Source organism: Triticum aestivum, chromosome 7A, assembly GCF_018294505.1.
Source record: "Triticum aestivum cultivar Chinese Spring chromosome 7A, IWGSC CS RefSeq v2.1, whole genome shotgun sequence".
NCBI classification, from domain to species: Eukaryota; Viridiplantae; Streptophyta; class Magnoliopsida; order Poales; family Poaceae; genus Triticum; species Triticum aestivum.
In genome coordinates, this window is record NC_057812.1 from 666700022 (window position 1) to 666844200 (window position 144179).

General features: G+C 46.9%; 1 protein-coding gene across 2 annotated transcripts; it reads right to left on the minus strand.

Moving 5' to 3' along the window:
• Nucleotides 1-129650: 129650 nt before the first annotated feature.
• On the minus strand, nt 129651-132338 carry LOC123154453 (uncharacterized). 2 transcript variants are annotated; one of them, XR_006476850.1, is made up of 3 exons: nt 131897-132338; nt 131582-131819; nt 129651-130552 (listed from the first exon to the last, which is right to left on the minus strand). XR_006476850.1 is itself a non-coding variant. In XM_044573184.1 (3 exons), the coding sequence occupies exons 1-3, from the start codon at nt 132105-132107 to the stop codon at nt 130544-130546; spliced, it is 447 nt and encodes a 148-aa protein (XP_044429119.1). In that variant the 5' UTR covers nt 132108-132338; the 3' UTR covers nt 129651-130543. The 2 variants fall into 2 exon arrangements, 1 of the variants encoding a protein (XP_044429119.1); XM_044573184.1 differs by having other exon boundaries at nt 131582-131808.
• Nucleotides 132339-144179: the final 11841 nt, after the last annotated feature.

Genomic DNA, 144179 nt, shown 5'->3' on the forward strand with positions numbered 1-144179 from the left:
AATGGCTGATAAATCAGCTGCTATACCTGTCGGTATTTGTCAGGATGTGCCTGTTGTGGGTGCTAAAGTTACTATTTTAACGGACTTTGTTATTCTTGATATTCCCGAGGACGATAGTATGTCTATTATTCTTGGAAGACCCTTTTTGAATACTACAGGAGCTATTATTGATTGCACCAAAGGCAATGTCACTTTTCATGTTAATGGTAATGAGCATATGGTACACTTTCCGAGGAAACAACCTCAAGTTCATAGTATTAATTCTATTGGAAAAGTTCCATCAATTATTTTTGGAGGTTTTGAATTTCCTCTTCCTACTGTCAAGAAGAAATATGATATTCTAATTTTTGGGGATGTGCATATCCCCGTTGAGGTAACATAGTGTTATTCGAAATTTCTCCGGATCCATGTTATTCGGAATGAGTTTGTTAGCAAGACTTGATCAACCTTGTTAATAGATTCCTTTTGATGATCATGAGATGTATGAAGTTTGAAAACACAACTCTATGTACCCTCTTTCTACTTTTTGTTATTTATATTAAATAAAGCAAAAATAGTAATTTCTGTCTGTTTTTTTATTATCCGTGCAATATAAAAATACCCCGAAAATAAAAGTTCTCCAAATGTCCTGAAATTTAAATATGATTTTTTCTGGAATATTTGAGAATATTTGGCACTGAGAACACAGCAGGGGGGCATCCACCTGGCCACGAGGGTGGAGGGTGCGCCCTACCCCCTGGGCGCGCCCCCTCCCTCGTGGGCCCACGGTGGCCCTCCTCCACTTATTCTTGCACCCACACACTCCTTCTTCTTCCCACAAACACCAATATCCAGCTCAAGCATGAGTTCTAGCTCATTTTGCTGCGATTTTTGATCTCCTTGCTCAAAGCACCTCTTACAAGACTGCTTTGGGGGATTGTTCCTTGGTATGTGACTCCTCTAATGGTCCAATTAGTTTATGTTCTAGTGCTTTATTCATTGCATATTTTTGCTGCTTAGGTGACCCTGTTCTTGAGCTTGCATGTCAAATTTATGTGGTTCCAAGTAGTTTTGATGCATGATATAGGCTCTAGGCACCTGTAGGAGTAGTTGCTATCAATTTTGTTGAGTTTGGTTCACTTTTATTTGAAGTTACTAAAAATTTCAGAATTTTTCAAAAAATAATGAAGCGATTTTTGAGGGGCTCATCGAGCCGAAGCTCGAAGGAAAAGCAAAATGAAGAAGCAAAGAGGCCCAAATATAATATGCCTCGCATCACGAAGGTTCGGCCGTGTGAATGGCCTTGTGATGATTTCTTGAGAGTAGCCGGGATTTATGATGATTTCTATGAATTGGCTGAGAATGCAGATCTCACCGCCTTCCTCCACGACCAGCGCGAACAGTATCTCTTACTCACCAATATCTTTGTGCAAAACTTTCATTTCTATGCTAGGATCTCACCACCTACGGTGGAGTTTTATTTATATGATGACCATAAGGAGATGTCACTTTGTGATTTTTGTTGGGTTTGTTTGATCCCTTACAAGGGAATCATAGAGGAACCACATCGCGGCAATGTGGATGGGTTTATTGATACCATCACTATAGGGGAAACGAGGAAGGTTTCCGATGCACGAACTACTAGCATACACTTTCCTGTTCTACGTTACTTTGCGATATTAACTAGTAGATGCTTAACTGGGGGCGAAAACTGTGGAAACCTGAGTGCCCCTGGTATTGTTATTTTGTGCCACGCCTTATTTCGTGATGATACATTCAGCATGGGTGCTATTATTGCAAAGCGGTTAAATCTTAACCATACTAAGGGCCCTGTCTTTGGAGGCATCTTCGCCTCGCGCCTAGCTGCACATTTTAACATACCTATTAGGCATTATGAGAAGGAAGAAAAATTGCTGCCTCCTATTTATTTAGATTATAAGAGTATGGAAAATGAGCTCAACTACAAATTGTTCTTTGATAAACATCATCCTGAGACTATTACCCTGCCTGTTCCTTCCTTGTTTGATTTATCTGCAGGCAAGTACCTTGTTCCGTTGGAGGCTATTCACGCCTACCGGAACCCTACATCAGCCACAGAGCCAGAGTCAGAACCACAAGTTGATCCTCCACGACAGTCTAATTACCAGTGGGATCCGGAGATGATTGCCAACCAGTGGCAATCAAAGTCTTCTTCTTCGCAGTACAACCCCAACTATTACTATGGATATCCTCCATGCCAACTGTGGCCATAGACCAACTTAGGCCAAAAGCCTAAGCTTGGGGGAGTACGTATTTCTCACCGACATTACATTCATGTTCACACACTCATTGCTAAATGTCGGTGCTCATACTTTTTCATTGTAATATCCATGCTAGTTTATTTTATCTTTTTATGCTTTCTTCTTGTGTGTTTAATAAACATTAAGAAAAACAAAAAAAATAGTTGTAGATTTTAGCTAGTTTTAATTTGCATGCTTGTAATAGTAATTAAAAAGAAAACATAAAAAGATTTCATGTTCATCTTTTTGCTTGTTGGGAGCTTTCCCGTGTAAATAGTTATATTTATTTTCTTTTCTTGGTGGGTCAATAGGAGAAGACCATGATTAAATTGTTGAAGTGGCTCTTATATGCATTATCGTTGATCTGACAAAAGAGCCCATATTGCCTTGTCTTCTCCTGTTTATTGAATGCTTGCAGATTCCAGCTTAGTCCAATGCACGTGCACTATTATTATTATCCACATCGTTTGGTCGTGCAAGTGAAAGGCAATTATGATGATATATGATGAACTGACAGAGATGGGAGAAGCTGGTATGAACTCGACCTCTCTTGTTTCTGTAAATATGATTAGTTCATCATTCCTGAATCAGCCTATTATGAATAAACATGTTTGCGATGACAATTAGAGATCATAGTTTCTTATCCCATGCTTAATTAGCTAGGAGCTTATAATGGTTTACCTTGCGTGCCAACATGCTGTTAAAATGGTTGTGATGTGGTATGATAGGGTGGTATCCTCTTTTGAACGATTCGAGTGGCTTGACTTGGCACATGTTCACGCATGTAGTTGAAACAAAATCAACATAGCCTCTACGATATTTATGTTCACGGTGCATTATATCCTACTGATGCTTGCATTCGGTGTTGATTAATTTTAATACATGTTCATGACTGTGGTCGCTCTCTAGTTGGTCGCTTCCTAGTCTTTTTCTAGCCTTCACCTGTACTAAGCGGGAATACTGCTTGTGCATCCAATCCCATAAACCCCAAAGTTATTCCATATGAGTCCACCATACCTACCTATATACGGTATCTACCTGCCGTTCCAAGTAAATTTGTATGTGCCAAACTCTAAACCTTCAAATAAATATCTTGTTTTGTATGCTCGAATAGCTCATGTATCAACTAGGGTTGTCCGTATCTTCCATGTTAGGCGGGTTATTCTCAAGAGGAGTGGACTCCGCTCCTCACTCACGACAAAGTGGCTGGTCACCGGGATGCCCAGTCCCATGCTTCATGCAAATCAAATCAAAATAATTGCAAACAAAACTCCCCCTGGGACTCTTGTTAGTTGGAGGCACTCGTTGTTTCGAGCAAGCCATGGATTGATGCTTGTTGGTGGAGGGGGAGTATAAACTTTACAATTCTGTTTGGGAACCGCCTATAATGTGTGTAGCATGGAAGATATCGCCATCTCTTGGTTGTTATGTTGACAATGAAAGTATACTGCTCAAAATGTTATTCATCTCTATTTCAAAACCGAGCTCTGGCACCTCTACAAATCCATGCTTCCCTCTGCGAAGGGCCTATCTATTTACTTTTATGTTGAGTCATCCTCCTCTTATTAAAAAGCACCAGTTGGAGAGCACCACTGTCATTTGCATTCATTACTGTTAGTTTACATTGAGTATGACTTGACTGCATCTCTTTTACCATGAATTACAATGTCTGGTCAGTCCTTGATCTTTACAGGTGCTCTGCATTTATGTTTTGCGGTCTCAGAAAGGGCTAGCGAGATACCATCTTGTTATATCATATTATGATTGTTTTGAGAAAGTGTTGTCACCCGAGATTTATTATTATTGCTCGCTAGTCGATTATGCCATTGATATGAGTAAACATGAGACCAAAGCGTTATTGTTAATATGGTTAGTTTATAATCTTTGCTGAAAACTTGAATGCTGGCTTTACATATTTACAACAACAAGAGCAAACAGAGTTTGTGAAAGTTTTCTTAATCACTTTCAGTTTGTCAACTGAATTGCTTGAGGACAAGCAAAGGTTTAAAATTGGGGGAGTTGATATGTCTCCGTCGTATCTACTTTTCCAAACACTTTTGCCCTTGATTTGGACTCTAACTTGCATGATTTGAATGGAACTAACCCGGACTGACGCTGTTTTCAACAGAATTGCCATGGTGTTATTTACGTGCAGAAACATAAGTTCTCAGAACGACTTGAAACTTCACAGAGACTATTTTGGAAATAATAAAAATACTGGCAAAAGATCAAGACCAGGGGGCTCACACCCTAGCCATGAGGGTGGGGGCGCGCCTGCCCCCCCTGGGCGCCCTCCCTACCTCGTGGGCCCCATGGAGCTCCTCTGACCTCAACTCCAACTCTATATATTCGTGTTCGGAGAGAAAAAATCAGGGAGAAAGATTCATCGCGTTTTACGATACGAAGCCGCCGCCAAGCCCTAAACTCTCTCGGGAGGGCTGATCTAGAGTCCGTTCGGGGACCCGGAGAGGGGAATCCGTCGCCATCGTCATCATCAACCATCCTCCATCACCAATTTCATGATGCTCACCGTCGTGCATGAGTAATTGCATCATAGGCTTGCTGGACGGTGATGGGTTGGATGAGATTTATCATGTAATCGAGTTAGTTTTGTTAGGGTTTGATCCCTAGTATCCACTATGTCCTGAGATTGATGTTGCTATGACTTTGCTATGCTTAATGCTTGTCACTAGGGCCCGAGTGCCATGATTTCAGATCTGAACCTATTATGTTTTCATGAATATATGTGAGTTCTTGATCCTATCTTGCAAGTCTATAGTCACCTACTATGTGTTATGATCTGGCAACCCCAAAGTGACAATAATCGGGACCACTTCCGGTGATGACCGTAGTTTGAGGAGTTCATGTATTCACTATGTGTTAATGCTTTGGTCCGTTACTCTATTAAAAGGAGGCCTTAATATCCCTTCCTTTCCACTAGGACCCCGCTGCCACGGGAGAGTAGGACAAAAGATGTCATGCAAGATCTTTTCCATAAGCATGTATGACTATATTCAGAATACATGCCTACATTACATTGATGAATTGGATCTAGTTCTGTGTCACCCTAAGTTATGACTGTTACATGATCGATCGCATCCGGCATAATTCTATATCACCGATCCATTGCCTACGAGCTTTCCATATATTGTTCTTCGCTTGTTTACTTTTCTGTTGCTATTGTTATCATAACTACAAAACACCAAAAATATTACTTTTGCTAACGTTACATTTTGCTACCGTTACCACTACTATCATATTACTTTTCTACTAAACACTTTGCTGCAGATATTAAGTTTCCAGGTGTGGTTGAATTGACAACTCAGCTGCTAATACTTGAGAATATTCTTTGGCTCCCCTTATGTCGAATCCATAAATTTGGGTTGAATACTCTTCCCTCGAAAACTGTTGCGATCCCCTATACTTGTGGGTCATCAAGTGGCGGCGGGCGGGGCCAGCGGAGGATGGCGTCGCGGGAGGAAGAAGGGGCCGGGGCGCGGTGAGCGCGGTGCTGGCGCATTTATGGGGCGGAGGTCAGGGACGCGCAAGCGCAAGCGGGAGCAGAGCTCTCGGCGCATGGTGGAACAGAGGTGTATGGCAATGAATTCGAAGGGGCAAGTTGGGGGATGGTGGAGGAGCTCACTTTGAGCCTATAGATGAACTAGGTAGGCTCGGGGAGGCTCTAGCGAGGCGAATCGTAGTCGAGCGCTGCAATGCCCGAGGATGATGACGACTACGATCCAGCGACGCGACGGGGATGGGCTCGATCTGGTCCTTGTAAATAAAGAAGCAAGCAATGGAGGTTCTTCTGGATGTGGTAAGTCGACGTGGGGTTGAGGTTGGTCATGGCTGCGAGGTGGCCACGGCGGCATTCTAGCCCAATCCCGATTGGATCGGGTGAGAGGGAGAGTGGGGGCAGGAGTGGGGGAGGGAAATGGGGTGTCGGTGGCTAGGGTTTCGGCACCAGGGGTTTAATGGAGTGTGGATGGGCCAGCCTAACATGTGGATGGGCCGAGGCCCGGCGGGAGGGGGGCCTTTTGGCCTTTTATTTATTTATTTTTTACCCTTTTGTTTTATTTATTTTAGAGCATTGTAGTATTTTCTAAACATGTGTTTTTTTCTCTATAATTACCTATGATTTATCCGACACCTTTAGAACATTCTAGTTTCAAGGTTTGAAAATGTTTGTCATTTGCATTTACTTCAAATTTGAATTTGGATCGGTTCTCAACTAACGCGAGATTACCAACAGGGATCGTGGTGACGTGGCATCATTAGCAGGGTATTACTGTAGCTTAAGTATCCAGGCGTCACAACATTGCAACTGATTGGACATGCCTAGATGCTCCTCATATTGCCCTCATATACGGGATGTCTATGAGGGCTTGTGAATAGCTTGGATATATGAGGACAACATGAAGGATCCTTTCAGTCAGCTTTTTCCTTCTCTCTCCTATCTGCCTAGTAATCGTGGCATCTGCCCAATCGGATTGAGGGGACTGGATGTAGACGCTTAGACCTCATGGCGGCGAAAGCTATGGGTAGAGGCATGGCACCATGGAAGGACCAAAGCCGATGGAGGTGAACCTCCTGGTGGCATCCAAGAGGCCCGGTTGCGGCTCGTGGTGGCGGTGGCATCGCACGACCGTCCCACATTGTTGCGTTGGTTCATCCTCAGGATAGCTGATGCTTGAGACCTCAAGGTCTAGATTCGTTGACCTGATAAGTTGCATGGAAACAATCCAACCAATTAGATCTTATATCTGGTCTCTGACTCTCCGCATATACCTCTATGATACGACCGCGCCCTGCTACTTAGGGCATCTACAACCGACCTTCTCAAGTGCCCTCTATACAACCATGTCAGCATCCATATGGTGAGTACACAATTTCTTGACTAGCTCTCCACCTTTTTGACTCGGGCCATTGAAGTGAGACCACATACGAAAACAATGAGTATATGATCCATGCCGTTAGCCGTTCCTTTCATCAAGCTGCTTTTCTTCGCCGACAGCCTGCTTTAGCTATCAACAAAGAGTTTTCCATCAGACCTGACCAGAACCTGTCAGCAACGAGCCCTTTATCTATGCACTCTTTCCCAGCTGATTCGTGAGAGCTTAGCGACATTAAAGGCTTGGTCGTCAGTTTATGGCCCATTTTTTCTGAGAGGAGACTGGAGTTGTTAGCTGTGCTGTTGTGGAGTCCTTGCATGTTTTGGCTTTGGTGTCAGCGGGGGGTGGTTGTGTGAGCCCCATGGAGCTCTTATTCCATGTGGAACCCGTGGAATTGTCTTTATAATGCCCACATGGGCCGGCCCATGAAGCACTCGCTCTCTTAGCTCGGCTCCCTACTCCGTGGGCTCGCTTAGTTTTTTCCTGCTTGCTCCACTTCTAGCTCAGAAGTGCTATCATATTTTTTTATTTGAAGAAGTTCACTAAATCAAAAGAAATTCATGTGTTTGAAAATAATCTGGAATTTGAAATGTTGTGAATGAAAAAACACACATAAAAATGTCTGTGAATTTAAAAAATATTCACGGATTTCAAAAACTGTTCACGAATTTGAAAAAGGTTTGTCAATTTTAAAATATTCACATAAACTTAAAATATTCATGAACTTTAAAAATATTTATGAACTTTGAAAATGTTCACTGAGTTCAAAAAATTGTCCATTCTAAGAAATTTAGTATTTTAAATGTTTCCATGCATTACCATGTGAGAAAAGAAAATAAAAAATTGGAAAAATCAAAGAAAAACTTTTTACTCCTCATTTGCACGTGTCTGCAGCCCTTCCCCTCATATCTGAACCCCCAAATCCATGCAATCTCGTGCAACATAGATAACATGATGTACTTCGTCCATCATAGCAAAGTAGGCCATAATACGGAGTTAAAACATGACATAGCAAAGTAGGACATATCATAGGGGAGTTCATCATCATACATGACAACGGGCTACCAAAAATAGGCTTGTTCTACTAGTAAACAGGGCTACGACATTCGCCCACGCCGTTGTTGCTCTTGCCCATGTCCTTCTCCTGTTGTTGTGATGGTAACGCTCGAAAATGCCCTAGGGGTCAAGATGGATCTGCTCGGCTTCGGAGATTGAGGTGCCAGATGCGGCACCGGTCTCCTTCTCCTCCTCCTCTTTGGGGGCAGGCCAACAAGGGCACGGAAGGCCCGGATGAGCTTCATCGCGATGGCATGCACCACCTGGGCTTGCCGCTTCGCAAGGATTCGAGCATATGCGTCATGAACGACCTTGTCATCTATGGCCTTATCCGACGTGATTGTCGGATTTCGGGTTCCGGCAGACCCTTGAGGTTCGAACACTGGGGTGCGCGCGGAGATCTCTCCCCTACCGATCTACGTCCGATCCTCTCATCCGAACTAAGATGAAAATGATGGACAACACAAGAGACACGAGGTTTATACTGGTTCGGGCCACCGTTGTGGTGTAATACCCTACTCCAGTGTGTGGTGCGGTGGATTGCCTCTGGGGCTGATTATGGATAGTACAAGGGAAGAACAACCTCGCGAGGGGTGTTCTTGAGGTGATGCGGTGTGTTCTACTTAGTCTCTGCTGGGTTCTTCTTTTTATCTTCTAGGGTTCTACCAGATCTCTCGCCGTTGTCCCTCTACTCTGTGGTGGCTAGCTCTATTTATAGAGGCCCTGAGCCTCTCCCCGAATAATTGAGCGGGAAGGGCGCCAACAATTGGCCATTTTGAAGGGGAACATCTAGTACAAGTTATCCTGACCAAAGGTGGTCTTCGTCTGCCAAAAGCACTGGTGATGACGCCGTCTTGGGCTCCATGGTGACCTCCATCCAGCCGTCCGGCTGGTCTTGGTCTCGTTGCACCGGAATGGTAACCTTTGCCTGATGCCTTGGTATGTGCTTGCCCCCTTTGCACCAAAGGGGAAACAAGGACCCGCCCGGCGCCCGCCTGGCGCCCGCCTGGCCTTGATCATCATGGCTTGCGTCATGGGATCCTCGCAAGGTACCCTTGCATTGATCTCTCCGCCTCCTCGCAAGCCTGCCTGATGAGGCCGCTCTTGAGAAAGCTTCCTGTCGTCCGCCGCACGAGGCTTGGCCCCTCGCGAGGGTCTTGAGCTTGCGCTGATGAAGATAGGCTGCGCTGGGCCCCCACCTGAGCCACGCTGTAGGCTGCAGGCAGGCAAGTCTGGGGACCCCCGTTCCCAGAACGCCGACAATAGCCCCCGGGCACAAGGCGCGCGTGGGCTTGGCTTAGCAAAGAAGCGAAGGGGCAAGCACGAAGCGCCGCGGGCCCTAACAGCCTGCGGCCTTGGGAGCCGCGTGGCGGTTGATTGGACGTGGGCGTCTGCACTTCCCACGACGCCTCGGCAACTGCACGACTTGACAAGTTCCTGCATGCAGAGATATGGGTCATGATTACCTGTGGTCATGGTGCTCGGCGGTTGGCCTTCCCCGGCTATAAGTACGGGGCTGCGTGAGCTCCGCCAGTTCACCCCTTTCCGTTAATCCTCCTCTTCTTCTTCCTCATCCTTGCTTCCTCTTGCACCAATGGCACCGATCCGCCGGTTTTCAACTGAGGAGAAGGGAAAGGCCCCCAGAGAGGGTCCTGACCCCCTCCCGCCGAAGAAGCGGCCAATCCTCTTTCGCCGGGACGAAGGCGCCTAGCAGGAGGTGTCGAGGCCGTTGTACGAGCGGCCGCCGCCTGGGTTTCCTCTGCCCTTGTACGCCCGCGTCGTAGGCCCCAGGGTGGAGGGCGCCGAGCAAAACCGATAGCGTCGCCACCAACGCCGGCGAGTCACAGTGGTGCGCGTCGTCCCCCCTGGAGTCCACGCGGAGCGCTCCTTTCGCGAGCTTGTGCTCCACGCCGCCATGCCTCCAACTTCGTGGATCCACCTTCCTCCCTCCTTCGCCTTCGAGATGCCTCCGAGCGGGGCCCTAGAGCTCTGGCTGCAGCACGCCGACTGTGGCACCCCTGCAACCGGAGCGGAGGTCGCGGTCATCGCTCCGGGCAAGGTCTTCATGACCCGGGGCTGGGGTGAGATTGCCCGGGTCTGTCGCGTGGACGGCGTCTTGGTGATCCATCTTGAATACGATGGCGCCTCCTTGATGTTCTTCAAGGTCTTTGATGCAGAAGGACGCCGGCTGGAATGCTGCCCTAAGGGAAGCGGCAGGGGTGATGAACTGGCGAGGACTAGCCCCGCCCGTTGGTCCTCCTACAGCTCCTCAGGCAGCAGCGGAGGGACTGAGGGATTCAGCGGCTCCCCCGAGCTCCTCGCGACCCCGGAGACGAGCGACGACAGCTACGAGCCTCCGAGCCGCCGACGCCACTGATCTGGATGGGATTGGAACCGTCACTAGGCAGCCCGCTGTTGATGATGGCGTCGCTTGGGGAGGTGCTAGCAAGTAGCGTCCCTTAGGGTTAGCACCTTTTGTTCCCTGTGAGGAATTAAAGCAACATCCTGCGGGGGCATGTCAGGCGTCTGTCGTGCCGTTTGTAAATACTATATCCTTAATATGAATTGGCGTGAGGTGTCCGTTCTGTTCCGGCTAAGCTCCCCCTTTCTATCCTCACGAGGACTTGGCGCTCTATGCTGACAGGTCCCAGTCCCCAGGCAAGCTTCAGCCGTCGCTGGTATGCCAGGTCGCGATGCCGTGGTCAAGGCCAGGAGGTGAGCGGCCCGAGGTCCGGTAAGAGCCCCCGAGTCGCGATGCTCGGGAGGTCCCCTTTAGCGCTCAAGCAATCCTTGCTGGGCGAGAAAGGAATGTGGCGTCGCCGTGACAGAGTTGCACTGGGTGGGGATTTAGCACTGCGTTGGTCTAGCTCTTGCAAGGGTGCGACTTATCTTGTGCGTCTGACGTAGTTCCTCGGAGAGGCGCTCGGCCCGAGAGGCGGTGGCCGAGGTACTGCTGGGTAAGGCCCTCGCGAGCTTCTTCCCACTCCCCCACACTTTCCTTAGAACTCTACGTCCTCAGGTACCGGCCCTCGAGCGAGCTCAGCCGCCGCTGGTATGGCAGGTTGCGATGTCGTGGGTCACGGCCAGGGGTGAGGGCTGGAGAGCCAGTAGGAGCCCATGAGTTGCGATGCTTAGGTACCCCCCTTTAACGTGCAAGCGGTCCGTGCCGAAGAGTGGGAGAGAGAGCTCACGATGCCCCCAACGTTGCTCCTGGAGTAGGTCCTGCACACCAATCATGAGGAGAAAGAAGGCATGTCGTTACGGTCGCCGGCCAACCTATGGTCACTCCGAGGGAGCGGTCAAGGCACTGAGGGCCTAGTGAGGTGGCGCCGTGCGGGGCTGCCGCAGCCAGAGCTCGACCACTCAGGTTTATCAACGCTGTAGGGACGGACCCGTGCGCACGCACCGTGCCAGAGTGAGCGGCTCTTCAGATAGGCGTCGATCGAGCATGTGATTAGGTCAGGTATGTTAAGCACATAGGAAATCCAATTTCAAACAAGTGCAGGTAAAAGCAACCGCCGTTGGGTCAGGCCCGAGCGGCGTGGGGATGATGCAGCCCGAGGGGCGCCCCCAACAAGGTAAATAAAGAGCATAACCAAAATGGATACATGCCGCGGGGACAGACCCGCGTGGCCTGGGAATGGTGCAGCCCTGTGGGCGCTCCCAGCTGAAAGTAGAACTCTGAAAGATGCCACCTGGTGTTGTTGAAGATGAAGTGATGCTGAGGAAGTGAGCGATGCACGGTGAAGACGTCGGCCCTCATGAGCCCCCAGGCCCAGGGGCCTCGGGAGGCTCCGGTTGCACGTGGAGGTCTTCGGGGACCATCGCCACCTCCGCCAGGACCGCGCGGTGCCTGACCTCCTGAGCCTCCAGAATGCTCCTCAATAGGCGCTGATGTGCGGCGACCGCGCCCGGCAGGCCGAAGGGCATGCGAACGTAGCTGTGAGGTGGTCCCTCGCAGCGCCCAACGGCCGAAGGCCATAGGCGCTCCTGGGACGCAACTCGGTTGAGCCCTGGTACGTCGACGCAGAAGAGCAGTCCTCCATCCTCGCCTGGGTGTGGGGCCATGGCAGGTAAGCGGTGGCTGCCGCGCGTGACTCTGGACTCTTGTAGCTCATGGGTGTTCCATGCGATGAACTCTTGAGGGTTTGGTGTCCTTTGACTTGTACCTTCCTAAGGGAAGCATGCTTGAAAGCACTCCTCCAAGTGGTGCCCGAGCGCCTCCCCCGCGACCGTGGCAAGGTCGGCGGCCCTCCAAGAGAGAGCCCCCAAGCCCTTCCTGAGGAGGGCGCCGGGCGCGCCTTCCTATGCGTGAGAGGGTGGCACTCCCTGATCGGGCGCGAATCCTGACGCAATACCTCCGGAGGTGCCTGCCTCCTTGTGGCTCGGGCCAGGTGAGGTCTTCTTCTTCTTGAGGGTCGCCTCGGGAGGCCTCCCGCTCCCGTGATCTGGGTCTTCGATTGCTGCGGCTTGGAACGCATGCTCAAGCGAGCACACTGCATCCCTTTCTTCACAGGGTATGGTGATGACTCCACCACTTCCTGGCATCTTGAGGACATTGTAACCATGGTGAGACACTGCCATAAACTTGGCTAGGGCTGGGTACCCGAGGATGGCATTGTACGGCAGGCGGATGTGAGCGACGTCGAAGTCGATGAGCTCAGTGCGGTAGTTGTTGCGTTGCCCGAAGGTGACCGGAAGGCGAACCTGCCCAATTGGACCAGTGGAACCATCGGTGACTCCTGATAAAGGCTTGGTCGGCTGAAGCTGGTCGTACGGCACTTGGAGATTGTCGAACGTCTCGACGGACAGGACGTTGAGTCCCGCCCTGCCATCGATGAGGGTCCTGGTGACCTACACGTTGCTGATCACAGGGGAGTAAAGCATCGGGAGGACTCCGGCCGTTGCTGCATACTTGAGCTGGTCTGCGGAACTGAACGTGATCGCGCACGAAGACCACCTGAGAGGGCGTGTGGCCTCAAGCTTGGGAAAGACTGCATTCACCTCGCGAGCAAACTGCTTGAAGATGCATTGTGAGGCTGGGGCCTGGGCGCCACCCAAGATGCAAGCAATTGCAAGTGGCTCTTGGAAGCCCCCAGCCCCATCGTCTTGGTGTGGGTCTTCATTCCCGCTTGGTGGAGGCGGCAGAGGAGGGAGGCCTGCATTGCCGTGCCGGTGGCCCTCACGAGGCTGGTCCCTCCAGCCTCCCTCGCGAGGCTGGTCCTGCCAGCGGTCCTCGCGAGGGAGGTCACACCATCCCTGGTGAAGGCCACGGTCTTCCCATCGTCCCCCACCTCTTCCTCCTCCTCGGCCATAGCCCCTGTCATTGCGCTCTAGGCATCGGCCGATTCGCCCATCTCGCACGGCTCTGAGCTCTTGACATTCGCTGGTGTTGTGGGTGTGGAGGTCATGGTACACGCAATACCGTCCGCCCTTGGATGACTCAGGCTGATCCCTGCCTCGCTTGGTGTCCGGTTCCGCTGCTAGCACGGCAGCCCCCTTGCGCTTCACGTCTTTGGCCTTGAGCTTCTTTTCTTCCGGGTCGGCTGCCGGGAGCTCGAGAAGGAAGAGGCGCCCTTCCTCAGCCCTGGCACACTTGGTCGCCAAGTTGAACAGCTCCAGGGATGTGCTCAGGTCTTCATGGATTGCTAGCTCTTCCTTCATCTTGACGTCGCGCACGCCGTCGGAGAAGGCTGAGATGATAGCTTCTTCAGTTACCTTGGGGATCTTGAGGTGAGTGTAGTTGAAGCGCTGGATGTACTTCTGCAGGGTTTCTCCTGGCTGTTGCTTGATGCGGCACAGGTCGCTCACGGCCGGGGGCCGGTCGCGAGTGCCCTGGAAGTTGGCGATGAAGCGGGTGCGTATCTCGCTCCAGGAGGAGATCGTGCCGGGAGCTAGGTTCAGGAGCCAGGTGCGGGCGCCGTCCTTAAGCGCCATGGGGAACCAATTTGCCATGACCTTTTCGTCTCCATTGGCGGCTACGATGCCCAGCTCATAGAGCTGCAGGAACTCTGCGGGGTCCGCTGTGCCATCGTAGCAGGAAGGGAGGTCAGGCTTGAACTTGCCTAGCCATGTGACGCTGCGCAGCTTGGGGGTGAAGGCGAGGCAGCCCGCCGTGGCCACCGGTGCCCTTTGCTAGTGCTGGCCTTGTTCTTGCGGGTCACCATGCGCCGCCACTGGGAGCAGCACGGGTCTCGTCGTGGAGGCGCCGCGGCGTGATCTTGGCGTGCCGGTGCTGGGAGCGCGCGAGCACCTTCCCGGGGATGTGGGATCTCTTGGCAGCTCCCTTCTTGCTGCGTAGGCGCCGGACGTGGAGGGTCCCGCCCTAGGGCTGCGCGCCTTGAAGCCAAGGCACCTTCTTGGGGAGGAGGCGGCGGAGGCGCCTCCTGATCCTCGCCCCCTGTACGGGACGACGGAGGGCGAAGCAGCGAGAGGGGCCGCAAGGGGGAGCCCCCCGCGGCACTGACGAGCTCGGTGATGCGGGCGAGCCAGTCCTCATAGAGGTCGTCGACGGGACGATAGTGCAGGATCTCTCGCGCCAAGAGCAATGAGGCGTGCGCATCCATGGGTGCGCGACGGGCGTGGGACGACGAGCCAGCTGGAGTCAGCGACGGGGTGGCGGTGCGGCCATCCCGCCGCATCGAAGGATGCTGGGACGAGGCCTGCTGCTCGCTCCCCACGGGGACGGTGGCGGCGTTGGCGGCGAGCAACGGGGAACGACGATGGGGGCCGCCGATGGGTGCCGTCTGGGCGATGCGAGTGGCGCGAGCAGCCCGGCGCTCGGCGCGAGCCCGACGAGCGTCAACCATGGACACGACGGAAGATCACACGCGAACAACGGAAGAAAGATTCCAGCACAACCCTACCAGGCGCGCCAAATGTCGGATTTCGGATTCCGGCAGACCCTTGAGGTTCGAACACTGGGGTGTGCACGGAGATCTCTCCCCTACCGATCTACGTCTGATCCTCTCGTGCGAACTAAGATGAAAATGATAGACAACACAAGAGACACGAGGTTTATACTGGTTCGGGCCACCGTTGTGGTGTAATACCCTACTCCAGTGTGTGGTGTGGTGGATTGCCTCTGGGGCTGATGATGGACAGTACAAGGGAAGAACAGCCTCGCGAGGGGTGTTCTTGAGCTGATGCGGTGTGTTCTACTTAGTCTCTGTTGGGTTCTTCTTTTTCTCTCCTAGGGTTCTACCAGATCTCTTGCCGTCGTCCCTCTACTCTGTGGTGGCTAGCTCTATTTATAGAGGCCCTGGGCCTCTCCCCGAATAATTGAGTGGGAAGGGCGCCAACAATTGGCCATTTTGAAGGGGAACATCTAGTACAAGTTATCCTGACCAAAGGTGGTCTTCGGCTGCCAAAAGCACTGGTGATGACGCCGTCTTGGGCTCCACGGTGACCTCCATCCAGCCGTCCGACTGGTCCTTGTCTCGTTGCACCGGAATGGTAACCTTTGCCTGATGCCTTGGCCTGTGCTTGCCCCCTTTGCACCAAAGGGGAAACAAGGACCCTGCGCAGGCCGGCGCCCGCCTGGCCTTGATCGTCATGGCTTCCGTCATGGGATCCTCGCGAGGTACCCTTGCATTGACCTCTCCGCCTCCTCGCGAGCCTGCCTGATGAGGCCGCTCTTGAGGAAGCTTCCTGTCGTCCGCCCCATGAGGCTTGGCCCCTCGCGAGGGTCTTGAGCTTGGGCTGATGATGATGGGCCACGCTGGGCCCCCACCTGAGCCACGCCACAGGCCGCAGGCTGGCAAGTCTGGGGACCCCCGTTCCCAGAACGCCGACAGTGATCTGGTGCAACTCGCCCTCCGTGTCGCAGCGTGCCTGGGCCCTTTCATGGTGGGCATGTCTGGCCTCGATCTCAGCTTTGCCATGACATCTGGGGCATCCGAAGCATCCATGGTCGTGCGCACTACCTGTGTTGACCTTGGACTTGGAGCCCAACGTTAGCGGTAGAAGGACTTAGTGTTGGGCTTCCTCGGACACCGCGGGTTGTCCTTGGTGGTGCGCATGTACCTCTAGCACCACTCGCTGGTTCCAGATTCAAAGTGGACACGTGCCCTGTTCCACTGATAGACGGATTGCCGCCGCCGAGTCCATGCCCACTGACTCTTACGGTACGCATGTGTGCCTGACACTCGAATTGGTGTGCGCCTACTGCTCTGACGCCTGAGCTAGGCTATCCTTGCAAGATCGACGATGAGCCAGCCAGACGGCCATCTCATCCTCTTTTGAGTAGGTTACGAGGTCCCATTCGATGGATCTAGAGTTGCCGGACTCAGATCTGTTGCCCGCAGCCGATGGTCCCCGGAGAGGAATTGGGCGGCTAAGATTGGAAGTGGAGTGGAGTGGCATATGGCTAGGGTTTGACCGAGGACGCAGATAGGGACAATATATTTTAGGGGTCAGAGTGGACCAGTGTGACGTGGCGTATGCGTCCTGGCATATTCGGGCGACCCTGAGTCCGTCCCACATATAAGCTAAGTTTGAGGGGTGCCGAATAAGCTGAGCTTTCTGGCTGCCTATAAGTGGTTTGGTTGGGTTGTAGTTTTTGATCTAGGCGGTATCCGCTGTCCTCCCGGGCGTTTGAGGGGAAGTGGGGGTTCTAGATGCATCTACTGTTTTTTTATTACTCATTAGCATCGCAATGGACTAGGACAAAATTAGTAGGGGAAACTCTCAGTCCATCTGCAATTGTGTCACGTTCATTGTGCAGAATGTGGAACGATCATAGATAAGGTAGCTAAAATTCATGGACCTGCGGAGCGATGCGAGCGACCACGCTTCCCTGCCCCACACTTGCGCTCGTGCTCCCGGCTTCGGCCGCGCCCTGCCCCGACCTTGCATCGGCCGCCTGGTTCATGCCCCTCCCGCCTCCTTGTACCCGCGGTCCTCGTGGCGCCTCTGGCTGTCCTGCGCAGCAGGGAGGGGCTTCGCCGGATCCAGATCCACCTCTGGCGGGGCACGGCAGATCTGTCGCCCGGGCCTCCGAGGAGGTCTTGCCCAACTCGCGGTCTATTGTACCCATCCAGGTTACGGCCTGGTTGGATCGGCTGCATCTCCGCACATTCAAGGGCGGGCGGGTGCCGACATTAACTCTGGAGCTGCTGAGCAGCTGGCTTCCTCGTCCCTTCCTGCTTCTGGCGCGCCTTCAATGCCGGACGCGGGGCGCGAGTAGGAAGTGACCGGAGACTGGCACCTCGTCGTGTCTCGTGAATGCCCGCACCGCCTGGCTTTGGCCGCTGTAACATTCAAGCCGGCGCCCATCCCTCGCTGGCTTCTAGGGCGCTGCTGTCGGTGCCTCTTCCACGGGCACCGAGCTGCGGCTTGCCGTGACCCGTTCCGCTGCTCCCGCTGCCTACAAAATGGACACAAGTCACGCGGCTGCCGCAATAAGTAGAAGCCTCTGAGCTCGCTCGACAACCTTGCTGTGCCTCCACCGCCTCTTCCTCGCCCAGTTGCTGCTGCTGGTGCCCTCCAAGCACCCTCGCGCCAAGGCCGTGGCTGGGAGACCTCTCGTCAGTGCCCTCTGCTTCGGTCCTACGCTGCTCCTGTCGAGATGCCGCGTATGGGTGACACTGCACTGAGGTCGGAGGAGGACTTTGTCGTGGTCCCGGCGATGCCCGAGATGCAAGCGGAGGCGGCCATCGTCTCCTCCAACTGCAATGTGGCCTGGCTGGAGGGGGCCAGGCAAGACATCCCCTGCCATCAGGTGGCGACCGAGCTCGCAGCGTCCCTCGGTGCTAGGTCGGCCGACATCAAGGTCGTCAAGCACTACCCCGAGCAGTTCTTCGTGCGCTTCATGCATCAGCACCACTGTTCCGACGCCGTGTCTCGTGGTGATCTCCGCGGCGCTCGTCACCGCATCTATGTGCACGAATGGCGCCTCGAGGCCCATGCTGACAATGAAGACCAGCTCCACCATGTCCACCTCTGTTTGCAAGGTGTTCCACTACACGACTGGAACCACTACATCGCCACCTTCCTCATCGGCCGCGGCTGCTCCCTCGTCTACATCGAGCCGCTATCGCTCCGCGAGGAGGACACAAGAGACATGGCGCTCCGGGCATGGACCTCCAATTCCAATGCCATTCCCAAGGTCAAATGGCTGACCCTGCCGGCTTGTGGTCACCACCGTCACCGCGTCATCATCCACCTCGACCTACATGAAGACCACTCCAAGGCTGCAGACGACGATGACAACTAGCCACCGGCGGAAGTCCACGAGTTTACCTGGTACAGGAAGATGATCGATGGCACTTACACTCCGAGAGAGCGTCGGCCTACTCAGGGGTGCACAGATCGCCGAGAGGACCGGCGAGAAGATGATAGTGACCGTGACGGCAGGCGTGGCCGTGGTGGTGACCATGCACGGGAGAGCTGGGGCGCCAGGGTGCGGCGCTCACTCTACCGAAACGCCCGAGATCAGCACCTAGCGGGTGGCCAGGACCGCACACGAGACTGCTGTAGCGGGCGTCGACGTGCTGGCAGCGGCCAGGCTATTGTGGCCGCCCCCCTGTGTGCCCTGGCTTGGTGCTTAGGGGCTCTGGTTCTGACAATGCAGAGCCTGTTCGCGCCCTTGAACTGTCAGTCGTCCACGACCCGGCCGGCGTTGATGCCCGTGGGCGCAGCCCGACGCGCTAGAACTCGCCACGCTCCTCCAGGCACCGCTCTCAAGAGGAGCGGACCCCCCCCCCCCCGGTGTCCCCTCTACTGTCTTCGACAACTGTGCTGCCGCCAAGCCTGATCTCCAAGCGCGCTATGGCATCGAATTCCCCACTGGAGAGCCCTGCATCCAGCCAAGCCTTGCTGGAGCTTTGTGCGCCCGAGTCACTCGTGCTTCCCTTGTGGTCTCCCTCCAGGCCGTCGGGTTTCCAAGCATCGCCTACACCGCCCCTGATCTGCGACGGCCCTCTGCAGCGCACGCCCTTCCCTGTGCGTGCCCGTGCTTTAGCTTGTCCTGAAGATGTTCTGGTGCCTATTTTCGAGGAGCGCCAGATGGGCATCCTTGCTCTGCCTGAGTCCCCCCTCCCAGGCCACCTACATCTCGTCGGAAGACCCTTTCCAATGTCAAGGTCTCCAACAAGGGGGGCCTCTCCCTGCAGAAAATCAAACGCGCCCACGCGGTGCTCCCAGTAGCCAAGGCGGCGGAGAAGCTTGTTTGTCGGTCCTTTGGCATAGTCAGAGATGGAGAAGACGTAACAGAGGCTACACTTGCTGATTTCACTGCCAAGATCAAAGAGCAACTATCTCCTGAGCTGATTATGACCATGAGGGATTTCTTTCACCTCGACGACAAGGCTGTCAACGACGTCGAGGATGCGCCCATTGATCACGGTGGTGAGGGCTCTAGAGATGTCCCAGGATGCTAGTGCGGCTCAGCAGAGCCTGGGAGCACAGTAGGCGGCGGCTTGCTCGTCCAGTTCGTCGTTCAGGGCTGTTGTAGTGGATTATGTTAGCTCTCCCCTTCACTGTAATGTGTGTCAACCCGTTGGCTGCCTTAGTTCAATCTATGTGTAAGTCTAGTATCGCTTGGCTCGGCCATGCGTTAGGCTACACCCATGTGTTTGACTACGTCCAGTACTCATGTGCCCAAGTGGGGTTTGTAGCTCAGTTCAAGACTATTGTTATTCTGTTATATGTTGGTTGTTGTCCTTGCTCCCGGACTGATCGAAGTGAATGTTTGTGTGCCCCATGACTACATAACCTATAAACACACTAAGTTGGAATGTACATGGCCTAAATTGGTCGGCGTGGAGGGCAACAGTCAGTGCTACGATTGCAGACTCCTCGTGCCAAATTATGTGTTTACAAGAGACGAAGCTAGATAGCGTGGACGGATATGTGGCAGCCTGCCTTGGTGGCAACCGGCTGAAAAGATTTGCACAGTGACCGGCGACGGGAACTACGGGTGGGATTTTACTGCTATGGGATGAGAACGTCGTCGAGGTCTCTGACATTTCTTTGTCAACCTTTTGCCTCTCTGGCAAGGTTCGCATTCGGGCGACAGATGTATGCTTCAAGATAACATCTGTCTATGGCCCCACTGACCACGCCAGCAAAGACTCCCGCTTTGCCGAGGTTGTCACCCAAAAGCCTTTGCCGGGTGTCTCTTGCTTGGCCCTCGGGGATTTTAATCAAATCTACCGAGCACGAGACAAGAACAAGAGAAATGTAAACCGGAGTAGGATCATCCTTTTCCGCACAACCCTTCAATCTTGTGACCTCAAAGAAATTCATCTCCAAAATAGACGCTTCACTTGGAGCAATGAGCGGGAAAACCCCACCCTTTGCAAGCTTGACTCTTTCTTTTGCAACGCAGAGTGGGACACAACTTTCAACACACATGTGTTACATGCCCTTTCATCTTCCCTCTCCGACCATTGCCCCTTCTGCTTGCCGATGACAAGGGACCTCGACGTCCACGATCCTTCAAATTTGAAAAAAATTGGGTATCCTTGCCCGAATTCTATGACGTGGTCTTGAAGGCGTGGAATGAGCGTGTAAACCACACAGAGCCTTTCCAAATTCTGCACCATAGGCTCAAGAAAACCGCGACCCGGCTCACTGAATGGAGCAAGAAGTTTTTCTCCAAGGCCAAGATCCAACTCCATGCGGCCCACTTGGTGATCCTTCAATTGGACCTCACGCAAGAGGAATGAGCCCTCTCCCCTGAGGAGCGGGACATGCGAGCTAGACTAAAGCAACGTGTGGTTAGCTTGGCAGTTCTTGAGCAGGCTAGGAAGAGCCAATGTGCTAGACTGGCAAATCTGAGGGAGGGTGATGCCAACACCAAATTCTTCCACCGTCGCATCAATGCCCGTAGGAGGAAAAACCATATTCACCGGCTAAAGCATGCTCATGGTTGGGTGACCGACCACAAGGAAAAAGAGAAGATCATCCATGATCACTTCTCCGAGGTCATGGGACGGGGAAGTACGAGCAATAAGGATTTCAATTGGGAGGAGCTGGGTATCGAGGCCCATGCCTTGCAAGACCTCGACGCTGCCATCACCGAGGAGAAAGTTTGGGAGGCTATAAAAGAGATGCCAAGTGATAAGGTGTCGGGACCGGATGGTTTCACGGGGATCTTCTTTAATAAGTGTTGGGGAATCATCAAACATACAATCAAGGGGGTCATTCAATGCTTCGATTGCTTGCACACCTCCAACCTGTAGTGGCTAAACTCTGCCAATGTTGTTCTGCTGCCTAAGAAGGACAACGCGGAAGGCATCTCTGATTACAGGCCCATTAGCCTCATACACGCCATCGCTAAAATCATTGCCAAGGTTTTATCGCTACGGCTTGTGCCCCACATGGATGACCTTGCTTCCAACGCCCAGAGTGCCTTCATTAAAAGGATAAGCATCCATGACAACTTCATGTATGTTAGGAACTTCGCCCGACGTCTACACAAATGCAAGACCCCCGCACTCCTTTTCAAGATTTATATAAAAAAGGCGTTCGACTCTGTCAAATGGGGATACATTCTTGAGATGCTCCAATGGTTGGGCTTCCCTCCAAATTTTTGGGCTCTGATTGTTACGCTTCTATCCTCTTCCTCATCTCGGATAATGCTAAAAGAGCTACCCAGCCCTCCCGTTAAGCATGGCTGTGGATTCAGGCAAGGGGACTCCCTCTCCCCATTCCTCTTTGTCCTGGCAATTGACCCCTTGCAGATTCTAGACATGGCGACGCAAAAAGGGCTGCTCCATAAGATCCGTGGGCGGGGTGCCATGGTGCGCACATCCCTCTATGCGGATGACGCGGCGGTCTTTGTGGCCCCCATCAAGAGGGACATCGACAATCTTGCCTCTATCCTGGGAGGCTTTGGGAACATCACGGGCCTTTGTTCCAACTTCCAAAAAAGCTCGGTTGTGCCTATTCGTTGCAATCACCTTGACCTTGAGCGAATTCTTCAGAGCATGCCGGCAGCACGTGCCACTTTTCTGGTCAAATACCTAGGACTACCACTCTCAGTTTGGCAACTAAAGAACGTGGATTTCCAATACCTTGAGGACAAAGCGGCCGGCAAATTGGTCACTTGGGAGGGGCAAAACATCACTACCATCGGTCGTACGACACTTGTTAGGTCGGTCATTACCTCCCAAGAAGTATTCTCCATCACGCCCCTCATCATGCCCCATAGCTCTCTCCATAGCCTTAACAAAATTGAGAGAGCTTTCCTTTGGTCCGGCTCGGACAAGACAACGGGAGCCAAATGCAAGATCAACTAGAAGGTGGTTTGTAGACCAAACGAATATGGTGGCCTCGGGGTGCTCGACACCGACAAGTTTGCATGTGCTTTGAGGCTCAGATGGCTATGGTATGAATGGACTGAGCCCCGCAGATTACGGGTTGGCCTTGGAAACCTGTTCACGGAGGAGGACCTCGAGTTTTTCTATGCCTCTACGACTATCACTGTTGGAGATGGCACCAAAACACCTTTTTGGGGCTCCCCATGGCTTCTTGGTCGCAAACCCAAGGATATTGCGCCACTCTTGTCTGCGGCCTCAAGAAGAAAGAATTGGAAGGTCCGTGAGGCCCTCGCGGGGAACGCTTGGATCTTCAAGATCAATCATGGCACATGCACGATTGTCTCCGTAGCCCACATTCGGGAGTTCTTCACTCTTTGGATGGTCCTTAATGACGTCCATCTTCATGAGCAAACCTAAGACGTCATCATTTGGAAGCATGCAAACGATAAGATCTACACGACAGCCACCGCGTACAAGGCTCAATTTCTAGGCATGACCCTCTCCCCCTTGGATCGCATGGTTTGGAAGGCATGGGCACCTCCAAAGGATAAGTTTTTTGCTTGGTTGGCGTTGCAAGATAGGGTCTGGACCGCCGATCGGTTGGAGCGATGAGGTTGGCCAAATTATGGCCTTTGCAAGCTTTGCAATAGGGAGCAAGAATCGGGAGCCCACCTTTTCTTCAAGTGTCGCTACACGATTCGGCTATGAAAGTCTCTCATTGAGAAGCTAGGTCTCACGCACATGGATACATCCGAATGGCTCATGGACGATTCCGTCTACCAATGGTGGGACAAGAGAACCGACAACTGCAACCCTAACCGGCAAGCTATGGCCTCCCTCACCATGCTCGTCTCGTGGACCATTTGAATGAAAGAAATGCACGGGTGTTCCGCCACAAGAGTGCGCCACCGACCATCCTACTCACCGCCATCGTCGACGAGGCCAAGCTTTGGATGGCCGCGGTCGCAAAGAAATTAGGGAATATTTTTCTAGGCGAGTAATTGCCATGCCGAATGTGTGGGTGTGTTTTAATTCTCTAAACTCTATTGTCTCCTTATTTAATAGACGAGGCAAATCTTATGCCTCTGTTTGGAAAAAAAAATAGATATATCAATCGTGCAGAGGTCGTCTACCCGGCTGATATCTTTTCTGTTTACCGCACAAGTTTCTATTTTGTATTAGACTAGCACAAATGCCCGTGCGTTGCAACGGGAGACATAATTGATTTTTTTAAAATAGTTAGAATAATATGAGAAAAAACAATCATAGTTCATTTGATATTTAGTGCTTACCAAGATCCATGGACCCATACAATAGCAAGTTATATACTAATTCCAAATGCACTTAAAGTGTGTTTAAGTACAGCTATAATTCCTTATCATATTCAAGTAAAAACATAATTGGTTATCTTTGATCTCTATTTGAAACATATTCCATGATGGTTGCATAGTTCATGCTGGCATATGCTAGGTGGCTGGTGACCGGCAGTTGTTGCCGGTCCGTGCATTGCAATGGGAGAAGCTAAGGGCATCTCTAGCCGCGCCCCCAATAGGGCCCCCCAGGCCACTTTTTCGGCGCCGGCGCCGAAAAAACGGCCCAGTCGCACCCCCAGGACGCCGAAAATCGCCGGTTCGGACCTTTTTTCCGCCCGACGGTCACAGGCCGAACCCGGCACGCTGGGGAGCAGTTGGGGGCTCCGGCGCTAGGGAAAAGCATGCCTGGCCCACACCGACAGGGGAATAGTCAAGGTTTTCTTCCCCCAACTCGCCTCACACCCCCCGCGCCCTCGGCCATCACTAGCTATATCACGGCCACGGCCGCCGCCCTACTCCGCTAGATAGCCATTCCCCACCGGAAAATAGCAGCGCTTCGCCGCGGCAGCCCCTCCCACAGCAGCTGGGCGTTTGTGGCCGTGGAGGCGCGGTTTAATGGCGGGTACACGCCCACCGAGTGCAAGGTTTTCGGCGTTTTGCCTGCCTCGGCGATGGACTCGGATGAGGAGGAAGAGCTCGCCGCGCTGCTGGAGGAGGAAGCCGCGGCCGACGTCCAGGAAGAAGAGCATCTCATGGTGCTCGCCGCCCTCGCCCAGCTGCTGGCGAGCAATGAAAAGCCGTGGCGAGGTGGCTCGGCGCCGGGGCGGATGAAAGCAAAGAACCGGCATCGTCTCCAAGGCTACTGCATGCTCTACTCCGACTACTTCGTCGATGCTCCACTTCATGGCGAGAGAACATTTCGGCGCCGTTATCGGATGAGCCGAAAGCTCTTCCTCATGATTGTGAATTCCATCCGGGAGTTCGACAACTACTTCAAGTGCAAGATGGATTGCACTGGCGCTCTTGGATTCACCTACATCCAGAAGTGCACGACAGCGATGAGGATGCTTGCATATGGAGCTCCCAGTGATTCACTCGACGACTATGGGCGCATGGCCGAGTCCACCAGCATAGAGTGTTTCTACAAGTTCTATCGGGCAGTGGTGGCAGTGTTTGGGCCACAATACTTGAGAATACCCAATGCGGAAGACACTGCTCGGATCCTAGCCCAGAATGCAGCAAGAGGATTTCCTGGGATGCTTAGAAGTATCGACGGGATGCACTGGAAATGGAAGAATTGCCCATTTGGTTGGCAGGGGATGTACAAAGGCGCCAAAGGCGGTTGTAGTGTGGTGCTTGAGGCGGTAGCCACACAGGACCTCTGGATTTTGCACTCCTTCTTTGGTATGCCAGGAACTCACAATGACATCAACATGCTGCAGTGCTCTCCTGTTTTTGCCAAGCTCGTTGAGGGCCATTCTCCTCCAGTGAACTTCGAGATCAATGGGCACCAATACAACAAGGGGTACTATCTAGCTGACGGCATCTATCCGAGATGGTCGACATTTGTGAAGACGATCTCAAACCCTGTGGCAGGAGGCAAGAACTCCTGGTTTGCGAAGCTTCAGAGGCTTGCAGGAAGGATGTCGATCGGGCATTTGGTGTGCTCCAATCTCGATTTGCTGTTGTTCGGTACCCCGCTCAGACCTGGTCCAAAGATCAAATGTGGGAGATTATGACTTGCGGTGTCATCTTGCACAACATGATCATCGAGAGCGAGCAAGAAGACCCAGTGTTTGACAGTGAACCATACTACAGGCAGGGTCCTCTAGCCGAAGTTGATCACCAGCTACCGGCAACTTGGACTGCCTATCTCAGTATGCGTCAGGAGATCCGAGACCCACAGGTGCATCATCAACTGCAGAAAGATCTGATTGAGAACCTCTGGAGGCTCAAGGGGGACGCCGTGTGATGAAATACGAGTTTTTATTTGTTGAACTATATAATTTGTATTGAACTATTTGTTGTTGTACTATTTTGTTGAAGTATTTGATTTTTCTATGATGAAATATGTGATAAGAAATAATTGTGTTGATAATTGAACGCAGAGACACGGCGAAACCACGCCGAATATGGGCCTATTCTCGCCCATATGGGCCCTTTATTCGCCGAAATTGGGCTGCAAAGTGGGCCAATTTCGGCGTCTGGGGGCGACGACTGGGCGCAAAACCGCCCCCAACGCCGATTGTATCGCCGGCTCGCCCCCAGGGGGCGATTTTTATGCGTCCTGGGGGGGCCAACGGCTAGAGATGCCCTAATTCTTGTACATTCCTAGAGACCTATCGTTGTTGTTAATTCTCCTTTTCATCACCATCGTCAATGGTGATTAATCACAGAACAATGAGTTGACAACATACTCTAGCACATCGCTTCACGTGTCTCTCTCCCCCCACCAACTTATAATTTTCACGGACTTGTAAGTATTAATTGGATGTTCAAACGGGTAAGTACAATCATAAATATAAGCTCTTTTCTCATAAAAAAATAAAATAAATCTAAGCTCTAAAACACGCAGATCTTAAAAGAATGCACGCATTAATATACAAATACTGAACACTAAAAAATAGTAGTGTTTGGCCACGTCCATATTTTCTTTGCCACACTTAGTCCAAACCAAAACACACGTCCTTTAATTACCATGTTTAAGTCTTCCTTATAAGGATCCACCCGTTTCACACAATCCTTTCTTTACATTAAAGATATCTGGTTAAATATTCTATTCCGTAGAGCCCTCTCAATCCTTCCTTTCCTTTTTTTGACAATCCCCTAAATCCTTCCTTTGAGCCTAGAATCTTTTCTTTAATTTCATCCGCTTAATTAGGGGAAAGTTGTGGCTACTCTCGGGTGTAGGTACACCCGAGTTTGCAAAACTTCGAAAAATGTGATAAAACAAGGTCCAAAAAATCTGAAATCTTGAGACAACAAGCTTCATCAAGTGTTTGAACTTTTTGCAAAGTTTCAGCTAAAAACAACATCCAAGGAGCTCTCACAAAAAAAAAAACAAAATCAATGCTCAAACAGTGCGCAAACTTAGAACATTGATTTTGTTTTTTTTTGCCGAGAGCTCCTCTAATGTTTTTTTCCGCTGAATTCTTGCAAAAAGCTTGAACATTTGATGAAGTTTCATGTCCCCAAACTGCAGATTTTTTTAACATTGTTTGATCATGTTTTTCTTTTTTTTTTCAAACTCGGGTGTACCTACACCCGAGAGTAGAAAAGCTGGTCTCCTTAATTAGCTCGCCTCTGTTTCACCACCATTATGTTGGTTTTTGAGTTGGTTGATATATTAACCAGTCTCAATATGTTTACACGCAGAGTGGGACTATTAAACATCAAGCAAGCTTACCCTAGTTGGTTGTTGCCCCGAGCACGTTAGAAGAGGTCCTCAGCTCGAGTCTTCGTCTTAACTTGTTTTTGCAGCCTCTCACGGGCCATAAGAGAAGACCCAACAACGCATCTACATGGTCCAGTTATTCTTCGAACTCTAGAAAAACCCAGTTGTGCTGCTACTTGGCCCAAAAATTATTTTTGCCGGACGCGCAAGTTGAATTAGTACCACCTTGCGTACATACAAAATCACATATGCGGACGAAATTAAGAATATCATCTTGCTTTATTAGTAAGTATAGATATAGATATAGATATAGATACCACACGAGTTAATTAGCAGCCTGTGTTTGTTTTAGCACATGGATTCCCATTGGAATTCCGTGCAATTTCTGGAATAAAAACAAACAACATAATACGAGCGGTAGAAATATGATAGGATACTCCGGTTCCTGAGGAACATGAGGATCTGGGAGAGCATGTCCTACCTCGTGCCGACATTACAGCAATACTTGGCCGCATCCCAGCTGACAAGAGTTTTATGCCGGTTAATTAACCAAATCCAAACTAGCTCTCTGCCCCACGCTTGACACGACATATGTATGCAATAATAAAATCAAATAGTGCCTACCCTGGCGCATACAGTACACAAGGAAGGGACGAAGAATAATAGGGTACATGGCCAAATAAAAAATGTACAACGAAAGCAGGGTCAAGATCTACTAGTACCTACGTTCTGTTTTATTAGTTCTCCATGTAGTTTAGATCAAACTTTGACCTTTTATTTAATTATAAAAATAAGTTATATACTCTGAAAATACTATCATTGGAAACCTCTTTCAAATAAGAATCCAACAATATAAATTATGTGACACACAATTTAAAATTTGTTAGTCAAATCTACGATCAAAGTTGAGCATAAAATATGAAAGGGACCTGTAAACCCGGAGGTAGTACCATGCGGCTATCCTATTCGAAACTACTCTGCGTACGATGCCTTCTCGTCGTACAACAGTACGATCAGACTGGGATCATCTCTAAATACTAGGGCCCGCAAACTGAATCATCTATGGCTGTCTCTAATCATATGGAGTGTTGGACACGAATTTATCGTACGTATAGCAAGGTTCTATCCTATTTGCGCCATGCAATATAAATGCATCCCCCAACGTCATCTAGTACTATATATTCTACATGATATGCACTGTATTCGCAAAAAAGATGATATCTACTGCAATTTGAGAAAATGGCTAAGATATTAGGCCAACTCCACCGCACGACCCCAAACGGATGTCCGATTTGGCCGAATTTTGTCCTTTTGGGGCGGCAATGGGTTCGTCCATGTCCGTGTTTGTCCGTTGGGTCGTGGGTGCGCCCAACACGTGGCCGCATCCCAAATCATGTCCGGGGTGGACATAATAAAAAACAAAAAAACTTAATTAAAATGCCTTAAAAAGTAAATAAACGCAGTTAAAAAAACTTAAAACATATTTAGGGGTCACGGCCACAAAACGGCTCAGTTTCACGGTCCACTTAAACGATCCAGTTCCATAATTAACATAAAAACAAAATAAAAAAAGCAGCCTGCCGGCGGCCGTGGGCGCGATGGAGAACGCGGGCGACGCGGGGACCCGACGCGGTGGCGATGCGGGCTCCTCCTTCTTCACGGAGCCACGATGGCGTCCGACGAGGAGCCGCCTCGCGGTCGTGCTTGCCTTTGCAGCCGTAGTTCCATAGCCCCAAGGCTGCGGGCGGGCGGCTGGCGAGCTCGAGGCTAGGGTTTGGGGTTTTTGGTGCTGTCGTGTTTCGAGGAGGCCGCGGGGTGGAGTGAGGCAGTGTGGACGACGACCGGTCCATGGGTTCCCATTTAAGAAGGACCGTGACCGTTCGCCTAAGGGGATGACAGGCGGTGCCGCCCGCGCGTGTGCATTGATGTGGGTGGGTGGAAGGCCTGCCACGCGGCCCCGACGCGGACGAGGCATGCATCTGTTTGGTGTCCGCCGCGAGCCAAACCCGGCGCAAGTTTGCGCTCGAAATGGGTCGGCCCGGACACAAAACGGACCAGATGGGTTCGGGACGTCGCGCGCTGGGCCGCCTCGTTTGTCCCTTTTACCCCAAACGAATGAGGCCGGATAGAATGGGGTCGCGCAGTGGACTTGGCCTTAACACATGACAATCATATGTGTGCATGCATGCAATTGGTTCCCATGGACTCACCACTACATGTTCTCTTGCTACGGCGTATAGGCTTTGCATGCAGCCCATTGGCATCGCCCTGTCCTCAGGACCACTCCGTGCTTCTGTCTTGCATTTTGCATGGTGCTGTCATGGATGTGTAGCTGTCAACTCAAGTGTAATACTGTGGATGGCTACATAGGGTCCTGCTCCTCTGTGGATCTTGCCTCTTCGAGCAAGAGGACAGAGAAAGAGCACTATTGGTCACAAATATATAGAACAGTGCAACCTCAGGGCCTCCCAATAGGGCATCCATAATAGTCCATTTGAATGCATCACATTACTAAATAATTAGGACCAAGGTGTTGTTTTGGATGTTTGCAATTGGTTTTACCAGCAGTACGATTCTCTGCTGTGTGCTTAGACTGTGTTGTTTGAAAAGGAGAGGGTTCTAGCTTTGTTTCTACTCCATATATGTGTTCACAAAGACTGCTCAGGTAGGAGAGATAGGTCCCACCTTTTGTTTATGTTGTTTGCACCTTTATATTCGATATTACTCCAAAGTATATACAAATGTGAAGCTGCAAAAAAGTTACATACAGTACCAACTATGTAGAATAGGACCCGCACCAAAGCAGTTTTTTTTTTCAAAACTATGATATATTTTATAGCATTTTCGGGAACTATAGCATGATTTGCATAAAAACCAAAAGTAGCAGCCCGTCGGCCTTCTCTTGGCCGAAATGGGACTTTTCGGCCACCTCTAGGCCGAAGTAGACTTTTCGGCCTTCTCTTGGCCGAAAAGGTGGGGACCTGGCCGAAAAGGGACTTTTTGGTCAGGTTTAGGCCGAAATAGACTTTTTGGTCAAGTTTAGGCTGAAAAGTCCTTTTTGGTCTCGTGTAGGCCGAAGTTGCATGGCTCAAACATTAGGCTGAAATGTATTTTCCCGCCACCCGTTTCCCGCCAACCCCTTCTTGCCTTATGTTCCCGCCACCCGTTTCCCGCCAACCCCTTCCCGCCTTATGTTCCCGCCAACCCCCTTTCCCGCCATACCGCAGTCATTCTTTCCCGCCATTTTCTCCTCTGTATCTATAAAAGCCCCTTCAGGCGGAGGTGGATAAGCATTCCAGTGTAGTGTAGTCGAGATGTCCCATTATCCATTCGATCGTAGTTTTCACCCTGAGATGAGCAGGACTCTTCTGAGTCTAGCTACCGATTTCAGGATGGACAATATGATAGTTCCATGGGACGAACTCACCGATAGTGACACCATAATGAATGAGTTGGCTCACGAATTACGTAGGTCTGGGTGGCCTGAAAGGACCTATGAGGAGGTACATAAAGAACTTCTTAGGTTGCATGAAAGGTGGAAGAAGGTGGTGGAGCCGAAGAGTGAAACTTTCAGAAGGACTGCAGAAAAGCATCCATTTTTATGGACTGAGGAGAGTGAGGATGAAGATGATATCTTCATGTCGCCGCTTCCGGGTTCTACATCGTCAAAGGGCAAGACTTCTACATCGTCCAAGGGCAATAGTACTGCATCCTCGAAGGGCAAGATTTCTGCATCGACGGAGGGCAAGAGGACCGCATCGTCAAAGGGCAAGAGGGCTGCATCAACGGAGGATGACGATGATGACTTCATGTAGTATGTAAGATGTATTCCAGTTGTACCGTTTCATTCAGATGTATTTGCATTATTAGTTTGTACTGTATTATTGTAGGGCATTATGTTCTAGCTGAATTTCATTTTGTAGTATGTAAGATGTATTGCACAAGTTCAACCGCACCGTTTAATTCAGATGTAGCTGTATCTTAATTATCGGTTGTAGTCTCTTTGGAAATGTAACTGGAATAAGAATGCGAATTAATAGTACCAAGCGAATATGTCCAGATTAACAAAAGACTTAACATATGAGAACCAAGGCACGTACCGCGTGGTGTCTGGTTCCCACAACAGAGGCAGTTGGGTACATATCGCTGGTGAGAGGAGCTTCGATCTGATCAGGAGCAGCTGATGGAACCAAGTAGATCCTCGTTGTATGCCAGTAACGTTGCAGATACAACCCGAACATTTCCCAATTAAAGGGCCGAACCTCACCCCAGATATTTGTCGTAGCGGTAGTCCATTCTTCAACGTAAGGGGTAATGCTCTTAAGCCAATAAGCCATGGACTTGTTTCCTCCCAGGCGACTGTCCCTGAGATTGACATGCGCGATACATGATTAGGTATATTATGAATGCAGAGCTGACAACTAAAATAGTATTAGTACTTACTTGTGCACGTGTTCTGGCAAGTGTGGAATATCTGGAATCTCAGGCTCATGGTATAGACCGAACTGTGTCATCACCCTATGAAGAGCCATCTCCTCAACCGTCACGTTGAATACCAACTTGGCCTTGGTCATCCAAAAGTGTCGATCTCTAGTGCAAAATCCAGAAATCCCAACTGGGTACCTCGATGATATAGCCTGAGGCGAGTATGGCTCCCAGATAACTTGATCCTCGTGCAAACTATCAAACTGTGCCGTGAAGGACGGGTAGCATCCCCTAACCTGGCTATGTGCAAACTATCTATGTGCATGACAAAAAATAAGCATTAGTAATACTATTGAATGGCAAGAAATAATTGAATTAGTTGTTACTTAATATAAAAGTACCTCTCTCCGTGCCCAAACAAATCCCATAGTAGGCAAGTCACCGATAGCAGGCACATAAGCCCCAGCTAAGTCCTCCAAAACAAAAGGTTTATCAACGTAGACATAGGGTCGTCCAATAGGGAATCTCTCATATGACCAGAGCTGCAACAATAATGGACATCCAACAAGACTAGATTTTCTAGACTTCAACAAGCAAGCTTTGCACAGGCCTCTGTACGTAGCCGCTAACACAGCAGAACCAAAACTCCTCTATAGAATATCCGCATGGCAACGTGCGTCAGCTATCTCTCATGCAATACCGATGAGTCGTGCATCGACAGTGGTCACGTGGTTCTCCGTGAACATCGTCTTGCCGAACAGCCAAAGAATATATGCCTCTAGGGACCGGTCAATCTGTGCCTCCGACAACTGAACATCCACTACAAGAAATATGTCAACTTATGACCTTCTGTCAGTGACCCTGGAAGAATTGGTCATAAATTTATGACTATTTTAGACCAATTGGTCAAAAGCTGTTCGGGGGACTCCCAACCCTAAACCATTGCGACCATTTTGGTTAGAAAGGTCGTAATTTCCTTACATGAAATGGTCATAAAGCAGACAGCACACTAGTAGAAAAAGGGCCTGCAGTCCCGGTTCATAAGGGCCTTTAGTCCCGGTTCTTGAACCGGGACTAAAGGGTCGGTACTAATGCCCTGACCCTTTAGTCCCGGTTCAAACCAGAACCGGGACTAAAGGCCCTCCACGTGGCCGCTGCCTGGAGGTCCACCTTTAGTCCCGGTTGGTAACACCAACCGGTACTAAAGGTAATTTTCTGATTTTTTTGAAAAAAAATTTGAATTTTTTTTGAAACTTTTTTATTTTCAAATTTCTGATTTATTTTGACCTCTAATCTCTAATCACCCCTCTCATCACTGCTCAATTTAATCTCTAATCACCCCTCATCATTCCAAATCATCTAACTTCCCAGACAGTCACCCATCCTCCCACCCCCCCCCAGCCTGAGCACGCTTAACTTCCAGGTTCTATTCTCCCTCGTTTCCAAGTCTGCACTCGTTGTTTTCCTGACAATAGTAAGATGTTAATCCTATTAACCCTCAGGATTTTAGCTTGAGCATGAAGTCACACATTTCACTGTTTGAGTTTGAAACTATTGTTCTAAAAAACAATAATTATTTAGTAACACTAATATTTCTTGAATAAGTAGTTTGACCATTGTTTGACCACAGTTTGACCATAGTTTGACCAGATTTGACCAAAATTCAAAAAAACTGAAATAATTATTTAATAACACTAATATTCTTGAATAATTATATAGTAACACTAATACTTCTTGAATAAGTAGTTTGACCATAGTTTGATCCTATTTAATGAAAATTTAAAAAAAACTGAAATTTGAGCATAACTTTTTTCCTTTTGGAATTTGAGGATTCTACAAATTTTGCAAACAGGCCGTAGGCGGTCTCCATCGGATGTAACTTTTCGAGTAGATGATTTTTCATATAAAAAACTTTTTAATCCGAGTTCGTATGCAAAAGTTATGCCCATTTTACAAATTCCAGAGAGATTTTGTAAATAAAGTCGAAATTCATATTTGTAAATTTTCCCAACAACTAGACCACATATCACATGGGAAACTTATTTTATTTTATTTTTTTGACATTTCCATCATTTTCTTTTGTTTTTTCTAAAACTGAAAAGGCGGTCCACGGGGGGGGGGGGGAGAGTTTGAAAATTGGACCTTTAGTACCGGTTCGTGTCATGAACCGGTACTAATGCCTCAAAGGCCATTAGTCCCGGTTGGTGGAACCAACCGGTACTAAAGGTCAGACCTTTAGTCCCGGTTGGTGCCACCAACCGAGACTAATGGGCATCGCACCCTTTAGTCCTGGTTCGTGGCATGAACCGGGACTAAAGGGCCAGGTGAACCGAGACTAATGACTTAGCCGCACGAACCGGGACTAATGCACCGATTGGTCCCGGTTCTGGACTGAACCGGGACTAATGGGGTTTACCCGGCCTGGACCAAAGCCCCCTTTTTCTACTAGTGGCACTAGTCCACTGCCTTATTTCTAGCTGATCATGACCAATATAGATGGTCATAACCTTGTAAATTCTGGTGGATTGGTATGACTTGGCGCCACCTCATCAGTTTTGCCTATGTGTCATGTCCATGTGTCAATTTTTGCCCTAGGTTGTGAAGCAACCTATATTTCTGTCATTCCGAAAATTCCCAAAAAAATCTCATAAATTCTTTGGGTCATATATTCTTCAAATATGTAAAAATCCTTCCTTGCCTAGTTCAATAATAATTCAACAATATTCATTTTCTTATTCTATTCACAACAGCACTTTATGAAGGAAGTGCCATTTATATATTCTTGATTGCCCTCGGAATTCTTGGACGCTCTTTCTTATCCAAATCATTGCTGCATGACAAAATTCAGCTCCATTTGCCTAGCAAATCTTCCTCGGCAAATTTCCAAAGTTTTTGTCCACCTAGAAGCATTGTGAAGGAAGTACCTTTTTTATATATCCAAATGACATGAAATTTATACAGTTCCTTCATATGCCCAAATTATCACCCTCCTCCAAATTGCAGCTCAGTCAAATCATCTATGTGAGCCCAGGTTCAATTTATATTTTATGGCCACATTGGCACGTTGCAAAGCAAGTGTTATCTAGACCCCTCCTATTACCCTCAAACTCTTTGTGCACTCTTCCATACCCAAATCATTGCCACATTTTCCTAGTAAATCTTTCTCAGGAAATTTCCAAAGTTTCTACCTCGAGAGAAGCTTTGTGAAGTAAGTACTAGCTAGGCTTACCCAAATGATCTAAAAATCTTCCAAGGCATTACCATACCTATGTAACTTACCTACACCAAATTTGAGCTCATTTCATTCATCCAATTTCTCTCACTAGTTTTCCCAAGTTTCTATCCATAGAAGAGCATTGTGAAGGAAGTACCACTTTGGCATGTCCAAATGGTATGAATTTTCTACGGTGCTTTCCAATGCCCAAATAACCATCCTCCACCAAATTTCAGCTCAATCCATTCATTATTTTGAGCCCAGCTTCAACATTCATATTTCTGTCCAGTGTGGTACTTTGCAAAGCAAGTACCACCTAGAATCCTCCTTTTGATCTGAAAATTTGCGAAGAAATTCTTCTTAGTAGATGACCATCCTCAGCCAAAACTCACGCCCATTGGCCATGTGCATTTCCCGTACTGCCAATCAAACACTTGGTTGCTAATTCATCTTTGAGCATAGGTCGGTCTCCTCGTGAGATTCTTCTGTTGTAATTTTCTTCCTAGCACCTACCTGGGGATTTCCCAACCCACTAGACATGCCTAGGCCTCCTAGAACGCATGTCAACGCCAAGGTCACGTGGTGACCACGCACCAGCATGCGAGTTCACGCACTTTGGAGTTGGGGCCCTCGGTCACCATCCAAACCTCGACGTATCGCCACAAAACCATGTATTTATGCTTAAATAGATACTTATGTACCTAGAAATGATTTTTGGAAAAAAAGACCAACTATGAGGTAGCTACAGTTCAAATTTGACCCGCTTCCAACTGAATCGATGGAAATTTGTCTTTTTCATGAGAGGTGGATCAAAACTTTTGACACTCAACCATTTTGTCAATTGTGCATTAAATATGGTCTAGTATTTTAGAAAATTAATTTGGTCCAATTTTGCAACAAATATATGGTAGGTCCTTCACAAAAAAAACTCATTTCGGGCACTCGGAAAATGGAAAATGAATTTTCCGTGCAAAGAAAATGAAAACTCCCTTAGGCAACATTGTTTGGAATTCCAATATGCACCCTTGTGCACAATATGAGATCATTTGAACAAACTATGCCATGAATGTGGCCATAAGATTGACCGTTTGGCTTGAAAACCCCGAATCTTCACACATGATAGCTCATTTGTGAGAACACTTTTTAAAAATAATTGCCGTATTACAAGTTTATTATTTTTCCTGGAAACTTGGTCACATATAATAACACAATGCGAAGGTTTCCCATTTTTTTGATTTTTTTGAATTTTTTATGCCCGTTTTAAAATGCGGTCAAAACGGCGGGCATGACCGTTCCTAGCTAGTGGTTAAATCTTGGGATTTTTTGGTGTTTCTCTAATTAAATAGATACTTATGTACCTAGAAATGATTTTTTGAAAAACTAAAGAGCAAACTATGAGGCATCTCTAGTTCAAATTTGACCCGCTTCCTCCTGAATCGGCATGAATTTGTCTTTTTCACCAGAGGTGGATCAAAACTTTTGACACCCCACCATTTTGTCAATTATGAATCAAATATGTCCTAGTATTTTAGAAAAATTATATGGTCCAATTTTGCAACAAATATATGGTAGGTCCTTCACAAAAAGAACTCAATTCGGGCACTCGGAAAATGGAAAATGAATTTTCTGTGCAACGAAAATGAAAACTCCCTTAGGCAACATTGTTTGGAATTCCAAGATGCACCCTTGTGCACAATATGAGATCATTTGAACAAACTATGCCATGAATGTGGTCATAAGATTGATCATTTGGCTTGAAAACCCTGAATCTTCACGCGTAATAGCTCATTTCTGAGAATACTTTTTTAAAATAATTGCCGTATTACAAGTTTATTATTTTTCATGAAAAATTGGTCACATATAATGACAAAATGCAAAGGTTTCCCAATTTTTTGATTTTTTTGAATTTTTTATGCCCGTTTCAGAATGCGGTCAAAACGGCGGGCTTGACCGTTCCTAGCTAGTGGTTGAATCTTGCAAAACTTTTGATGTTTCTATGATTAAATAGATACTTATGTATCTAGAAATGATTTTTGGAAAAAATAAAGAGCAAACTATAAGGCACATGTAGTTCCAATTTGACCCACTTCCAGCTGAATCGGCGGAAATTTGTCTTTTTCACCAGAGGTGGATAAAAACTTTTGATACCTAACCATTTGGTCAATTATGCATAAAATATGTCCTAGTATTTTCGAAAATTTATTTGGTACAATTTTGCAGCAAATATATGGTAGGTCCTTCACAAAAAAACTCATTTCAGACACTCGGGAAAATGGAAAATGAATTTTCTGTCCAAAGAAAATGAAAACTCCCTTAGGCAACATTGTTTGGAATTCCAACATGCACCCTTGTGCACAATATGAGATCATTTGAACAAACTATGTCATGAATGTGGCCATAAGATTGATCATTTGGCTTGAAAGCCATGAATCTTCACACATGATAGCTCATTTCTGAGAACACTTTTTTAAAATAATTACCGTATTACAAGTTTATTATTTTTCCTGAAAACTTGGTCACTTATAATGACACAATGCGAAGGTTTTCCAATTTTTTTGATTTTTTTTGAATTTTTTATGCCCGTTTCAAAATGCGGTCGAAACAGCGGGCTTGACCGTTCTTAGCTAGTGGTTGAATCTTGGAAAACTTTTGATGTTTCTCTAATTAAATAGATACTTATTTACCTAGAAATGATTTTTGAAAAAAATAAAGAGCAAACTATGAGGCAGATGTAGTTCAAACTTGACCCGCTTCCAGCTGAATCGGCGGAAATTTGTCTTTTTCACGAGTGGTGGATCAAAACTTTTGACACCCAAATATTTGGTCTATTGTGCATTAAACATTGCCTAATATTTTAGAAAAATGATTTGGTCCAATTTTGCAATAGATGTATGGTAGGTCCTTCACAAAAAACCACTTCGGGCACTCGAAAAATAGAAAACGGGTATTTTGTGGAATGAAAATGAAAACTCCCCAGATCAACATTGTTTGTCATCACAAGATACACACATGTGCACAATATTATTTCATTTTAACAAACTATAAGTGGTTAATATGTTGAATGTTTTCCCTAAATAAGAGGATAAAAACTATAAGAGAAACATAGGCTGGATTCTGATTGGTGGAATCCGTTGTGGAATGGATCGATGATGTGGCAAACATCCGTCCATCCATCCATCCATACATCAATCCATCCGTTGATCCAATCCAGTGCAGCCTCTCTCTCACAAGCGCGTGAACCCTAGCCGATCCAGATCCCTCCCCGCCCCCACTCCTCTCCCCGATCCAGATCCCTCTGCCGCCGCCCTGTCCTCCCCTTCCTTCCGCCGCCCACCTCTCCCCTCGCCTTTGCCACCCACCTCTCCCCTCGCCACCGGTCTGCACCCTCCCCTCCCCTCCACTCCTTCCTCGCCTCCAGCCATAATCGTCGCTCCCGCCTTCCACCCCCCTCCCCGTGCCATTCACAGCACCACCGCCACCAACCGCCCCCGTCTCCCTCACCTCGCCGCCGGCCCCCACCTTCTCTTCCCCGCCCTTCCACTCCCTCGCGTCGCAGCGACAGTTCCACTCCCTCGCCATGGGTAAATTGATCATCGAATTACTGCTGCTTCGTCTCCTGATCTGAGTGATGATTGTTTTTTGCTGATCAATTTTGCTCTTTCTGCGTGGTCTGGAGGATCGGGAGGCTCGTCGCCAGGGTCGCCCTCCAGAGCGACGATGTCGAGCTCGTCGCCGTCAATGACCCCTTCATCACCACTAAGTACATGGTATTCCCCTCGATCTGCGGTTTTCACCCGCTCCGATAGCCAGATCTGGTGGTCTAAAAGGTTTTAGAGTGGTTTTACCTGTGATTTATTCTGTTAGCATACCTGATGCTTGTGTTGTTCTGCCAGCGTTCTATGAGGTATAAGAGTTCGCCTGATTTTGGAGTGGTCTCTAACTTGTTAAGAGCTCAGGCCTGATTTTGCTAGTAGTATTAGCCGGCTTGGAATTGATGGTGTTAGATAGCACTCCAGTGTTACCTGACTTTGAAATAGGTAGATGGCGGCTTGGATTGATTTCGTCCTTGCCTACTTGACGAACTGAGATGTTCTGCAGCCAGCTGCATTTGGTGGTGCACTGCACACACTGAACATACTGAATTCAATGCTTGTTAACTGAATATAGCCTCTTGTTCTGCAACCTGCCTGACTAACTCACACTGTTAGGATTGACAGGGCTGGCGTGGAGTTCCCGGGCTTACAAAAATAGAGTTCAGTGGTGAACTACTAATGGAAATTTCAGTAGTAAAAGCTAGGACTCTAAATTTCAAATTTCCATAGTACATCGGTAGGAACTTGGGTTCTGTATGTTCAGATAGCTATTATGCAAATGTGCACCCTTATTTCAAGTATTTCCGGACGTAGGGAGTGGGTGCTGGCGGGCGCCTCGTCCCAGCTGATGCAACTCTCTTTTTGAGTTGCTCGACTCGTATATATCGATTAGTCCATCCACGGCTCGACTCATAACTTCTATTTCTAGCGGCCTGTATATGTATGGTCCTGATTAATGTCACTCCAATTAAGGAAGCCTTACAGTACATATGTTTGCACTGAACAAGTGTATTTATGGTTCAGGATGGAAAACAATCAAACAAGTTATTGTTTTCCTCCTTAGCATGCATCTAGTCTTTGGGGAATATTTGTTCTGAAGTCATTACTGCACTATATTTAGCTATGCCATCCAATGCTTGAGTCCTGATAACATCCAATAACAGTATCTGGGACTGGCTTGCATTTATGCTTCTTAAAATTGAAAACTGTGCTACTTAACTTTTTACCTGATGTGACTAGCTTCCTACTTATCAGTTTTTGCCTTGTTAATAACTAGAAAACCTTTTCTTGTTATTTTTCACTACAGCATGTAGGCTTTAATGCAATGGTGAACTGAATGTAACTTCTATTTCCAAGGGCCTGTATATGTTTGGTCCTCATTAATGTCACTTTAGGGAAGCCTTACAGTACATATGTATGCACTAAACAAGTGTACATATATAATTTCCTGGTATATGTGAACTACACATCAGCTTACATGCTTGTGTTTTCAGTTATACATGATTAACTAGACCAGCTTGACACAGGTACTACTTTATTGTCTGTATTGTGTTGAGGCATGTTGCATAGTAGGTTTCTCGTGTCGATTTATTCATGTATGTGTTTAAGAGCTGAATTTAGATGTTGGGTTTGGCAGGAGAGCGAGGGGGTGGTCACCAAGAAGGAAGGCATTGACTTTATGTCTATCTGGAATGCATCGTGAAGACCAAAGTGAATGTGGAGTAGTGCTTTGAGGAGGTTGTATTGAAGGTATATGTATATGTTGCCACTTTTAGCTCCGTATTTTTGTATCTGGCTTCTTAGCAACATCAATATTGGGCTGTGAAATTGTCCCTGCTTAAACAGCTACTTGTCCACACTTGATTGAAGGGGAAGTACTTGTTCGGTTTTTATGCTAGTATATAGTAGGATTATTAATTAGCTCTTGTTAGTTGGTATTGTTGTTGTACAAGCGGGGCCCTCTCTCCTAGAGATATAATTCTAGGTGCAGGTTCATCATAGTTTTAGTGCAAATATTTGCATCAGATGGATACATGGAGTGTTCCTTTCTTCCTTATAAAGCTAGCCTACTATATTGAAATTGACACACTTTTGCATGCATGATGATGCAGATTGTAGGCACGCCGAGGCTGCTGGCGGATGCTTCTTTAGGGGCAAACAATAAATCTTCAAGAAGAAGGTGCCCGAAGCTGATGCCGTGGCAAGTGACTGATGTTTACATGTTGGGTCACGATGAAAATCATTTATTGTTGCAGAAAGTTATAGGTAAGTAGCCAACTTGTTTGTGCCATCCACTTTATAGCTGGACTGTCCATTTAATTTATAAATGGTTACCTGTTGTTGCTGTTGTAGGAGCAACATTGCTGATGGCGACGGGTACGTGATGAAGTTCATAAACGTATGATAAGAACTGAGAACTCAGATTCACTAATTGTCTAAGATATTTCATTAGGATCTGTAAACTACTTGAGGTACATAAACTGCCCGCACCACCAATGTGTGTAGTTCTTGGGCCCTCTTGGTAGTTGATTCTCAGTAGGACTATAGAGTTGATAGTATGCTACTATGCATCACCATTTATGAGTTATTCAGAATAAGAATTAAAATTTGCTGCAATTCACATGCTTTGTACCGCTTTACTTGCAATTTAAGATACACTCTTATGTTTTTCACTCCTGTATTGCAGAACTATGTGTATCAAACAAATCATGACATCTGCTTCATTTCAAACAAATCAATGAGTCAATGGATGATGGTTTCTAATTTGCTCCTCACAACTTATTATTTTGTTGTATATGGTTGCTAATTTAAAAGGCATGTGGATAGCTGATGTTGAACTCATGATGGCATTATTTGCAGGACAAGCATCAGTGTGTGGTGAAGGCCAATGTTAATCTGGAGAAGCAAGTTATGTCCTTGGTTTTGCTCTATTGGTGAAGCCTCCTCACTGCTATTCTGCAGGAGAATCTGAGATGCACCTCCAATGCCTCAAAATCCAGCAGAAAAAGGTTTGGTTTTGCTCCTCCCAGTCCTCTTCTAGCTAGTTGTACACTGCTGCTACCTGCACTTTGCATTCCTGCCACCCATGGATGCCTAACTGAATCACAACCTCAATGAAAAAGAAAAAATAATATCAATCTAGTTTACTGCAGTATATGCAAATACAGTTGGGGATTCAGTTGTTGACTTGTGTAATCGCACCATAAAATGGCACGACTTTGTTTGCATCATCATGTACAGGACCCTGCTGTGTTTGCGACGCATGCATCGACACCGAGCCGCTTCTGGTACAGCTGAACCGTCTCCCCTCTCTACTCATACATGGAACCATGTTCGTGTGTTTCATTTAGACCGTGATATAAGACACAATGTAGGCAGCATGTAAGCTAGATTGTCGTTTCTTCTTATTCCTAAAATTTGAGAATTGAACAACTTCTCAGGCTTCTACCTTGGAGGTAGCCTACGTGTGTGTGTATTAGGCTTTCTAGGTGTGGTCCTATGTGCTACTTTAGAATTTTCTTGCTCTCCTGTGAACTATTCTATTTTCAATAGTTTTTGTGGTTCATGCTAGCAAGAGTCCTTGCGTGATCAGTGTGGTCTTTTGAAAACTTCCATGAGAGCATGCTAGCTAATTTTCTACATTTAATTACCTGCCTGCATCTACCATTGATCTGAACAGTGGCAATTGAGCACCACCTATAGTAGTAGATTCAGAATATGTAGTCCTGAAAATTAAAGGGAGTAGCAATAAATGAGTCAAACAAAGATATCCATCTGAAATGTTTGCTCTGTTGCTGAAGCTCCTCTTTGCTCTAACCATTTTCGCACCAAATGCAGAATGTTCTGTTTTTATTTTGTTCCTAATTGTTCTATTTATAAGTTGTAGATGTCCTTTGTTCAAGTGTCGAAGCACCCAGCAAGTCCCATGATGAAGAAGCACCTAGCAAGGAGTACCTAATTGGAGCTTGTTATTTTTGATCTTTTTGTGTATTAGAAAACTGGATACTATGTATTATTGTAATGTACCAAGTTTGGCTGTACTGAGAAATATTCTGCATTTATACGCATATTTGAACTGGAAATTGACTGAAAATGACGCATGTATAGAACTTAAGAGTGATGCGTCATAAATTAAAATGCCATGGCTGAGTGCCAAAAAACTAGACTATAAAAGGCAGAGGCAAAAAAGAAAAGAAAAACAGGACCATAAAAGGCTGAGTGCCAAAAAAATACTAGACTGTAAAAGGCCGTGGCCCAACAAGAAATTGAATGTCAAATTTCATAAAAATAAAAAAGGCAGCAAATGTTGGGCCAGGCCCATGTAGCTAGCGAAAATTAACAGAAAAAATATATATTAAAAAGGCTGAATTAATGGGCTCGTCCCATCTAAAGCACCGAAATGGACTAGGCTGATTCTAAGTAACGACCTTTTCAATTGGTCGCAATTTTGCCACGTCAGATTGCCACGTCGGATCCGACGTGGCCTGGGCAGACAACCGGTGACCAAATCAAAAGGTCATGGGTTCAATGACCTTCTGTTTTGGTTGTAAACGTCTACGACCTTCTCACAAAGAAGGTCGTTAATTTTAGTTTACGACTGCCAGCTTTTGACCTTCTGTTTTTGGTCATAAAAAGGTTGCAAATGAAAAACAATGACCTTTCAGTGACCAATAGTCAAGGTCACAAGTTGACATATTTCTTGTAGTGATTGGGATATCCTAACGAGACAATCTACATAGAAACGTAATGATTGTATGAACATCGGGCATCTAAAAAAACAACATTTGTTTAAGTGGCCGTGATGGTTACCTGAAATTGGCTCAACCATCTAAAAAGAGGCCCATGAGGATCGTTGTCTATGGCCCTAGCAGTCGGCACCGCAGCCAAAAAACGAGTCTGCATCGTTGCTTGCCAACCAGATTCTGCCTCTAAGGGACCTATGGCAGCACCGGCCAGAGGTAATCCCAAAAAGTAAGACACATCCTGTAAAGTAGGCGCCATCTCTCCCTAGGGAAAGTGAAACGTATGTGTCTCTGGTCTCCATCTATCTACTAAGCAGGTAAGGAGTGACTTGTCGTAAGAGAAACGTTTCACTTGCCTCTTGTGTAACTGCAATGGTTCACCTGCCTCATCTAAGTCCGGACCATCAACCCACTCATCCAATGTACCCTCAAATAGTCGTGCCAAGGGTAGAAGTCCAGCCCAATTTAACCTACAAAATAAAGAGTTTGTTAGCGGCTATGAAAAGTATGACAAACATAATAAGTCATTATATGGATTCCATTATATGCACACTAACCTATCAACCTATGACTCGTGTATCATCCAGTTAGTCTTTGGGGTACGAGTGACCAACACGTGTAAGTTGTTGCCCGCTTCCAAAAGGGCGCCTCGGTGCTTTCTATCGATGTTACCATTAAGCAACGGATACGAAGACATATCTGCAATTCAAACAATAAATCTCAGGTGCAAATAAAACATGTACAAACATATTAGAAATTAAAACATAGTCCTGACATATTACGAATTAAAACATAGTCCTGACATATTACATATTAAAACACAGTCCTGACATATTACGAATTAAAACACAGTCCTGACATATTCCAAATTAAAACATAGTCCTGACATATTACAAATTAAAACATAGTCCTGACATATTACATATTAAAAACCACTACGACACAATATATAGCTTGTGAGTTATTTCTTCCTCGTCCGCGCCTTCGGCCTCGACTGCCACGACCACGTCCGCCTCTTGCTCCTGTTGTCGCAGCCGTCAATGTGGAAGCACTCGTCGATGTGGAAGCACCATCTTTGTTCAGGTCGGGACAATATTTCATCCTATGCCCATAAGCCGCGCATAACAAGCATTGTCTGGTTGCTCCACCAGCTTCAGACTGGTCAATATCGTTCCGGATGCGACGGGACTTTCGTCTGCCCCTACTTGTTCGGCGAAGGTCTGGATGCGGGATGTATACACTAGTAGAAAACGAAGCTTTAAAACAGGTTCGTAAGGGCCTTTAGTGCCGGTTCCATAACCGGCACTAATTGGTGGGCACTAAAGGCCCCCCCTTTAGTACCGGTTCGGCACGAACCGGCGCTAAAGTGCTACCACGTGGCGTGAGCTCGCACCCTAGTATGGGGGACCTTTAGTATCGTTGGTGTTACCAACTGGTACTAAAGGTTTTTTTAAAAAAAAAATGAAAATTTAAAAAAAAAATTGATTATTTTTTTTCGATTTTTAATTTTTTTGAATTATTTGGTGATTTAGTCTCTAATGACCTCTCTTAACTGCTCAAGTATGGATCACTCATTCCAAATAATATAACTTCCCGACCGGTCACCCATCCCTCTCACTACTCCAGCCCGAGCATGCTTAACTTTCGGGTTCTATTCTCCTTCGTTTCCAAGTCTGCACTTGTTGTTTTCCTGACAATAGTAAGATGCCAATCTTATTAACCCTCAGGAGTTTAGCTTGAGCATGAAGTCACACATTTCACTGTTTGAGTTTGAAACTATTATTCTAAAAAACAGTAATTATTTAGTAACACTAATATTTCTTGAATAAGTTTGACCACAGTTTGACCATAGTTTGACCACAGTTTGACCAGATTTGACAAAAATTCAAAAAATTGAAATAATTATTTAGTAACACTAATATTCTTGAATAATTATGTAGTAACATTAATACTTCTTGAATAAGTAGTTTGACCAGATTTAACAAAAAAAATTAAAAAAACTTAAATTTGACCATATCTTTTTTTCCTTTTGGAATTTGAGGATTCTAAAAAAATGCAAACATGCCATAGGCCGTCTCCATCGGATGCGGATTTTCGTGCTGATTTTTTTGATATATTATATGTTTTTTCCGACATCGTATGCAAAAGTTATAGCCGTTTTACATTTTCCCTACACTTTTTGCAAAACATGTCCCAATTTAAGTTTTCAAATTTTCCTAACTAGTACATGTAGTAATATAACTACCTCTCGAAGGATTTTATTTTTTGAAGTTTTTATCATTTTCTTTTCATTTTTTCAGAACTGAAATGGCGACACACGGGGGGGGGGGGGGGGGTAGAGTTTGAAAATTGCCCTATAGTGTCGGTTTGTGTCACAAACTGGTACTATAGGTCAGACCCCTTTTGTACCGGTTTGTCGCACAAACCGGTACTAAAGGTGATCGTGGGGCCCCAGCCTGACGCCAGCCTGCCATCACCCCTTTAGTACTGGTTCGTGGCACGAACCGGTACTAAAGGTTCAACACGAACCGGCATTAATGCATAGTCATTCGAACCGGCACTAATGGTACCATTAGTGCCGGCTCAAATTCAAACCGGCACGAATGTGCTTCACGTTTGACCATTTTTCTACTACTGATACTCTCTCACCGCCGTTAACCTGGTTGAAATTGCCGACGACTCTAAACCCTGTCATCTCGCTTGTCCAGGTGTTGAGCACTACCTCTTTTAAATAGTATGGGGACACGAAGGAGATAGCATCCAACTCAATCTGGCCACATGCAGCCAACACATGAGAGCAAGGTAGGTGCAACAACTTCGGTTTGTTGCATGTACACTCACACGTTGGATAAAATTCCGTTCCAATTTTTACCTCGTGTGTCTTCACCTCATGTCCAGAACCAAAACCATCGGTAGGAAGCTGAATCTCATACCTCCTTTCTTGATTCCCTATGAGTCTGACAGTGTGCTTCTTTGCTTTCTCTATCTTCTTTGCCATGTATTCCATGACACGTCTAAAATAAGGTGTGTTCTGATTATCTTCAATATGCTTCTTTGCTAACTCGTGCCTTTCTCTGAAATATCTCAAAGTGCCATGGAATACAACCTCCACAATAGCTGTGAGTGGTAATGCTCTATTCCCTCTCAGCACAAAGTTATACACCTCTGCAAGATTGGTTGTCATGTGGCCATACCTAGCTCCATGTGTGTCATGCAGCAAAGACAAATTCACTGGAGGCTCTTTCTCTATCCACTCAGAAAAATTCTTTATTGCGCTTCCCTTCTTTCTCTTAGTATTAGGAGGGTCAATTGCTAGCAAGTCACAAAGACCTACTGGCTCCTCTAGCTCCACGATGAGTGCTGCTAATTTAACATGATCTTCTTCCATTTTCTTCCTCGCACGGACCTGCTTCTTAGTAAACTCATCTAGTTTTGACCAAATAAATTCGTATTTGCACTGCTGACTCTGCTTGCATAATTTTTTGAACAAGTTCATCAACCTCTTGTTCTTGAACTATGAGAAAAAATTAGCCCCAAGATGGCGCATGCACCACCGGCTCTGCAAGTCCCTCCAAGGTGTTGGTTCGTCAACTGTTGGATCACGTAGTGTCTTCACGGCCTTCAATATACCAGCATGTCTGTCATGAATGACGCACACGTTTGGTCGGTCCTTCACAATGGCAATTTTCACTTGCCGGAGGAACCATACCCAGCTGGGAAAGTTCTCACCCTCCACAAATGCCATGGAAAGTGGGATGATTTGATTGTTCCCGTCCACACCAATAGCAGTCAGGATTTGCCCTCTATACTGACCGGTCAGGAATGTACCATCCACAAACATAACAGGAGGACAATGCCGAAAAGCTTCGATGCACATAGCGAAAGAGAAGAACACTCGTTTCAACACCTTGTAATCTGGTATACTCATCAACCTCATGTGTTGTACGTTCACATAAGCGCCAGGATTCCTGTCCTTCAATATGGCAAGGAGACGGAGAACATTATCATATTAGTCAAAGAACGTCCCAAACCTTTCCTCCATAGCCTTCTGTTAGCCCTCCAAGCCTTCCCATAAGGAATGACATAATTCCATCTGACCTTCACTCCTGTCTGGATGTGTTTTGCTTCCATATCTATCTTCTCTACTATCTCAGTATACATGAGTTGCGCAATGAGACTTGAAGTCAGGTTCGGATGCTTCATCAGCAGGTTCTTCCTCACACAATTATGTGGGACGACAATGGTGACAACCCAGTGGATGTCATACTTCGGCACGTGCCCGTGCACCTTCCCAGGACAACCTGTTTCAACACATTTCACGGTATAGTTTGTTGGACTTGATATGTGTGTCCGGAAAACCCTCTGCGTAGACATAGCCCACTTTATCACCACATACTTCAATTTTTTATTTATATCAAACATAGCCCCTATCTGTACTTGGTTCAGATTATACTGCCATGGAGTCTCATGGCCATCGTTCATTGTAAGGCCGTTGGATATGTCCTGCTCCCATGCAGAAGGAATCGGTACCTCCACTTCATCCTCAGAATTTTCAGAATCTAGTTCCTCCACCAATCCATCCTCGTCCTCTTCCTCTATCACCCTCTGCATTTCATCCCCTTCCTCATCCCCATCAGCAAAACCAGAACCAGCTAATATTATCGACTGGCTACTCTGCCCAGTATCAGGACCATAAACATTGTGTGGCACGTAGTCCGACTCTTTCTCGGGTTGGCTAGCATCCACATCTTGTGGCTGTGACCCGGATAAAACAATCTAATTAGCCACTTCACTGCCTTGGCCGGGTTCATACCCCCTGTGGAGTTGTACGGTATTCTCCTCCATTGGCACAGGTTGCACAAGTGCATATAGGTGGATTCTTCGGTCTCGGCAGCATCTTAACAGAGACAACCAATGTTGGATCCTATCTATCAGCATCAACTCCCACTTGACATTTTTACAAGATTTGGTCCACAATGCATGAATACTGACGGAACATATACTTTAGGATCCAGCCCGAAACTAGTTGCTCACCAGTACTTCAACTGTCTAATGTCCAGTCTGTCCGGGTCTGCTAGTGTCATGACGCCATTTTTAAACTCGCTAAGATCGACCCCCAACTCATTATATCGAACATTACCAGTGCCGTAGTAAACATTCAGATTTACTGATTCAGACATTTTCATGTGTCAGACATTGTCATCTTCTCATTAATCACAACGAACACTAATATTACCCGCTACACTAACTACGCGCTAAAATGCCACCAAAAACATATTAACACTAACTAATAAACTATACAATTTAGAGAAAATTTGTGACGCCATGATTATACATTCGAAGTGTGCGTCTCTTCCGGTCAGCGGCACCGGCCACCTCGTGGAGTACTTGCACCACCGGTCAACGGCAGCGCCGCCCACTCGACGACCGGATATTCAACTCCGGTCACCCCCAAGCTGCTGCTCCGCCTCACCACCTCCTCCTCCACAGCTACTGCTCCTCCTCACCACCACCTTATTCCCAACTGCACCTCCTCCTCTCCACCATGGCTCATCCCCCAAGCGCACAAAAAACTATCCCATAGCAAAAAAACACCGTAGGCCGGTGGAGAATACTATGATCTATATATTGTGTGCCTTGGTTGTGAAAATGCGTGCAAACTGGAGGAGATCAGGGAGGATACGCGAGCTCTACAAAGAAGAACGAGAGGAAGAGAAAGAATAGAGGCGAGCTGACCCGAGGAGGAAGGTGACGACGCGGTGGCCTTATCCAAACCTTTTCGGTCTAGGCCTAGCCGAAAAGCTTTTCGGCCGCAGGCTGGCCGAAGACGACCCATTTCGGTCTAGGCCTGGCCGAAGCTACTATTTTCGGCCCACCACCCACCGACGCCACCTCTTCGGCCCAACTGAGCCTCTTTTCGGCCTACTGCTAGACGAAATGTCCTTTTCGACCAAGTTCGGGCCGAAAACTACCTGACAGTGTCCTGGACTAGGGGGTACTCAGCACGTCATCTCCCGATCTGTTAGATTGGGCCGAGGACCCCCATGGCCGTATACTCATGGGCCAGTTCGGACAGCCGCCGCATACAAGGAAGATTCCACAAGACTTGGCGATCAAGACAAGGACTCCTCCCCACCGGCGTATTCGGCTAGGACTCTTCTTATCCTAGGCCTCTGGTGCATTATATAAACCGAGGCCAGGCTAATCGATAGAGATATACAACAACCATAACATACAATCATACCATAGGCTAGCTTCTAGGGTTTAGCCTCTCTGAACTCGTGGTAGATCTACTCTTGTACTACCCATATCATCAATATTAATCAAGCAGGATGTAGGGTTTTACCTCCATCAAGAGGGCCCGAACCTAGGTAAAACATCGTGTCCCCTGCCTCCTGTTACCATCCGGCCTAGATGCACAGTTCGGGACCCCCTACCCGAGATCCGCTGGTTTTGACACCGACACTACCTCTTCGGCCACCACAAGGCCGACGGGGTCATAGTTTTGATATTTTGGCAATGGGTACTATAGTTTCCGAATTAGCTATAAAAACGTGATACTTTTGAAAAAAATCCACCAAAGCACATGTAGATGTCAAATGTATGGCTCAAACATCCATATATAGTAGTGCTACCAACTTAAATAAATGACATATGTGAATGACTAGTTGCAAAGAAGTTAGGTGCTTAAGGGCATCTCAAACCACCGCAACCGTCCATACCGCGTGGTCCGGACGTGTTTTGCCAACCAATGCAGTCTTGTATCATTCCTCTCGGTGGTCCGGACGAACTTTTTTCCAACAAATCACAAAAAAATTAAGGGGGGGGGTGTTGGGGAACGTAGTAATTTCAAAATTTTCCTACGCACACGCAAGATCATGGTGATGCATAGCAACGAGAGGGGAGAGTGTTGTCCACGTACCGTCGTAGACCGAAAGCGGAAGCGTTAGCACAACGCGGTTGATGTAGTCGTATGTCTTCACGATCCGACCGATCCAAGTACCGAACGCACGGCACCTCCGAGTTCAGCACACGTTCAGCTCGATGACGTCCCGCGAACTCCGATCCAGCAGAGCTTCACAGGAGAGTTCTGTTAGCACAACGGCGTGGTGACGATGATGATGTTGCTACAGACGCAGGGCTTCACCTAAGCACCGCTACGATATGATCGAGGTGGAATATGGTGGAGGGGGGCACCGCACACGGGTGGGAGAGATCAACTAATCAACTTGTGTGTCTAGAGGTGCCCCCCTGCCCCTATATATAAAGGAGCAAGGGGGGAGGCCGGCCGGCCCTCTACGGGCACGCCAGGAGGAGGAGTCCTCCTCCTAGTAGGAGTAGGACTCCCCTTTCCTACTCCTACTAGGAGGAGGAGAGGAAGAAGGAGAAGGAAGGAGAAGGAGGAAAAGGAGGAAAGGGGGGCCGGGCTAGGGGGGCCGCGCGCCCTACCTCCTCTCTTCCACCACTTGGCCCATGAGGCCCATTACTTCTTCCTCATATTCCCGTAACTCCCCGGTACCCCCGAAAATACCCGAATCACTCGGAACCTTTCCGATGTCCGAATATAGTCGTCCAATATATCGATCTTTATGTCTCGACCATTTCGAGACTCCTCGTCATGTCCCCGATCCCGTCCAGGACTCTGAACTACCTTTGATACATCAAATCACATAAACTCATAATACAATCGTCACCGAAACTTTAAGCGTGCGGACCCTACGGGTTCGAGAACTATGTAGACATGACCGAGACATGTCTCCGGTCAATAACCAATAGAGGAACCTGGATGCTCATATTGGCTCCCACATATTTTACGAAGATCTTTATCAGTCAGACCGCATAACAACATACATTGTTCCCTTTGTCATCGGTATGTTACTTGCCCGAGATTCGATCGTTGGTATCTCAATACCTAGTTCAATCTCGTTACTGGCAAGTCTCTTTACTCGTTCCGTAATACATCATCCCGCAACTAACTTATTAGTTGCAGTGCTTGCAAGGCTTAAGTGATGTGCATTACCGAGAGGGCCCAGAGATACCTCTCCGACAATCGGAGTGACAAATCCTAATCTCGAAATACGCCAACCCAAAAAGTACCTTCGGAGACACCTGTAGATCACCTTTATAATCACCCAGTTATGTTCTGACGTTTGGTAGAACACAAAGTGTTCCTTCGGTAAACGGGAGTTGCATAATCTCATAGTCATAGGAACATGTATAAGTTATGAAGAAAGCAATAGCAGCAAACTAAACGATCAAGTGCTAAGCTAATGGAATGGGTCAAGTCAATCACATAATTCTCCTAATGATGTGATCCCGTTAATCAAATGACAACTCATGTCTGTGGCTAGGAAACATAACCATCTGCGATTAACGAGCTAGTCAAGTAGAGGCATACTAGTGACACTCTGTTTGTCTATGTATTCACACATGTATTATGTTTCCGGTTAATACAATTCTAGCATGAATAATAAACATTTATCATGATATAAGGAAATAAATAATAACTTTATTATTGCCTCTAGGGCATATTTCCTTCAGTCTCCCACTTGCACTAGAGTCAATAATCTAGATTACACAGTAATGATTCTAACACCCATGGAGCCTTGGTGCTGATCATGTTTTTCTCGTGGAAGAGGCTTAGTCAGCGGGTCTGCAACATTCAAATCCATATGTATCTTGCAAATTTCTATGTCTCCCACTTGGACAAAATCCCGAATGGAATTGAAGCGTCTCTTGATGTGCTTGGTTCTCTTGTGAAATCTGGATTCCTTCGCCAAGGCAATTGCACCAGTATTGTCACAAAAGATTTTCATTGGACCCGAGGCACTAGGTATGACACCTAGATCGGATATGAACTCCTTCATCCAGACTCCTTCATTTGCTGCTTCCGAAGCAGCTATGTACTCCGCTTCACATGTAGATCCCGCCACGATGCTTTGTTTAGAACTGCACCAACTGACAGCTCCACCGTTCAACATAAACACGTATCCGGTTTGCGATTTAGAATCGTCCCAATCAGTGTCAAAGCTTGCATCAACGTAACCATTTACGATGAGCTCTTTGTCACCTCCATATATGAGAAACATATCCTTAGTCCTTTTCAGGTACTTCAGGATGTTCTTGACCGCTGTCCAGTGATCCACTCCAGGATTACTTTGGTACCTCCCTGCTAGACTTATAGCAAGGCACACATCAGGTCTGGTACACAGCATTGCATACATGATAGAGCCTATGGCTGAAGCATAGGGAACATCTTTCATTTTCTCTCTATCTTCTGCGGTGGTCGGACATTGATTCTTACTCAACTTCACACCTTGTAACACAGGCAAGAACCCTTTCTTTGCCTGATCCATTTTGAACTTCTTCAAAACTTTGTCAAGGTATGTGCTTTGTGAAAGTCCAATTAAGCGTCTTGATCTATCTCTATAGATCTTAATGCCCAATATGTAAGAAGCTTCACCGAGGTCTTTCATTGAAAAACTCTTATTCAAATATCCCTTTATGCTATCCAGAAATTCTATATCATTTCCAATCAATAATATGTCATCCACATATAATATCATAAATGCTACAGAGCTCCCACTCACTTTCTTGTAAATACAGGCTTCTCCAAAAGTCTGTACAAAACCAAATGCTTTGATCACACTATCACAACGTTTATTCCAACTCCGAGAGGCTTGCACCAGTCCATAAATGGATCGCTGGAGCTTGCACACTTTGTTAGCTGCCTTTGGATCGATAAAACCTTCTGGCTGCATCATATACAACTCTTCTTCCAGAAATCCATTCAGGAATGCAGGTTTAACATCCATTTGCCAAATTTCATAATCATAAAATGCGGCAATTGCTAACATGATTCTGACAGACTTAAGCATCTCTACGGGTGAGAAGGTCTCATCATAGTCAATCCCTTGAACTTGTCGAAAACCTTTTGCAACAAGTCGAGCTTTGTAGACAGTAACATTACCGTTAGCATCAGTCTTCTTCTTGAAGATCCATTTATTCTCAATTGCTTGCCGATCAATGGGCAAGTCAACCAAAGTCCACACTTTGTTCTCATACATGGATCCCATCTCAGATTTCATGGCTTCTAGTCATTTTGTGGAATCTGGGCTCACCATCGCATCTTCATAGTTCGTAGGTTCATCATGATCTAGTAACATGACTTCCAGAACAGGATTACAGTACCACTCTGGTGCGGATCTTATTCTGGTTGATCTACGAGGTTCGGTACTAACTTGATCTGAAGTTTCATGATCATTATCATTAGCTTCCTCACTAATTGATGTAGGTGTCACAGAAACCGGTTTCTGTGATGTACTACTTTCCAATAAGGGAGCTGGTAAAGTTACCTCATCAAGTTCTACTTTCCTCCCACTCACTTCTTTCGAGAGAAACTCCTTCTCTAGAAAGGATCCATTCTTAGCAACGAAAGTCTTGCCTTCAGATCTATGATAGAAAGTGTACCCAACAGTTTCCTTTGGGTATCCTATGAAGACACATTTCTCCGATTTGGGTTCGAGCTTATCAGGTTGAAGCTTTTTCACATAAGCATCGCAGCCCCAAACTTTCAGAAACGACAACTTTGGTTTCTTGCCAAACCACAGTTCATAAGGCGTCGTCTCAACGGATTTCGATGGTGCCCTATTTAACGTGAATGCAGCCGTCTCTAAAGCATAACCCCAAAATGATAGCGGTAAATTTGTAAGAGACATCATAGATCGCACCATATCTAGTAAAGTACGATTATGATGTTCGGACACACTATTACGCTATGGTGTTCCGGGTGGCGTGAGTTGCGAAACTATTCCGCATTGTTTCAAATGTAGACCAAACTCGTTAGTCAAATATTCTCCTCCACGATCAGATCGTAGAAACTTTATTTTCTTGTTACGATGATTTTCGACTTCATTCTAAAATTCTTTGAACTTTTCAAATGTTTCAGACTTATGTTTCATTAAGTAGATATACCCATATCTGCTTAAATCATCTATGAATGTGAGAAAATAACGATATCCGCCATGAGCCTCAATATTCATCGGACCACATACATCTGTATGTATGATTTCCAACAAATCTGTTGCTCTCTCCATAGTACCGGAGAACGGCGTTTTGGTCATCTTGCCCATGAGGCATGGTTCGCAAGTACCAAGTGATTCATAATCAAGTGATTCCAAAAGTCCATCAGTATGGAGTTTCTTCATACGCTTTACACCGATATGACCTAAACGGCAGTGCCACAAATAAGTTGCACTATCATTATTAACTCTGCATCTTTTGGTTTCAACATTCTGAATATGTGTATCACTACTATCGAGATTCATCAAAAATAGACCACTCTTCAAGGGTGCATGATCATAAAAGATATTATTCATATAAATAGAACAACCATTATTCTCTGATTTAAATGAATAACCGTCTCGCATCAAACAAGATCCAGATATAATGTTCATGCTCAACGCTGGCACCAAATAACAATTATTTAGGTATAAAACTAATCCCGAAGGTAGATGTAGAGGTAGCGTGCCGACCGCGATCACATCGACTTTGGAACCATTTCCCACGCGCATCGTCACCTCGTCCTTTGCCAGTGTTCGCTTAATCCGTAGTCCCTGTTTCGAGTTGCAAATGTTAGCAACAGAACCAGTATCAAATACCTAGGTGCTACTGCGAGCTCTAGTAAGGTACACATCAATAACATGTATATCACATATACCTTTGTTCACCTTGCCATCCTTCTTATCCGCCAAATACTTGGGGCAGTTCCGCTTCCAGTGTCCAGTCTGCTAGCAGTAGAAGCACTCAGTTTCAGGCTTAGGTCCATATTTGGGTTTCTTCTCCTGAGCAGTAACTTGCTTACTGTTCTTCTTGAAGTTCCCCTTCTTCTTCCCTTTGCCCTTTTTCTTGAAACTAGCGGTCTTGTTGACCATCAACACTTGATGCTCCTTCTTGATTTCTACCTCTGTAGCCTTTAGCATTGCGAAGAGCTCGGGAATTGTCTTATCCATCCCTTGTATGTTATAGTTCATCACGAAGCTCTTGTAGCTTGGTGGCAGTGATTGAAGAACTCTGTTAATGACACTATCAACAGGAAGATTAACTCCCAGTTGAGTCAAGTGATTATGATACCCAGACATTTTCAGTATATGTTCACTGACAGAACTATTCTCCTCCATCTTGCAGCTATAGAATTTATTGGAGACTTCATATCTCTCAATCCGGGCATTTGCTTGAAATATTAACTACAACTCCTGGAACATCTCATATGCTCCATGACGTTCAAAACGCCATTGAAGTCCCGATTCTAAGCCGTAAAGCATGGCACACTGAACTATCGAGTAGTCATCAGCTTTGCTCTGCCAGACGTTCATAACATCTGGTGTTGCTCCAGCAGCAGGCCTGGCACCTAGCGGTGCTTCCAGGACGTAATTCTTCTGTGCAGCAATGAGAATAATCCTCAAGTTACGGACCCAGTTCGTGTAATTGCTACCATCATCTTTCAACTTTGCTTTCTCAAGGAACGCATTAAAATTCAACGGAACAACAGCACGGGCCATCTATCTAAAATCAAACATAACCAAGCAAGATACTATCAGGTACTAAGTTCCTGATAAATTTAAGTTCAATTAATCATATTACTTAAGAACTCCCACTTAGAAAAATATCTCTCTAATCTTCTAAGTGATCATGTGCTCCAAATCAACTAAACCATAACCGATCATCACGTGAAATGGAGTAGCTTTCAATGGTGAACATCAATATGTTGATCATATCTACTATATGATTCACGCTCGACCTTTCGGTCTCAGTGTTCCGAGGCCATATCTGCATATGCTAGGCTCGTCAAGTTTAACCTGAGTATTCTGCGTGTGCAAAACTGGCTTGAACCCGTTGTAGATGGACGTAGAGCTTATCACACCCGATCATCACGTGGTGTCTGGGCACGACGAACTTTGGCAACGGTGCATACTCAGGGAGAACACTTTTATCTTAAAATTTAGTGAGAGATCATATTATATTGCTACCGTCAATCAAAGCAAGATAAGATGCATAAAAGATAAACATCGCATGCAATCAATATAAGTGATATGATATGGCCATCATCATCTTGTGCTTGTGATCTCCATCTCCGAAGCACCGTCATGATCACCATCGTCACCGGCGCGACACCTTGATCACCATTGTAGCATCGTTGTCGTCTCGCCAATCTTATGCTTCCACGACTATCGCTACCGCTTAGTGATAAAGTAAAGCATTACAGCGCAATTGCATTGCATACAATAAAGCGACAACCATATGGCTCATGCCAGTTGCCGATAACTCAGTTACAAAACATGATCATCTCATACAATAAAATTTAGCATCATGTCTTGACCATATCACATCACAACATGCCCTGCAAAAATAAGTTAGACATTCTCTACTTTGTTGTTGCAAGTTTTACGTGGCTGCTACGGGCTTAGCAAGAACCGTTCTTACCTACGCATCAAAACCACAACGATAGTTTGTCAAGTTGGTGTTGTTTTAATCTTCGCAAGGACCGGGCGTAGCCACACTTGGTTCAACTAAAGTTGGAGAAACTGACACCCGCCAGCCACCTATGTGCAAAGCACGTTGGTAGAACAAGTCTCGCGTAAGCGTACGCGTAATGTCGGTCTGGGCCACTTCATCCAACAATACCGCCGAACCAAAGTATGACATGCTGGTAAGCAGTATGACTTATATCGCCCACAACTCACTTGTGTTCTACTCGTGCACAACATCAACGCATAAAACCTAGGCTCGGATGCCACTGTTGGGGAACATAGTAATTTCAAAATTTTCCTACGCACACGCAAGATCATGGTGATGCATAGCAACGAGAGAGGAGAGTGTTGTCCACGTACCCTCGTAGACCGAAATCAGAAGCGTTAGCACAACGCGGTTGATGTAGTCGTACGTCTTCACGATCCGACCGATCCAAGTACCAAACGCACGGCACCTCCGAGTTCAGCACACGTTCAGCTCGATGACGTCCCCCGAACTCCGATCCAGCAGAGCTTCACGGGAGAGTTACGTCAGCACAACGGCGTGGTGACGGTGATGATGTTGCTACCGACGCAGGGCTCCGCCTAAGCACCGCTACGATATGACCGAGATGGAATATGGTGGAGGGGGGCACCGCACACGGGTGGGAGAGATCAACTGATCAACTTGTGTGTCTAGAGGTGCCCCCTGCCCCTGTATATAAAGGAGCAAGGGGGAGGCCGGCCGGCCCTCTATGGGCGCGCCAGGAGGAGGAGTCCTCCTCCTAGTAGGAGTAGGACTCCCCTTTCCTACTCCTAATAGGAGGAGGAAAGGAAGGAGGAGAAGGAGAAGGAATGAGAAGGAGGAAAAGGAGGAAAGGGGGCCGGCCCCCTAGTCCAATTTGGTTTGGGCTAGGGGGGGCCGCCCGCCCTACCTCCTCTCTTCCAACACTTGGCCCATGAGGCCCATTACTTCTTCCTCGTATTCCCGTAACTCCCCGGTACCCCTGAAAATACCCGAATCACTCGGAACCTTTCCGATCTCCGAATATAGTCGTCCAATATATCGATCTTTACATCTCGACCATTTTGAGACTCCTCGTCATGTCCCTTATCCCATCCGGGACTCCGAACTACCTTCGGTACATCAAATCACATAAACTCATAATACAATCGTCACCGAAACTTTAAGCGTGCAGACCCTACGGGTTCGAGAACTATGTAGACATGACCGAGACATGTCTCCGGTCAATAACCAATAGCGGAACTTGGATGCTCATATTGGCTCCCACATATTCTACGAAGATCATTATCGGTCAGACCGCATAACAACATACGTTGTTCCCTTTGTCATCGGTATGTTACTTGCCCGAGATTCGATCGTTGGTATCTCAATACCTAGTTCAATCTCGTTACCGGCAAGTCTCTTTACTCGTTCCGTCATACATCATCCCGCAACTAACTTATGAGTTGCAATGCTTGCAAGGCTTAAGTGATGTGCATTACCGAGAGGGCCCAGAGATACCTCTCCGACAATCGGAGTGGCAAATCTTAATCTCGAAATACGCCAACCCAACAAGTACCTTCGGAGACACCTGTAGAGCGCCTTTATAATCACCCAGTTACGTTGTGACGTTTGGTAGCACACAAAGTGTTCCTCCGGTAAACAGGATTTGCATAATCTCATAGTCATAGGAACATGTATAAGTTATTAATAAAGCAATAGCAACAAACTAAACGATCAAGTGCTAAGCTAATGGAATTGGTCAAGTCAATCACATCATTCTCCTAATGATGTGATCCCATTAATCAAATGACAACTCATGTCTATGGCTAGGAAACATAACCATCTTCGATTAACGAGCTAGTCAAGTAGAGGCATACTAGTGACACTCTGTTTGTCTATGTATTCACACATGTATTATGTTTCCGGTTAATACAATTCTAGCATGAATAATAAACATTTATCATGATATAAGGAAATAAATAATAACTTTATTATTGCCTTTAGGGCATATTTCCTTCAGTCTCCCACTTGCACTAGAGTCAATAATCTAGATTACACAGTAATGATTCTAACACCCATGGAGCCTTGGTGCTGATCATGTTTTTCTCGTGGAAGAGGCTTAGTCAGCGGGTCTGCAACATTGAGTGGGCGTTACAGGCATCCAGACCGTTGTCACGTCCGCTTCTGATTGTCCTGGCCCACCATTAACCCCCTGCCTCGCCCGCACGTGCTTCCCGCCCGAAACAGTCAGCGCCGCTCTAGAGCGTCAGTGTTGCATTCATGCCCGGCCAGAGTGGACACGACCTCTCACTGATGCCGGCATTGAAGTGAGGCGCCTGCCGAGAAAGCACCTTTTGTGCCGCTTCCCTGTGCAGGCGACTGCTCCGGGTTCAAACAACACCCCTTTGGTCTGTTACCCTACATTAATGATATGCGGGTGTCGAGGAACCTTCTCCGATGCCACCCACCCATCCATCCGTCTGCCGTCCACCGTTAACCACACCGTTGCGGCCCATTGTCATCCGCCCACTATATAAACTTGAGCCTCGGCCATAGCCCTCCTCCGGCCCCTTTCTCCTCTCCGCACCACACCTGCCATGGCCTCCTCGCGCTCCAAAGCCCTTTGGTACACCCTCTCATCGGAGCAAAAGAAGGAGATGGCTGCCATTGTTACCGGTTGGCAGGACGACAGATAAACAAAGGCTGATGATGCCCCAACGGAGGACGAGCCGGCACCACCCTCCTCGTCGGTACATGCCGACATCATCATCGGCGAGGCCCGTGCCCATTACACGGATATGGTGCGGCAGGAGCAGGAGTCCAAGTTCTGGCAGGCGCAGACCGACCAGGCCTACAACCTCAGCCTCCTTGACGAGCACCGGCGCGTAGAGGAGCAACTCGCCCTCGGGAGGGCCATCACGCCGGGCGTGGGCATGGTGGAGCAGGAGGCACTACTCGACTCATGCCGCTCCGCCCATGACATCCGCCGCGACCGCTGGTGGTACCGCCTCCATCAGGCGAAATTGAAGGTCGCACACAATAAGATGGACGAGGCGGCGAATGAGGTGTTCGGCAGGAGCGGTGGTAAGGAGGACATCAACAGTTCCGTCGAAGTCGCGCCCTGCCGCCACGATGACTAAGCCAGCACGTCCGCGGGTGCCTCCGGTAGTGAGGAAGAGTACTGCATGGTTGGTCGCCACCGTGAGGGTCCCAAGAAGGCCACAACTCCTCCCATCCCATTGAAGACAAGCTTGGTGGGCTGAACATCGTCGGCTGATTAGCCTCTTGGCTGGTGGCATGAAGGCAGACAACTTCATTTTTGGGGCTCATCGCTGTGGAGGCGGAGGCTACGGAGGCAGAGCTGGAGAGCGCCGAGGCGGAACCTGAGAGGGCTAAGGCAAGAGCCGGAGCTTCAGTGTTCGGGGCTCATGGCTGGACGGGCGCCCACGATCGTTTAGATTAGGTTAAGAGTAGGGTTTAGTTAAAAATTGTCCAAAATGTAATGAATTTCGTCTGGTTTATATGAAATATGTCGTGTTTGCATGAATTTCGTTTGTTTAGTTCAAACAGTGGTTGAAATGTATGCGAGCAGTTTTGTAAAACATAAAATAAAAATGAAAAATAATTAAATGGTAAACACAAAAAGAAAAGGGAAACACAAAATGATACCCCTAAACACTCCAAAACCATAAACCCCTACAAACCCTCCAAAACCCTAAACCCCAACTCCTGAGGTGTGGCGTCCTTTAGTCCCGGTTGGTGTTACCAACCGGGACTAAAGGACCTCCTGCCTGAGCGCTACGCGGCGGCCACATGGAGCCCCTTTAGTTCCAATCCGTAACACAACCGGGACTAAAAATGGGGGGGGGGGGGGCCTTTAGCCCCGATCCCTTAGTGTCGGTTGCCCAACCGGGACTAAAGGCCCTTACGAACCGGTACTAATGTACCGTTTCCTATTAGTGTGGCTGGCTCCTGCATCCGTGTCCGCGAACTGACCCCCCCTATCCACGGACAGATGCCTGAGAAAATTTACGGCTTAGTGTTGGAGTTGCCCTAACTATGTGGCAAACAAATGTCTCACTCAAACGGCCGTGTACAGTACCAACTTCTACTATATGTGCTATCAAACTTTGAAGTCTCTCACCACTAAATAGTAAAACGTAATTTAAGTGTGTTAGATCGAAAATATACCATTAACATGTTGATGAAAAATAATATTCATAGTATTTATAGTTCTGTATATAGGTACTTCATACATATTCGCACAAAGATTGATATGTAAAGTTGCTCATTAGATATCATGTACTTTTTCGAACCATGCAAGAGGACTGTGTAAATATTGATACACCTTCTGTTTTTGCAAATGAGAGCATCAATGGATGCTTATCTAGGCGCTTATAGACAGAAAAAATAGCAAGACAATTAAAAGGCCCCAGGCGCTATCTGGTCCAACGCTCGGCGCTAACGATCGGCGCTAAATACGTGTGGAAAAAAGGTTAAGGGGGTGTTTGTTTTCAGAGACTTTTTGGTGTAGGGACTAGAAAAAGTATCTTTTAGAGACTTTTTAACCAAACAGGAGGGACTACTAGGAACTAAAAGTTGTTTTTTGGGACTAAATGAAGAAGACTCTCAAGGAGTCTTTTATGGGACTTTTTGAGACTTTTTCAACAATGCCCCTCCTTGCACCCATTGCTCCGCCGCCCCATGGTATTGTTTGGTTGTTATTTTTCTGTATACTAGGGGTAACATGGTCTTTTACATATCATTTAATAACCTTTAGGGAAGGACTATGGACTTTTTAGTCCCTAAAAACAAACAGAGAGGGACTAAGGACTGTTTGATTGGGACTAAAAAAAGTCCTAGGACTTTTTTGCATCGCTGCGGTATCCGACGCCAGGATTTGAGGACGGAATAGCCGACTGGACGGGTTTTTTCCCCCTAGCATCCTCTTCTTGCGCTTGGCGTTGGAGATGCCCCGATGGGGCCATGGGGTACATAAATACACTCTGGCAGACAAGGCAAATTCATGTATATAATCATGATAATTAAATTGAAAAAAAACATACTCCATTGTATATGTGTAATGATTGGTTTAAGTACTATATCAAACTACTCCCTCCAAAATAGTGATCTAAACACTCTTTATAAAGGGAGTATTTTGCAAAAAAGAAGGCACTACTATACCAAACTACGAGACTTTGATACAGCGTCCTGGACTGGAGTTCACTCATGAGATGTCACATCGACTTACCCTGGCCAGGCCACCATGCACTGTGCACCTAACCTACAAACCTTGGTCCTATTTATTAGTCCCAATTGTATTTTGTGTCAAATTTTTACGAAATATTTAATTGATAAACTGTTAATGTATTTAGTAAATAATTTATCATTGAATTTGTATTTAAATGTAGTTTTCGATGATATTATTTTTTATGACATGTATTAATATTTTCTTAATTAAATCTATGATCAAAGTTTAACACAAATGTGAAGAGTGCCTATAAACCAGGACGAAGATTGTACCTATCTACGGGTACCCCAGGACCGCGCATGCCTATCATTAAAAGACAAGACAGGAACAATCCGGTGGAAAATCCATTGAGAATTCACCGGCCACAAGTACGCGATCGACTGGACGTGGCAATCCGATCGTTTTCCTCTGGTTAATGAGTGCTACCCTGGGAAAAGGAGAAAGAAGAATGGTGCTATGTGCTTACCCTCATGTTCTCCGGCCAGTCCCTCCAGGAATCAAATGATTTTGGAATCCATTGCCCATTTTGGCCCTAATCATCACGCGCAAGAAAAGCTCCGTCGCCCTCGGCGGGAAGACACACGCCAACATTTCGAACGTCCATTGACCATGATACGTTCCTTTCTTCTAGTGAGATGAAAATTGTTCCATCGGACGCCTGTCAATCCCCTCAGCCGCCAAGTAGTTGCGTCTGCGGAATTGTGGTGACCCGCCGTTGGGATTGGAGCAACGGGCATAGTGGAGGTCGGCAGGCCACTAAAACGGACGTGTGTAAAATGTCTATGCAATGCCGCCAATCTCTTTTAGCAGATGATCGCACTTTATTACCGGACTAGGCAAAAAAATCACCTTAGAACTATTGTTCTCCAGTTTCGGGGTAATTTTTTTCTAATGCAAAGTACATCAAATTGAAGAAACTGGCACACGAAAATAACTGCAAACATCCGTAATGAAACTAATGGTAGCATCAAGATTTTTCCAAGCCACCGGCTTGAAATATTTCTTGCTATTTCATACATGACACTTGGATTGTCAACCACACCAATCATTGTATAAGCACATTTACAGTTTAGGCCACGAAGCACTTTGAATTCAGTAGTAAGATGACCGAAAACATTGTAAGGAGTTTTTTCTTATGTCATGCATATATCATGTACTGCAAGCAAACAAATTTCTATGTTGTTCGTATGGTTTGAAGAACCAAATTTCTTAGGCTTATGTCGATGAGGCAAGGGGATGACACATTGCATGAATGACACACTACTACAGAAATTGGTGCTGGGGGTGGTTTTGGAACATGAGCATGAGTCGGTTTTTCTTTCCGCCTCTAAGCATGCGTCGCCAATAATCAAACCATCGGAGATGGTTGCAAATCCACCTGAAATGCTTGCAGACCCGCTTGTGGTTCCTCATGAATAGTCATTCTTGCAGCTTTAGGTGTCGAAGGCGGTTCTCCATATAGAACCGTCAGGAATACTTCTTCACTGGAAATGGTTTTAGTTCAGAACCGCCTTCATTGTTTATTTCCGGATTGCCAATTCAGTTTCATTAGGTAACGAAGCCATCTACTGAAATTTACATAAAACATTGAAATACAAAGGCATGCACATTGCCATTGATTGGCAGTTTTATAAGTTCACACCAAACACTCGTATTCATATATTATAATTCGAAGCCAACATGTAGAAAAGTTTTACTAGTTCATAGTAAACTTAACCAATCCACCATTGGTCGTCTCAAGGAGTCTACTCATCTTGCCTTGCCCTCTCGCTACCAGATATCTGGTTGACGGGTACCACGGATCACTTGTCTGATGCACAAAATAGGCTAAGGCATGGAAATAATATAGCATACTGATTGGTTTGTAATGTAATTGAGAAGATCATACACCCCCTCTGGCTCTCTGGATGTGGAACCAAACAAACAAACATGAGCCAATAGCTGGTGCCATTTATATCTCTAAATCACATAGCTAATTGTCTTCTATTTTGTGCAGTGCAACTAAAATTGACCAACATGTGAAAAATACAATCAGATTATCAGAAATATAATGCAAGCTAAATCCAGGTAAGCGAGTAAACACTAGTAGTTATCAGAGAAGTTGGAACACTTTGCAGTTATGAAGAATACGAAGCAATTTACATTTGAGAGTGAAGTTGAAGAAGTTGCATTTTTTACACAGAACTTGATCCAGCAGGAGCGTCGCCGCCTTTCATGGCCTCGTATGCCGCATCGCCTAGTTCAATCACCTCCAATTGCCTTATAAATCGAACCCCTCGCCCCACCCTAAACCTAGTTGTCGACCCCATTACCCGATCTAGCATCGGTTCACCACACCGTTAGCCACCATTCCCTTGATCTAGCTACGAATCTCTGTCGCCCTGCCTAATACGGGTAAATCTCTGCCGCATGTGGTCTCAAATCATTGTGAAGGTGTTTGTGATGGTCGTTGTCATGGGCGTCGTGGCGAGTTCCTATTTAGGGGAGGTGGACGCTAATGAGGAGGGGCAAACAAAGGTATGTGTGTGTATGTGTGTGTGTGTGTGTTTTGGGGGGGGGGGGCTCGTTGGAGGATGCTCTGCCTGAGTTCCTCTGGACCATGGTTGAGCACCGTGCCGCCGAGGCTAAACTCGCACCACTGTGCGTGCACACAGTTGTCATCCTTGCCAATCTGGAGCCGATGGTGTAGCACCACACCACTTAGGAATCAATAGAGGACGAGTATGAGGTCATCGCCAAACATCGCACCTTGGCCTCGTTGAGGACGTATATGAAACCATTTTTGCCAAGCACGACGACATCGATGACTATAAGGAGTAGAAACCAATGACTTGGATGCTGAGGGGCACCCATGACCATGAGGCCTCTTGCTCCAGCAACCGCGAAGGTCATCGAGCTCTCTTCTAGCATTGATTGGTTTAGCCAATTTTTAGCTTATTGTACTATGTCTGGTGGTGGTAGTACTAAGTCTAGTAATGGTAATGTTGTACTAATCTATGTAATGGTAATGTTGTACTAATCTATGTAATGGTATTGTATAATTATGCAATGTGATTCAAATTTCTATTTCAATTTAGTATTTTTTTAAGGACGAGATCTAAGAGAATGGCAAAATACCGGAGTTAGACGAGCAGAGTGAGGTGGAGGCATGAGGCGCGGGTGACGGAGTCCTGGACTAAGGGGTCCTCGGGCGTGCGGCCTGTTATCCATGGGTCGGACTGATGGGCTGAGAAGACATGAAGGCCGAAGACTGTACCTGTGTCCGGATTGGACTCTTCTTGGCGTGGAAGGCAAGCTTGGCGACCGACTATGAAGATTCTTTCTTATGTAACCGACTCTATGTAACCCTAGATCCCCCCCCCCCCGATGTCTATCTAGGGTTTAGCCATTATGATCTCGTGGTAGATCAACTCTTGTAACACTCATATTCATCAAGATCAATCAAGCAGGACATAGGGTATTACCTCCATAGAGAGGGCCCAAACCTGGGTAAACACATCGTGTCCCCCGTCTCCTATTACCATCGATCCTAAACGCACAGTTCGGGACCCCCTGCACGAGATCCGCCGGTTTTGACACCGACATTGGTGCTTTCATTGAGAGTTCCACTATGCCGTCGACGAAAGGTTCGATGGCCCCTTCAATCGTCTATAGCGACGCTGACAGATTTTCGTGTTTGGCGGCTTCGTACTGCGGGCCAACTCGCTTGGCCATCTGGAGTAGATCGATAGCTACGCCCCTGGCCACCAGGTCAGATTTGGAAACTTGAACTATGTCACGGATATCCGTGGTGACTTGATCTTCAATGGATTTGAGACCGCAGTGATCGCTCCCCCTCGCCCCGATGAACATGACTCAAATCTGTCATCGGACCAGATTCAGGAGATGGCTCCTGTCGCTTCAATGGCCTTAGAACCAGAGCAGATCGCGCCATTCGAGGCCACAGAGTCCACGGCGTTAGAGCCGCACGCAGACTCGACACCCTGCAATATTTGCGCCAATGGAACTCCGGACTCGTCTCCGGCTATAAGTTCCGGACCATGTACGCTTGCGGACACCGAGCTAGATCGGTTATCGGTCTTCGAATTCAGCGCCGCAGACGTTTTCCAGCACTCACCTTTGGGAGATGTGCTAAACTCTTCAAAGAACCTGTTATTCACGGGAGACTCGCAGCCGAACTATGTCCAGCTCAAACTAGGGCCTGACGACGGAGAATTTCGCTCCTCACCCGCCACCCACTTCATAGCCACTGTCGAGGAATTAACCGACATGCCCGCTCCTGGCTCCGCAGACATTGACGGTATAAACAAAGATGCCGATAAGGAGCAAGGCCAAGACCCACTAGTCATCAGGCGCGAGACGGCCACCCCTTCACATGACGTGTACATGATCGATACACTTAAAAAGCCTCGCGGCAAAGACAAGGGAGATCCAGTTAAAACTCCTGACTCATAGTCTAAGTTTCAACGCCCCAAACGCTGCCCCAAGTCACACCGCAGCAACAATGGCACTGGAGAAAATAGTACTCTGGACGGCGCTGAAAGCAATGAAGACCCTGTGGGAGCAACATCCGAGCAGGAGGAACAGAAAAACGGGCAAGCCAGCCCCGACGAACAGGCCCTGCCCAGCGACGGTTCGGAGGACGACAACTACCTTCCGCTCTCCGAAGATGAGGTAAGCCGCAGCGACGAAGACTTCATCGTACCCGAAGAGCCCATCGAACAGGAGCGCTTCAAGCGCAGGCTGATAGCTACGACAAGGAGCCTGAAAAAGAAGCAGCAGCAGCTTCAAGCTGACCAAGACCTACTCAACGACAGATGGACCAAAGTCCTGGTTGCCGAAGAATACGACCTTAGTAGCCTAGCCAAAGGCTACCCAAAGCACAGATTGCTATACCAGTCCGATGAAGGGGCGTTGGAGCCCATACCGTCGTCACACAATGCGATAGGTCGCCGGCAACTCTGTCCAGATAAAGAGGCAACTGAAGCCGAACACCAGACAGCCCATCTCACCGTAAAGGCAGGAACAACACAGGTCACGATTACCCAAACGACCTGCAGAGAGACCTGGACAATAAAGCATGACACGCAAGACCGATCTACGGATCGCGAAAGCATGCTTTGACATGCGACGACGGCCACCTATTCGGACGTGTCAAACCTCGCCACGCCCAAGCCGAGAACCACAAAGGGACTCCTTCGGAGTTACGTCACAGTGTGGCCCAGCATAGAGGCGCCGCACACCCGCTTTGCTTCACTGACGAAGTAATGGATCATGAATTCCCCGAAGGATTCAAACCCGTCAATATTCAATCATACAACAGGGCAACCGATCCCGCAGTGTGGATAGAAGATTTCATCCTCCATATCCATATGGCCCGTGGGGACGACCTCCGTGCCATTAAATACCTCCCACTAAAATTAAAAGGGCCAGCTCGGTACTGGTTAAATAGCCTTCCTGAAAATTCCATAGGTAGCTGGGAGGACTTGGAAGAGGCGTTCCTCGATAACTTCCGAGGAACATATGTCCGGCCACCAGATGCCGATGACCTAAGTCAAATTGTCCAACAGCTCGGAGAATCAGCCAGGAAGCTCTAGAGTCGGTTCTTAGTCAAAAAGAACCAAATCGTTGACTGTCTGGACGCGGAATCCCTTGCGGCTTTCAGACACGGCGTCTAGGACGAATGGCTTGCACGCCACCTCGGCCAAGATGGACCTAAATCCATGATAGCCCTCACTGCTCTGATGACCCGCTTTTGCGTGGGAGAAGACAACTGGCTCGCTCATAGAAGCAATAGCGCCAACAACCAGGGCACCTCCGAAATCCGAGACGGCAACGGCAAGCCACGTGGAAGCAAAAAACAACAGTCGCAATGACAATGAAAGACCAGGCGACACGATGGTCAACGCCGGATTCAGCATCCCCAAGCCCGGTCAGCGGAAGAAGCCTTTCAAGGCGAATCGAGACGAACCATCCAACCTGGACAGGATATTGGGCCAACCATGCCAGATTCATGGCCACCCCGACAAACCAGCTAATCATACCAACAAAAACTGTTGGGTCTTTAAACAGGCCGGCAAGCTCAATGCCGAACATAGGGGGACAAGGCCGCCAAGCGACAGGGATGACAGAAAAGTTCACCAAAGAAACACCGGGGGTCAGAAGCAATCTCCAACCGAGGATCATCTACTCCTAGAACGGAAATAGTAACTCGGCTTCCGCCGCCCACTCCACACACCTACAAAATTTGTACCGCGCATACATCATTACGCACTCAAGATACCATGGGCATTGAAGGAAGCACAATATGGACAAGCCTGCAAGCACTCCAGTAACTTTCTTTTAATGCTTATTTTTTATTTTCTTCCTTCGCTATCCTTTAAAAATAGGTGACGAACAGGATAAACATCTGAAACTGGCTCTATCGGAGTCCGGATCCGTACACTCACCCAAGGGGCTACTTCCATCAAGGATTGTCCCCACCGAGGACTGGCGGCGCACACTTGCGACAGGAGATCCAAAATAACTTTTTGTAGACCGCACTCCCTATTTTTTGAGCTTGTACTATGCATGTTCCTCTGCCTCCAACCCTGAGCATGTCAAATAGCCGGGCGGATGGCTTTTATCTATATCTATATCAAATAGCCGGGCGGATGGCTTTTATCTATATCTATATCTATACCTACTAATAAAGCAAGGTGATATTCTTGGTTTCGTCCCACATATGTGATTTTGTATATACGCAAGGTGGTACTAATTCAACTTGCGCGTCCGGCAAAAATAATTTTTGGGCCAAGTAGCCGCACAACTGGGCTTTTCTAGAGTTCAAAGAATAACTGGACCATGTAGATGCGTTGTTGGGTCTTCTCTTATGGCCCATTAGAGGCTGCAAAAACAAGTTAAGACCAAGACTCGAACCGAGGACCTCTTCTAACGTGCTCGGAGGCAACAACCAACTAGGGTAAGCTTGCTTGATGTTTAATAGTCCCACCCTGCGTGTAAACATATTGAGACCGGTTAATACACCAACCAACTCAAAAACCAACATAATGGTGGTGAAACAGAGGCGAGCTAATTAAGCGGATGAAATTAAAGAAAAGATTCTAGGCTCAAAGGAAGGATTGAGGGGATTGTCAAAAAAGGAAAGGAAGGATTGAGAGGGCTCTACGGAATAGAATATTTAACCAGACATCTTTAATGTAAAGAAAGGATTGTGTGAAATGGGTGGATCCTTATAAGGAAGACTTAAACATGGTAATTAAAAGCCGTGTGTTTTGGTTTGGACTAAGTGTGGCAAAGAAAATATGGACGTGGCCAAACACTACTATTTTTTAGTGTTCAGTATTTGTATATTAATGTGTGCATTCTTTTAAGATCTGCGTGTTTAAGAGCTTAGATTTATTTTATTTTTTTATGAGAAAAGAGCTTATATTTATGATTGTACTTGCCCGTTTGAACATACAATTAATACTTACAAGTCCGTGAAAATTATAAGTTGGTGGGGGGAGAGAGACACGTGAAGCGATGTGCTAGAGTATGTTGTCAACTCATTGTTGTGTGATTAATCACCATTGACGATGGTGATGAAAAGGAGAATTAACAACAACGATAGGTCTCTAGGAATGTACAAGAATTAGCTTCTCCCATTGCAATGCACGGACCGGCAACAACTGCCGGTCACCAGCCACCTAGTACATGCCAGCACGAACTATGCAACCATCATGGAATATGTTTCAAACAGAGATCAAAGATAACCAATTACGTTTTTACTTGAATATGATAAGGAATTATAGCTGTACTTAAACACACTTTAAGTGCATTTGGAATTAGTATATAACTTGCTATTGTATGGGTCCATGGATCTTAGTAGGCACTAAATATCAAATGAACTATGATTGTTTTTTCTCATATTATTCTAACTATTTAAAAAATCAATTATGTCTCCTGTTGCAACGCATGGGCATTTGTGCTAGTATATATAATAAGTAATCATTGGCATATCACTCAGTTACCAGTAAACAATATCCGAACTAATCATCCGTATTATTTTCTCAACAAATATGGCTCCTACTATTATTTCACAGAAATACCTTAGCATAACCTGGCAGGGGCTCGGTGTGGGAACAAATGAGTTGCCAGTAAAAGTTTGGCCTTATATGCATCAGCTCCGAATCATTGTCTTGGGTCAATAGTTGGGTTACCTGACTCCTGTGCTTGCTACCCCACGTTCCGCTCTATCGGTTAGGGTAGTAAAGGGAGAACTACTGCGATTGTGCCCTGGTCTAAACCGGACGAGCACCTCAGTAGAGAAAGCCGAAAACTGATTGTCATGATGCGGCGTGAGCTGGTCAACCACTTGACGACTTATTGGAATCTTTAGCAATTCTCCGTGTCACACGAGGGATCTTTTTCAGATCAAATATGTAAGGCACCATACGCCACATACATACCAGGGGCTATGTTGTAGCCCCACCATAAAACTCCTATGGCTAAGTGAAAGTGTTAACACCTTATAGTCTGATTGCCTGGTTCGCCGCATTATCACCTCCTTCATGGACCAAGACGTTGGATAAAGAGTGATTAAATGCTTTTTCGAACACCCCCGTACTTCCTACGAGGGGGCTGAAGCCGACGACTGGAAAACTTTCAGATTATATCAAAACGGCCGCACAGGAGGAATTCAAGCTTTCAAGCAAAACATGAAGAGATTAACTATAAAATTGTGTTTTACAATTTTCATACACCTCACTCAAACATTATGTCTTTTGAGCACTGACCCTCTATAAAGCGGGCGGCCTCTAGGACGTCTTCAAAATAATGCTCCGGTTCCGGACGGTCCTTGCCTTCGGGTGGACCCTTTATCGCAACATCGATGGTCTTCATCTTCCCCCAGAACGTCCTGACTCGGGCAAAAGCCATCCGTGCACCCTGAATGCATGTTGACCGCTTCACAGCATCGATACACAGCACTGTGTCAACAAGCCTTTGCACCAAACCGAAATAGCTATTCAGAACAGGCTCGGTTGGCCACAACCGGATTACGACGTCCTTCATGGCAGCGCCGGATATCCTATGAAGTTCGGCCCATTGGGACATATGTTCATTGAGCAAGAAAGGGCGCTTTGATGCGCCAAACTGCGACCAAAAAAGCTTCTCCGTTGCATATCCATCTCGCGCTTGGTAATACCACGCCGCATCGACAGAACTCTTCGGCAAGTCCAAGAACTCATCCGGCGAACTCCATACTTGGTTAAGCTGGGCATAGTTCGGATCACCGAACTTACTTTGCAGCACAAAGGGCTTTCCAGCCGCAATCTCCCTCGCCTGTCGAACCTCCTCATGGGCTGCTCTGCATTCCGACCACGCTTCTCTCGCCTCTTGTAAGGCCTTGTCAAGATTAGCCGTTAAGGCTTTACTCTCCTTCTCCAGAAATTCGCAGCGGCCGGTAGCATTCTCCAGTTCGAGCGTCATCGTGGATATCTTCTCCTCATCTTGGCATCGTGCAGCTTGTTCGGCTTTTAATTCAACCGATGCCTTTTCGACAGAAGCATTGCTACGCTGGGCCTGCTCCTTGGCCCGGGCCAGCTCCGCTACGGAGGCAGCACCATCTGCAGCCAAATCTCAGCATCATGCTTATACCACACAAATGTATGAGGATTGTCCCGAATATATACCTTGCGACTCGTCCAGACGCATATTGATTAAAGCAAGATCATCCCCTACCACATCAAGCTTCCATAGTCCAGGAAGCAGCCAAGGGGGAAGCAGCCTGTGTTCAAAGTTGATCAGGTTAGTCCTAAAACGATCCTTTTCGATCCTCCGTTTCGCTTCCCAGTGGAAGCCAACCCGAGTATCAGGGGCTACTACCTATACACAGGCGCATCTTTACAAATGAAGCATAGCCGAAAACATTATGTCACAAACCTCGAAGCCCTTCAGTAGACTCATGAAGGCTTCATTTAATCTGCTCTTCATGGATGAAATCTTCTCAATCACTGTACCCATCAAGGTACGCTATTCCCCCGAGACAGATGCTTTCCGCAACATGTCCCGCAATATATCCGGAGTCTCCGGCTTTCCGGAAGCTGCTCCAGGAGCACAATCATCCTTTGAAGGAATTTGTTCACCCGTCAACAGAATCACTATCGGCTGCGAACCAGTCAGTCCGGGGCCTTTGTTATCATCAGCCCCGGACTCCCGGATGGTCGAAGCTCCACCTTCGGGTACTGCCTCTTATGTGCCCTACGTAACTTGTTGGTCAAAAGGGAACCTCCACGATGACACTTCAGAATCATCCGCCTTGTTTGGCGAGGAGGTTGGAGGAGGCGTCTCGCTCTCCATCATCTCGGGGAGGAGACTCCCCGAAGAAAAGGATTGCCCAAAAAAACTCTGTGCCAACCTGTAGAAATACATGAATGCATTACGTATATCTTCAGTAACAGCAACGAAGCGCGACGTTATCAAAGTGCTCCGGATTCTCTTACGGTTTGGCCGAGGGCTTGTCCCCTTGTTGGAGCTGTTTAACGGCGTCGCTTTCCAAAACAGGCCGCTCGACGGTGGCATCTTGCCCTTCATGGGAGACCGCCCCTCCCAATATTCGGAGGCGGCCCTTTTCCTCCTATTTGGAGAAGGGATACTGGGTCCTTTTCCGCCTCCGTCTTCGGGTGAGGAAAGGTCAATTTCTCAGGACTCAGTGTCCGACTTACCCCTGGAACCAAGGTCATCTTGGGTCTTCTCGCCCTCCCCTGCTGGTGCCTGGTATGGCGCCGAGGCCAGCATCCTTGTTAACACGGGAGTAGCTGAGTCTTCGGGAAGGGGAGACGGACACCTAATCAGTTCCACCTTCTTTATCCAGCCCTGAAAAAGGATGATACTATTGGTATCTTGCCACTTGGTATCTGATTATAGGGTATTCGGTAAACGGGTACTTACCGGGGTATTCGGAAGGTTACAGCCTAGGCCGACATCTTCAGTGGTGTCCGGCCATTTCCTTCGTTTCCCGAAGAATAATTTCCACATTCCTTCATGCTTGTGACGAAGAAGTGCTGAAGAGTCCGCGGCCCTTCTGGATTAAACTCTCATAGGCGGAGTGGCCGTCGCTGACACGACAGGGTCCGACGAACTAGCATTACTTGAACGACGTTGGCTATGTCGATGTCCCTCTCAATGAGGCTTCGGATGCGACTTTGCAGAGTTCGCACATCATTCGTTTATCCCCAATCCGCCCCCTTGTTAATCCACGATGCAAGCTGAATTGGGGGGCTGGATCGGAAGGCGGGCGCAGTTTCCCACTTGGAGCTGCGGGGCTCGGTGATATAGAACCACCCCTGCTGCCACAGATCAGAAGATTTGGCGAAGGATCCTTTCAGCCAAACGGCGCTAGCAAGCTTGCTCACTGCAGCGCTGCCGCACTCGGCTTGCTCCCCCTCTATCACTTGGGGCTTCACATCGAAGGTCTTGAGCCACAAGCCGAAGTGCGGAGTAGTTCGGAGGAAGGCTTCACACGCGACGATAAACGCCGAGATAAGAAGGATAGAGTCCGGGGCCCGATCGTGAAAATCAAGCCCGTAGTAAAACATGAGCCCTCGGACGAAGGGGTTAAGTGCAAACCCTAACCCACGGAGGAAGTGGGACACAAACACGACCCTCTCGCCGGATCTGGGGGTGGGAATAACCTGCCCCTCGGCAGGAAGCCGGTGACGGATTTTTGCGGTCAAGTATCTCGCCGCCCGAAGCTTTGCGATATCTTCCTCGGTGACAGAAGAAGCTACCCACCGGCCTTGACGGCTGGATCCGGACATGATTGGGGCTTGTGGCGACCGAACCCCGGGTGTTGGAACTCGGGGTTACAGGGGTCGTGGAAGAGGCAAGCGTAGAAGAAAAAGACGGGTCTGTACCCTTATATAAAGGCTACAAATATCAAATGTCTCCTCTTGGGCCTCAAAAACGTGCTTGTTTCCAAGGAGTTGTACCCCAGCGACGGTTGGGTTACCCATGCCCGGGTTGACAGGAATCCCTTAAAAAGGGAGGCACAATCTCCGCTTGGATAAGACGTGCCAATAAAGCCACGTCTTGGGACATGGGGTGACAGGCCGGCTAAAATGGTTTGCAAGTAGTGGTCGGGAAGGCGTGGTGTCATATTACCAAAAAATGGTCGAGGGGGTGAACTCGTAAAATATTATGTCCTTTGCGGTTGTGTACACAAGTCGGATACTATCATCGCATCCGAAGAGTATCTTGAAGTTCGGATAGAAGGGAACCCGCCTTGCAATGCCAAAGACAATCTGCGTGCCGGACTCCTCGTCATTGAAGCCAGGTTCAGGGGCTACTAAGGGAGAACTGGACTAAGGGGTCCTCGGGCGTCCGGCCTGTTATCCATGGCCCGACTGATGGGCTGAAAAGATATGAAGGCCGAAGACTGTACCTGTGTCCGGATTGGACTCTTCTTGGTGAGGAAGGCAAGCTTGGCGAACGACTATGAAGATTCTTTCTTATGTAACCGACTCTATGTAACCCTAGATTCCCCCTAATGTCTATATAAACCGGAGGGGTTAGTCCGGATAGGAGATACTCATTACCATAGTCATACGGGCTAGGCTTCTAGGGTTTAGCCATTACGATCTCGTGGTAGATCAACTCTTGTAACACTCATATTCATCAAGATCAATCAAGCAGGACGTAGAGTATTACCTCCATAGAGAGGGCCCGAACCTGGGTAAACAGCGTGTCCCCCATCTCCTGTTACCATCGATCCTAGACGCACAGTTCGGGACCCCCTACCCGAGATCCGCCGGTTTTGGCACCGACAGCAGGGATGTCGCATGGCGGTCGCATGGGTCGCACGCGGCACCACGTCCATGTGTTGGTAACAGACAACGTTGGCGACGGAAGATCTGAGTGTGGGGGAGGCAGGGGTGAAAAAGATAGGTTAGGGTGGGTGAAAGCAATTTAGAGAAGATTTGTGTTCAACATGATGAAGGTGGCTATTTAGTATAAACCGCCTCGAATACATATAACTTGCAGGCAGTTTCAAATATCAAACCACCTCCACTTACGATTACAAGCGACCGCTTCTTATGATATCAATACACTAGCTTCATTGGCCATGTGCAGTTTCTGGAATCCTAGTGGTGTTGGTTCACCATTTTGCATTTCACAACCATCGAAAGAAGTTATTGGCAACTAAAGGATGTGGTTGGTTGGCAACTGATACATCTCCAACGTATCTATAATTTTTTTATTGTTCCATGCTTTTATATTATCTGTTTTGGATGTTTTATATGCATTAATATGCTATTTTATGTTATTTTTGGGACTATAATATTGACCTAGAGCCCAATGCCAGTTCCTATTTTTTCCCTTGTTTTAGAGTTTCGCAGAAAAGGAATACCAAATGGAGTCCAAACGGAATGAAACTTTCGCGATGATTTTTCTTGGACCAGAAGACATCCAGAGGGCTTGGAGTGCACATCAGGAAAGCCACGAGGCGGCCACAAGGTCGGGAGGCGCGCCCAGGGGGTAGGGCACGCCCCCACCCTTATGGGCCCCTTGTGACTCCACCGACCTATTTCTTCCGCCTATATATTCTCAAATATCCCAAAACCTTCCAGGGGAGCCACGAAACCACTTTTCCACCGGCGCAACCTTCTGTACCTGTGAGATCTCATCTAGGGGCATTTTCTGGGGTCCTGCGGGAGGGGGATTCGATCATGGAGTGTGATACTTCTCCAACGTATCTACTTTTCCAAACACTTTTGCCCTTGTTTTGGACTCTAACTTGCATGATTTGAATGGAACTAACCCGGACTGATGCTGTTTTCAGCAAAACTACCATGGTGTTATTTATGTGCTGGATCAAACATTCTCGGAATGACCTGAAACTTCACGGAGACACTTTTCAGAAAATAAGAAAAATACCTGCCAAATATGAAGGCCAGGGGGCCCACCGTCTTGCCACGAGGGTGGGGGCGCGCCCCCTACCTCGTGGGCCCCTTGTTGCGTCTCCGACTCCAACTCCAGCTCCATATATTGAGTTTCGATGAGAAAAAAATCAGAGAGAAGAAATCATCGCGTTTTACGATACGGAGCCGCCGCCAAGCCCTAAAACCTCTCGGGAGGGCTGATCTGGAGTCCGTTCGGGGCTCCGGAGAGGGGAATCTGTCGCCATCGTCATCATCAACCATCCTCCATCACCAATTTCATGATGCTCACCGCCGTGCGTGAGTAATTCCATCGTAGGCTTGCTGGACGGTGATGGGTTGGATGTGATCTATCATGTAATCGAGTTAGTTTTGTTAGGGTTTGATCCCTAGTGTCCATTATGTTTTGAGATTGATGTTGCTATGACTTTACTATGCTTAATGCTTGTCACTAGGGCCCGAGTGCCATGATTTAAGATCTGAACCTATTATGTTTTCATTAATATATGAGTGTTCTTGATCCTATCTTGGAAGTCTATAGTCACCTATTATGTGTTATGATTCGTTAACCCCGAAGTGACAACAGTCGGGATACTTATCGGTGATGATCGTAGTTTGAGGAGTTCATGTATTCACTATGTGTTAATGCTATGTTCCGGTACTGTATTAAAAGGAGGCCTTAATATCCCTTGGTTTCCGTAAGGACCCCGCTGCTACGGGAGGGTAGGACAAAAGATGTCATGCAAGTTCTTTTCCATATGCACGTATGACTATATTCGGAATACATGCCTACATTATATCAAGGAACTGGAGCTAGTTCTGTGTCACCCTAGGTTATGATTGTTACATGATGAACCGCATCCGGCATAATTATGTAGCACCGATCCATTGCCTACGAGCTTTCCATACATTGTGCTTCCCTTATTTACTTTTTCGTTGCTATTGCTATCATCACTACAAAATACCAAAAACATGACTTTTACTACTGTTACCTTTTGCTACCGTTACCTCTACTATCATATTACCTTGCTACTAAACACTTTGATGCAGATATTAAGTTTCCAGGTGTGGTTGAATTGACAACTCAGTTGCTAATACTTGAGAATATTCTTTGGCTCCCCTTGTGTCGAATCAATAAATTTGGGTTGAATACTCTACCCTCGAAAACTGTTGCGATCCCCTATACTTGTGGGTTATCAAGACCATTTTCTGGCGCCGTTGCCGGGGAGCATAGCTCTATTATTTGAGTCACTTGGGATATATATCTGCTTATCATTATGAAGAACTTGAGAGATCCAAAAACCAAGATCTATCCCTCAACTACGAGGGGAGGTAAGGAACTGCCATCTAGCTCTGCACTTGATTCACCTTTTGTTTTGAGTAAGCTTGCGACACCTACACCTGCTTCTGCTATTCGTTCTGATATGTCGCATGTTATTGATGATGCCACTTCTGCTATGCATGATACTTATGATGAAACTACCTCTATGCCTAATACTACTATGCCACTTAGTGCTTTTCTTGATGAACAACTTGCTAGAGCTAGAGAAATTGAAAATATTGAATCTGATGATCCTGATGAAAGTGGTGATGAAGAACCACTTGCCATTCCTAAGGGTTATGTATTTGATCAAGATGCTTCTTTAGCTATTTTAGCTTGCAGAAATAGAACTGAACTTAAAAAATTATTAGCTAAATGGAGTAAGCAATCCCTAAATGATAGAATGAAACCTGACCTTGCTTTGGCTACTTCACCTATCTTTGTTACTGATAAGGATTTTGAATTCTCTGTTGATCCTGGTATAATTACTTTGGTTGAATTTGATCCTTTTCATGGTTATGAATCTGAAACTATTGTGGCACATCTTACTAAATTAAATGATATAGCTACCCTGTTCACTAAAGATGAGAGAACTCGTTACTTTTATATCCTTCAAATATTTCCGTTCTCATTAAAGGGTGGTGCTAAGATATGGTTTAATTCTCTTGATCCTGGTTGTGTGCGTAGTCCCCAGGATATGATTTATTATTTCTCTGCTAAATATTTCCCTCCTCATAAGAAACAAGCTGCTTTAAGGGATATATATATAATTTTGTGCAAATTGAAGAAGAGAGTCTCCCACAAGCTTGGGGGAGGCTTCTCCAATTACTTAATTCTTTGCCTGATCATCCTCTTAAGAAAAATGAAATACTTGATATCTTTTATAATGGACTAACCGATGCCTCCAGAGATTACCTGGATAGTTGTGTTGGTTCTGTTTTCAGGGAAAGAACACCGGATGAAGCTGAAATTCTATTGAATAATATGTTGACAAATGAAAATAATTGGACACCTCCGGAGCCAATTCCTGAGCCTATTCCTAAACCAACTCCGAAGAAGAGGGGTATTCTATTTCTCAGTCCTGAAGATATGCAAGAGGCAAAAAAATCTATGAAAGAAAAGGGTATTAAAGCTGAGGATGTTAAGAATTTACCTCCTATTAAATAAATACATGGTCTTAATTTACCGCCTATTGAAGAAACATATAATCCAAATCCTTTACCTATTGAAGAAACTCATGGTCTTGATAACCCGACACAGGTAGTAAAGGTAAATTCTCTCTATAGATATGATAAAGTTGTAATCCCATTTACTAAGTTTGCTAGCCAATGCTTAGATGAGTTTGATAAATTTATGGCTAAGCAAGAAGACTTTAATGCTTATTTTGGTAGACAATTAAAATATAATTCAAATATGCTTGAACACTTGGGTGATTATATGGCTAATGTCAAAGGTGAACTTAAACTTATTAGTAAACATGCTTCTATGGTTACCACTCAAGTAGAACAAGTACTTAAAGCTCAAAATGATTTGCTCAATGAATTGAATAGTAAAAATAATGATAATGTTGTTAGAGTGGCTATTAGAACTGGTAGAATGACTCAGGAACCTTTGTATCCTGAAGTCCATCCTAAAAGAATTGAGCAAGATTCTCAGAGAAATAATTTAGATGCACCTAGTTCTTCTAAAAAGAAGAAAAAGAAAAATGATAGGACTTTGCATGCTTCTAGTGATCCTATTGTTGAAACACCTAAGAATCCAAATGATATTTCTATTTCTGATGCTGAAACACAATCTGGTAATGAACCTGAAACTAGTGATAATGTTAATAATAATGTCCATGATGATGCTCAACCTAGTAATGATAATGATATAGAAATTGAACCTGCTGTGGATCTTGATAACCCACAATCAAAGAATCAACGTTATGATAAGAAATATTTTGTTGCTAGGAAACATGGTAAATAAAGAGAGCCTTGGGTTCAGAAACGCATGCATTTTCCTCCCAAACCATCCAAGAAAAAGGATGATGAGGATTTTGAGCGCTTTGCTAAAATGATTAGACCTATCTTTTTGCGTATGCGATTAACTGATATGCTCAAAACAAATCCTTATGCTAAGTACATGAAAGATATTATTAAAAATAAGAGAAAGATACCGAAAGGTGAAATTTCCACCATGCTTGCTAATTATACTTTTAATGGTGGAATACCAAAGAAACTTGGAGATCTAGGAGTACCCACTATACCATGCTCCATTAAAAGAAATTATGTTAAAACTGCTTTATGTGATCTTGGAGCCGGTGTTAGTGTTATGCCTCTCTCTCTATACCATAGACTTGATTTTAATAAATTGACACCTACTGAAATATCTTTGCAAATGGTTGATAAATCAACTGCTATACCTGTCGGTATTTGTGAGGATGTGCCTGTTGTAGTTGCAAATGTTACTATTTTAACAGACTTTGTTATTCTTGATATTCCAGAGGACGATAGTATGTCTATTATTCTTGGAAGACCTTTCTTGAACACTGCAGGGGTTGTTATTGATTGCACTAAAGGCAATGTCACTTTTCATGTTAATGGTAATGAGCACACGGTACACTTTCCGAGGAAACAACCTCAAGTTCATAGTATCAACTCTATTGGAAAAATTCCATCGATTATATTTGGAGGTTTTGAATTTCCTCTTCCTACTGTCAAGAAGAAATATGATATTCTTATTATTGGGGAGGTGCATATCCCCGTTGAGGTAACATAGTGTTATTCGAAATTTCTCCGGTTCCATGTTAATTCGGAATGAGTTCGTTAACAAGACTTGATCAACCTTGTTAGTGGATTCCTTTTGATGATCATGAGATGGATGAAACTAGAAGGCACAACCTTCTGTACCCCACTTTTACTTTCTGTTATTTATATTAAATAAAATAAAAATAAATATTTTTCTGTCTATTATCTGATTATCCGCGCAATATAAAAATACCTCAAAAATAAAAGTTCTCCAAATGCCCTGAAAATTAAATATGATTTTTTCTAGAATATTTGAGGATTTATGGAACTGAGAACACACCAGGGGGGCAACCACCTACCCACGAGGGTGGAGGGCGCGCTCACCCCCATAGGGCGCGCCCCCTGCCTCGTGGGCCCATGGTGGCCCTCCTTTACATATTCTTGCACCCACACACTTCATCTTCCTCCCCCAAACACGAATAACCAGCTCAAACCCGAGTTCAAGCTCGTTTTGCTGCCATTTTCGATCTCCTTGCTCAAAGCACCTCTCACAAAACTGCTTGGGGAGATTGTTCCTTGGTATGTGACTCCTCCATTGGTCCAATTAGTTTTTGTTCTAGTGCTTTATTCATTGCAAATTTTTGCTGCTTAGGTGACCCTGTTCTTGAGCTTGCATGTCAAATTTATATGGTCAAAAGTAGTTTTGATGCATGATATAGGCCCTAGGCACTTGTAGGAGTAGTTGCTATCAATATTATTGAGTTTGGTTTACTTTTATTTTGAAGTTACTAAAAAAATTCAGAATTTTTCATAGGAAGAAAAATGCTTAGGAAAATGTTCCAAGGTGGTTCTTGAAAGAAGCAAGGACCCAGGCTTGCAATGTGTGATGCTGACGAAGAGCCACCAAGAGACGCTCCAGTGCGTCCTTGTGAGTGGCCTTCTGAAAATTTTATGGATCAAGCGGGAATAAAAGAAGAATTCAACGCATATTTGCGTAACCCTGATCTCATGAGCTTCGAGGAAGAGAAGTGCAGTCAGTATCATGAGCTCACTAGCTCCTTTGTGAGGAGGTTTGAATTTTCAACTTCACGTAATTCTCCAACTGTCCTGTTTGATCTTTATGATAAATCTTATACCATGGACTTAGAGGATTTTACCACTGCATGCAAACTTTCACAATGGGGCAGTATAAGGGATCCTCGCAAATCTGAATTTGGAGATTTTCTTGCTAATATAACTATGGGAGAATCTAGAGATATTACACAAGCTACCATAGGGAGCATTCACTTTCCTGCTATACATTATTTTGCTCTCTTTATAGGTAGATGCATAAATGGTAAAGATGAGGCATGTCACATGTGTGTCCCCGATCTTAATATTTTTGGAGTGTTGTGTTAGGAGATAAATCATATAATTTAGGAGCCATTGTTGCACGTAGGTTGCATCTTAATAGATGTAATGGAGATTTCTTTGGTGGAATTTATGCAACCCGCATAGCTAATTTTCTTGGTATAGATGTACGCGAAGATGATATTGAATTACCTTCTGCCTATCTAGATTCTAATGCTATGGTTCACCACCAGTTTGTCGAGAGGAACGAATCACCTCTCCAGTATCGACTAATCTTTGACAGACGATGTGATGTCCGTATTACTCTCCCTGCTCCTGCTTTCTTTGATTATCAGGCAAGAGGAGGATATACTATTACCAGAGAGGAGCAGATGAGTACGAGAGGAGAGAGGAGGCTTCTCGTCGCCATGCTGCAGCTCAGCAGGCGATAGCTGCTGCATCACAGTACGACCCCAACTATTATTATGGATATCAGCCAGGCCAGCCGTGGCCATAGACCAACTTAGTCCAAAAGCCTAAGGTTGGGGGAGTACGTATTTCCCACCGACATTATATTTATATTCACACACTCATTGCTAGATGTCGATGCTCATACTTTTTCATTGTATCATCCATGCTAGTTTATTTTCTTTTTTTAAGCTTTCTTCTTGTGTGTTTAATAAACCTTAGGAAAAACCAAAAAAAATTAGTTGCAGCTTTTAGTTAGTTTAATTTCCATGCTTGTAGTAGTAATTAAAAAGAAAACCCAAAAAGATTTCCCGTTCTTCTTTTGCTTGTTGGGAGCTTTCCCGTGTAAATAGTTTTATTTCTTTTCTTTTCTTTTGGGGTCGATAGGAGAAGACCATAATTAAATTGTTGAAGTGGCTCTTATATGCATTATTGTTGATCTGACAAAAGAGCCCATATTGCCTTGTCTTCTCCTGTTTATTGAATGCCTGCGAATTCCAGCTTAGTCCAATGCATGTGCACTATTATTATTCTGCACATCGCTCAGTCGTGCAAGTGAAAGGCAATTATGATGATATATGATGGATTGGCTGAGATGAGAAAAGTTGGTATGAACTCGACCTCTTTTGTTTTTGTAAATATGATTAGTTCATCGTTCTTGATTTGGCCTATTATGAATAAACATGTTTGCAATGACAACTAGAGGTCATAGTTTCTTGTGCCATGCTTGATTAGCTATGAGTTATAATGGTTTACCTTGCGTGTCAACATGCTATTAAAATGATTATGATGTGGTATGATAGGGTGGTATCCTCCTCTGAATGATTTAAGTGACTTGACTTGGCACATGTTCACGCATGTAGTTGAAACAAAATCAACATAGCCTTCACGATATTTATGTTCATGATGGATTATATCCTACGCATGCTTGCATTCGATGTTGATTAATTTTAATGCATGTTCATGACTGTTGTCGCTCTCTAGCTGGTCGCTTCCCAGTCTTTTGCTAGCCTTCACCTGTACTAAGCGGGAATAATGCTTGTGCATCCAATCCCTTAAACCCCAAAGTTATTCCACATGAGTCCACTATACCTACCTATACACGGTATATACCTGTCGTTCCAAGTAAATTTGTATGTGCCAAACTCTAAACCTTCAAATAAATATCATGTTTTGTATGCTCGAATAGCTCATGTATCAACTAGGGTTGTCTGTATCTTCCATGTTAGGCGGGTTATTCTCAAGAGGAGTGGACTCCGCTCCTCACTCACGAGATAAATGGCTGGTCACCGGGATGCCCAGTCCCATGCTTTATGCAAACTAAATCAAAATAATTGCAAACAAACTCCCCCTAGGACTCATGTTAGTTGGAGGCACTCATTGTTTCGAGCAAGCCATGGATTGATGCTTGTGGTGGAAGGGGGAGCATAAACTTTACCATTCTATTTGGGAACCGCCTATAATGTGTGTAGCATGGAAGATATCGCCATCTCTTGGTTGTTATGTTGACAATGAAAGTATACCGCTCAAAATAGTATCCATCTCTATTTCAAAACCGATCTCTGGCACCCTACAAATCCCTGCTTCCCTCTGCGAAGGGTCTATCTATTTACTTTTATGCTGAATCATCATCCTCTTATCAAAAAGCACCAGTTGGAGAGCACCACTGTCATTTGCATTCATTACTGTTAGTTTACATTGAGTATGACTTGACTGGATCTCTTTTACCATGAATTACAATGTCTAGTCAGTCCTTGGTCTTTAAAGGTGCTCTGCATTTATGTTTTGTGGTCTCAGAAAGGGCTAGCGAGATACCACCTTGTTATATTATATTATGATTGTTTTGAGAAACTGTTGTCATCCGAGTTTTATTATTATGGCTTGCTAGTTGATTATGCTATTGATATGAGTAACTTGAGACCTATGCGTTATTGCAAATGTGGTTAGTTATAATCTTTGCTGAAAACTTGAATGCTGGCTTTACATATTTACAACAGCAAGAGCAAACAGAGTTTGTAAATGTTTTTCTTTATCACTTTCAGTTTGTCAACTGAATTGCTTGAGGACAAGCAAAGGTTTAAACTTGGGGGAGTTGATACGTCTCCAATGTATCTACTTTTCCAAACACTTTTGCCCTTGTCTTGGACTCTAACTTGCATGATTTGAATGGAACTAAACCGGACTAACGCTGTTTTCAGCAGAACTACCATGGTGTTATCTATGTGCATGATCAAACATTCTCGGAATGACCTGAAACTTCACAGAGAAACTTTCCAGAAAATAAGAAAAATACCTGCCAAAGATGAAGGCCAGGGGCCCACCATCTTGCCACGAGGGTGGGGGCGCGCCCCCTACCTCGTGGGCCCCCTATTGTGTCTCCGACTCCAACTCCACCTCCATATATTGAGTTTCGATGAGAAAAAAATAAGAGAGAAAAAATCACCGCGTTTTAAGATACGGAGCCGCCGCCAAGCCCTAAAACCTCTCGGGAGGGCTGATCTGGAGTCTGTTCGGGGCTCCGGAGAGGGGAATCCGTCGCCATCGTCATCATCAACCATCCTCCATCACCAATTTCATGATGCTCAACGCTGTGCATGAGTAATTCCATCGTAGGCTTGCTAGACGGTGATGGGTTGGATAGGATCTATCATGTAATCGAGTTACTTTTGTTAGGGTTTGATACCTAGTGTCCACTATGTTTTGAGATTGATGTTGTTATGACTTTGCTATGCTTAATGCTTGTCACTAGGGCCCGAGTGCCATGATTTCATATCTGAACCTATTATGTTTTCATCAATATATGAGTGTTCTTGATCCTATCTTGCAAGTCTATAGTCACCTATTATGTGTTATGATCCGTTAACCCCGAAGTGACAATAATCGTGATACTTACCAGTGATGACCGTAGTTTGAGGAGTTCATGTATTCACTATGTGTTAATGCTTTGTTCCGGTACTCTATTAAAAGGAGGACTTAATATCCCTTAGTTTCCGTAAGGACCCTGCTACCACGGGAGGGTAGGACAAAAGATGTCATGCAAGTTCTTTTCCATAAACACGTATGACTATATTCAGAATACATGCCTACATTATATCAATGAACTGGAGCTAGTTCTGTGTCACCCTAGGTTATGACTGTTACATGATGAACCACATCCGGCATAATTCTCTATCACCGATCCATTGCCTACGAGCTTTGCATATATTATGCTTCGCTTATTTACTTTTCCGTTGCTATTGCTATCATCACTACAAAATACAAAAAACATTATTTTTACTACTATTATCTTTTGCTACCATTACCACTACTATAATATTACCTTGCTACTAAACACTTTGCTGCAGATATTAAGTTTCCAGGTATGGTTGAATTGACAACTCAGTTGCTAATACTTGAGAATATTCTTTGGCTCCCCTTGTGTCGAATCAATAAATTTGGATTGAATACTCTATCCTCGAAAACTGTTGCGATCCCCTATACTTGTGGGTTATCAGAGTGCTTCTACATCAACACGATCGCCTCTCTGATGAAGCATGAGTAGTTTACTGCAGACCTACGGGTCCATAGCTAGTAGCTAGATGGCTTCTTCTCTCTCTTTGATTCTCAAGACCATGTTCTCCTCGATGTTCTTGGAGATCTATTCGATGTAATACTCTTTTGTGGTATGTTTGCCGAGATCCTATAAATTGTGGGTTTATGATCAGCTTATCTATGAATATTATTTGAATCTTCTCTGAATTCTTATATGCATGATTTGATATCTTTACAAGTCTCTTCGAGCTATCGATTTGGTTTGGCCAACTAGATTGGTTTTTCTTGCAATGGGAGATGTGCTTAACTTTGGGTCAATCTTGCGGTGCTCGATCCTAGTGACAGAAGGGGAACCGACACGTATTGTATTGTTGCCATCGAGGATAAAAAGATGGGGTTTCCATCATATTGCTTGAGTTAATTCCTCTACATCATGTCATCTTTCTTAATGCGTTACTCCGTTCTTTATGAACTTAATACTCTAGATGCATGCTGGATAGCGGTCGATGTGTGGAGTAATAGTAGTAGATGCACAATCGTTTCGGTCTACTTGAAACAAACGTGATGCCTATATTCATGATCATTGCCTTAGATATAGTCATAACTTTAAGCTTTTCTATCAATTGCTCGACAGTAATTTGTTCACCCACCGTAATATTTTCCATCTTGAGAGAAGCCTCTAGTGAAACCTATGGCCCCCGGGTTGACTTTCCATCTTATAAGTTTCCGATCTACAATTTTAGTTTCCTATTTACTTTCTTTGCAATCTTTTACTTTCGTTTGCATAAATCAAAAATATTACTTTACCGTTTATCCATCTATATCAGATCTCACTTTGCAAATAACCGTGAAGGGATTGACAACCCCCTTATCACGTTGGGTGCAAATTGGTGTTTGTTTGTGCATGTATTCGGTGGCTTATGCGTTATCTCCTACTGGATTGATACATGGTTCTCAAAACCGAGGGAAATACTTACTCTATTTTGCTGCATCACCCTTTCCTCTTCAAGAGAAAAACCAACGCAAGCTCAAGAGGTAGCAGCAACTGGTCTTCAATGGATATTATGGTCTTCTCTTCTGTTTATGAGAAGACTCTTTGACAAGGTTAGGGAGTATTACAACACTCACCTTAGTCGACCACCACCACTACTTCATCGCAGTCCTTAACCTACACCACCTTAGCCTGCACTGCTACATGTCTATGCTTGCCTCTTCGACATCACTAATGTTCACTTCGACATTCGTTACCACCGCGACTACGACAGTACCAAGGGACATCAAGTTTTATGGGAACCAGGCAGTAAGGGCACGATACCATCTTGATGACAAGCTGAGTTTCAAAGTGGAGAATGTCATGGGCATGTCTTCTACAGGGCCTCGGACCTTGCCTTGTCCCTTCTTGATGGACCAACGACCATTCTCACCACAGTTGCGCTACAAAATAAAGTACCCGGGCACCCAAGATGGTATTGATGAACATCTACCAGGAATTGGCTGCTTTTTTTAATAAAGCCATCCAAATGGCATCTTAGATCTGATTAATATCGAGGAAAGCAAAGTACAGTCCAATGGATGGACAACTGGACGTAGAACTACTAGTAAAAAAGTAAAATTACATTAAAAATTATACTAGTCTTCTTCTTCCTCCCATTGTACGTTGCCTGCTAGAACTTGAAAATTGCATTGAACTAACAATAAAGAATGAAACCTACAAACGCCCTCGCCAGACGATGCTTTAAAGCCCATAATAGACACTAGCCCCTTGAGACTACATCTATAAATCGTTGAAGCAACATCGGCTGGAGCATCACCCAACACAGAATAGGCTTGCAATCCATCACCATCAGTTCAGAGGGCTGGAGAAATTGGGCCAAGCCACAGAACTACACATAAAAAGATGTTGAAGTTGCCACACCAAAAGGCAGCTAAAAGGTCTTTTTGAAAGATTGAAGGGAAACAACAGATTTGGGGACACAAACTCTTATAGGACCTTTGTCAACGCCGGATCGAACGTCGTTGAGGTAGGGAGAGAACTTAGTTCAACAAACTATTGTCGCCACCACCTCGTCATTGTCACAGGAGAAGCAGAACATATGGAAGAACTAGTAAATGTTTCTCTAAAATAAGACTAATTTGACTCTCTTTTTTTCTGGCAGCTGCAGATTTGTACCTTCTTTTCTTCTTTGGGGCTTGAGTGACCCAGCTGAGGTGTAATCTTTTTGACTTAGACCCCTTATGATTCATTTGCTTCCTTCTCTAAATAACCAAAATGGTGTGATAAAAAGTCATAGTAACTCCTACTTCGTCTGAAACGTGCTTTTCTTGACAAGTGAAGACGAGGGCCATTGGGACAGAGAACATGCGTAGTCCAGCCGCCTGCAGAGACTTTAGGACCAAGGAGTACTCCGACAAAATATCGGTCAGGCACATGCTCTCTCAGTCTTGCTCGTGCTCGTGAAGAGAAAGGCTGACACGCGTAGGCCCCTGCGGTGGTAGCTAGCTCCTCAATTACTCACGATCACCGAAGAAACCGTCGTGCTGATCTGCTGGATCATGCATGTCTCCGTCAATTTATGGTAGTGTGGCCGTAGCTTTCCGCCATGGACTTTTGGTGGCACATACGGCATGCATGCATGCATGCAGCGGCACAGGCGCTCTAGCTCACGTGCGGCGAAGAGGAGAGGAGAGGCAGCCTTTCATCTGCTCTGATATGATCTGATCGATCGATGGATCAGGCAGGCGCACTCGCGTCCACCCACACGTGTGGCTCGCAGGCCAGAAAAGTGATGGATGCATGCGTTGCACAGAGAGAGAGCCGGAGATCGAGCTGCAGGCCGACTACCAGTTGCGTCGTGCGTGCGTGCATGCATGCGCTGCGCCACGACCGGCGTGATGGACCTTTACCGTGTACGGACCAGTAACATTTATAAGCGCGTCGGCATGCCTTCCTTTCAACTGCAGATCTCAAATATCCTGCCAAATACTCCACGTTTATACTACAGCCTCTTACCCTTTGACGTATATACCTTGATCCAGCGACGTAGTATATACCTTGACCAATATTTGCATGTGGTGGTGGTGGCAACGATAAGCGCCCCACCTATGTACGCCGACCACAGAACGAACTAAACGTGCACGCACGTACGGTGGACCAGCATGCATGATTAGCGCGCCAGACCAGACGATACACTTTCTACGGTGGAGCACTGTGTAACCTGGACCAGCAGTGAAGATCTATAGAACTTTTGGACCAGCGCGTACGCATGAAAACCAACATGCCGATTAGATGCATGCATGAGATTGGGATGTATCGAGCAGGCAGCCCTGCGGTGCTCTCGTCAGGCAAACCATTCTACGGGGCCATTTGAAACAGTGCAACTTTTAACGTGCAACTGTACGTACGTGCAGGATGAGCCGCCAAAGAGAAAAGGAGATTGCCATGACTTTTTCTTTTTCTTCTATCACAGTTGATTTTGACCGGTCCTAGGATTTGAATCGAGAGGTGTCCTATTTTTTTAAACATGCAGCCACCTTGTTACTTCTCTCTTGCCTCCGATGGACGCGCTCGCCGGATTAGTCCATAACTCTAAAGCGCCTTCGGTGATAGCACTAGGAGCGCGCCTCCACCTTGCTTTAGTATTTGTAGTCGTCGTTAGATGATTTATGGATTTATATGTATTTTTTTCTTTTTGTGTTTTTTGTATTACCTTAACAATTATTGAATAGATCAAAAAAATTCCTCGCAAACAAAGAATACATATGAATTATGAAAAATATGTATATGTATATGAATACATTTGGACCCACTCACCCAGAGTTAATTTTCACATCTTTGTCATTACGTTGAGTCCCCAATACACATGACAAACTCGTCTCCATCATGGCGCACCCGTGAACCCGTGGATTCGTCACATATGTCTATCACTCCGACGACAGTGGTGGAGAGAGAAATCTCGGTGCCTAAGCTTAGTCTAGTAGTTTAGGTTAGTGTTTTTTAGTCCTCGCATGAGCGGCCCTCAGGCGGATTATGGTTTTTCTATTGGGCTCCAATCCTCCTAAAGGTCGCCATTTAGTCGGGTCGACGCAACTCCGGCATAGATTCCCACAGTCTCCTTAGGGCGGCAAATTTAGAGTCTAACGGTGTGCGTGCGTGATGGTGAGATCTATTGTTAGGCGCTTTAGGCCTATTCAAAGGTTCAACAACGGTGACTGCTGATGCTAGACATTAGGGATACGTGCATAAAAACTTTTCGACTGTTAACAACGAGGCCAGCACGGCACTGGTACTGGAGTGGTGACATCGACACAACAATGGCTCGTTGCGGCAGTACTGGTTGTTCTATAGTCCAGTTTTTTCTGTGTGTGAATAGGTCCAGGGGTTCATTGACCCTTTGCTGGCAAAAGTATTTGACTAGATTTATGAAGAGAATGTGAGGTGAGTTGGCAAGATTCCAGAGACAAGGAAATGCTAACAACCAACCAAGCAAGAGGCAAGAATCTTGCGCCCCATCTAAAAAGAGTGCATCTACAAACCGCTTCACGAAACACCATCTTGCCATCTTCCCTTCTGCAACAATACGAGAGCAAAATCTTAATAGCAAACCCCTAAACCCCTAACCCACCTTCATCTTGGTCGAATCTCGCTCCCGTCCTTGCTAACTTTGTCGAAGATCGTCTTTGTCGGCTACATTCGCATCGAGTTGTTGCCGCCATCTGTTTGGAGCAAAATTCCCGAAGAAACCACATGGTCGGAAAATTCAATTAGGAAAATTCCTATCAAATGAAAGAAAATAAACTATTTGCTCGTAGGAAATAGATTTAGGCTGTGCTTCGATTTTTTTCTAGAAAAGGAGGATGACCCCCGGCCTTCGTATCTAGGAGATGCATGTGGCCACTTTATTGATTATTCTCGAGGACCTTACAAAGTATTACAACAATATGCCTGAATCCGCCGCTACTCCTATCCAAACGATGAAGGCGTGCTAGCTGGGCCACTACCCAGACCACTAATCTAAGCCTAACATCAAAATGATGAAGGGGTGCTAGTTGGGCCACTACCCAGACAACTCACCTAAGCCTAACATCAAAAGCCGGAAGCCCCAGCCGAGCCACATACCGGGTCTGGGGTACAAAGCGGTCTGACGCACTCGTGTGTCGTCGCCGCCATATTCCACAGGTCCGTCTTCAGAGCAAATATTGAGGCTTCTACCTTGTCTGGCCACTCAGCCATCGGCATCACCATGACACCAGACAGCTTCGTCCTCCTGCGCGAGTCCATCGCCACACATCGGACGCCGAATCTCCACTGCGCCACGCCGCCGAGATACGTCGCCATCAATGAGTAGGATGAAGCACCGCTCCGCCGAGTCCAGCAGGGCTGCTGAAGACCAAGCACCGTGGAAGAAGGACTCCGAGGCTGGGCACATATGCGGCAGAGCGCCAACGCACCGCCACCAGACGAACTGCGACCACACCACCAACCGCCGCCAAGCAACCAAAGCATCACATCCACCCCAAGCTCACCACGAACGACACCCCCAAGAGGGTGACGACGCTCGGAGCACCGCTGTCGCTCGATCCGGCAAGGATTTGAGCTTTCACCCGGCATACGAGCTGGACGGAAGGAAGAGGGGAAGGAGGCAACCTGGACGGCGCCTACAAGAAGGGTACGCCGCCCTCGGGTGTCGCCACCGTCGTGGCCAGCACTGCTGGCCTCGGATTTCTCCGAAGCCACCTCCCACCTCCAGCCGCCAAACAGGTACAACTCCGGCGACAAAGGCCGCCCAAAGCAAGACCATCAGAGACAGCCCTGGTTGAAGTAGACGGAGGCCTTCAGATTTGGATCGGGCGCCGTCGAGACGCCCGCACCTCAGCCGCCACCTGCTGTCGCCTCACCGCCCCCCGCGGCCGAGGAAGAACGACCAGCACCAACGAGCACCGGTCACCGCAGACCCGGCGTCGATCCACCAGCCGAGGCCGCCGCCACGGATCCAAAGTCCCCCAAGAAGGAACGGGGCAGCCAGATCCTCGCCGCCACCTTCACCGGCGGCCGAGCGGCGAGCCGCGGCCACCTCCGGTGGCTACGAGGGAGAGGGCCGGCGGCGGGCTAAGGTTACGCCGCCCGAGTCGCCCCTGCAGGAGCGACACGGGGGCCTCCGTTTGTTGTTCTCAGTGGGTGCGGTAGCTAGGAAACAAGGCTGCTAAGTTTTTGTTCAAACTCTACGTTTGGTGTGTGGTGCGTGTGGGGTGGTAAGAATTTGTTCGTGGTAGCTATTTGGGACTTTACCTGTAAAGCCAGAGCAGTGCTATAAGGACGATAACTTTTCACCCGATTTTAGAACGATGAATCAAATCATCCATTAGATTGCATCATTTCACAAATTGGCATCGTTCAAGATAGGCATCATTCAGATATCGTCCGTGGACTGTCGTGTGCAAAGCAGTTCCGATAAAGCCAAGCAGGAAATGCAAGATGCCTTTATTAGTCCAAAATGAAAGAATTCACTTGCAAGCTAAAAAAACTTAGAAGTGATTAATGAGGCAATTAAGCTTAAGTAGGAGCAGAAGAAGAGGAGAAAACACACGTACCAGGAGAGAGAGCATGCACGACATAGCTACAGTTGCTCTCTCACTCTCTAGTGCACTTTCTCATGGTGGCCATGACATGCCGGGTTAACTAAACACTGTATACGTACGTGTCACAGCACTGTGGACGTAACCTGCTAACCTAGAGAACAGGATGCAGTTAAAGTACATGACGGGACAACGGGAGTACGCGATACATTTTGCCCGTATGCTCGAAAACTGCATATCAGAACAGTAGAGAGAGAGAGAGAGAGAGTAATCGTTGTGTGTGTGTGGTGGTGGTTTTTAACTGGTAGTAGATGGAGGCGACGCCGACCGGGCGGTGGAAGCCCATGCGTACCACATCCACACGGAGCAGCATCGGCGACAGTGTGGCGCAGCGGCGGTTTGTTGGCTTGCGCCGGTGACGGGACGTCTCCATGCCCCCACGCATCAATGCCCACGCCCCGCGTGAGAGGTGGTGGTGAGCGAGTGAAGGAGGGCAGCTAGCTGGCCGGTGAAAAGACGGGTGAGGTGACGACCTTTTCCCTGCCGTGGAAAGAATCACCGCCCCCTATCACTCGCTCACTCACTCACTCACGCTGCCTGTCTGCCATCACGCCCACGAGGTGGATGTCTACGTTCAGGGCCCCATGCGTACGTCCGGCCCTTCTCCCGTCGGTCTACCAGGCTACTGCCCTGCTTGTCCGCCATGCCTTGGCTGCAAGCGGCATTGATCCTGCCCTCTCTCGCGCCGACGAGGTCAATCTTTTGGTCTTTTGGACCAGTTTCTTCGTTACGGTTTCTCTGAATCTTGACGCAAGGATTTCACCATTCAGTTTTGCAAACATTAGGTCGAATCCACTAGCCAGAAAAAAGGCAGGATACAACCAGGGGTGGAGTGGATTTAGATTTAGGGAGGCCAAGGGCTTCAAGACGGACCCGTAAACCGCCCGCATTCATTTGGATCACGTTGTCTGGACCGCGAAAATCATCTAACACAGTCTGTAACGATCCGCAGGATGGTTCGAACGCGTTTTCTCTCAAAACAAAATGGGAGAAGGTTCGCGGGAGTTCGGACACCTGAAACGTAGGACATCGACACCCTCGACTCACCCAATCCCCCTCCCGGTCTTATTTTCTTTCACTCTGCCCTTCTCCCACTTACTTTGCATCGGCACCTTCCACCTCCGCTCTCGCTGTTGTACGTCTTCAGCCGCCACAGAGGACTTGCTGGATGTCCGCAACCTGCACCGACGCGCCCGCTCGACGGAGCTGTCCACCCTAGAGCCGTTTGTACCCAGATACACTTCGCCCCTTGTCGACGGCCTCCATGGTGGACACCACGCTCGGCAGGTATTCGGTCAAATGTCATTGAGCTTATTTTCAAATGTTATGTCGTTTCCTGGGGTACAAAGGATGGTGAGCTACTTGACCATGAAGGATGCGTTGTTATGTGATGTGTGGCCGGCCGTATCCGTGGAATTCGTAGGCAGGAGAAGATGGAAGCCCTTCTGGGAGCAAATGCATGAAAAGTTTCACGCACGAAAGCACAATGCGTCCTACGACATGTACATCATTCAACCACGCTATCCAGATCGGCGTCGTATCGCTGACACGCTATCCAGATCGGCGTCGCCAAGTTTTGCAACGTGGTTCGTCAGCTCGAGGCAAGGTGACCATTGCACACGGCGGAGGACTATATCGCAAGTTTTACTTTCTCTTGCTCAATTTGTTGATTGATTCATTCACTCAGTGTCGATCTACACATTATATATAGGCCGCATGCACTGCCGTGGTGTACCACATGACAGAGGGACGGCCATTTACGTGCACACACTATTGGATGAAGCTGAAGGGGGGAGTATGTGTGGGACGACATGATCCTTTTATAAAAAACTTGTTGGACATCCGGAATTTAGTCGAATTTGAAACCTTGTTGTACTAGACTTAATTTGCATGGTATTTATGGATGATTTGTGCTATTTTTATTTGAATTATGATGAATATCGGCTGGTTTGCATGAATTTCGTCCTGTTAGTTAAAATGCGGATTGCCATATACGCGGCTACGGTTGAATGACAACCTTTCACATCAATGTTCACAGACTGGTCCACCTATCCACGGACTGATGCGGGAGAAAATTTGCAGGTTGCCACTGAAGATGCCCTGAAACATCACACAATACAATATATTACTCCCTCCGTTCCACAATATGAAACGTCGTATATCGTGGGATGGAGGGAGTAGGTCCCAATATAGATACTCTAGATAAATAAAAATTTAAAACACAAGTGTACAAATTAACTAGACTAGTATATTGTAATTCAAGGAAATAACTAAATAGTACTAGCACTACTAGTGGTAGATTGTGTACACCGATCTGATTTAAAATCCAGTGCTACATCAAGTAGTTATAGGTGTAAAAGAAATACTTAATGTGATAAACGACCTGATGGCTCGACATCCGGCGGGAGTGCAAAATCAACGGAGTGCATGCGCACCTAGCACCATAGCTGAATCACGGCGGTGTCCTGGCATGGTCATTTACTGGGGCATGCGGACAGGGAGCAGCGGCAGGAAGATCAGGATCTTGCCCTAGGCTCCAGCGGCGAGACACAGTTTTTTTTTTAATCAATACGACCTCAAATAATACTCAGGTCATTTTTTTTGCGGCAAAGAGGAGTTTTATTACAAAATTATAGGATTACAATGTATTGGCAAGAGATCCTCGATACACGTAGAGCCTCTCTGAAGCCAAACAGCAATACATGGTTCTGTACTGCTGTAATTAGCCAGACAATCTGCTACCTTATAATACTCAACTCATTTACTGTCACATTCTATGAAACGACTATCAGAGCAAAACCAAGCATCAGAGAGTGCATGCTATCATGGCTAGATTGTATTTAAGTGATCTCTTTTCTTGTATTTCTTTTCTTTTCTTTGTTATCTTGGGACTTGCATGAACAGTTATTTTTACATATATAATATAAAATGATCTGCAGTAGAGGTTTTCCAACCCCTACTGTTCTCTGGTAAAAAAATCATGCTCAAGTCATTTACAATGAAATAAGAAATAAAGTCAAGGATAAACGATTCTCAGAAATAAAAGATTTATCACTAAAGCATTTTTACGCTAATGTGTGTGCATGCCACCTCATATAGAAGATTTATCACTAAAACATTTTTATGCTAATGTGTGTGCCACCTCATTCGCCTCACGGGAGCACCGCCAGACAGAGATACGATACACTGATTGTTACAATGGCGGCGCCAGATTGCTTTGTGGAAAAGAACGGCGAAATCACTAAGTAAGGAGTACTCGTTGCAAAGAACACTTCACTTTCCCAGGTCGCGACAAGTGGCACAAACTTTTTTTTTCACAAAAAAAACCGGACGAAAAAAACCGGGAGAAAAAACCGGGAGAAAAAACGAACCAGGAGGACGGTTTTTTTCCCTTCCGAAAGAGGCACGCCCGTGCCTCTCGCGAAATCACAACCGTGCCTCTCGTGAAAGCAAAGCCATGACTCTCGTGAAAGGAAAAAAAACAGAAAACATGTTTTTTTTCGTTTCCGAGAGGCACGGCCGTGACTCTCGCGAAGGCACAACCGTGCCTCTCGTGAAAGCAAAACCGTGACTCGCGAAAGAAAAAAAAAACGCGTTTTTCCCCTTTCCTAGAGGCACGGCGCGAAAGCACAACCGTGCCTCTCGCGGAAGCAAAACTGTGACTCTCACGGAAGAAAAAAAAACATGTTTTGTTTTTCCCTTTTCTAGAGGCACGGTCGTGACTTTCGCGAAAGCACAACCGTGCCTCTCACGGAAGCAAAACCGTGACTCTCACGAAAGAAAAAAAAATAGAAAACGCGTTTTGTTTTTCCCTTTTCCGAGAGGCACGGCCGTGACTCTCGCAAAAGCACAACCGTGCCTCTCGCGGAAGCAAAACCGTGACTCTCGCAAAAAAAAAAACAGAAAACGCGTTTTTTTCGTTTTCGAAAGGCACGGTCGTGACTCTCGCTAAAGCACACCCGTGCCTCTCGCGAAAAAAAAACCGTGACTTTCGCGAAAGGAAAATAAAAGAAAACGCGTTCTTTTCGCGTAAAAAAATTTCTTTTCAAAATTTTTTTTGATCGAAAAGCTAAGAAAGACCGAGGGAAAACCAAAATGTCGAAAAAACCAGAAAAACCCGTTTAAAAAGCCAAAAATGCGTGCGAAAAAATTTAAAAAAATTCGAAGGAAGCGTCCAGAGCGCGACACATGGCAAATGACTAAGAGCGCGACAAGTAGCGCTGATCGTTGCGAGGCTCCCGATGAAACGCTTGTTAACTAGTTGCTCCCAAAGAATGGGCACTTTGCAAGCCAGGATTGGCAGGCTTCTATTGGGCTTGGGCTCATGTAATTTGTTAGTAGTTGTCTACTACTCGTACTACTATTTCTTAACAAAAACCTGCTACTCGCACTTCGTTGCATACCTGCTGTTTGTCGGGATCATAACTACTTGCCTAGGGAAAATTCTACGAGGCCTACAACTGCAGCTAATAATAAACCGGGAGAAACCTTTTCGTTTTTGGGTGTATATGCACATCAAATGAAAAAACAATAACTAAAAATTAGTCAAAAAACTTTAGAAGTTTTTTGGAACAGTATATAATTTTCACACAAAAAAATCAGTGTTGACTTCAGGAAAACAAGCAAAATTTATTGTCATTTGACCATTTTTTAAAGAAGTAAACATGGGTTTTTCTTTTTTGTAATTTTTTTACAAGTATAATGGAAGGTCAAGTTTATTTCAAAAATATCTTCAGAATTTTTTTGACTTTGTATTTAATTACTAATTTCTTTTTCCATATAGAGTGTATGTACATCCATAGACCAAAAGTTCCCCTTCCTAATAATATTGTCCTTTTGTCTCGGACCTTATTGATGCGACTAAGGGCAACTCCAACGGGGCGACCCATTTTGTCCGCTGGCGTCCGTTTGAGTCGGTGCGGACACAAAAGGCGGCCTAACGCGCCGACCCAAACGGACACACATCTGCTTGGCGTCCGCATGCCAATCCATTCCTGACCCATTTTTTAAGCCGGATTTACGTCGGCGCAGACACGAGACGGACGCGCACGCGTGCCCACTCCTCTCCCTAGGTCCGCCGGTTGATGGCAGCCACCATCATTTCCCCCCATTTTCCCCAAAACCCTCCCGCTCGCGCGCGCTCCCGCCCCGCACCCACCATGGATGACGACCTCGACACTGCCGCTGGCCTCTTCGGCATGACGACCGCCCCCTCTGGCGAAGGCAAGCCTCGTGCCCCCACGCAAGACCGCCGCCACGCCCAAGCCAAAGAAGGCGCTCACGCCCGAACAACGGGCAAGGGTGTCGGCCAAGAGGAAGGGCCGGAGGCACACCACGGACACGAGGGATGAAGCCGTCGCGGCTGCCGCCATCACTGCCGCCGCGCAGCAGGAGGTCATCAACGCCCGCGTCGCGGCAGCAACGAGGGAGGCACTGTATTTGCTAGGGTTAAACCTTAGCCAGCATGGCCTCGTCAACGCCGCCGTGGCCAACACCGGCTCATCAGCGTTCCCTCGGATGGTGCTGCCCGATTCGCCTCGCCAACCAAGCCGCCGGGCCGAAGCCGAAGCGCAAGAGCAAGCGCACGAAGGCATACACGGCGGCCGAGGACAAGCTTCTTTGCGAGTGTTGGCGAGACATTGGACAAGACCCCAAGACCGGCGCCGAACAAAAGCATTCAACTTTTTGTATGAGCACAAGTTTCCTCCTTACCAAATTTGTGAGCACACGCGGGTGGGTGTCCATTTCGAAGCGATGAAGGGTGATCCAACAAGAGTGCAACAAGTTTTGTGCCACTCTTGAGAGTGTCGAGGCCTGCCCCGTGAGCGGCATCGACATGCAAGATATGGTATGCTAGCAAGCCGTCCTTTTTGGTGTCATCAAGTTTATGCTTGCCGGTTCATTTGCATACCATTTGCCAATATGCTTGCATGAAAACATTTGTAGGCATTTCAAACTTTAGAGGCATTCAAGGTCCAACACAACGACATGTGCTTCAACCTCTCCCATTGCTTTAGGGTCATCAAAGATGAGGAGAAGTTCAAGGCGCAATATGCCATCCTCAAGTTGAGTGGGGGAAAGAAAGCCATGGAGGAGGTTGGGGACGGCAAACCGGCACGGCCGCGGGGGAAGACCAACTCCAAGAAGGAGGACAAGCGGGACGCGACATCGAACGCCTTGATCGCAAGCGTGGAGGGCATGATGAACACGAAGGACTCATGGGAGGAGGAGCACCGGCCTTTCAAAGAGGAGCAAACGAACGCCTTCATGGAAATCCAAAGGAGGAGGCTTGAGATGGACACGGAGAAGCAAGCCAAGATGCTTGAGATGAGTGTGGAGAAATAAGCCAAGATGCTCGAGATCGAGGCCGCCAACGCCAACACCAAGGCGAAAGAAGTGGCTCTCGCAAGCATGATGATCGGGGTGGAGATCATTAAGGCGGCTCAACACCGTGTCGCCAAGGAAGAGGCCGTGGTTCGAGAAAGCCGACATGCTTAAATTCACCGACGAGTGATCTCGTGGCCGCGAGCGCCTTCCTTTTTTGTACTCAAGTCTCACCCTTTTTATGGGCTGGCATGTGTGCCGGCCACTGGCGAGTGTGTCAACATGAACTTTGTGGTTATATTTTTGAAGCCGGCAATGTATGCCGACGCTGACATGATGCTGGCATGAGACATAGCCGCATGCATGATCTATGGCTGCGACCTTTTAAAAAAAATGAGTGCGGACATAAAAATGGGTCGGCGTGGTGGGCGCATTGCCGACCCAAATGCAAAACAGGGCGAACACCGGACGGACAGCCGACCTAAATGGACAAAAATCGAACCAATGCGCCATCCGTTTGGGTCGGCGTGTTCAAGTTGCTTTAATACCAGGTAGAGCGAAGAACTGGTGAGAAATACTTTTTTACCCATGGATGGCACCTCGATTTTGGAAGTTCCTATTTGCACAAGGAACATATCAGATTTTTCGTCTTGGGTTTCTGAGAGTAACGGATATTTTTTAGTTTGTTCCGCCTATATTATGTTCATAAACACAAATATCTCAAGGGAGCTTCCGACCATGTGTCAACTTCGAATCAATGGATGGATCTGTGGGGAATTTTGGTTCTTGCAAAACTAAAGGTGTTCATGTGGCTCTCCTGCAACACTCAATCCCTACCTTGGATGTTTTGAATCACAGAAACATGGCTGACACTCGGCACTGTCTTTTATGTGACACACTACAGGAATGAGGCACTTTGCCATCTGCCATGGCTGAGGCAAAAGCATGTCTGGCGGATGACAAAGGTTGTCGTCTGCCAGCAGATGGCAATAGGTCCGGCTGGTGAAGGGTTCTTTGTCGTTTGCTGGCGAACGACAAAGATGAAACGGTCTTTGCTGTCCGCCAACAGATGGCAAAGAGCCTAGACGGCACTCGTGGCAGGTTAGGTCCGTTAGGGGGTTAACTTCATGCTTTGTCGTCCGCTAGCAGATGGCAAAGACCATTGCACCTTTGTCGTCTGCCAGCGGACGACAAAGTAACCAAATAGGCTAGCCCCTAGGTGCTGCCACATGGCATGCTATGCCATCCGTTGACAGACGACAAAGGTGCAACGGTCTTTGCCGCCTGCCAACGGACGACAAAGTAACCAAATAGACCAGGCAGTGCCCTAGGTTGCACAGGTATCTGCCACGTGGCAGCTTTGCCATCTGCTGGCTAATGGCAAAGCTCTTTGCCGTTTGCCGGTATACGGCAAAGAGCCTGTATAGCCCCTGTTTTTTCTGTTTTTTTCTTAAATTCATTCAATTTCATACATATATATATATATATATATATATAAATATATATATATATATATATATATATATATATATATATATATATATATAGACAAGCATATCCAACAAGTTTACTTTGGAGCTAACCTAGCTTATTATGGAGCTAACCTAGATATATCTGTGAAATTCTGTGAAATTCACTACCAGGAAAAGGCCTACTAATGGCGCATCACTGGTGCACCATTACTAGCACGCCACTAGTAATTTTTACTAATGGCGCACCATTGGTGCACCATTAGTATCTGGTATACTAATGGCGCACCACTTGTGCGCCATTAGTATAGGCCACTGGTGCGCCATTAGTATAGGCCACGGTGCGCCATTAGTATTTGGATCGTGATTTTTTTGCCCATTTTTTGCTAGTTTTTTTTGCTCGTTTTTTGGCACGATATTATTTCAAATTTTGTTCCTGTTTTTGGATCTTGTACGTTCTTTTGCCGTGTTCTTTTGCCGGAGAGGAGGAGCAGGAGGTCACTGGAGAGGCGCTCGCTTACATCGCCGGAGAGGAGGAGGAGGTCACCGGAGAGGAGTTCACCAAAGCATCGGAGAGGAGGAAGGAGAAACCATGAGGGAATGGGAGGAGAGGAGGGAGGAGGAGCTCTCCAGAGAGGAGGGAGGAGAAACCGTGAGGGGAGGGGAGGGGAGCAGAGGGGGGAGGAGGAGGTTCCCGGAGAGGAGGAGGAGGTCGCCGGAGAGGAGGAGGAGGTCGCCGGAGAGGAGGAGGAGGTCGCCGGAGAGGAGAAGGAGGTCGCCGGAGAGGAGGAGGGTAGTATGATGGAGGAGAGAAGGGAAGATGGAGTGGAGGAGAGGAGGAGATGGAGTGGAGGAGAGGAGAGTAGGAGATGGAGTGGAGGAGAGGTGGAGTGGAGGAGGTGCGCCCAGCCATATATACGACATAGTAATGGCGCACCGTGGGCAGGTGCGCCATTACTAACTTTTTTTTTATTTTTTTGATTTATTTTGAATTTTGAAGGAGGGAAGATACTAATGGCGCATCATGGGCAGGTGCGCCATTAGTAACTTTATTTTTATTTTTTTGACTTATTTTGAATTTTGAAGGCAGGAAGATACTAATGGTGCACCATGGGCAGGTGCGCCATTAGTAACTTTTTTTTATTTTGTTGACTTATTTTGAATTTTGAAGGCGGGAAGATACTAATGGCGCACCATGGGCAGGTGCGCCATTAGTAAGTTTGAATTTTTTTGAATTTTTTTGCCTCTCTAGATCTTAAAAGCCCCGTATCTTTTTTTCTGTTAGGTTTTTGAGGATTTTAAAAATGTTTAACGGGGTTCCACTCTTGAGAGTGTCGAGGCCTGCCCCGTGAGCGGCATCGACATGCAAGATATGGTATGCTAGCAAGCCGTCCTTTTTGGTGTCATCAAGTTTATGCTTGCCGGTTCATTTGCATACCATTTGCCAATATGCTTGCATGAAAACATTTGTAGGCATTTCAAACATTAGGGGCATTCAAGGTCCAACACAACGACATGTGCTTCAACCTCTCCCATTGCTTTAGGGTCATCAAAGATGAGGAGAAGTTCAAGGCGCAATATGCCATCCTCAAGTTGCGTGGGGGAAAGAAAGCCGTGGAGGAGGTTGGGGACGGCAAATCGGCACGACCGCTGGGGAAGACCAACTCCAAGAAGGAGGACAAGCGGGACGCGGCATCGAACGCCTTGATCGCAAGCGTGGAGGGCATGATGAACAAGAAGGACTCATGGGAGGAGGAGCACCGACCTTTCAAAGAGGAGCAAATGAACGCCTTCATGGAAATCCAAAGGAGGAGGCTTGAGATGGACGCGGAGAAGCAAGCCAAGATGCTTGAGATGAGTGTGGAGAAATAAGCCAAGATGCTCGAGATCGAGGCCGCCAACGCCAACACCAAGGCGAAAGAAGTGGCTCTCGCGAGCATGATGATCGGGGTGGAGATCATTAAGGCGACTCAACACCGTGTCGCCAAGGAAGAGGCCGCGGTTCGAGAAAGCCGACATGCTCAAATTCACCGACGAGTGATCTCGTGGCCGCGAGCGCCTTCCTTTTTTGTACTCAAGTCTCACCCTTTTTATGTGCTGGCATGTGTGCCGGCCACTGGCGAGTGTGTCAGCATGAACTTTGTGGTGATATTTTTGAAGCCGGCAATGTATGCCGACACTGACATGATGCTGGCATGAGACATAGCCGCTGGCATGATCTATGGCCGCGACCTTTTTAAAAAAATGAGTGCGGACATAAAAATGGTCGGCGTGTTGGGCGCATTGCCGACCCAAATGCAAAACAGGGCGAACACCGAACGGACAACCGACCTAAATGGACAAAAATCAAACAAATGCGCCATCCATTTGGGTCGGCGTGTTCCAGTTGCTTTAATACCAGGTAGAGCAAAGAACTGGTGAGAAATACTTTTTTACCCATGGATGGCACCTCGATTTTGGAAGTTCCTATTTGCACGAGGAACATATCAGATTTTTCGTCTTGGGTTTCTGAGAGTAACGGATATTTTTTAGTTCGTTCCGCCTATATTATGTTCATAAACACAAAAATCTCAAGGGAGCTTCCGACCATGTGTCAACTTCGAATCAATGGACAGATCTGTGGGGAATTTTGGTTCCTGCAAAACTAAAGGTGTTCATGTGGCTCTCCTGCAACACTCAATCCCTACCTTGGATGTTTTGAATCACAGAAACATGGCTGACACTCGGCACTGTCTTTTATGTGACACATTACAGGAATAGGGCACTTTGCCATCTGCCATGGCTGAGGCAAAAGCATGTCTGGGGGACGACAAAGGTTGTCGTCTGCCAGCAGATGGCAATAGGTCCGGCTGGTGAAGGGTTCTTTGTCGTTTGCTGGCGAACGACAAAGATGAAACGGTCTTTGCTGTCCGCCAACACACGGCAAAGAGCCTAGACGGCACTCGTGGCAGGTTAGGTCCGTTAGGGGGTTAACGTCATGCTTTGCCGTCCGCTAGCAGATGGCAAAGACCATTGCACCTTTGCCGTCTGCCAGCGGACGACAAAGTAACCAAATAGGCTAGCCCCCAGGTGCTGCCACGTGGCATGCTATGCCATCCGTTGACAGACGACAAAGAGCCTGTATAGCCAAAGTAACCAAATAAGCTCTTTCCCGTTTGCCGGTATACGGCAAAGAGCCTGTATAGCCCCTGTTTTTTCTGTTTCTTCTTAAATTCATTCAATTTCACAGATATATCTTCCCCTATTAATAAAGCAAATAGTGCTTCTGGTCGTACGTCATTAGAATTACCCCTGAAGTTGATACAAATTACCCATCATGCCACCCATAAGTAAACAAAACGGTTCAGTTTTTCTCAAAGTCACGCTGGATTTGGTTCTTATTAAGTGATATCCTCATGTAACCGAACGGAAGGTGTAGCGCGGTGGCTAATGCTTTAATACGCCAAGTAAGAGACCTGTGTTCGATTCCAGGCTCCTCCACATTTTCTCTGTTTTTTACCAACCCTCCCCCGCGTTAATGGGCCGGCCTAGGCGTCTGTTTTTTTTTCAGTTTGCAATTTGCTTGTTCGTTTCTTATTTCTGTTTTGTGATTTTCCTTCTATACATTAATTATTAGGGATTTTCAAAAATTCAAAAGGTTGCGAATTTTGTTAAGAAATAAAACATTGGTGAGTTCAAAAATGTTCTCGAAAGCATAAAATCTTCTTGATTTAAAAAACTCCTATTTTTTATTTCTTTTTTGCCTTTTTTTCTCATATCCGTTTTTGTTTTCTCGTCTTCAAATTAATTCGGGATTTCAAAATTTTAAAAGATTGTGAGTTTTGCTTTCTTTTGAGAAATCATAAAATTTCTGTGAATTCAGAAAATGGTCGGGAAATCAAAATGTTCGCAATTTTTAGAAAATTGTTTGCATGTCATAAAGAAATTCTCGATTTCTAAAAATATGTTCATGAAATAAAATAATGTTCATGATTCTTAGAAAATGCTTGTGTATTCAACACGCTTTTGGGAACTGGAAAAAATGACCATGAAATTTTAGAAAAGGATCAAAAAAATTCAAACAGATCCATTGAAACAAATATGTAAATAACGAACAAAACAAACCATAGATCCGGAGAAGTTATTTTATTATTTTATTTAGTTCATCGCACATCGGGTAAAAAAAGGATTTATGTGTTCTTTACAACGTTGATCCCCAAAAAATGACACATTTTTCAATGGGTTAGTTTTTGTAAGCTATATGAAATGACTAAATGTCTAATTTACTTCCATACATATCTATGTTTATTGTGGTACTATAGTTTTACAGGTCATGAAAAACACCACGACGCTAGCTAAAGTCGAGACACATCATTCATCATTCTACCTTAGGCAGGATCTATCAATACAGTTTGCTCAGCCAAAAAACATTTTATTGTGACGCCTTAGGAAATAAAGTTGTCATGAGACCATCACATTTTCAGTTTTTGAAATGACTTTTTAAAAGTCTCTTATCTCATCATGACATGATTTTGATGTACTTTATGAAGTGATATTTTAAAAGTCTGTATCTCATCCTTGCATAATTTGCATAATCTGATTTATTTTTCTCCCGTAGCAACGCACGAGCCTATTTGCTAGTATATATATATAGACAAGCATATCCAACAAGTTTACTTTGGAGCTAACCTAGATATATCTGTGAAATTCTATGAAATTCACTACTAGGAAAAAGCCTACTAATGGCGCACCAGTTTTGCCTACTAATGACGCATCACTGGTGCGCCATTACTAGCACGCCACTAGGAGAGGAGGAAGGAGAAACCATGAGGGAATGGGAGGAGAGGAGGGAGGAGGAGCTCACCGGAGAGGAGGGAGGAGAAACCATGAGGGGAGGGGAGGGGAGGAGAGGAGGGAGGAGGAGGTTCCCGGAGAGGAGCAGGAGGTCGCCGGAGAGGAGGAGGAGGTCGCCGGAGAGGAGGAGGAGGTCGCCGGAGAGGAGAAGGAGGTCGCCGGAGAGGAGGAGGAGGAGGTCGCTAGAGAGGAGGAGGGTAGTATGGTGGAGGAGAGAAGGAAAGATGGAGTGGAGGAGAGGAGGAGATGGAGTGGAGGAGAGGAGAGGAGGAGATGGAGTGGAGGAGAGGTGGAGTGGAGGAGGTGCGCCCAGCCATATATACGACATAGTAATGGCGCACCGTGGGCAGGTGCGCCATTACTAACTTTTTTTTTTATTTTTTTGATTTATTTTGAATTTTGAAGGCGGGAAGATACTAATGGCGCACCATGGGCAGGTGCGCCATTAGTAACTTTTTTTTATTTTTTTACTTATTTTGAATTTTGAAGGCGGGAAGATACTAATGGTGCACCATGGGCAGGTGCGCCATTAGTAACTTTTTTTATTTTGTTGACTTATTTTGAATTTTGAAGGCGGGAAGATACTAATGGCGCACCATGGGCAGGTGCGCCATTAGTAAGTTTGAATTTTTTTGCCTCTCCAGATCTTAAAAGCCCCGTATCTTTTTTTTCTGTTAGGTTTTTGAGGATTTTGAAAATGTTTAACGGGTTCCACTCTTGAGAGTGTCGAGGCCTGCCCCGTGAGCGGCATCGACATGCAAGATATGGTATACTAGCACGCCGTCCTTTTTGGTGTCATCAAGTTTATGCTTGCCGGTTCATTTGCATACCATTTGCCAATATGCTTGCATGAAAACATTTGTAGGCATTTCAAACTTTAGAGGCATTCAAGGTCCAACACAACGACATGTGCTTCAACCTCTCCCATTGCTTTAGGGTCATCAAAGATGAGGAGAAGTTCAAGGCGCAATATGCCATCCTCAAGTTGCATGGGGGAAAGAAAGCCGTGGAGGAGGTTGGGGACGGCAAACCGGTACGACCGCGGGGGAAGACCAACTCCAAGAAGGAGGACAAGCGGGACGCGGCATCGAACGCCTTGATCGCAAGCGTGGAGGGCATGATGAACAAGAAGGACTCATGGGAGGAGGAGCACCGGCCTTTCAAAGAGGAGCAAATGAACGCCTTCATGGAAATCCAAAGGAGGAGGCTTGAGATGGACACGGAGAAGCAAGCCAAGATGATTGAGATGAGTGTGGAGAAATAAGCCAAGATGCTCGAGATCGAGGCCGCCAACGCCAACACCAAGGCGAAAGAAGTGGCTCTCGCGAGCATGATGATCGGGGTGGAGATCATTAAGGCGGCTCAACACCTTGTCGCCAAGGAAGAGGCCGTGGTTCGAGAAAGCCGACATGCTCAAATTCACCGACGAGTGATCTCGTGGCCGCGAGCGCCTTCCTTTTTTGTACTCAAGTCTCACCCTTTTTATGTGCTGGCATGTGTGCCGGCCACTGGCGAGTGTGTCAGCATGAACTTTGTGGTGATATTTTTGAAGCCGGCAATGTATGCCGACACTGACATGATGCTGGCATGAGACATAGCCGCTGGCATGATCTATGGCTGTGACCTTTTTAAAAAAATGAGTGCGGACATAAAAATGGGTCGGCGTGTTGGGCGCATTGCCGACCCAAATGCAAAACAGGGCAAACACCGGATGGACAGTCGACCTAAATGGACAAAAATCAAACAAATGCGCCATCCGTTTGGGTCGGCGTGTTCCAGTTGCTTTAATACCAGGTAGAGCAAAGAACTGGTGAGAAATACTTTTTTACCCATGGATGGCACCTCGATTTTGGAAGTTCCTATTTGCACAAGGAACATATCAGATTTTTCGTCTTGGGTTTCTGAGAGTAACGGATATTTTTTAGTTCGTTCCGCCTATATTATGTTCATAAACACAAAAATCTCAAGGGAGCTTCCGACCATGTGTCAACTTCGAATCAATGGACGGATCTGTGGGGAATTTTGGTTCCTGCAAAACTAAAGGTGTTCATGTGGCTCTCCTGCAACACTCAATCCCTACCTTGGATGTTTTGAATCACAGAAACATGGCTGACACTCGGCACTGTCTTTTATGTGACACACTACAGGAATCAGGAACTTTGCCATCTGCCATGGCTGAGGCAAAAGCATGCCTGGCGGACGACAAAGGTTGTCGTCTGCCAGCAGACGGCAATTGGTCCGGCTGGTGAAGGGTTCTTTGTCGTTTGCTGGCGAACGGCAAAGATGAAACGGTCTTTGATGTCCGCCAATAGACGGCAAAGAGCCTAGACGGCACTCGTGGCAGGTTAGGTCCGTTAGGGGGTTAACGTCATGCTTTGCCGTCCGCTAGCAGATGGCAAAGACCATTGCACCTTTGCCGTCTGCCAGCGGACGACAAAGTAACCAAATAGGCTAGCTCCCAGGTGCTGCCACATGGCATGCTATGCCATCCGTTGACAGACGACAAAGAGCCTGTATAGCCAAAGTAACCAAATAAGCTCTTTGCCGTTTGCCGGTATACGGCAAAGAGCATGTATAGCCTTTGTTTTTTCTGTTTTTTCTTAAATTCATTCAATTTCACATATATATATATATATATATATATATAGACAAGCATATCCAGCAAGTTTACTTTGGATCTAACCTAGCTTACTATGGAGCTAACCTAGATATATCTGTGAAATTCTGTGAAATTCACTACTAGGAAAAGGCCTACTAATGGCGCACCAGTTTTGCCTACTAATGGCGCATCACTAGTGCGCCATTACTAGCATGCCACTAGGAGAGAAGGAAGGAGAAACCGTGAGGGAATGGGAGGAGAGGAGGAAGGAGGAGCTCACCGGAGAGGAGGGAGGAGAAACCGTGAGGGGAGGGGAGGGGAGGAGAGGAGGGAGGAGGAGGTTCCCGGAGAGGAGGAGGAGGTTGCCGGAGAGGAGGAGGAGGTCGCCGGAGAGGAGGAGGAGGTCGCCGGAGACGAGAAGGAGGTCGCCGGAGAGGAGAAGGAGGTCGCCGGAGAGGAGAAGGAGGAGGTCGCCGGAGAGGAGGAGGGTAGTATGGTGGAGGAGAGAAGGGAAGATGGAGTGGAGGAGAGGAGGAGATGCAGTGGAGGAGAGGAGAGGAGGAGATGGAGTGGAGGAGAGGTGGAGTGGAGGAGGTGCGCCCAGCCATATATACGACATAGTAATGGCGCACCGTGGGCAGGTGCGCCATTACTAACTTTTTTTTATTTTTTTGATTTATTTTGAATTTTGAAGGCGGGAAGATACTAATGGCGCACCATGGGCAGGTGCGCCATTAGTAATTTTTTTTATTTTGTTGACTTATTTTGAATTTTGAAGGCGGGAAGATACTAATGGCGCACCATGGGCAGGTGCGCCATTAGTAACTTTTTTTATTTTGTTGACTTATTTTGAATTTTGAAGGCGGGAAGATACTAATGGCGCACCATGGGCAGGTGCGCCATTAGTAAGTTTGAATTTTTTTGAATTTTTTTGCCTCTCCAGATCTTAAAAGCCCCGTATCTTTTTTTCTGTTAGGTTTTTGAGGATTTTGAAAATGTTTAACGGGGTTCCACTCTTGAGAGTGTCGAGGCCTACCCCTTGAGCGGCATCGACATACAAGATATGGTATGCTAGCAAGCCGTCCTTTTTGGTGTCATCAAGTTTATGCTTGCCGGTTCATTTGCATACCATTTGCCAATATGCTTGCATGAAAACATTTGTAGGCATTTCAAACTTTAGAGGCATTCAAGGTCCAACACAACGACATGTGCTTCAACCTCTCCCATTGCTTTAGGGTCATCAAAGATGAGGAGAAGTTCAAGGCGCAATATGCCATCCTCAAGTTGCGTGGGGGAAAGAAAGCCGTGGAGGAGGTTGGGGACGGCAAACCGGCACGACCGCGGGGGAAGACCAACTCCAAGAAGGAGGACAAGCGGGACGCGGCATCGAACGCCTTGATCGCAAGCGTGGAGGGCATGATGAACAAGAAGGACTCATGGGAGGAGGAGCACCGGCCTTTCAATGAGGAGCAAATGAACGCCTTCATGGAAATCCAAAGGAGGAGGCTTGAGATGGACACGGAGAAGCAAGCCAAGATGCTTGAGATGAGTGTGGAGAAATAAGCCAAGATGCTCGAGATCGAGGCCGCCGACGCCAACACCAAGGCGAAAGAAGTGGCTCTCGCGAGCATGATGATCGGGGTGGAGATCATTAAGGCGGCTCAACACCGTGTCTCCAAGGAAGAGGCCGTGGTTCGAGAAAGCCGACATGCTCAAATTCACCGACGAGTGATCTCGTGGCCGCGAGCGCCTTCCTTTTTTGTACTCAAGTCTCACCCTTTTTATGTGCTGGCATGTGTGCCGGCCACTGGCGAGTGTGTCAGCATGAACTTTGTGGTGATATTTTTGAAGCCGGCAATGTATGCCGACGCTGACATGATGCTGGCATGAGACATAGCCGCATCATGATCTATGGCCGCGACCTTTTAAAAAAAATGAGTGCGGACATAAAAATGGGTCGGCGTGTTGGGTGCATTGCCGACCCAAATGCAAAACAGGGCGAACACCGGACGGACAGCCGACCTAAATGGACAAAAATCGAACAAATGCGCCATCCGTTTGGGTCGGCGTGTTCCAGTTGCTTTAATACCAGGTAGAGCAAAGAACTGGTGAGAAATATTTTTTACCCATGGATGGCACCTCGATTTTGGAAGTTCCTATTTGCACAAGGAACATACTAAATTTTTCGTCTTGGGTTTCTGAGAGTAACGGATATTTTTTAGTTCGTTCCGCCTATATTATGTTCATAAACACAAAAATCTCAAGGGAGCTTCCGACCATGTGTCAACTTCGAATCAATGGACGGATCTCTGGGGAATTTTGGTTCCTGCAAAACTAAAGGTGTTCATGTGGCTCTCCTGCAACACTCAATCCCTACCTTGGATGTTTTGAATCACAGAAACATGGCTGACACTCGGCACTGTCTTTTATGTGACACACTACAGGAATCAGGAACTTTGCCATCTGCCATGGCTGAGGCAAAAGCATGTCTGGCGGACGACAAAGGTTGTCGTCTGCCAGCAGACGGCAATTGGTCCGGCTGGTGAAGGGTTCTTTGCCGTTTGCTGGCGAACGGCAAAGATGAAATGGTCTTTGCTGTCCGCTAACAGACGGCAAAGAGCCTAGACGGCACTCGTGGCAGGTTAGGTCCGTTAGGGGGTTAACGTCATGCTTTGCCGTCCGCTAGGAGATGGGAAAGACCATTGCACCTTTGCCGTCTGCCAGCGGACGACAAAGTAACCAAATAGGCTAGCCCCCAGGTGCTGCCATGTGGCATGCTATGCCATCCGTTGACAGACGACAAAGAGCCTGTATAGCCAAAGTAACCAAATAAGCTCTTTGCCGTTTGCCGGTATACGGCAAAGAGCATGTATAGCCCCTGTTTTTTCTTAAATTCATTCAATTTCACACACACACACACACACACACACACACACACACACACACATATATATATATATATATATATATATATATATATATATAGACAAGCATATCCGACAAGTTTACTTTGGAGCTGACCTAGCTTATTATGGAGCTAACCTAGATATATCTGTGAAATTTTGTGAAATTCACTACTAGGAAAATGCCTACTAATGGCGCACCAGTTTTGCCTACTAATGGCGCATGACTGGTGCGCCATTACTAGCATGCCACTAGGAGAGGAGGAAGGAGAAACCATGAGGGAATGGGAGGAGAGGAGGGAGGAGGAGCTCACCGGAGAGGAGGGAGGAGAAACCGTGAGGGGAGGGGAGGGGAGGAGAGGAGGGAGGAGGAGGTTCCCGGAGAGGAGGAGGAGGTCGTCAGAGAGGAGGAGGAGGTCGCCGGAGAGGAGGAGGAGGAGGTCGCCGGAGAGGAGGAGGGTAGTATGGTGGAGGAGAGAAGGGAAGATGGAGTGGAGGAGAGGAGGAGATGGAGTGGAGGAGAGGAGAGGAGGAGATGGAGTGGAGGAGAGGTGGAGTGGAGGAGGTGCGCCCAGCCATATATACGACATAGTAATGGCGCACCGTGGGCAGGTGCGCCATTACTAACTTTTTTTTTATTTTTTTGATTTATTTTGAATTTTGAAGGCGGGAAGATACTAATGGCGTACCATGGGCAGGTGCGCCATTAGTAACTTTTTTTTATTTTGTTGACTTATTTTGAATTTTGAAGGCGGGAAGATACTAATGGTGCATCATGGGCAGGTGCGCCATTAGTAACTTTTTTTAATTTGTTGACTTATTTTAAATTTTAAAGGCGGGAATATACTAATGGCGCACCATGGGCAGGTGCGCCATTAGTAAGTTTGAATTTTTTTGAATTTTTTTGCCTCTCGAGATCTTAAAAGCCCCGTATCTTTTTTTCTGTTAGGTTTTTGAGGATTTTGAAAATGTTTAACGGGGTTCCACTCTTGAGAGTGTCGAGGCCTGCCCCGTGAGCGGCATCGACATGCAAGATATGGTATGCTAGCAAGCCGTCCTTTTTGGTGTCATCAAGTTTATGCTTGCCGGTTCATTTGCATACCATTTGCCAATATGCTTGCATGAAAACATTTGTAGGCATTTCAAACTTTAGAGGCATTCAAGGTCCAACATAACGACATGTGCTTCAACATCTCCCATTGCTTTAGGGTCGTCAAAGATGAGGAGAAGTTCAAGGCGCAATATGCCGTCCTCAAGTCGCGTGGGGGAAAGAAAGCCGTGGAGGAGGTTTGGGACGGCAAACCGGCACGATCGCGGGGGAAGACCAACTCCAAGAAGGAGGACAAGTGGGACGCGACATCGAACGCGTTGATCGCAAGCATGGAGGGCATGATGAACAAGAAGGACTCATGGGAGGAGGAGCACCGACCTTTCAAAGAGGAGCAAATGAACGCCTTCATGGAAATCCAAAGGAGGAGGCTTGAGATGGACGCGGAGAAGCAAGCCAAGATGCTTGAGATGAGTGTGGAGAAATACGCCAAGATGCTCGAGATCGAGGCCGCCAACGCCAACACCAAGGCGAAAGAAGTGGCTCTCGCGAGCATGATGATCGGGGTGGAGATCATTAAGGCGGCTCAACACCGTGTCGCCAAGGAACAGGCCGTGGTTAGAGAAAGCCGACATGCTCAAATTCACCGACGAGTGATCTCGTGGCCGCGAGCGCCTTCCTTTTTTGTACTCAAGTCTCACCCTTTTTATGTGCTGGCATGTGTGCCGGCCACTGGCGAGTGTGTCAGCATGAACTTTGTGGTGATATTTTTGAAGGCGGCAATGTATGCCGACGCTGACATGATGCTGGCATGAGACATAGCCGCTGGCATGATCTATGGCCGCGACCTTTTTTAAAAAAATGAGTGCGGACATAAAAATGGGTCGGCGTGTTGGGCACATTGCCGACCCAAATACAAAACAGGGCGAACACCGGACGGACAGCCAACCTAAATGGAAAAAAATCGAACAAATGCGCCATCCGTTTGGGTCGGCCTGTTCCAGTTGCTTTAATACCAGGTAGAGCAAATAACTGGTGAGAAATAATTTTTTACCCATGGATGGCACCTCGATTATGGAAGTTCCTATTTGCACAAGGAACATATGAGAATTTTCGTCTTGGGTTTCTCAGAGTAACGGATATTTTTTAGTTCGTTCCGCCTATATTATGTTCATAAACACAAAAATTTCACGGGAGCTTCCGACCGTGTGTCAACTTCAAATCAATGGACGGATCTGTGGGGAATTTTGGTTCCTACAAAACTAAAGGTGTTCATGTGGCTCTCCTGCAACACTCAATCCCTACCTTGGATGTTTTGAATCACAGAAACATGGCTGACACTCGGCACTGTCTTTTATGTGACACACTACAGGAATCAGGCACTTTGCCATCTGCCATGGCTGAGGCAAAAGCATGTCTGGCGGACGACAAAGGTTTTCGTCTGCCAGCAGACGGCAATAGGTCCGGCTGGTGAAGGGTTCTTTGTCGTTTGCTGGCGAACAGCAAAGACGAAACCGTCTTTGCTGTCCGCCAACAGACGGCAAAGAGCCTAGACGGCACTCGTGGCAGGTTAGGTCCGTTAGGGGGTTAACGTCATGCTTTGCCGTCTGCTAGGAGATGGCAAAGACCATTGCACCTTTGCCGTCTGCCAGCGGACGACAAAGTAACCAAATAGGCTAGCCCCCAGGTGCTGCCACGTGGCATGCTATGCCATCCATTGACAGACGACAAAGAGCCTGTATAGCCAAAGTAACCAAATAAGATCTTTGTCGTTTGCCGGTATACGGCAAAGAGCCTGTATAGCCCCTGTTTTTTCTGTTTTTTCTTAAATTCATTCAATTTCACAGATATATATATATATATATATATATATATATATATATATATATATATATATATATAGACAAGCATATCCAACAAGTTTACTTTGGAGCTAACCTAGCTTATTATGGAGCTAACCTAGATATATTTGTGAAATTCTGTGAAATTCACTACTAGGAAAATGCCTACTAATGGCGCACCAGTTTTGCCTACTAATGGCGCATCACTGGTGCGCCATTACTAGCACGCCACTAGGAGGGGAGGAAGGAGAAACCATGAGGGAATGGGAGGAGAGGAGGGAGGAGGAGCTCACCGGAGAGGAGGGAGGAGGAGCTCACCGGAGAGGAGGGAGGAGAAACCGTGAGGGGAGGGGAGGAGAGGAGGGAGGAGGAGGTTCCCGGAGAGGAGGAGGAGGTCGCCGGAGAGGACGAGGAGGTCGCCAGAGAGGAGGTGGAGGTCGCCGTAGAGGAGGAGGAGGTCGTCGGAGAGGAGGAGGAGGTCGCCGGATAGGAGGAGGAGGTCGCCGGAGAGGATAAGGAGGTCGCCGGAGAGGAGGAGGAGGAGGTCGCCGGAGAGGAGGAGGGTAGTATGGTGGAGGAGAGAAGGGAAGATGGAGTGGAGGAGAGGAGGAGATGGAGTGGAGGAGAGGAGAGGAGGAGATGGAGTGGAGGAGAGGTGGAGTGGAGGAGGTGCACCCAGCCATATATACGACATAGTAATGGCGCACCGTGGGCAGGTGCGCCATTACTGACTCTTTTTTTGATTTATTTTGAATTTTGAATGCGGAAAGATACTAATGGCACACCATGGGCAGGTGCGCCATTAGTAACTTTTTTTTTATTTTGTTGACTTCTTTTGAATTTTGAAGGCGGGAAGATACTAATGGCGCACCATGGGCAGGTGCGCCATTAGTAAGTTTGAATTTTTTTGAATTTTTTTGCCTCTCCAGATCTTAAAAGCCCCGTATCTTTTTTCTGTTAGGTTTTTGAGGATATTGAAAATGTTTAACGGGGTTCCACTCTTGACAGTGTCGAGGCCTGCCCTGTGAGCGTCATCGACATGCAAGATATGGTATGCTAGCAAGCCGTCCTTTTTGGTGTCATCATGTTTATGCTTGCCGGTTCATTTGCATACCATTTGCCAATATGCTTGCATGAAAACATTTGTAGGCATTTCAAATATTAGGGGCATTCAAGGTCCAACACAACGACATGTGCTTCAACCTCTCCCATTGCTTTAGGGTCATCAAAGATGAGGAGAAGTTCAAGGCGCAATATGCCGTCCTCAAGTTGCGTGGGCGAAAGAAAGCCGTGGAGGAGGTTGGGGACGGAAAACCGGCACGACCGCGGGGGAAGACCAACTCCAAGGAGGAGGACAAGCGGGACGCGGCATCGAACGCCTCGATCGCAAGCGTGGAGGGCATGATGAACAAGAAGGACTCATGGGAGGAGGAGCACCGGCCTTTCAAAGAGGAGCCAATGAACGCCTTCATGGAAATCCAAAGGAGGAGGCTTGAGATGGACGCGGAGAAGCAAGCCAAGATGCTTGAGATGAGTGTGGAGAAATAAGCCAAGATGCTCGAGATCAAGGCCGCCAACGCCAACACCAAGGAGAAAGAAGTGGCTCTCGCGAGCATGATGATCGGGGTGGAGATCATTAAGGCGGCTCAACACCGTGTCGCCAAGGAAGAGGCCGTGGTTCGAGAAAGCCGACATGCTCAAATTCACCGACGAGTGACCTTGTGGTCGCGAGCGCCTTTTTTTTTGTACTCAAGTCTCACCCTTTTTATGTGCTGGCATGTGTGCCGACCACTGGCGAGTGTGTCAGCATGAACTTTGTGGTGATATTTTTGAAGCCGGCAATGTATGCCGACGCTGACATGATGCTGGCATGAGACATAGCCGCTGGCATGATCTATGGCCGCGACCTTTTTTAAAAAAATGAGTGCGGACATAAAAATGGGTCGGCATGTTGGGCGCATTGCCGACCCAAATGCAAAACAGGGCGAACACCAGATGGACAGCCGACCTAAATGGACAAAAATCGAACAAATGCGCCATCCGTTTGGGTCGGCGTGTTCCAGTTGCTTTAATACCAGGTAGAGCAAAGAACTGGTGAGAAATACTTTTTTACCCATGGATGGCACCTCGATTTTGGAAGTTCCTATTTGCACAAGGAACATATCAGATTTTTCGTCTTGGGTTTCTGAGAGTAACAGATATTTTTTAGTTCGTTCCGCCTATATTATGTTCATAAACACAAAAATCTCAAGGGAGCTTCCGACCATGTGTCAACTTCGAATCAATGGACGGATCTGTGGGGAATTGTGGTTCCTGCAAAACTAAAGGTGTTCACGTGGCTCTCCTGCAACACTCAATCCCTACCTTGGATGTTTTGAATCACAGAAACATGGCTGACACTCGGCACTGTCTTTTATGTGACACACTACAGGAATCAGGCACTTTGCCATCTGCCATGGCTGAGGCAAAAGCATGTCTGGCGGACGACAAAGGCTGTCGTCTGCCAGCAGACGGCAATAGGTCCGGCCGGTGAAGGGTTCTTTGTCGTTTGCTGGCGAACAGCAAAGATGAAACGGTCTTTGCTGTCCGCCAACACACGGCAAAGAGCCTAGACGGCACTCGTGGCAGGTTAGGTCCATTAGGGGGTTAACGTCATGCTTTGCCGTCCGCTAGCAGATGGCAAAGACCATTGCACCTTTGCCGTCTGCCAGCGGACGACAAAGTAACCAAATAGGCTAGCCCCCAGGTGCTGCCACGTGGCATGCTATGCCATCCGTTGACAGACGACAAAGAGCCTGTATAGCCAAAGTAACCAAATAAGCTCTTTGCCGTTTGCCGGTATATGGCAAAGAGCCTGTATAGCCCCTGTTTTTTTTGTTTTTTCTTAAATTCATTCAATTTCATATATATATATATATATATATATATATATATATATATATATATATATAGACAAGCATATCCAACAAGTTTACTTTGGAGCTAACCTAGCTTATTATGGAGCTAACCTAGATATATCTGTGAAATTCTGTGAAATTCACTACTAGGAAAATGCCTACTAATGGCGCACCAGTTTTGCCTACTAATGCCGCATCACTGGTGCGCCATTACTAGCACGCCACTAGAAGAGGAGGAAGGAGAAACCATGAGGGAATGGGAGGAGAGGAGGGAGGAGGAGCTCACCGGAGAGGAGGGAGGAGAAACCGTGAGGGGATGGGAGGGGAGGAGAGGAGGGAGGAGGAGGTTCCGGAGAGGAGGAGGAGGTCGCCGGAGAGGAGGAGGAGGTCGCCGGAGAGGAGGAGGAGGTCGCCGGAGAGGAAAAGGAGGTCGCCGGAGAGGAGGAGGAAGAGGTCGCCGGAGAGGAGGAGGAGGTCGCCGGAGAGGAGGAGGAGGTCGCCCGAGAGGAGAAGGAGGTCGCCGGAGAGGAGGAGGAGGAGGTCGCCGGAGAGGAGGAGGGTAGTATGGTGGAGGAGAGAAGGGAAGATGGAGTGGAGGAGAGGAGGAGATGGAGTGGAGGAGAGGAGAGGAGGAGATGGAGTGGAGGAGAGGTGGAGTGGAGGTGGTGCGCCCAGCCATATATACGACATAGTAATGGCGCACCGTGGGCAGGTGCACCATTACTAACTTTTATTTTTATTTTTTTTGATTTATTTTGAATTTTGAAGGCGGGAAGATACTAATGGCGCACCATGGGCAGGTGCGCCATTAGTAACTTTTTTTTTATTTTGTTGACTTATTTTGAATTTTGAAGGCGGGAAGATACTAATGGCGCACCATGGGCAGGTGCGCCATTAGTAAGTTTGAATTTTTTTGAATTTTTTTGCCTCTTCAGATCTTAAAAGCCCCGTATCTTTTTTTCTGTTAGGTTTTTGAGGATTTCGAAAATGTTTAACGGGGTTCCACTCTTGAGAGTGTCGAGGCCTGCCCCGTGAGCGGCATCGACATGCAAGATATGGTATGCTAGCAAGCCGTCCTTTTTGGTGTCATCAAGTTTATGCTTGCCGGTTCATTTGCATACGATTTGCTAATATGCTTGCATGAAAACATTTGTAGGCATTTCAAACATTAGAGGCATTCAAGGTCCAACACAACGACATGTGCTTCAACCTCTCCCATTGCATTAGGGTCATCAAAGATGAGGAGAAGTTCAAGGCGCAATATGCCGTCCTCAAGTCGCGTGGGGGAAAGAAAGCCGTGGAGGAGGTTGGGGACGGCAAACCGACACGACCGTGGGGGAAGACCAACTCCAAGAAGGAGGACAAGCGGGACGCGGCATCGAACGCCTTGATCGCAAGCGTGGAGGGCATGATGAACAAGAAGGACTCATGGGAGGAGGAGCACCGGCCTTTCAAAGAGGAGCAAATGAATGCCTTCATGGAAATCCAAAGGAGGAGGCTTGAGATGGACGCGGAGAAGCAAGCCAAGATGCTTGAGATGAGTGTGGAGAAATAAGCCAAGATACTCGAGATCGAGGCCTCCAACGCCAACACCAAGGCAAAAGAAGTGGCTCTCGCGATCATGATGATCGGGGTGGAGATCATTAAGGCAGCTCAACACCGTGTCGCCAAGGAAGAGGCCGTGGTTCGAGAAAGCCGACATGCTCAAATTCACCGACGAGTGATCTCGTGGCCGCGAGCGCCTTCCTTTTTTGTACTCAAGTCTCACCCTTTTTATGGGCTGGCATGTGTGCCGGCCACTGGCGAGTGTGTTAGCATGAACTTTGTGGTGATATTTTTGAAGCCGGCAATGTATGCCGACGCTGACATGATGCTGGCATGAGACATAGCCGCTGGCATGATCTATGGCCGCGACCTTTAAAAAAAAATAAGTGCGGACATAAAAATGGGTCGGCGTGTTGGGCGCATTGCCGACCCAAATGCAAAACAGGGCGAACACCGGACGGACAGCCGACCTAAATGGACAAAATCGAACAAATGCGCCATCCGTTTGGGTCGGCGTGTTCCAGTTGCTTTAATACCAGGTAGAGCAAAGAACTGGTGAGAAATACTTTTTTACCCATGGATGGCACCTCGATTATGGATGTTCCTATTTGCACAAGGAGCATATCAGATTTTTCGTCTTGGGTTTCTGAGAGTAACGGATATTTTTTAGTTCGTTCCGCCTATATTATGTTCATAAACACAAAAATCTCAAGGGAGCTTCCGACCATGTGTCAACTTTGAATCAATGGACGGATCTGTGGGGAATTTTGTTTCCTGCAAAACTAAAGGTGTTCATGTGGCTCTCCTGCAACACTCAATCCCTACCTTGGATGTTTTGAATCACAGAAACATGTCTGACACTCGGCACTGTCTTTTATGTGACACACTACAGGAATCAGGCAATTTGCCATCTGCCATGGCTGAGGCAAAAGCATGTCTGGCGGACGACAAAGGTTGTCGTCTGCCAGCAGACGGCAATAGGTCCGGCTGGTGAAGGGTTCTTTGTCGTTTGCTGGCGAACGGCAAAGATGAAACAGTCTTTGCTGTCCGCCAACAAACAGCAAAGAGCCTAGACGGCACTCGTGGCAGGTTAGGTCCATTAGGGGGTTAACGTCATGCTTTGCCGTCCGCTAGCAGATGGCAAAGACCATTGCACCTTTGCCGTCTGCCAGCGAATGACAAAGTAACCAAATAGGCTAGCCCCCAGGTGCTGCCACGTGGCATGCTATGCCATCCGTTGACAGACGATAAAGAGCCTGTATAGCCAAAGTAACCAAATAAGCTCTTTGTTGTTTGCCGGTATACGGCAAAGAGCCTGTATAGCCCCTGTTTTTTCTGTTTTTTCTTAAATTCATTCAATTTCACAGATATATATATATATATATATATATATATATATATATATATATATATATATAGACAAGCATATCCAACAAGTTTACTTTGGAGCTAACCTAGCTTATTATGGAGCTAACCTAGATATATCTGTGAAATTCTGTGAAATTCACTACTAGGAAAAGGCCTACTAGTGGCGCACCAGTTTTTCCTACTAATGGCCCATCACTGGTGCGCCATTACTAGCACGCCACTAGGAGAGGAGGAAGGAGAAACCATGAGGGAATGGGAGGAGAGGAGGGAGGAGGAGCTCACCGGAGAGGAGGGAGGAGAAACCGTGATGGGAGGGGAGGGGAGGAGAGGAGGGAGGAGGAGGTTCTCGGAGAGGAGGAGGAGGTCACCGGAGAGGAGGAGGAGGTCGCCGGAGAGGAGGAGGAGGTCGCCGGAGAGGAAGAGGAGGTCGCCGGAGAGGAGAAGGAGGTCACCGGAGAGGAGGAGGAGGAGGTCGCCGGAGAGGAGGAGGAGGAGGTCGCCGGAGAGGAGGAGGGTAGTATGGTGGAGGATAGAAGGGAAGATGGAGTGGAGGAGAGGAGGAGATGGAGTGGAGGAGAGGAGAGAAGGAGATGGAGTCGAGGAGAGGTGGAGTGGAGGAGGTGCGCCCAGCCATATATACGACATAGTAATGGCGCACCATGGGCAGGTGCGCCATTACTAACTTTTTTTTATTTTTTTTATTTATTTTGAATTTTGAAGGCGGGAAGATACTAATGGCGCACCATGGGCAGGTGCGCCATTAGTAACTTTTTTTTATTTTGTTGACTTATTTTGAATTTTGAAGGCGGGAAGATACTGATGGCGCACCATGGGCATGTGCGCCATTAGTAAGTTTGAATTTTTTTGAATTTTTTTGCCTCTCCAGATCTTAAAATCCCTGTATCTTTTTTCTGTTAGGTTTTTGAGGATTTTGAAAATGTTTAACGGGGTTCCACTCTTGAGAGTGTCGAGACTTGCCCCGTGAGCGGCATCGACATGCAAGATATGGTATGCTAGCAAGTCGTCCTTTTTGGTGTCATCAAGTTTATGCTTGCCGGTTCATTTGCATACCATTTGCCAATATGCTTGCATGAAAACATTTGTAGGCATTTCAATCTTTAGAGACATTCAAGGTCCATCACAACGACATGTTCTTCAACCTCTCCCATTGCTTTATGGTCATCAAAGATGAGGAGAAGTTCAAGGCGCAATATGCCGTCCTCAAGTCGCGTGGGGGAAAGAAAGCCGTGGAAGAGGTTGGGGACGGAAAACCGGCAAGACCGCGGGGGAAGACCAACTCCAAGAAGGAGGACAAGCGGGACGCGGCATCGAACGCCTTGATCGCAAGCGTGGAGGGCATGATGAACACGAAGGACTCATGGGAGGAGGAGCACCGGCCTTTCAAAGAGGAGCAAACGAACGCCTTCATGGAAATCCAAAGGAGGAGGCTTGAGATGGACACGGAGAAGCAAGCCAAGATGCTTGAGATGAGTGTGGAGAAATAAGCCAAGATGCTCGAGATCGAGGCCGCCAACGCCAACACCAAGGCGAAAGAAGTGGCTCTCGCAAGCATGATGATCGGGGTGGAGATCATTAAGGCGGCTCAACACCGTGTCGCCAAGGAAGAGGCCGTGGTTCGAGAAAGCCGACATGCTCAAATTCACCGACGAGTGATCTCGTGGCCGCGAGCGCCTTCATTTTTTGTACTCAAGTCTCACCCTTTTTATGTGCTGGCATGTGTGCCGACCACTGGCGAGTGTGTCAGCATGAACTTTGTGGTGATATTTTTGAAGCCGACAATGTATGCCGACGCTGACATGATGCTGGCATGAGACATAGCCACTGGCATGATCTATGGCCGCGACCTTTTTAAAAAAAATGAGTGCGTACATAAAAATGGGTCGGCGTGTTGGGCGCATTGCCGACCCAAATGCAAAACAGGGCGAACACCGGACGGACAGCCGACCTAAATGGACAAAAATCGAACAAATGCGCCATCCGTTTGGGTCGGCGTGTTCCAGTTGCTTTAATACCAGGTAGAGCAAAAAACTGGTGAGAAATACTTTTTTACCCATGGATGGCACCTCGATTTTGGAAGTTCCTATTTGCACAAGGAACATATCAGATTTTTCGCCTTGGGTTTCTGAGAGTAACGGATATTTTTTAGTTCATTCTGCCTATATTATGTTCATAGACACAAAAATCTCAAGGGAGCTTCCGACCATGTGTCAACTTTGAATCAATGGACGGATCTATGGGGAATTTTGGTTCCTGCAAAACTAAAGGTGTTCATGTGGCTCTCCTGCAACACTCAATCCCTACCTTGGATGTTTTGAATCACAGAAACATGGCTGACACTCGGCACTGTCTTTTATGTAACACACTACAGGAATCAGGCACTTTGCCATCTGCCATGGCTGAGGCAAAAGCATGTCTGGCGGACGACAAAGGTTGTCGTCTGCCAGCAGACGGCAATAGGTCCGGCCGGTGAAGGGTTCTTTGTCGTTTGCTGGCGAACGGCAAAGATGAAACGGTCTTTGCTGTCCGCCAACAGACGGCAAAGAGCCTAGATGGCACTCGTGGCAGGTTAGGTCCGTTAGGGGGTTAACGTCATGCTTTGCCGTCCGCTAGCAGATGACAAAGACCATTGCACCTTTGCCGTTTGCCAGCGGACGACAAAGTAACCAAAGAGGCTAGCCCCCAGGTGCTGCCACGTGGCATGCTATGCCATCCGTTGACAGACGACAAAGAGCCTGTATAGCCAAAGTAACCAAATAAGCTCTTTGCCGTTTGCCGGTATACGACAAAGAGCATGTATAGCCCCTGTTTTTTCTTAAATTCATTCAATTTCACAGATATATATATATATATATATATATATATATATATATATAGACAAGCATATCCAACAAGTTTACTTTGGAGCTAACCTAGCTTATTATGGAGCTAATCTAGATATATCTATGAAATTCTGTGAAATTCACTACTAGGAAAAGGCCTACTAATGGCGCACCAGTTTTGCCTACTAATGGCGCATCACTAGTGCGCCATTACTAGCACGCCACTAGGAGAGGAGGAAGGAGAAACCATGAGGGAATGGGAGGAGAGGAGGGAGGAGGAGCTCACCGGAGAGGAGGGAGGAGAAACCGTGAGGGGAGGGGAGGGGAGGAGAGGAGGGAGGAGGAGGTTCTCGGAGAGGAGGAGGAGGTCGCCGGAGAGGAGGAGGAGGTCGCCGGAGAGGAGGAGGAGGTCGCCGGAGAGGAGAAGGAGTTCGCCGGAGAGGAGGAGGAGGAGGTCGCCGGAGAGGAGGAGGCACTAGTAGAAAACAGGGCTTTGGTCCAGGCCGGGTCAGCCGTTTAGTCCCGGTTCAGTCTAGAACCGGGACCAATGTGGGCATTGGTCCCGGTTCGTGAGCCCAGGGGGCCGGCCGGGCCACGTGGGCCATTGGTCCCGGTTCATCTGGACCTTTTGGTCCCGGTTGGTGGGATGAACCGGGACCAATGGGCCTCGCTCCTGGCCCACCACCATTGGTCCCGGTTGGTGGCTTGAGCCGGGACTAAAGGCTCCCCTTTAGTCCCGGCTCATGTCACCAACCGGGACCAATGAGGTGCCTATATATACCCCCTCACGCAAGAGCAGAGAACAATGCTCTGTTTTTTCTGTCCGAGGGGGAGAGGGTTTTGTGGTGCTCTAGCTCACCTCCTATGCACATGAGGTATTCGATGAAATGCCCGAGCCACACTCCTTAAGCTTTCTCCTCTCGAAGCTCGACCTCCAAGCTCCATTTTCCTCGAGATTTGTCTAGATTTAGCGGTCCGTCACGCCCCGTCCCCGTCTTCACCGCCGTCGATCACCCGCGCCGATCTCATCACCGACACCACCGTGGTGAGCCTCTTGTTCTTATCTTATTTCTGAATGGAAACATATTCTTACTTGTATGTTTAGATAGATACTTGTATCATTTTCTTACATTTATTATTGCATCTTATATAGTGCGATGGTTTTGGTATCCGCCCCCGTCGGCCCTCGTCCTGTCTATGATTCGTATGTGGTAGTATATTATCTTTATAACTATTGGTTCATTTATTGTTTATGAAAATTATGCCGACCAACGTGACATAGATTTTATTTATCTAGGATGTATGTGAATCGGAAATGCCAACCGACCCTATTGTCGAGAGGTTAAATTTAGTTGAAGAAGAAAACAATTTGTTGAAGGAAAAAATAATAAAATTGAGGAGGATAAGATGATATTGGAGTTGCATGTTGCGGATGTCGTCGATGATCACAAGATCAAGATTGATGCAATGCGCTTGAAGATTAGAAGGATTAGAAAATATGCCATTCATACCGAGGCTTGGTATCATTATGCCGTTGGATCAATTGTTACCTTGGTTGCGATTATGATCGCATTTGTTTTCGCATTGAAATGTTTTACATAGTTTCAATGTATGGTTTAATTAATTAGATGCTCTGGAGAGCTATATGTTGTTAGATGAGAACTATGTATGCACTTTGGTTTTAATGTGATGATGAACTTCTATTAATTTGGACACTTAATTATATATAATGCACGCAGATGAACCGGCAATGGATGTACGGTGACAGACACACCCGCGAGTACATTAAGGGCGTGCATGAGTTTCTCGATGCGGCTGAGGCAAACAAGCAGAATGGTTTTATGTGTTGTCCATGAACTGAATGTGGGAATACGAGGTCTTACTCTAACCGGAAAATCCTTCACTCCCACCTGCTTTACAAGGGTTTCATGCCACACTATAATGTTTGGACGAGGCATGGAGAAATAGGGGTTATGATGGAAGACGGCGAAGAAGAAGACTACGATGACAACTATGTGCCCCCTGAATACGGTGATGCTGCAACGGGGGGAGCTGGTGAAGATCAAGAGGAACCAGACGATGTGCCCAATGATGCTGCAACAGGTGAACCTCCTGAAGATCAAGAGGAACCAGATGATGTGCCCGATGATAATGATCTCCACCGGGTCATTGTCGATGCAAGGACGCAATGCATTAGTCAAAAGGAGAAGCTGAAGTTCGATCGCATGTTAGGGGATCACAAAAAAGGGTTATACCCCAATTGCGAAGATGGCAACACAAAGCTCGGTACCGTACTGGAATTGCTGCAGTGGAAGGCAGAGAATGCTGTGGCTGACAAAGGATTTGAGAAGCTACTCAAAATATTGAAGAAGAAGCTTCCAAAGGATAACAAATTGCCCGACAGTACATACGCAGCAAAGAAGGTCATATGCCCTCTAGGATTGGAGGTGGAGAAGATACATGCATGCCGTAATGACTGCATCCTCTACCGCGGTGCATACAAGGATCTGAACGCATGCCCGGTATGTGGTGCATTGCGGTATAAGATCAGACGAGATGACCCTGGTGATGTTGACGGCGAGCCCCCCCAGGAAGAGGGTTCCTGCGAAGGTGATGTGGTATGCTCCTATAATACCACGGTTGAAACGTCTGTTCAAAAACGAAGAGCATGCCAAGTTGATGCGATGGCACAGTGAGAACCGAAAGAAAGATGGGAAGTTGAGAGCACCCGCTAACGGGTCGCAGTGGAGAAAAATCGAGAGAAAGTACTGGGATGAGTTTGCAAAGGACCCAAGGAATGTATGGTTTGCTTTAAGCGCGGATGGCATTAATCCTTTCAGGGAGTAGAGCAGCAATCACAACACCTGGCCCGTGACTCTATGTATGTATAACCTTCCTCCTTGGATGTGAATGAAGCGGAAGTTCGTTATGATGCCAGTTCTCATCCAAGGCCCTAAGCAACCCGGCAACGAAATTGATGTGTACCTAAGGCCATTAGTTGAAGAACTTTTACAGCTGTGGAATGAAAATGGTGTACGTACGTGGGATGAGCACAGACAGGAGGAATTTAACCTTAAGGCGTTGCTGTTCGTGACCATCAACGATTGGCCCGCTCTTAGTAACCTTTCAGGACAGACAAACAAAGGATACCATGCATGCACGCACTGTTTAGATGACACTGAAAGTATATACCTGGACAAATGCAGGAAGAATGTGTACCTGGGCCATCGTCGATTTCTTCCGACCAACCATCAATGTCGAAAGAAAGGCAAGCATTTCAAAGGCGAGGCAGATCACCGGAAGAAGCCCGCCATGCGCACCGGTGATCACGTGCTTGCTATGGTCAATGATTTACACTACGTAATCTTTGGAAAGGGTCCCGGTGGACTAGCTGTTCCGAATGACGCTGAGGGACACACACCCATGTGGAAGAAGAAATCTATATTTTGGGACCTACCCTACTGGAAAGACCTAGAGGTCCACTCCTCAATCGACGTGATGCACGTGACGAAGAACCTTTGCGTGAACCTGCTAGGCTTCTTGGGCGTGTATGGGAAGATAAAAGATACACCTGAGGCACGGGAGGACCTGCAACGTTTGCACGAAAAAGACGGCATGCCTCCGAAGCAGTATAAAGGTCCTGCCAGCTACGCTCTTACCAAAGAAGAGAAAGAAATCTTCTTTGAATGCCTGCTCAGTATGAAGGTCACGACTGGCTTCTCGTCGAATATAAAGGGAATAATAAATATGCCAGAGAAAAAGTTTCAGAACCTAAAGTCTCATGACTGCCACGTGATTATGACGCAACTGCTTCCGGTTGCATTGAGGGGGCTTCTACCGAAAAACGTCCGATTAGCCATTGTGAACCTATGTGCATTCCTCAATGCAATCTCTCAGAAGGTGATCGATCCAGAAATCGTACCAAGGCTAAGGAGTGATGTGGCGCAATGTCTTGTCAGTTTCGAGCTGGTGTTCCCACCATCCTTCTTCAATATCATGATGCACGTCCAAGTTCATCTAGTCGACGAGATTGTCATCCTGGGGCCCGTATTTCTACACAGTATGTTCCCCTTTGAGAGGTTCATGGGAGTCCTAAAGAAATATGTCCGTAATCGCGCTAGGCCAGAAGGAAGCATCTCCATGGGCCATCAAACAGAGGATGTTATCGGGTTTTGTGTTGACTTCATTCCTGGCCTTAACAAGATAGGTCTCCCTAAATCGCGGTATGAGGGGAGACTGACTGGAAAAGGCACTCTTGGAAGAGACTCAATAATATGCAGGGACGGATATTGTTGGTCTCAAGCACACTACACAGTTCTACAGAACTCTACCTTGGTGACCCCGTATGTCGATGAACACAAGAACAGTCTGCGCTCCAAACACCCGGAGCAGTGCGATGACTGGATTACATGTGAACACATCAGGACTTTTAGCAGTGTGTTGGAAACACGTCTCAGAGGTGACAACACTGTTTGTGATGAGTTGTACTTGTTTTCCAGGGGACCATCTTTGACTGTATTGACTTACAAAGGATACGAGATAAATGGGAATACATTTTACACGATCGCCCAAGATCAAAAGAGCACCAACCAAAACAGCGGTGTCCGCTTTGATGCAGCAACCGAGAGCGGAAAGGATACATATTATGGTTACATAGTGGACATATGGGAACTTGACTACGGACCTGATTTTAAGGTCCCTTTGTTTAAGTGCAAATGGGTCAATCTGTTAGTCGGCGGGGTACAGGTAGACCCACAGTACGGAATGACAACAGTGGATCTGAAAAATCTTGGGTACACTGACGAACCGTTCGTCCTAGCCAATGATGTGGCACAGGTTATCTATGTGAAGGACATGTCTACCAAACCGAGAAAAAGAAAAGATAAGGAAGCGAATACATCATACGATGAGCCAAAGCGCCACATAGTTCTTTCAGGAAAAAGGAACATCCTGGGAGTGGACGGCAAGATAGACATGTCTGAAGATTAAGAAAAGTTTCATGAAATTCCTCCCTTCAATGTCAAGGCTGACCCAAGCATCCTGATAAACAATGAAGATTATCCATGGTTACGGCGCAATAAGCAAATGACACAAGCGAAGAAAAAGTGAAGACTTTCTCCCGCAACTATTATGATGATACCATGCCAAATTTGTAACAGACGAGTATGCTATGGCCCGGGACTAATGCCCCCCTTTAGTCCCGGTTGATGCCACCAACCGGACCAAAGGCCGCCGCTTCCCGCCCTTTAGGCTGCTGAAAAGAGGCCTTTGGTCCCGGTTGGTGGCACCAACCGGGACTAAAGGGGTGTATTAGTCCCGGTTGGTTTCACGAACTGGGACCAATGCTCTTGCTATATATACAACACTTGTCAAAAATTTCATTCAGTTCCTTATTCTCCCCGCCGCCGACGCCGCGCTCTGCCCCGATGCGTTGCTCCTCGTCGTCGTCGACCGCGCACGTCGTCGCAGCCGTCATCGTCGCCCGCGCCCCGCGCCGCCCCGTGGTCGCCCGCGCCGCCCCGACGTCGTCTCCGCCCCCGCCGTCGCTCGCGCCCCGCGCTGCCCCGAGCCCGCCGTCCTCATCGCCCCTGCCCCGTCGCCGCCAGGCGCTGCCCCGCGCCGCCCCGTCGTCGCCCGCGCCGCCCCGACGTTGTCGCCGCACCCGCCGTCGCCTGCGCCCCGCGCCGCCCCGAGCCCGCCGTCCTTGTCGCCCCTGCCCCGTCGCCGCCAGGCGCTGCCCCGATGCCGCCCGCCGCCCGCCCCCGCCAACGCCGTGGTCGTCGCCGATGCCATCGCCGCCGCGGCCGTCGCCCTCGCCGCCCGCCCCCGTTGTGAGCCGCCGCCGTCGAGGCTCTGTTCATAGCATTTTTTTATATATGTTTTTCATATATGTATTAATTTTTTTGTTTATAGCTATATGATGAATGGATGTGGCTATATATGTCTGTATGAATATAATGTTCATAGCATTTTTTTGTTTATATATGTTTTTTCATATATGTATTAATTTTTTATTTAGCTTGTTAGTAGATATCGATTTTAGGTTAGTGCATTTTAATTAGGTTAGTGTAGAGGAAAAAGTAAAATAAGGAAAAGGAAGAAAAGAGGAAGAAGGAAGAAGGAAGAAGAAGAAGAAGAAGAAAAGAAAGGAGTGGAAAAAGGAAAATAAGAAGAGTAAGACTTCTTTTTTTTCTTCGATCTTCTCCTCTATTTTGTTCATGGATATATGCTACAGAAAACAAGGGGGGTGATAGATGATGATGAGGAGTCGAGAGTGGGACAAGAGGTCGAGAGGTGTCGAGGGGAGAAAAAAAATGTTATCAGGGACGAGGGTCATCGAGGGGTCGAGAGAGGGATGAGGGGTCGAGAGAACTAAATAAGAAGAATAAGAGGAGAGGAAGAAGAGGAGAAATAAATAAGAAGAAGAAAAAAGAATAAAAATAAGAGGAGAAGAAGAAAGGAATAGTGGAGAAGAAGAGAAAATAGAATATATTCTATTTTTTGTTCTTCTCCACTATTCCTTTCTCCTTCTCCTCTTTTTCTTCTTCTTTTTTTTCTTCGATCTTCTCCTCTAGCTATTCCTTTCTTCTTCTCCTCTTTTTTCTTCTTCTTCTTCTTCTTCTTCTTAATTTTTATCGGAAACGAGGGTGTCGAGGATCGCCGAGGGGTCGAGGGTCGGGAACTAGGGTAGAGGGTCGAGGGTCGTTAAGGGGTCAAGGGTCGAGGGTTTCAGGGTCGAGGGTTCGAGGGTTCTATAGGGTCGAGGGTCGAGGGTTCCAGGGTCGTCTAGGGGTCGAGGGTTCCAGGGTCGTCGAGGGTTCGAGGGGTCGAGGATCGCCGAGGGGTCGAGAGAGGTTTCCTAGTGTCAAAGTATTGAAGAAATCCATGGCTTCATCATTAGCCAGAAGTAACCAGGGCATGACGAAGTCCTCCAAAATTATTTTGGAATGGTGTACCGGATAGGATAATTTGCCTTCTTGTATGAATTTCAGCAAAGGCCTTCCAAATAACGATATTTGGAAGGTTCTTGATGAACTTTGTACCAAAAAGCGAATTATCCTATCTAGGACTCCGTTCGAAAATAACATAGGAGAGCTTCGTACCATCATGCACATGTTACCTTCGCCTAATGATGAAGACATGGTTTTGTTGAATCCTTTGACACTAGGCAACCTCCCGACCCCTCGGCGATGCTCTCGAACATGAGAGGAAGAAGAGGATAAAAAAGGTAGAGGAAGAAGAAAAAAAAAGAGGAGAAGAAAGAATAGAGTAGTTCTTCTCCTCTATTCTTTCTTCTCCTCTTTTTTTCTTCTTCTTCCTCTTTTTTTTATCGGGAACGAGGGTCGTCGAGGGACATAGATGTAGTGTCGTCGTTGTCGATATATACCCCCTCCCGATAGCTTACTATGATTAGGTAGCTAGTTCTACGTTTGGCACTAATATATCCATCTGTCATGTTTGAATAATAATTGCCATGTTGTAAATATTTGTAGAAACTATGGACACCGCCCTAGACGAAGCAAAAGAAGCGTTGTTGAGGGACATAATCGCAGAAGGAAGTGATGCCGTCTCATTGTTTCTCAACGAAACCGATGGTCTGGAAGGAGAGGGTGAACAAGCTGGCTACGGTGACCTAGTGCCGGTGCAAGAAGAAGAACATGAGGACGGCTCCGGTGACCCAATGCCGGTGCAAGAAGGAGACCGTGATGACGGCTCCGGTGACCGAATCGAGTCCGGCCATGTATATATATTAGTTAAGCCTGTGCTGACTAGCTCACTACTAGAAAAAGGCCTACTAGTGGCGCACCAGTTTTGCCTACTAATGGCGCACTACTGGTGTGCCACTAGTACCACGCCACTAGTATTATATACTAATGGCGCACCAAAGGTGCGCCATTAGTATACCAGATACTAATGGCGCACCATGTGGTGCGCCATTAGTATACCATTCGGTGCTCCACTGGTATTCCCTCCAGGTGCGCCAGTAATAACCTTATAGGTGCGCCACTAGTAATAAAGGAAGGTGCGCCACTAATAAGGGCTTAAATGCGCCACTAGTAATGTATTTGGAAAACAAAAAAAATCTAAATTTACAGAAAACAACCTATAAGGAAAAAAATTAAAAACAAAAAATGAAATAGAATCATAATTTTTATTATAGTAAGAATATTACAATGTCTTTACAAGTTTCCAATAAAAGGAAAATTGCAAGGAAATAAAAGAAAATCCTAAAACTAATCTTCTAGTAATCTTTTCTTCTTTTTCATCACTTTATCCCTGCAAAATGTAACAAAATAAACAGAAAGACAAACAAACTATTTATAACATGTCAATACTGTCATTTTTTATGCAAAACTAGATATGAGCATATATTTCCAGAATTACATGGTGTGAATATTGTATGAGTAAGATTATAATGGAAATGAATTTTGATAGGAGCCCACTTTCGACGAGTATTTATCTGATAGAGCTAAATAATCAGGGTATTTATCTGCTTCTTACTGTACACATGAATACAAGGAGTACATGGGTCTCTATTACTACTTCATGTCTACATCAGTGCCTGTCTACAGGAGTAATATGAACATCATTCTACATGGGTCTCTGAACATCTTCTTACAAAGTTGGCTACAAAACAGATCAAGACAATGCAAGAATACTTCTGAGTACACTGCTGATATGCTCCAGCTAAATGAGTACACACGTACAGTACAAATGAGTACTCCTGCTGCTTAATGATGCATCTTAATTAACAGAAAATGTTTCAATTAATTTAAATTAAAGTAATAGTCATGCTGCTTAATGATGCATCTTATACAGGCAAAACTACTCCTGCTGCTACTTAATGATGCATCTTATACAGGCAAAACTACTCCACTTAATGATGCATCTTAAATAGGCAAATGAGTAGAAAAATATCAGTTAATTTAAATTAACTGAAAAGGTTTCAGTTAACCTCTTCACTGCCACAAACTGTCCATCAGCAAGTTGTCCTTTGTACACCTCAGCATGCCGTCCCTTTTCGATCAAATTATCTACAGAAACATTGTACATTCAGTTTTCAAGCAAAAATGTTTAGAGATAATTAAGATACAGAAAACTATGGCTGGTAATGCTTCATTAACCTAAGAAACTAATTCTTGCTTTGACAGTAAACAGAGAACAATTGACAGTAGGGAGTAAACAAGTTTTAAGTGTATGATGCATCTTAATTTCTCATAATTTTTAAGAAAGCATCAATGCTAACAGTAGGGAGTAAATCAGTTAAGAAATGTTTCAGTGTACGATCATGATAATGTACACTACTGAACAAGAGCAGTACACTACTGAACAAGAAGAGAAGAGAAGACAAGAGAATAGAGAAGAGAAGAACACTAAATTCCTACACTACTAAACAAGAGCAGTACACTACTGTTGCACTTGCTACTCTAGAATTTGGAAGCAATACTCCAATACCGCGGTATTGGAAGCAATACTGCAGTAGTTCAAGCAGTACTTCAGTGGAGTAGCTGCAAAGAATTAACACTAAGCATAAGATACACTAAGAATTTTTAGTGGAGCAGCTGCATAGAATTAACAGAATTAAGAGAGCATCAGGAAGTTAACAAGCTACTGAAAAAACACTGCAACTAATACAATACTGCAAAATTACATAATTTGCAAAATTTTGTAAACTGAAATTTTGCGAAGGAAACAAAATTTTATAGCTTCAGGCCTATAGAATAGCTTCAGGCTGGAGCACAGAGCACTACAGTTGTTAGTAAGACTTCTTGTAGCTTTAGGCTGGTTGGAGTACTACAGCAGCAAACATTTCATGGTTAGATTACTCCGTTTGCAGTAGCCAAACATTCAGATATCTACAGTAGCTTCAGGCTGGTTGCCTGACTAAATAGTCATCCTCTCATGAGGATTCTGGATCAAAAGAGCTGCTGCTTAGGTAGTGGGAGTAGATGATACTACACTAAATTACTCTTTGCAATTTTGGACTGAATGTGTTGAGATCTTTAGCTACTGTCAGCAGAGTTACAGAGTAGTGATTAACAGACGGGGTGTGATGGGCTCACCGAGGTAGAAGGCGGCGTACTCGGCGTAGACCTCACCGCAGCGGTCGTAGGCATCGCCCGGGAGGCCCCAGCCGAGCTTGGCGTCGCCCTCCTGCTCGAGTTGCTCGTCCCGCCATTGGCGACGCCTGCCCGCCTCGGCCTCCCGCACCCGCCGCCCCTACAGGTCCTCCACCAGCGTGGCCTGCCGCAGCTCCTCGGTCGCCGTCCACGCCGCGTACCTTCTTCACCTTCCATTCCACTAAGAAATCAGTGGAAAAATTAGGGAGCAGAAGCTCAACAGAATGCACCAAATCGCCAAAATTCCATCCCAGCTACCTCCAAAAGCAGCAACCGGGAGTGAAGCTTCCGACCTACATGCAACATCCCCCGCAACCCACAAGATAGGGGAGGAGGGAAGCACCTTGGCGGAGACCGCTCGGGAGGCGGGCTGGGCCAAAGGGAGCAGCCGCCACAGGGACCCTCCGCCGTGGCGGGGCGGCGCCGTCGAGGCGGGAGACGGCAGACGGAGCCTGGCTGAGCCCTCCATCGGCAGGCAAGCGCTCCGGTTGGTGGGGAATTTTCACCTCGCCTCCATCGCCAGTGGGGGTGGAGGAGAAGAAGAGGGAGGCGGAGCTCCTTGGATTGCTTGTCATGGAAGGTCGGGAGGGAGAGGAAGAGGCGGGCGGCCGGGGCTTCCCGATCTAGATCGAAGTCGAGGGAGGTGGGTGGATGTGTCAGGAGGAAGGGGAGGGGAGAGAACATGACGAGAGGGAGGGGATAAGGGGTGATAGCAATGGCGCACTAGTAGGGGTGCGCCATACGCATAGATAGCAATGGCGCATCTCTTACTGGTGCGCCATTACTAGTTAAAACTAGTAATGGCGCACTATCCCCTGATGCGCCATTAGTATTTTTGAAAAAATATTTTTTTTTTACTAGTGGTGCATTGTGGATGTGGTGCGCCATTAGTATTTGGACACTAATGGCGCACCAACACATGGTGCGCCATTAGTATATAGTAGTGGCGCACCACATGCGTGGTGCGCCATTAGTGTCCATATTATCTATAGCCCTTTTCCTAGTAGTGGCTAATTGATGCATTCATTGTTTTGGTATGTACACATATTAATTAAGTCTTTGTTCTTTTTTCTAGCCCTCCGGATCGAGCACAACTTCAGTAAAGAGACGAGGCCCGAAGAAAAAGTTGAGCTCGGATGAAAAGTTTGAGATCATAGCAATCGCGCCCGACGGCCAACCAATTGAACCCCTCCGGACAAAGAGCGCATTTGTTGCTCAGTGCGGGGTTCTGGTTAGGGACAAGATCCCGATAAGCATCCAGCAATGGTTTAAGACGGCTACAGAAGACCCTGAGGTGTCTTATGTCAATGATATGCAGAAAACTGATCTTTGGACTGAGCTAAAGTCAAATTTCACCCTACCGACAGAGGATAATCCAAAGAACCCAGTTAAAGAGAAATTAATCAAGTCTTTTGCTCTTAATAGGATGGAAGAACTATTCAGGAGGTGGAAGAAAGAGCTGAATAAGTTTGTCGAAAATAATGAGACACCAGAATTCAAGGGCAGATATGACAAGACATCGGAAAAGAGTAAGAAGATGTCGGCGACAAATATGCAAAATGCTGCGAAGAAGATGCTTCACAATCGCACGGGGTCAGGTGGCTACCTCGTAGCCCAGCCTAAGTGGGCCAAGACTGAGAATGATCTGGTTGATAAAGGGATCGAACCAGAGACAATTAGCTGGCCAGACTGTTGCCGGACTTGGTTCTTCGAGGCTGGCGGAACCTTGGACCCTGTAACAGGGAAGTGCATTTGGACGAACGATCAAATGGACATACCAGTCAGGAAGCTTAAGCAGTATATCGAAGCAGCGCATCAAGGGAAGTTCTTTCCAGACAGAGAGAATGACGAGCTCACAATGGCCCTCGGGAATCCTGAGCACCCTGGACGGACACGAGGCACGCCAGGCTCCATTCCGTGGAAGGTTGGGTTTCCAGACGCAGGCGGTTACAAATCCCATGAGAGGAGGAAAAAAGTGCAGCAGACCCAAATGCAGGCGCTGCAAGCAAGGGTAGACGCGATAGAGGAACGAGAAGCAAATCGCAGCAAACGTACTGCCGAAGCCTCCCCCGAAGCTACCCCGCCATCTCAGCGCAGAAGCAGCGTGGCTTCCACTGAGCTGCTTCAGCCGGAGCATGCCTTGATGGCTCCTGCTAGCTATCCCGTGGATGCTATCACGGAGTCTCAAAATTGCCACCTTATGACGCAATGGATGAATTTGAAGGTCAAGGCGGCTGTTGGCTCTATTTATCCTACTGAACCCGGTGCAACTTTTCACTGCCAGCCGATTCCAGAAGGATATGCTAGGGTGATGGTGGATGAAATAACGGAGGGATTTGAGGACCTCCAGCTTGACCACCCTACCGGTGAAGGGGAGACTCGGCTGGGGTCTGCTCTGAAGACTCCATGCCTATGGCAGAAGGAGCTCATCAACCTTCCGAACTGGACGCCTCCACCTCCTCCTCCTCCTCCTCCGGCGAGTCAGGGCACTCCGCCTCCTCCACCGCCTCCTACTCCGGCAAGTGACGATCAGGGCCCTCGTCCGGCTCCTTCTCCGGCGCGTGGCGGCACTCCGCCTCCATCTCCGCCTGCGCCGACGCACCCGAGCAGCTAGCCTCCTCCTTACCCGCCTCGTCAGCAAGGGCGGAAGAGACCTGCCGCCACTCCAGCTGCTCTGGCACGTCGTAGTCCTTGTCCTCCGCCTCGTAAGCAAGTAAGAAGACAACCGCTCTGTCTGCTCGGTCGGCGTCTAGCAGTACAACCAGAGGCGGGAGGACATATAGATTCGGTCCTTCTTTGAAGACTCCAGAAAAGTTACCATATGAGAGGACCCCGGAGGAGAACGCCGAGATCGCGCGAACCGAAATGGATGACTGGTTTCAAGGGTTGAGAGCAAAGAGACATCCACCTCCGGAGGAGAAGGTAGATCCGGTGAAAGTGAAGCGCACTCTGGCTGCCCTGGCAAAACCACCCAAGTCTTCGCCGAAAGGCAACTATGAGCGCATTATTGCAAAGAAATGGGCCGAAGCGGAGCGGTCGGGAACTATATCAGTGATCAAAGGCTGAAAGAACGACGAGCAGCTGGGAAACAAATTGCCCAGCTCGGCGAACAAGCGAAGCAATCGTGCCCCCCCCCCTCAAGGTGCCTAGCGACATCATCGATCCGAGGATGGTGCCCGGTTATGGCAATGTTGACGAGTACCTGCCCGACGATGTACATTATGATACCATGGAGGTGCAGATACACAGATACGAGTACGGGAAGCCTCTCGTCAAAGATGAAAAATCTTTAACAACGATGATGCGAAGATTACATGATTGGTACTTGAAAATCTGCAGAGAGTCTGGGGGGAGGAGTACTTTGTATGCGAGAGTTAAACCGGAGCATGACCTCATTGGAATTGAACTGTTGCCTATTCCATTTGAGGAGTTCTATCAGTTTTTCAATCAATTGGCCCTCGATAAAACAACGATCACCTGCTACTGTCTGTAAGTACTACTACTTCTATCATTAAGTCTCTCTATATAGCTCATCTCTTTCATTGCATGTATTTATAATTATCCTCGCTATATTATGCAGAATGAAGATCAACGAATTGAAGAAAAGACAAATTGGTGATATTGTGTTCATTAACACATATCTCATAGATGCAACTGAGGTTCAACATCGTCCCGGAGATACCGAGGCCAACTTTCTACGATCATTCAAAAAAAATGAAAACAAAGATATAATACTCTTTACTTAGAACTTCAAGTGAGTGTTACTGTCCTGTGCATATTCGGTTTCCCTTATATATTAGTCCAGGTTATAGTAATGTAATTGATGAGTTATGCATGCGTGTGCAGTTTCCACTATATTCTCCTAGAGATTAGGCTTAAGCAGGGAGTAGTAACCGTCTTGGACTCTAAACGAAAAGATCCCCAGGAGTATGCGGACATGACTGAAATCCTCAAGAAGTAAGTTAAATCGATCATTATCCACCATATCAGCAACTTTGTTCATTTCCTGATATCAAGTAATTGTTTTCTTTGTCCGGCAGGGTTTGGAGAAAATTCACCAGAACAGTTCCGGGACTGCCGAAGGAGCTGGAATTTAGACACCCGAAAGTAAGTACTATAGTAGCATGTTCCACGCATCTCCTAGTGATTCAAGCGCTAGTTTCATCAATACCATTTAGCATTCTTTCTTATCAGTTTGATTGACCTCTATTTCTTGTAAAGTGGTTATGGAAGGAAAAAGGGAATGATTTCTGTGGATACTACGTCTGCGAGTCCATCTGCCACACAACCTGTGAGCGGGGCGGGTACTCTGATGAACAATATGAAGTACGTAAATAACAACATTCACAATTTTATTTTATTACCATCATTGGTATTGAGTTTCATTCATTCATATATATATGTATTGACCCCCTTCTTCAAATTAGATGTTTCGGAAGCGGGATGAACTCCTAGCACCAGCTCGCATGCGAGCAATTCAAGAGGAATTGGCGGCATTCTTTCTTGACCAAGTGATCGCTGAAGACGGAGAATACTATGTAGACCATGAGTCCGTATGATTATATTTGTAAGAGATAATTATTGTATATATGTAGCCGGTAGTGTCAGATAGATATACGAGAACTTGTTGTTCGACCAATCTCTCGGAGAAGGAGAGGTGGTCAATATCACTTCTCTCTGTATGCATATATGTTCATGACGATCTTCTGTTTCCTTCATTTGCTTACTAGCTAACTAGCGTGTCTAGTCCTCTCTATACGTATGTATAGTACGTAGCGTCGACCAAGCACGGACGTAAGAGAGGACACTTCTCTCTATTAATTATAGCTAGCTAACACAATATATGAAACACCTAAATTAACCCCCCAAAACCCCCAACCCCCCCCCCCTTCAAAAAAAAAACAAAAACCCCAACCACAGAAATGCTGACGCGTGGATGCCTATTGGTCCCGGTTGTTGCCACCAACAGGGACCAAAGGGTCTCCTGCCTGGGTTCTACGCACTGCCCACGTGGAGGCCCATCAGTCCCGGTTCTGGATTGAACCGGGACTAAAGGTATAGGGCATTAGTACTGACACTTTAGTCCTGGTTCAGGAACCGGGACTAAAGGCCCTTACGAACCGGGACTATAGGTCCTTTTTCTACCAGTGAGGGTAGTATGGTGGAGGAGAGAAGGGAAGATGGAGTGGAGGAGAGGAGGAGAGGAGAGGAGGAGATGGAGTGGAGGAGAGGTGGAGTGGAGGAGGTGCTCCCAACCATATATATGAATGGCTGGGTATACGACAAAGAGCCTATATAGCCCCTGTTTTTTCTGTTTTTTCTTAAATTCATTCAATTTCACAGATATATATATATATATATATATATATATATATAGACAAGGATATCCAACAAGTTTACTTTGGAGCTAACCTAGCTTATTATGGAGCTAATCTAGATATATCTATGAAATTCTGTGAAATTCACTACTAGGAAATGGCCTACTAATGGCGCACCAGTTTTGCCTACTAATGGCGCATCACTGGTGCGCCATTACTAGCACGCCACTAGGAGAGGAGGAAGGAGAAACCATGAGGGAATGGGAGGAGAGGAGGGAGGAGGAGCTCACCAGAGAGGAGAGAGGAGAAACCGTGCGGGGAGCGGAGGGGAGGAGAGGAGGGAGGAGGAGGTTCCCGGAGAGGACGAGGAGGTCGTCGGAGAGGAGGAGGAGGTCGCTGGAGAGGAGGAGGAGGTCGCCGGAGAGGAGGAGGAGGTCGCCGGAGAGGAGAAGGAGGTCGCCGGAGAGGAGGAGGAGGAGGTCGCCGGAGAGGAGGAGGGTAGTATGGTGGAGGAGAGAAGGGAAGATGGAGTGGAGGAGAGGAGGAGATGGAGTGGAGGAGAGGAGAGGAGGAGATGGAGTGGAGGAGAGGTGGAGTGGAGGAGGTGCGCCCAGCCATATATACGACATAGTAATGGCGCACCGTGGGCAGGTGGGCCATTACTAACTTTTTTTTTATTTTTTTGATTTATTTTGAATTTTGAAGGCGGGAAGATACTAGTAACTTTTTTTTATTTTGTTGACTTATTTTGAATTTTGATGGCGGGAAGATACTAATGGCGCACCATGGGCAGGTGCGCCATTAGTAAGTTTGATTTTTTTTGAATTTTTTTGCCTCCACAGATCTTAAAAGCCCCGTATCTTTTTTCTGTTAGGTTTTTGAGGATTTTGAAAATGTTTAACGGGGTTCCACTCTTGAGAGTGTCGAGGCCTGCCCCGTGAGCGGCATGGACATGCAAGATATGATATGCTAGCAAGCCGTCCTTTTTGGTGTCATCAAGTTTATGCTTGCCGGTTCATTTGCATACCATTTGCCAATATGCTTGCATGAAAACATTTGTAGGCATTTCAAACTTTAGAGGCATTCAAGGTCCAACACAATGACATGTGGTTCAACCTCTCCCATTGCTTTAGGGTCATCAAAGATGAGGAGAAGTTCAAGGCGCAATATGCCGTCCTCAAGTCGCGTGGGGGAAAGAAAGCCGTGGAGGAGGTTGGGGACGGCAAACCGGTACGACCGCGGGGGAAGACCAACTCCAAGAAGGAGGACAAGAGGGACGCGGCATCGAACGCCTTAATCGCAAGCCTGGAGGGCATGATGAACAAGAAGGACTCGTGGGAGGAGGAGCACCGGCCTTTCAAAGAGGAGCAAATGAACGCCTTCATGGAAATCCAAAGGAGGAGGCTTGAGATGGAGGCGGAGAAGCAAGCCAAGATGCTTGAGATGAGTGTGGAGAAATAAGCCAATATGCTCGAGATCGAGGCCGCCAATGCCAACACCAAGGCGAAAGAAATGGCTCTCGCGAGCATGATGATCGGGGTGGAGATCATTAAGGCGGCTCAACACCGTGTCGCCAAGGAAGAGGCCGTGGTTCGAGAAAGCCGACATGCTCAAATTCACCGACGAGTGATCTCGTGGCCGCGAGCACCTTCCTTTTTTGTACTCAAGTGTCACCCTTTTTATGTGCTGGCATGTGTGCCGGCCACTGGCGAGTGTGTCAGCATGAACTTTGTGGTGATATTTTTGAAGTCGGCAATGTATGCCGACGCTGACATGATGCTGGCATGAGACATAGCCGCTAGCATGATCTATGGCCGCGACCTTTTTTAAAAAATGAGTGTGGACATAAAAATGGGTCGGCGTGTTGGGCGCATTGCCGACCTAAATGCAAAACAGGGCGAACACCGGATGGACAGCCGACCCAAATGGACAAAAATCGAACAAATGCGCCATCCGTTTGGGTCGGCGTGTTCCAGCTGCTTTAATACCAGGTAGAGCAAAGAACTGGTGAGAAATACTTTTTTACCCATGGATGGCACCTCGATTTTGGAAGTTCCTATTTGCACAAGGAACATATCAGATTTTTCGTCTTGGGTTTCTGAGAGTAACGGATATTTTTTAGTTCGTTCCGCCTATATTATGTTCATAAACACAAAAATCTCAAGGGAGCTTCCAACCATGTGTCAACTTCGAATCAATGGACGGATCTGTGGGGAATTTTGGTTCCTGCAAAACTAAAGGTGTTCATGTGGCTCTCCTGCAACACTCAATCCCTACCTTGGATGTTTTGAATCACAAAAACATGGCTGACACTCGGCACTACCTTATATGTGACACACTACAGGAATCAGGCACTTTGCCATCTGCCATGGCTGAGGCAAAAGCATGTCTGGCGGACGACAAAGGTTGTCGTCTGCCAGCAGACGGCGATAGGTCCGGCTGGTGAAGGGTTCTTTCTCGTTTGCTGGCAAACGGCAAAGATGAAATGGTCTTTGCTGTCCGCCAACAGACGGCACTCGTGGCAGGTTAGGTCCGTTAGGGGGTTAACGTCATGCTTTGCCGTCCGCTAGCAGATGGCAAAGACCATTGCACCTTTGCCTTCTGCCACCGGACGACAAAGTAACCAAATAGATTAGCCCCCAGGTGCTGCCACGTGGCATGCTATGCCATCCGTTGACAGACGACAAAGAGCCTGTATAGCCAAAGTAACCAAATAAGCTCTTTGCAGTTTGCCGGTATACGGCAAAGAGCCTATATAGCCCCTGTTTTTTCTGTTTTTTCTTAAATTCATTCAATTTCACAGATATATATATATATATATATAGACAAGCATATCCAACAAGTTTACTTTCGATCTAACCTAGCTTATTATGGAGCTAACCTAGATATATCTGTGAAATTCTGTGAAATTCACTACTAGGAAAAGGCCTACTAATGGCGCACCAGTTTTGCCTACTAATGGCGCATCACTGGTGCACCATTACTAGCACGCCACTAGGAGAGGAGGAAGGAGAAACCATGAGGGAATGGGAGGAGAGGAGGGAGGAGGAGCTCACCGGAGAGGACGGAGGAGAAACCGTGAGGGGAGGGGAGGGGAGGAGAGGAGGGGGGAGGAGGTTCCCGGAGAGGAGGAGGAGGTCGCCGGAGAGGAGGAGGTTGCCGGAGAGGAGGAGGGTAGTATGGTGGAGGAGAGAAGGGAAGATGGAGTGGAGGAGAGGAGGAGATGGAGTGGAGGAGAGGAGAGGAGGAGATGGAGTGGAGGAGAGGTGGAGTGGAGGAGGTGCGCCCAGCCATATATACGACATAGTAATGGCGCACCGTGGGCAGGTGTACCATTACTAACTTTTTATATTTTTTTGATTTATTTTGAATTTTGAAGGCGGGAAGATACTAATGGCGCACCATGGGCAGGTGCGCCATTAGTAACTTTTTTTTTATTTTGTTGACTTATTTTGAATTTTGAAGGCGGGAAGATACTAATGGCGCACCATGGGCAGGTGCGCCATTAGTAAGTTTGAATTTTTTTGAATTTTTTTGCCTCTCCAGATCTTAAAAGCCCCGTATCTTTTTTTCTTTTAGGTTTTTGAGGATTTTGAAAATGTTTAACCGGGTTCCACTCTTGAGAGTGTCGAGGCCTGCCCCGTGAGCGGCATCGACATGCAAGATATGGTATGCTAGCAAGCCATCCTTTTTGGTGTCATCAAGTTTATGCTTGCCGGTTCATTTTCATATCATTTGCCAATATGCTTGCATGAAAACATTTGTAGGCATTTCAAACTTTAGAGGCATTCAAGGTCCAACACAACGACATGTGCTTCAACCTCTCCCATTGCTTTATGGTCATCAAAGATGAGGAGAAGTTCAAGGCGCAATATGCCGTCCTCAAGTCGCGTGGGGGAAAGAAAGCCGTGGAAGAGGTTGGGGATGGAAAACCGGCACGACCGCGGGGGAAGACCAACTCCAAGAAGGAGGACAAGCGGGACGCGGCATCGAACGCCTTGATCGCAAGCGTGGAGGGCATGATGAACAAGAAGGACTCATGGGAGGAGGAGGACCGGCCTTTCAAAGAGGAGCAAATGAACGCCTTCATGGAAATCCAAAGGAGGAGGCTTGAGATGGACGTGGAGAAGCAAGCCAAGATGCTTGAGACGAGTGTGGAGAAATAAGCCAAGATGCTCGAGATCGAGGCTGCCAACGCCAACACCAAGGCGAAAGAAGTGGCTCTCGCGAGGATGATGATCGGGGTGGAGATCATTAAGGCGGCTCAACACCGTGTCGACAAGGAAGAGGCCGTGGTTCGAGAAAGCCGACATGCTCAAATTCACCGACGAGTGATCTCGTGGCCGCAAGCGCCTTCCTTTTTTGTACTCAAGTCTCACCCTTTTTATGTGCTGGCATGTGTGCCGGCCACTGGAGAGTGTGTCAGCATGAACTTTGTGGTGATATTTTTGAAGCCGGCAATGTATGCCGACGCTGACATGATGCTGGCATAAGACATAGCCGCTGGCATGATATATGGCCGCGTCCTTTTTTTAGAAAATGAGTGCGGACATAAAAATGGGTCGGCGTGTTGGGTGCATTGCCGATCCAAATGCAAAACATGGCGAACACCGGACGGACAGCCGACCTAAATGGACAAAAATCAAACAAATGCGCCATCCGTTTGGGTCGGCGTGTTCCAGTTGCTTTAATACCAGGTAGAGCAAAGAACTGGTGAGAAATACTTTTTTACCCATGGATGGCACCTCGATTTTGGAAGTTCCTATTTGCACAAGGAACATATTAGATTTTTCGTCTTGGGTTCCTGAGAGTAACGAATAATTTTTAGTTCGTTCCGCCTATATTATGTTCATAAACACAAAAATCTCAAGGGAGCTTCCGACCATGTGTCAACTTCGAATCAATGGACGGATCTGTGGGGAATTTTGGTTCCTGCAAAACTAAAGGTGTTCATGTGGCTCTCCTGCAACACTCAAGCCCTACCTTGGATGTTTTGAATCACAGAAACATGGATGACACTCGGCACTGTCTTTTATGTGACACACTACAGGAATCAGGCAATTTGCCATCTGCCATGGCTGAGGCAAAAGCATGTCTGGCGGACGACAAAGATTGTCGTCTGCCAGCAGACGGCAATAGGTCCGGCTGGTGAAGGGTTCTTTGTCGTTTGCTGGCGAACGGCAAAGATGAAACAGTCTTTGCTGTCCGCCAACAGACGGCAAAGAGCCTAGACGGCACTCGTGGCAGGTTAGGTCCATTAGGGGGTTAACGTCATGCTTTGCCGTCCGCTAGCAGATGGCAAAGACCATTGCACCTTTGTCGTCTGCCAGCGGAGGACAAAGTAACCAAATAGGCTACCCCCAGGTGCTGCCACGTGGCATGCTATGCCATCCGTTGACAGACGACAAAGAGCCTGTATAGCCAAAGTAACCAAATAAGCTCTTTGCCGTTTGTCGGTATACGGCAAAGAGCCTGTATAGCCCCTGTTTTTTTGTTTTTTCTTAAATTCATTCAATTTCACAGATATATATATATATATATATATATATATATATATATAGACAAGCATAACCAACAAGTTTACTTTGGAGCTAACCTAGCTTATTATGGAGCTAACCTAGATATATCTGTGAAATTCACTACTAGGAAAAGGCCTACTAATGGCGCACCAGTTTTGCCTACTAATGGCGCATCACTAGTGCGCCATTACTAGCACGCCACTAGGAGAGGAGGAAGGAGAAACCATGAGGGAATGGGAGGAGAGGAGGGAGGAGGAGCTCACCGGAGAGGAGGAAGGAGAAACCGTGGGCAGGTGCGCCATTACTAACTTTTTTTTATTTTTTTGATTTATTTTGAATTTTGAAGGCGGGAAGATACTAATGGCGCACCATGGGCAGGTGCGCCATTAGTAACTTTTTTTTATTTTGTTGACTTATTTTGAATTTTGAAGGCGGGAAGATACTAATGGCGCACCATGGGCAGGTGCGCCATTAGTAAGTTTGAATTTTTTTGAATTTTTTTGCCTCTCCAGATCTTAAAAGCCCTGTATCTTTTTTTCTGTTAGGTTTTTGAGGATTTTGAAAATTTTTAACGGGGTTCCTCTCTTGAGAGTGTCGAAGCCTGCCCCGTGAGCGGCATCGACATGCAAGATATGGTATGCTAGAAAGCCGTCCTTTTTGGTGTCATCAAGTTTATGCTTGCCGGTTCATTTGCATACCATTTGCCAATATGCTTGCATGAAAACATTTGTAGGCATTTCAAACTTTAGAGGCATTCAAGGTCCAGCACAACGACATGTGCTTCAACCTCTCCCATTGCTTTAGGGTCATCAAAGATGAGGAGAAGTTCAAGGCGCAATATGCCGTCCTCAAGTCGCGTGGGGGAAAGAAAGCCGTGGAGGAGGTTGGGGACGGCAAACCGGCACGACCGCGGGGGAAGACCAACTCCAAGAAGGAGGACAAGCGGGACGCGGCATCGAACGCCTTGATCGAAAGCGTGGAGGGCATGGTGAACAAGAAGGACTCATGGGAGGAGGAGCACCGGCCTTTCAAAGAGGAGCAAATGAACGCCTTCATGGAAATCCAAAGGAGGAGGCTTGAGATGGACGCGGAGAAGCAAGCCAAGATGCTTGAGATGAGTGTGGAGAAATAAGCCAAGATGCTCGAGATCGAGTCTGCCAACGCCAACACCAAGGCGAAAGAAGTGGCTCTCGCGAGCATGATGATCGGGATGGAGATAATTAAGGCGGCTCAACACCGTGTCGCCAAGGAAGAGGCCGTGGTTCGAGAAAGCCGACATGCTCAAATTCACCGACGAGTGATCTCGTGGCCGCGAGCGCCTTCCTTTTTTGTACTCAAGTCTCACCCTTTTTATGTGCTGGCATGTGTGCCGGCCACTGGCGAGTGTGTCAGCATGAACTTTGTGGTGATATTTTTGAAGCCGGCAATGTATGCCGACGCTGACATGATGTTGGCATGAGACATAGACGCTGACATGATCTATGGCCGCGACCTTTAAAAAAAAAATGAGTGCGGACATAAAAATGGGTCGGCGTGTTGGGCGCATTGCCGACCCAAATGCAAAACAGGGCGAACAACGGACGGACAGCCGACCTAAATGGACAAAAATCGAACAAATGCGCCATCCGTTTGGGTTGGCGTGTTCCAGTTGCTTTAATACCAGGTAGAGCAAAGAACTGGTGAGAAATACTTCTTTACCCATGG

Bases quoted from the DNA above. Each gene is read 5' to 3' on its own strand.
- LOC123154453 (XM_044573184.1), bottom strand. From the start codon at position 132,107: ATGGAGGGCTCAGCCAGGCTCCGTCTGCCGTCTCCCGCCTCGACGGCG. The intron at 131,809-131,896 runs GTAGCTGGGATG...GTGGAATGGAAG, and splicing joins CCCGGTTGCTGCTTTTGGAG to GTGAAGAAGGTACGCGGCGT.